Genomic DNA, 142049 nt, shown 5'->3' with positions numbered 1-142049 from the left:
GTTCATACACGGTTTGTGGAGGATGGTAAACAAACAGCTAATTCTGTTCTGTATTCTGTATCTGGCCACTAAATTATTGTTGTACAGTCTCCAATGACTACTATGAAAATGTCATGAAAATAAGACAGACTCTGCACAATATGAATTCAAAATGCTAAATAAATAAATGCCCAATGCCTGAAGACACAAAGGCCCGAATGCCTGAAGACACAAAGGGCACACAATATTTATTTTCGTAACGCAGTTTGCAAGTTTTCATAGTTCTGTAAAGCACTTGTGAGCAAAGAAAACTTGACTAATTAAAATTTTACACGCATTGTAGGTTTACTGTAATGAGGAACGTAAAAACAAAAATCACTTAATTGTATTAAATAAATAATTCGTTGATCAAGAGATGCTTATAGGAATCAACCTCTGCGGCTTAAAGCAATTAAAAAAAAAAGCCACTTGCCTTGTCTGTGTGCAAATTATAATGTAAGAGTCCATGAGAATGTTGAAATTTGACTGTCTTGGACATGTTCCTGTTCTCTGGCTGTGACTGGCCGGAGGGAAGCAGGCCTACTACAAAATGAGCCAGACATTTGGCAAAGACTCTGCTTTCATCTCAGTTGCCGTTGACAGTCTTGCCATGTGGCTGAGACAACACAGGAAACCAAAAAAAAAAAAAAAAACATTCAATGTGTGTTAAATTGCATTCATTGAAATCTAACGAAGCATTTCACATGCATTTAGAAGGATTCTAGAGACTTGCTTTGTCATCAGTCACCTTAAATGTTGGGAATGTTCCTTTGGTGAGAATTTGGATCCCATTTGTTGCCCCCATCTGGTGAGAAAATTAAATGCATTACTTTTGTAAAATAGCTTTGTATTTCTGCGCAGGTCTGCAGAACCAACCATGAGTCTGCTGTTATATTAGTGTGCTTTGAATACATCTTACTTGAACTGACATCCTTTATTTTGCCTAGGATGTATATATAAAAATCACAAATTATATAAAATAATATAAATCATGTATTTGTTAACAGATGTAAAAAAAATCATAACCTTTGTGTGTGCTTTGACTACATCTTACTTCAGTGAACTGACATCCTTTGTTTTGCCTATGATGTATATAATAGTCACAAATTATATAAAATAATATAAATAATGTATTTTGTTAACAGATGTAAAAAAAAAAAAAAAAATCCAAACCTTTTTTGGGAAAAAATCATTGCATTACTCGAGAATGCCTTGGCAATAATAACTGAAATCAAATGTTTGTAGACATGTTGGAATTTTTGTGGGTTTTTTGTTTTTGTTTTTTGACTTGCCCACCTGAAAGTCTTCATATTGTCTGTTTTCATTTTTCAGGAGGTGGACTTGCTGGTGTGTTCCGAGGTGTTGTCCTGCTGTGCAATCCAAAAGCACTTAATTATGAGGTCACAAACTGATGGCTTTTTACCTGTGGAATTTTCTGATAGATATAGTCATTGTTGGATTAATCACAGCAAGTCATTCAGGTCCTGAAAGAGCAAAGAAGAAGAAGGGACCATCACACCATATTTTAATACTGGGATCAGAGGCGCTTTGGCCATTGGGAATTCCGGGGAGCGCCCCTCCCTCTCGGTTATAAAAGGGTGCATGATTGAACAAGTGGTAGGCGGAGCCATGACACAAAAGCAGGAAAAGGATTCCAACCAAAATACAAAATCAGACCTACACATTGTAGAAATAACAAAATACAGATGTATTTACTCAAAACAGTACACAAAGTTGAGGATAAAAACGGGAAACATATTCCTAATACTTGTGACAACATCCAATTGCAAAAATCCAACATTTCCTTTTTACAAGCTGCACCAATGATTGACGAATGGAACACCGGTGCAAAACAAGCAGACTCTGCACACCAATGCATACCTCAAGAGGAACATCGCACAAGGTAAATAACTGATTTCTTCCATGTAAAATGTCCTTATTCTGCAAGGGATGCATATGATTGCAGCTTTTCATGCATGAATAATAGTTGTTAGCATGAGGGCAAATCTTAAATTGGTTCACTACAATGTCTCTGATACGGTAAAGCACTTATTTAAAATATTTGAACAAGTAATTAACCTCGCGCCCTGCCTGTCCTGATATCTTCATCATCCACAAACACCGCCATCCTTTCCGCATGACGAGCCACAGTTTCTCAGCTGGCTAAAGATACTCCACATAATCCTGTTTTCATTCTAACATTCATAATGATGTAGAAAATGGTTTCAGCGAAAGCATGACCCAATTTCAGATTGCGCCAGTCCTGGCTGAATTATTGTCGTTATCAGCTCGCCGTGACAGCTTTAACCCCGATAGTGTCAACCTGTTTTGGGCAGAGTGTGGCCCATTACGCTCTCAAATGGTGATGAAAGGAAAATAAATGCTTGCAATGCTGGGGTAGTTGTACATAAATCGGCACTGTTTGATAGCTCATTATTAATTTAACAGCATGCACCGCAGTGTGAGGTGCTCGCCTATTTATTACAGCCGAGTGTAAAGAGTCTGCGGGGTCTTGCGCACGGAGCCACAGTGTATTGCAGGGAGTGCATGGAGACAGCAGATAAACATCTGCCTGGATGTATGACAGCGTAATTTCCCTCCTGCTTACCACTTTCGAGAATGTATCAGCAGTCTGGAGTAGCTCTTTGGGGTACGGTACCGCGATGTGGGCCAGGATTCAGGGGCAAGTTCATCGCATTCATCTCTAGGGACGTATTTAAAAAAAAATATTAAAAAAAACAGACAGAGGTTAATTGGGCGCCGGTACACCTACCAGTCTCAAAGGGCTGGACCTGGCTGCTTAGCATCAAGAAAGAAGAGCTCAGTTGTTTTCATGAGCGTGAATGCGCTTTTTTTATATTGTGTATGATCTGCATTTGTAGGGCATGTTTGTTAAAAATCCCATTAATGAGCAACTTTGTAAAAATTAGATGTCAATATTTGTGACAATTGATTAGTAATCATTGCGCTTTTGACAGTTCATGAAATTTTACATTGTTTTTACAGTGTTTGTAATTTGTCGACACCTGTTTTAGTTTTACAAATAGTCATTTGTTTACTCCTAATCCTGCCCAGTTGTTTGAATTTTTGGATTTTCATTTGAAACACAATTTGCGTACGCAAGGCTCTCTGTGATAACTATCGTCTTTCACAATATGGCATCCAAAACAAAAGAATACTCGATGGACCTGCTTGAAAAAACATAGCTGGAGCATAAAGTGAATATCAAAATTACAGCTTGTATATTTTTAGCACATTTCTTAAATATGTGGAATATCTCAAAAACTGAGGCAATGTCATTCGAGATTCAGTGGCATCAAATTTCAACAATTGCAACTTGTTGACCCTTGTTGCACATTACAGTATAATTGAAGCCTGCCTCAAAGATGGAATTGCATTTCTGCCATTGCTCGGAGCGTATGGTCTTCTTGCAGGATGGCTATGATTCACCACACGGATGCATGAGTCAAAGCAAGAACCCTTGCCTTGCCAAAAGAAAATGTTCACTCTAACCAGAGCCAAAATTACAGCAACAACATGTAGGAGGAAGATTTGGCTCATGGCAGACATGGACACCTTTGAACATCAAGGATCTCAACCTGGCAGGAGCCTGGAATGCAGTCAGTGCCGTACGCAATAGCTCAGTCCCAGGGCTGTGACGTATCATACATAATGTATAAGCATCTCTTGAGATTCCTGCAGAGACTCATTATGTGAAGAGGGAAGGTGGCCAAGAAAACATAAGGAGGATGCCTAGAGAGAAAATGTAAATGCAAGTGGCATCATGTGGTGCCATAATATTTCCCTGCTTCACATAGCAGCATAGTCTGCTCTAGAATTTGTCCTAAGTTCAAAATTAGCGACTGTTGGCAGAGTCAAAGAAACAGATGAAGCTCATGAAAAGTCAAATTTTTTCATCTGCTTGTGCTCCGAAACAGTGACATTGTCATATTTATAAAAGATGCCACTCGGGAAAACATTACTCTTGCATAATGTCTTACAGTCGTGCAGCCATCTGTAGTGTTGAATTAAAAATCCTCCCCAATACCAGGAAAAGACTAAGGCTACTAAAGATGACATCACACCATCGCCGTGTTTGATGAATGAATCTACGTGGCTGCTGCTAACACAAATGTCCACTTTATGCTTAAATTTTTTTAAGCAGGAAAGTCGAGTAAAAAGTCTCATACAAGGCGGAGTTGGACTCAAATTTGGATCTATGGCAGTTACATTTTGATAACATATTGGAAAACCTGTCAATGTGTGTGCAAGCTTAGACTTGACATTCGTGAAAAACAACAACAGATGTTATGACCGTATATGCAGTGGGATAGCTTAAGCAGTAATTAATTGGCCTGAAAACAAGACTAATGTGCATTATTTATGTCTCTTTTTTGTTGTTATTGTGAAAGAGCCCACCACTGAGGCTCAGTGATGCCGCTTGACTACGTAACTGCTTTAATTCTAATTCTGCATGCCAGTCACAATATGCGAGGAGGAGTGAAGCAAAATGTATACTTTTGCAGAGGATTAGTCTTTGATTACATTTACATGGTATTGTGTTGGGAATAACTTGCTGAAAATGGTTCATCCGACAAATGGCATGGCTGAGATTACAGTTATCACCGCAAAAGTGGCAAGCCAAATTGAGTGGTGCATATTTTACACACCTTGCATTTGACGGTAGCGAGCAAGCGATTGATTTGCATGCTAAACAACGTTTGCACACTCGACTTTTCCAAAGCCACATCTGATGTTACAACAGTGGGATTCATTGACATAACAATCAGCATCTATGCTGCTCGAGGGCTCCCTTGCATGAAACAAGACTCTTGAAAAAAGATTTCAGTAAGACAAGACATAAAGTGTGTAAAGTGTGCTGTATTTCTTCATCCTTGGTGATTTTGTGTTGTTTGTAAAACACCTGGGAAGCGTTTTTAAAAAGTTGCAATCCTGGCAAAAAAAAAAAAAAAAAAAAACACCTTCATTTAGACACCCAATAAGGAAAGAAACATCTTGGGAAATAACAACTTTTTTTGAAGACGAAAAAAAAAAAAACAACAACAACACAGCAATCATGTTCATATTTGTTTTAGCTGAGTAAAATTGCTTTTTCATTCTATAGTTGAGCACTTTCTCCTTTTGGGTTTACGGCATGCATGTAGTTTATCTTTCATCATTATCAACGCCCAAATTGTGTTTGTTTAGAATCATATTTATTTCCCATATAATCTTGCTTTTCTGGTTAGCCAATACTGCAATAAATCTGAATACCCCATAATCTTTTTAGTCATAGACTGATTATGCTGTGCGCAAGCAAGTTTACAGTACAGCATGAAATTTGCCGTAGGGAAAGATGTCACCGTGACAACAGTGATATTAAGGATTCAATAATTGATTTGATCTGGTGACTTTTTTCCCCAACCTAAAAAAAATCACATCTTAACCCCACAATAAAAAAATAAAAAAAGATCTATGTAGTATTCTGCCAACCAATCAGTCAGACCACTTGTAGCAAAGGAAGAAAAGTAACAATGATGCAGTATATTTTCCTCCTACTCCAATGTATCACAGTAACAAGAATGTCAAATGGACCATCTGTGTTAAATCCTGAAGTGCCAACGAGATTCTTATAGTGCCTTAACAAGAGGCGATAAAAGATGCTCAAATACTTGTTGAAAATGAAAGTGAAGCAAAGCTGCTGACAAATTAACACCGAAAGGTCAAATTCTTTGCTTTCCTTTAGCGTTGAACAAGAAAATGACTCATGTTTTACATAAAGCAAAATATCATTCATCCTAATTATGTTGTCAAATTTGACTAAAGGCCGTTTGTTAATGAAAAGCAATTAAGCATGTAGATTCAGATGCATTTCGAGTTTACCAAAATACTATTGGCTAAAAGTGCGATTAAAACCCAAAAATTAACAAACGGTTTGCATAGCAGTCTAAGGGCCAATGAGCTGGCGCTGAATAGTGATTCACCCTGTGAGTGGGAATGTCTACAAAAATTGCCTACTTTTACTGAGATCTCAGTCACCTATTTTAGAGCGAGAGACAAACCAACACACCTCCAGAACAGAATTCGGACAACTGTTGCATTCCATTGACGTAGGCTGGATGAATGCAGACTGGATGAATGCCATAAAGAAAAGAGACAGGCATGATTAACCCACTAGTCAGTCATGTGATTTAAAAAAGAATGAACTGAACTCCGCCATGCTCCCGTTTCCATTTGATGTATTCTTCTGGGTGGCACTACTGAGTGGGAGAATTCACAACTGTGCCGTCACATTTTTTCCTCTTCTCATTCCCTCTTGTCAAACGCATGTCACTACTGTCTTTCATTCGTGTGTTTTGATCCCAACGGTGTTGACAACTGGTCCCAGTCATCAGTGGGCGTCTCCACGTGCTGTCATTTCGCTGGAACGCCATTTATTTCCCCCCTGTGACAAGTGTCTTTTCTTCAGACCACCCCCTCAAACCCAGCTCTTATTCGCTGAGTTGTTTTTTTTGAATGGTGGTGCTCACACTATGTTAACATGACAGTAAATTTCTTCAAGGTTAAGTCTTAAACCAACAAACCCAAGACTATTAAGACACTTGAAATCAATTCAAAGAACTACAAATAGTCACGTGACAGTTAACGTTGAATATTTTTTTTCTATATAATAATAATGATTATTATTAATACCAGTATAAAAATTATTAATGGTATTAAAAAAGCATTATAATTAGGGCATTTTATGTTTTATTGAGTTATCTTTGTCTGGTACAATTATTTGATTACCTTAAAAAAAAAGTGGGGGAACTATGTCAAAAAGTATTTGAGAAGATGGCAAATACTTTCCCACGACAGTTTATTTGTATCACAAAAGTTGTTTTGTTTTGATATGCATTGGCAAATCTGAAATAATCTCTCAATTTACTGATATTCAAGCAGGCACTTTTGTTTTTCCATCCAGGGACCTTTTGTTCTTGTGCTGATACATTCTATTTCACGCTCCTGAGGGAAATATTTCTACTATGATTCTATTTTGTTTGCTTATTTGTTTCTTTCGGGTATGCCCTTGAAAGAGACGGTGTGATTTTCTGAGGTTTCATCTACAAAGTATCATCCAAACAAAGCCTCTTGTCAACAATTTGGAGGAGCAAATTGCTTTTATTTGACATGCATCTGCCTGTTAGTATGAGTGAGAGTCAAAGTGAACAAGTAGCATAGTTTGAAAGAAAAAAGGGATGATGCCACTCTCGCTCCTTCCTCGACATTTAATGAACACATTTTGTCAGACTGCATCAGTATGACGTATGACCAACCATGATTTAACCAGATTTGAGAACACATTTTGGAGATTTACAGTAGCTGAGAAGCATTTTTTACGCTCATAAATCCAATTTAAAAACGTCTTCCCTCTGAGCTGCTGAAGCCTTCTCAATTACTTTTGGACTTTTTCAATGTGTGCTATTAAAGAAGCATAAGGTTTATGACTTTAATTCAAGAATAACGTTAGAACTTTTTTTTTTTTAGATATTATTTATGTTTTGACCTGTAGTTTTTGTTGTTTGGTCAAGTTGACAAAAATGAACTTAACGTCAGCCAAGCCAACCCTATTAGTAACATAATCACAGTTTTGATTTCAAGAAAATATTAAATATAAATCACTTTTATGTGATAACCCACCAACCTTATGTATTATTCCATTTTCATCTACTCAGCGATGTTTTTATTCATCTGTATTTGGCAGGCTTGTTAAAAACACTCTTCTGTGCACCGTGTTTAATTTAGAGACTTTCTGGATAATGCTGGAAGATGAGTTGGATGCATTGCGGGTTTAAACTAAAATAAGCAATGCGAAAACATTTTAGGACTTTCGCTTTTCATGTCAGTTTGATGCCTAAAACACATCAAAAAGCGCTGGTGCACTGATGTACTTTTCTTCTCATTGTTCTTTCCTGTCTATCTTAATGCTCATACTAGCATAGCATATTTATATGTAATGCCAAAGATGAAGAGGCGTGCGTCCAATGCTAAGGAGAGAACACAAAAACATTTGGCTTTCACAGATGAGATGCACAGCCTTATCCCAAATAAATGAATACATTTGCTGTTTTGATTCAGCTGCTCATTGATTTCACGCAGAATATCATTGACACTCGCAAAAGCAATTGGCTTGCGCAACAATGATTCAAGCAGAGAAACTTTTTTTTCTTCCACTGCTGTGACACAAAACTCAAAGAGGACATGCACTAATATTTGCATACGTTATGGGCTTGTCACCCAAGTTGATGGATGGCTTCCTCGAGGCTCCCAATGGCAGGCTCATCCCTTTCAAAAGTATCATTGCTTCAATCAGACCCTTATTAGTGACTGTGTCAGCTTGAATGCATCTGCATGTACACGTGCAACAAGCCTCTCGTGTTTGTGCGTGTGCATGTGTGAGTTTGTGCGCGTGACATAAAGAATGATTGAAACTGTGTGCAATGTGGTGTAAATAAGTGTCTTTGAAGAGACTCCGTATTGTGCGCACACTCCATATATCTTGTTAACCGGCAAAGCTTTGAAGACGAGGTTATTTAACTTCCAAGTGAGCGCATGCTTGCACTCAAACATACATACTGCACAGTACGTGACTGGATTCATGATAACAACGACACACTCATAACTGATAGGCTGCTGGTGTTTGAGTCCGGTTTATGAGTCATATTGCCATTAAATTAGCAGCCTGACAGTAAAAATGCTGTCAAGTTGTATTTTCTGACCTCATATTAAAAGCTGATCTTCAATCTTTTTTTTCATTTGTTCATACTTTCCACCTTCGTGTGACGCTCATTGTGGTGTGGATGAAGCTTGAACATTTTCAGTGGGGTGACGCAACAACTCAATAATTGGGTGAATATTCTTAAACCAATGTGCAAGAAATGTGTTCCAGCATTTCTCCTCAAACCTCCCAAGAAAGAAAGGTGCTTCGTATCTAATCACTCCGATACATTCATGCTTTTGCAAACCTTATACTTGTTTACAAAATTTGAAAATCCAAGACATGAGTGAAACGAAAAGCAAAGTGTTTTTGATTTTGTAAAAACGATCAAAGGAGCCTTTTTTCTTTACAATGGGGCTGATTAGGAAAACAAAACAACAATGATTTATGAGGCACTCTATTAAAGTTTAATGGTTGTCTAAGCTGTCCAGTTTTATGAACAATGTGTTTTTAAGTGACAGGTTGACAGATTCTTTTGTTCATGTGATTCATCATTGTTTGGTGCTCAAGACAATAATAAGATGACAGTGGTCAGATCAACATGGCAGAAACAAAGCTACACTTGTTTGTGTGTTCACACAAACATTATTCCCAAAACAAAAACCACACACGTTTAACCATTGGCATAAAAAAAAAAAAGTTCTTTAATTTTCTAAATCAAAATATGACTCTTTTAACCTCTAGCATTCTTTCTCTGATATGATTTACGCATATACTGTCTCGGCTCACTTCAATCAAATGTGGGTGGCAAAGAAACATTTCACCATCCTCGGTAGAAGATAAACGTTTCATTCTCATCACGATTCTTTCACCAATATCTGAGTCATAGACAAGCGAAGCAACCATTAGTCTAACTCTAATGCCGAGGAGGACCATGGAGGTCATAAAGTCTGTCAGCTGTCATCATCCCACTTTGCAGATACGACTGAGTGAGCAGCAACGCGTTGTTGATTTTCTTTTTCGATTGGTAGGAAGTCAACAGGTGAGATGCTCGCAGCGAAGGTTACGCTGCTCGTTTATACTCAACCTTTAGCTCATCTCAGCCTGCGGCCCAGGCTTAATTAGAATGCGTTTTAAATATTGATGAGACTCGTTTTTCCCTAGCTGTAGACCACACATTGAAATTGGAGAAGAGAAGAGGAAATTTGATGACGGCAAACACACACTCCGACAGCTTCGAATTGGCTTATTCATTAATTAAAGTCGGATGGATATCGGAAAAGAAGCCAGATATGCACAAAGCTAGACTTTCTTCATTTTTCACAATTATTGGAACTGTAAATATGTCCATATAAATGCGTGTTTCAAATAATTTTGTCAATATTCCTGTCAATGTCTTGTAGAAAGCAGCAGCACACTGTATATTCTGAAAGACAGCTGGTTAGCACACCTTCTTTCCTCTTCTGAAGTCTGGAGTTTGATTCCTGGCTAAATGTTTGATCTTTTGTGCTTTGGTGGGTTTTCTCTCCTTCTGGTTTCCTGCCACATTCCAAAATGATGGATGGATGAATGATTTGTTTTTCAAATATGCAACAACAATACAATGGCCATACAACCTCATATACTGCCTTTTTTTTGTCAGTTGATAGCTACACATTGATACCAAAATGTGCTTGAAATTTCATTTGAAACAACTGCTGCAGTCAAGACCCTTTGAGTCTTATCGATTGAAGAGTGGAACAGGGAGCAATGCGCGTCTCTTTCTGTGGCTTGTTTCTTTGCCACAAATCCCAAAAGAGCTCTAACAACACGCACTACCAGCCCTTTGAACAATGACATCCAGGAAGCTTCCTTTTTTCATTAGTCTGTGAAACAATGGGACAGAGAAAGGGGTTACCAATAAGCTGCAAAAATAATATCTATCTGTGTTTTCTAGACAGATCTTATTTTTCTAGGTTCCATTTGAGTGACCGTTCAAACAAATCCATTTTCATCTTGTAAAATGTCTGCAGGTGCCAACAAATGTAAAAGCAACAGGCCACAGCAAAGTAAGCCGAGCACCATCTGCGATTGTCAACCAGTCAATCAAAACATGAAATAAGACAAACAGAAAGAATACAAAGAAAAACGAGACATGTAAAACAGTGTGACTGAGTAATGATGAAGATAACATGACATAGATTGCCATTGCGAAATGACAAATAATATCAAAGGCTGGGACGTATGGTCTAAAACAAAACAGTAGAAGGGAATATGTAAGAGTAAACACTCACACACAGTATTACTGGAGATCGTATCTCAACCTATCAGCAGAAAAAAAAAGAAGTCAAATGTCAACTGTCATATAACAGAGATGGGTCGATTTTGAATAATTACAGTACTGCTTTGAGCAAAGAATTTACAAACAATGTTAAATCTGTGTACTTGATTCCCATCAAAGAATTTCAATTTGCTTTCTCTACTTTCTAACCTTCCAGATTTCAGTAATGCTGCATGAGATCCCTTTTTAAATCTTACCTCAGGGCCTTTCTATGAGATATATCCATGTTGTCTCCATGCTCGCGTTGGGTTTTCATCCAACGGGCTAAATGCAGAAAACCATTCTCACACTTAGGTGGTGATAAAATATAGTCTTTCTAAAAATGCCATGATTATCCTCAGACTACCCTCAATGAACTAAAGCACTGAAGAAGAAGTAACAATAGATTTGATCTTTTCTTTTGCAAAAACAACAGCGTAAAAAGGATTATGCAATAACCTTTTTTTGTCCCTACATCCGGGTAAGGTCATACTGATGTTTAATGATGTATTAATCCTCATTCATTCCATGTCACATATGCGTGTCACACACTCATTCCAATCTTGTAATTAGACGACTAACATGCCGGCATATGAGTGAATCTGGGCCACCCTTTTTGTTATTATCCCAGTGTCATGCTCCTATTGATGCAAAATTACACTAGGTTAAGCGATAATTGAATGTAATGAAAATCCAGATGTTGAATTTGTCACTAAAGCGGCATTCATTTCTGCATGGGGAAGATGGTTTGGCTTCATAACTGAGCACTAAAACCTTTCTTGCGGCATCGAGGAAAATTTTTGTTACTGTGACGCATTATCAATTGTATAAAACAACAGGATAGAAGCCAGGCCATTTCTACAAGCCCAAGTAGTGCAGAGAGTGTAGTTCAAACGGAAGGGAAAAGTGTTGCCAAATCACTTAAATGTGCAGGTGCATGATTCAGACTCGTGTAGGTGTTTGAAATAAACAGAGCCAAACAAACACTAAACTCGAGAAGCCACAGCAATTTTAAAGAGGAACAGTAAAATGTTTGATGCATATCTACCATTTGCAAAACTGCTGTCTCACGACTCTTTGATCCGGCTTTAGCAAAATATTTTCCAACCCTGGCTGGGAAGAAAGTTGCTTTAGAGACTGATGAGATAGATTATGGCAGGACACACACATTTTGAGAGCAGAACGCTTTACAGCATGAGAAAAATCGAGAGGAGGAATAAACCTGATGTGCTTAGTACGGGTGGGAGAAATGATATATTCTTAGATAGTAATCAATTATTAAATATTGTAAATCTAGCAGGGGAAAAAGCGTAAGCGCTCCTCAGCCAATGTGGTGCACATAAGATAAAGTGAGAGATAGGCCCGTGCCATATCATCACCTCACATCACGGAGCAAGTGTCTCAGCTTTCTGCGATTAGACTAAGTGTGTGATCCCTTTGGTCTCGATGTAAGTGATCTGTGAATCAACTCTCATTGATACATTTACCCTGAAATTGAACACACAGAAGATTAAAAAAAAAAAAAAAGCAGTTGACTTAAAATGTTGAATTTATACAGTCTCTCTTCCATTTATCATAATTTTTGGATATATTTTAAAATGTATCTGTAATAATCATTTTATCATTAAAATCACAGTCGAATGAAACCACACAGTAAACGATTTCTGATATGCAACAACGATATATGTACGATGCATCATTCGTAGTGGTGGCTGCTGGTCATTCAACTGAGGGGAAGCTCAGCTCCACCTCAGACAGACCATCCATTGCCAAGAGACGCTGAGGATAAAGCCCAATTATCCAATGAGCATCCAGTTCCGCGCAGTGCACCAACAAAGCAGTATCCATACTCTGTTATCAAATCAAATCATAGTCCTCTGAACCTTTAGTATATCCAATTGTGAGGTGGGTGAGAAAATTCCAACCCTAGTACTCAGTGTAAAAAGTGAAAAAGGAGGAGAATTTGGTGGTTTTAAAGTGAAACTAAAAACAAAATAACAACAAAACTTTTAAAAAGGGCAACGGAAATGAATGCACTGAGCAGTTTAGAAGGTGAAGGTTGTGGCCTTGACTAATCGTCCATAAGGCAAAGTGGCAGCAGAGCCACAGGGAGCCACTCATTGTGTGTGCGAAAGAAAGAGAGAGATTTTGTAAATATGCATTATTTTGCTGTCAAATGCCAGGCTGCCAGCAGCTTGCCGGCTTTTCCCTTAATAGCCAGGGAACGCAAGGATCATGCATGCATGATCGCACACAGTATAAGCATATTCATTCAGTTGTTTTTTTTCTACCTTTATCAGGGACTGTAAGCATATAGAATCCATCATTTCAAATAGCCTGAGCAGTAGCAACATAATCCAAATCTTGGAAGACAGCCATTGCAAATACTGTCCATAGAAATGTTCCCTCTCAATTGGTTGGTAAGCGCCTCTTGTCCAAAATCAGATGGCACCTCACCATGGAGAGTACCGTAATTTCCGGACTATAAGCCGCACCGGACTATAAACCGCACCAGCTAAAATTCAGGGATATTTTAGTTTTTTTCTTACATAAGTCGCACCGGACTATAAGCCGCACGTGCACATGAGTTTTTTTACAAAGAAAGACAGTACACAGAAAGCCGTAAAAATCCATAAATGTGCCGCGCCGCCATTTAAGCCTCAGGGTTCAAAGTAACCTTCTGAATAAAATGCATTAAAAGTTCACATTCATTACAACTTGTTTTTGGTGAGCAAAATGTCAGAAGAATTGGATTTAAAAGCTGATTGATTGGGTTTTAATATAATGCAGATGGTCCAAACAGCGCCACTGCTTTGTGTAATCTCTGAGTCACATGGCTGAATGAAATATGAAAAAGGGTTTAGAGCTCTTTGACGCAGGTCACCTAGCGTGCATTCCTACTAAAGCTCATAATAGTCACAAGCAACACAGCCAGAATAGGCAGCAGCCATAGTAGTGTTTCAAAATAGTATTTTTATTGTTGTTTTTTTCTTCAAGATACCGCACAACAGTGGTCCACAGCCTTTTTACGAGTGTAAAGTCATCACAAAAATCACGAAAAAAAAAATCTTATATAAGCCGCACCTGACTATAAGCCGCAGGGTTCAAAATTTTGGAAAAAAGTTGCGGCTTATAGTCCGGAAATTACGGTATATAGTTACTATTATTTGATGCAAAATGTCTTTATTACAGACTGTACGGTAGGAGTCTCTACAGCAGGCCTGGCCCATAAAACCCGCTGAATAACATGCACTCAGTTATATGTATGTGCTACGGTTAACATAAACAGTGCATAGAATAAGTAGTAAGTCATTATAAATTGGCATAGCCAAATCACTCACATCTAAGGCTGATTTTTCTTTATTTTTTTTTAAATCTGTGCTGAACATTTTCTGAAGGCCCCAAAACGTTAACCTAACTGGACGCCGGCAAATGTATGATCATTTTTCGCGAGGGGGCATTACGAAATGCAGTTACATTGACCGAGCTGCCGGAAAACAACTCTGTGTCTTATTGCATTGCTGTTTGTAAACCTTAATGGACTTTTTATGGATCTATCTGTCATGTATCCAATCTAAGAGAGGACCAAGGCTGCCTACTGAAAATAGACCACTTTGGTCTAATGTCTGCATAGCATTGAAATGATGGCATTTACCTTTGAAAGGCTGTCTTGTGCGATGCCGTGTTTGCCATCAGAGCTTTTTAGTCAGACCAAATAAAACGGTGGAGGTCTGTGTACATATGTTTTACAGTCAGGCCAGGGCAGAATGAGCAATAATGTGTCACTCAATCTCCTGCTCTTGTTTATTACGTATTCATTTATTCATCAATCCCCGTCTCCGAAATTTCAGCGACTCCTACAACGCAAAGACCTGCCAATAGAAACACGTCATAGCTCCGACATATCCTAAACTGAAAAAAACTAGCGGTCTGTATGTCCATCAGTTTGTCAGTCATCCGTGTATATATGTGTGATATTTAGATATATAATAAACTGGTGGGGGGAAAAAAAAAGACATGTATGTGTTCAGCACAGTGGAACGCATCCACACCCAGTAGGCCACTTGGAATGTCACTGTTTAATACGATTTGACTGCTGAAATCCATAAGAAAGAAAGAAACATAAAGAGAGTGAATGGGGAATTGAAGCAGGCAGTTTTTGTGCAAGGAGAATGGATAATCTATAGGCATGGATTTACACTCATCTGCTCTTCTGTGGCGCTTACTTGGCACTGAAAACAGAAGACTTCATCAGTTATGCTGCTTTTAGTCTCTTTCAGAGCTGGAGCTTCCTCAATGTGTGTTTTTTTAGAAAACCAACAATACGAACATATCAGTCACAGATTAATATACATATGTACATCCAAGCAAAGGAAGCCATAGCAACTGATTTGAAATAAAAATGAGAATGTCAGAGGTTAAACAACCTGTTTCACTTGTGTGAATTTTGTTCGATATTTTGTCATATATTGTCAGTCACGGAAGCAGACTATTACTGTTGAGGACAAGTCGTGCAATTCTCACATGGATTTCATATAACAGTGTTGATGGATTTGTAAATGAGCTTTGCATATTGATGACAATGAAATAGAGATTATGCTTGCTTAACTTTTGTGCCATAGATTAGAGAACAATTTCCATCTCAATCCCCCCTGTTGCAGAGTCGAAAGCTTTTTAACTCTGCAGCTGTGAGCGGTCAGGTCTTTTAATGCGCTTACACGTGTGCGGCTAATATTTCTTCAGCAGCATTTCTCAAAATATGACTTGGTCAGAATCCTGTTTTAATGCCGCTCTGCTTTGGTTTTTGTTTTCCATCTGTTGCAGTCTCCATGCAGTTGTCGGGTTGTTGTTGTTGTTTTTTAATCACTGTTGCTGTAGCGTTTTGGTTGTTGTTTGTAGCGATTGCCTTTCTTCGGTGGAACTTTGTCCACTTCCTTTTGTATCCTGTCTTATCTCACATCAACCTTCTGTCACACAGCATTTTCTTATTTTCCCTCATGTTTGGGTGCTCTTTTTTTAAATAAATCAGGGGTGTCCTCAAGAGCCACTGCTTCACATGTCTCTCATATCCCAGCAGACCTGATTCAAATGATCAAGATCATAAATCAGGCATCTTGGGAACATGCTGATGAGCTGACTGAATCAAGTGTGTTGAAGGAGGCAGACATGTAAAACAGGCAAGACAGCAGTTGATTGTCAAAAGAAAAAGAAGCTACGGGCCTGTGACAAAAACATCCCAGCCCAACAAAGATAACTTTTAGGTGATACGCAATCAGAGAACGACTGTTTCAACTTCTGCCAATGGCACCGCCATTCCCACTGGCCACTTGTTTGAATTTCATACATGACCCTTTACGCGAAAAGAGAATGAATTCAATTTTAAGTGGCACAACATTACCTTACTCACATTAGACTTGAGCAGTAATCTGTTATTGTAGAACAGCTGCAGTGACCACACAGAGAAATATGAAAAAGCAGATGAGCTCTTTCCTGGTTAGTTCCCACCCTCTCCTCTGGTTACAAAGGACTCGTATTAACTGGTCACGTTTTGCTGGAAGATAAAAGGCCGAGTTACTCCATCCGTCTTACATATCCCAATTACTGGAAATGTGCTAGTGAATAATAACGTCAACATTGCATCAATAAGGAGCCAGAGGCATGAATTTATCAAGCAGTGAATCCTGCTAGCCGTCATTTAGAGGTGCGATAAGTTCAACCCTGCTGCTCCTGTGATGTCAGCAGAGATTGGTTTCAGCTTCTAGCAATCTTGCAAAGGATCAACTGTATGGCAATTAGATGGGTGGATGAATTTTATCTATGTGTCAAGATTCTTCATGTTTTATATATTACTGTTCCACACGCATGCATTTGCAAGGAGTACAACTCTAAATAATGTATCAGATTGATCTTGGTTCTGAACATTTGTTGCTCGTGTTGTAAATGACAAAAACTGTTGTGACCCAATGTAACTGACAAAATGTTTTTCTTGATATTCAAAATTTCACAATTTAACACATTTACTTACCGTATTTGCCGGTGTACAGGTCGACTCGGTGTATAAGTCGACCCCCTAAAATTCGACGGAAATTTACGATTTTATGATATATCCTTTGTATAAGTCGAGCTCAATTGTTGCATTATATTAAACTTCAAAATTCAATATGCGAAATTTATTGACGAAATGTGTTCAAATTCCGGGAGGCCGTGCGCATGCGGCTGTTTATAAGCACCGCGCAGGAGATCGCGGCCGGCGAGCTCGCGCACGCCGCCCGGCACCAACGGGAGGTCGGAAATAGCTCCAAGCCGAGCGGATCGGCACTTTATAAGCACCGCGGAGGAGATCGCGGCCGGCGAGCTCGCGCACGCCGCCCGGCACCAACGGGAGGTCGGAAATAGCTCCAAGCCGAGCGGATCGGCACTTTATAAGCACCGCGGAGGAGATCGCGGCCGGCGAGCTCGCGCACGCCGCCCGGCACCAACGGGAGGTCGGAAATAGCTCCAAGCCGAGCGGATCGGCACTTTATAAGCACCGCGCAGGAGATCGCGGCCGGCGAGCTCGCGCACGCCGCCCGGCACCAACGGGAGGTCGGAAATAGCTCCAAGCCGAGCGGATCGGCACTTTATAAGCACCGCGCAGGAGATCGCGGCCGGCGAGCTCGCGCACGCCGCCCGGCACCAACGGGAGGTCGGAAATAGCTCCAAGCCGAGCGGATCGGCACTTTATAAGCACCGCGCAGGAGATCGCGGCCGGCGAGCTCGCGCACGCCGCCCGGCACCAACGGGAGGTCGGAAATAGCTCCAAGCCGAGCGGATCGGCACTTTATAAGCACCGCGCAGGAGATCGCGACCGGCGAGCTCGCGCACGCCGCCCGGCACCAACGGGAGGTCGGAAATAGCTCCAAGCCGAGCGGATCGGCACTTTATAAGCACCGCGCAGGAGATCGCGGCCGGCGAGCTCGCGCACGCCGCCCGGCACCAACGGGAGGTCGGAAATAGCTCCAAGCCGAGCGGATCGGCACTTTATAAGCACCGCGCAGGAGATCGCGGCCGGCGAGCTCGCGCACGCCGCCCGGCACCAACGGGAGGTCGGAAATAGCTCCAAGCCGAGCGGATCGGCACTTTATAAGCACCGCGCAGGAGATCGCGGCGCCTCATTGGACTTCCAGCGGGCCGCGCACTCGCGCACACCGCACGGTTCAAATTTTCTAAGTGCAACGCACAATGAGATGCATGAGAAACGGCCTTGGTTACCATCACATTTGAAGCGATGAATACGAAGTTAAATTTTATGACTCGGTGTATAAGTCGAGGTCGATTTTTTTCGGTCGATTTTGGATCGAAAAAGGTCGACCAATACACCGGCAAATACGGTATGTACTTTTTAGTGTCAAGCCTGTCTGCCACATTCACACGATGAAACCAACTTTTATGAAAGTCCACGTTTTATTCACACCTTCGAATGGCACACGTTGATATTGAATATTTTGACAGCCTCACATGGCGCAGTCATACTGAATGCTGAACCAACTGCAAACGGTTCATTCGAGGGCTAACCAGTAAGTAGCCGAGTGCAAGGACATTAATCAGAGAGGACAATTGGACCTGCTGTAATCTCTTTGTTCGGGAGATAGACAGCACTACGCACAGTGACCCTACAGGGGGACAAGAGGATTACTATTTAGCCTGTGTGTGCGCACATGCGGAGAGTGTCTGGGATTTTTTTTTTTTTTCTGGAATGTCTATTATACTGAAATCCAGTTTAGTTCAACATAAATAATAAAACAGGACTGAGGGGGAAAATTTCTAGTTAGTGTTGTGATTTTGGTAGTATTGGGCATTGGCTGTCACGTCACAACAACCTTGTGACTGACACAGAACAAGCTACACAGTCCATAAAATTGATTTATAGACTTCATCATTAGTATTTGCGAGTGTGTTCGAAGGATAAGGATGGGGGAGATTCACTGTTTGGCTGACTGCATACTTGTGTTATGTTTTGAATGTAAGCAACTCACGTACATTTGAAATACTGTTTAATTTAAAGTACAATAGGAGGGCCGTGAAATTATAGACAACACCGTCATAAATTTCTAACTGGATGACCACCCAAAGTTCAAATTGTGATTCAGTAAATTATTTCTCTATAGTGGGAAAAGCAAGCTTTAATTAAGCAGGAGAGAATCAATATGAATTCATAATTAATCAGTCCCTACAGCAATCCATTTCAATGTGCCTGGGCTTGTGTCGCAGGGGCATCAGTCTAAGCAAATAAAGTGGGAGTCTCCTGTCCCCTTGTTGAGAGATTCTCAGCGTGGAGGAGTTATGGCTCCACACTGAACCACTGAACTGAAGACGACCAGGCTTATAAGCCTCTCTAAGCATGCTCCCAATCATCCTGTTCTTGTCTCTGTGGCCTTGGCCTTTTGGTCGCCACACAGCATTCTTGAACATGGTGAACAATGTATAATGGTGGATCTCTTCAGCGTAACCACAGCGCCACTCCACTTCGATCATCCTTTATGTAAACAATGCCGCGTATGGCGCCGCATATGCGCTCCGCCGCTGACATCGGACTCGTTGTAAGTTGAATTTCTAATTATTCCACAGACCCATATAACGATATATAAAGTATATTTCAAATAGCTATCATATTACAACAATATTATCAAACCATCTGTGTCACTCCAAATCATTAAGTCCATCGATCAAATTCCTCGTCCTTTATGTCAACAACGCCGTGCGCGCGCCACAAAGATCTAGTATATAACTATATTGTAGCCTTGTCTCACTCCAAATCATTAAATCCTTCAAACGTGGGGCCCTTTGTCATCTTTGTGATCCCGTGATTGAATCCTTTGTCCTTTATGTAAACAACCGCCGCGCTGCTGACGTCACTTTCAGTTCAAATGACAGTAATCCCTTGCTACATCGCGGTTCGTTTATCGCGGTTTCACTACATCGCGGATTTTTGAATTGTGAAAATTTGTGAAAAAATTCACTTAAGTCGCTCCTGAGTATAAGTCGCCCCCCCCACCCAAACTATGAAAAAAAACACGACTTATAGTCCGAAAATTACGGTACTCTAGACTAGATGGTACTGTTTTTAATTGGGTTTAAGAAATGGAAAGTCAGTATGCTTTCAGCCCTATGATGAACAAAGACTGCCATCAGGAGGGCTCAACAAACAGGAATCATCATGAAGCTTCATTTACCCGGCATTAGGGAGCAGGTAACCACATTGTCAACCAATTAAATGTGGACTGATTGTTCTGAAATGTATACACATTCAAACTCCCACGTTTGGCAGAAAATGGCTATCAAATTGACCATGAAGAAAGGAAGAATTCTCTGCCTAATTAGTATATTTTTGGAAGAGGTTCCTACGTTTTCCTCCACACCATGACAACACTCCACCCTCCTAAAACAGAATGTTTGCCCAGATCACCTGATGGGACCAAAAAATATTTTTTATCTTTTGCACCATGCACCATTTAAATGGAATAGCATTGAATCAGTCAAAAAATGTGATCAATTCATATAGTTTTGATTTTTTTTTTTTTTAAGGAACCTATTCATATTCTTTCATATACTTTTGCTTGTGGTTGTAAATCATCTTATGAGCTATACTATGTCACGGGTGTATAGTGTTGCTATGCTGTGCAAAGACGCATGTCTTTGTTGTCATTGTTATATTTAGTCCTAATTAAAAAGTCACGTTGCTGCATATTGAAGGTGCTTACTGCAAACAATGTCAATTTTGTTATTTGCATAAGTTATTAAATGAGGAAATTGAGTTGGGTGGTTCTTTTGACCTTGGGTTCCTTAAAATTAATTTTCAAGCGCAGACATTTTTTCTAAGTATGAAAGGAGCAAAAACTTTTCCCACCTAAGAAAACTAAGTAAATTACACCTGTATTTGTGTTTGAATGTATCTAACACATTGAAGTAGAATATTAACTTCCAAGTTCCAAATAGTGTCTAATAAATTCATTTGACATTAACTTTTCATTATCTGTGCAAATTGGTGCAATTTCAAGAAGAAAAAGTCACTGAAAGGAAATTGCAGTCATAGATTTGGCAACAATAGCTCTCACTGCTGTCACACCGAACCGCAACTCAAGCTTGAAATGTTTTGTTCGACTTTTATCTACTTTACTTACTAAATTTACAAAGGTGAAACCTTAGAACTATTTGAACTTCAGTCACGCTGATGCTTTTTTAGCCTGACAGCCCAAGAATTGAACCTCCTCTGTGTCAGCCCCCTCGAGAGCCCCACTTCACACTTTGAAAACCTCCGCTTCAGAAATTCTGCTCAGTCCGTTCTTACTTCTTGTCTGACATAAAAGCCTGATTGATCCTGTAGAGCAGAGTGACTGTGTCTCCAAAAATCTGTTTTTATTCCCCATTGTTGTGTCATCATTAACTATATGTTCAAATTAAAATTAGAAATATTGCAACAAATGCTCAGTTAGTCTGTCACATTTTTTCTGCTGCATTGATAACATTATTTGAAGTGTAAGATGCACACAAGTAGCACTGTCAAATTGTCGCTTTGCAAATGTCTACAAGCTTAGGCTTTGATACCAGTCAACATTTTGACACTTTTAACACATTTCAGAACATCTGTGGCAACACAGACTTTCTGAATGGTAGCTGATCCATCCTATGTCACGTTAGCATACCGTATCCTTTAGCCCGTTGTTGCTGGTTCATGTCTGTTCTTGGTGTTGGATTTTGACAAATAAATTTGCCCCAAAAGTGCGACTTATACTCCGGTGCGACTTATATATGTTTTTTTTTCACTGTATTGTGCATTTTATGGCTGGTGCAACTTATACTCCGGTGCGATTTATACTCCGAAAATTACGGTAATTTGACAGCTCTATCTGTAACTAGTCCACGGACTCAAAAAGCCACCACTTATTTCCTGAGATAATATAACATAAAATCCCAGAGTCCATATCATCATCATGATGGCAAATATGACCACAATTCTCTATCCACAATAAAAGTCTGAATTGCAATGAAGTCACTTGTCATAGAGGCAATTGAACTGAGAGCATACCACGCACCCATGCCTCAGCAGTGTTTGGTTTTTTTTTTTTATTCCAGAAGCAGAGGTGACAGGCCTCTGGTTGCACAGGTCTATGAGTGAAGTGTGTGAGAGTGTTCATCCGCTATCCAATTGCTTCCTGCCAAACCAGGGTCAGTGCATCAATAAACATGTTACAACACGGACAAACATTTGATGAGGGAATTTGAGTCTGTGAGAGGGACAACACTTGCTGTATCAGATTGCAGTGCACTTGAGCTCGAGCTGTTTGTGGGTGTATGTAAATCCTTTATTTTGGTACATGTACAAGTGCTGTATTCTCATACAAAAATTAACACTAACATGTAATAAAATAGAGCTGCTTATTTTTAAGAGTTTGTGCTTAAACTTAAACACAATGAACAGTAATTAAGAGTGAGTTTTGATCATCAACATTTATATTGTTATTGAACAAAACCACCATCACTACATTTGTTATTTTTTGGGGAGGTTACTCAAAGTACAGCACTCTATATTATTATCTAGAATAGTTTACCATTCCAACGACTATGATGATGTAGTATTTGATCAAAAATCCCCATTACATTAGGAGATCACCCTCATTATTCATTTGAACAAATATGAGAATATAAATTTAAAATCACCAAAAGGGACCAAACAAAAAGCGTTTATAAGACAGTCATTGGGAGACACATTTTCTGATAGTACAATAAATTCTGTTTTTGTTTTTAAACGCCTAGTGTTTTCATTCCTTTTGCAGGTTATTGGACAAGTCCCTGCTTTTCCCTCAGAAGATTGGCATTTTTTTAACTTTCATTTATTTCGCCAACCTGAGATACAAACCTGTCCTAGATTTGTGTCAGTGATATAAATAAACAGCAGAATTAACATCAGCAAACCCTCCATTAAAAATAGTCTAAATAAAACATAATAGTTTGGTAGATTTGGTGTATGTGTACACCTTATGTATATGTATATACATTCTTATTAAAGCACACATAGTTCACATTGTGATTTTAAGAACCAATTTCTCAAGTCTGTCTCCAGTCCAATAATTGTAGGTAAAATTAGAGATCATCATCATCATCAGTACAAAACTTTGATTGACACATCAGTCCTGGACATAATCACGTCTCACTCCTCGCTCAGCAGTTTCACAAGCCCACACAGGATAAAGTCGTCGAGATAATAGATGAATGGGTGGATTGATCTCAAAGCATGCGTTAAAATGCCGGTTAGGTTTCCGCTCCAATGAAGATAAAAATGTCATTATTCCATCTGAGTTCCCCAAGCATTTAATATTTGAATGGTAATCCACTGATGGTTTCATGTTGCTATGGTATCTAAATCGGAGAAGTGACACTACGGGCTCACTTTTCATAGACATTGAACATGCACTTGGGCATAAAAACTGCCGATCTTGATAATCGTGCAGGTGCAAGCCTCATTTAGTGCTGAATTTAAAGTGAATAAGAGGAGCCATTTTCATTGGTCGGTGAGCAAGATGGCACTCCTACAACAGCGCAAGCACTTGTTTCTAATGTTTCTAGAACTCCACATGCATAGTTAGGCTGCGCTTTGCGCTACACTGGCGCTGGGGAAGAAAATACGGCCAGGGTTAGTTTGCAAAGTATGATCACTTTGGCAAATTACATAGCTACGGGCCTACTATTGTCAGTATGTTTCCCATAGGGTGAGAGAAACTGTCCCCCACTGCCAATTCTTGATCCTGCAAGTCAAAGTAGCGTTAAGTATCCACAACTGTACAAGAGGCAGTTTATGGCTCATACAACTTGAGTAATAGGATGTAATTAACTTTCCCTCTCTGTAGCTCTTTGCCCAGTGACAGAGTCACTGCAGAAATGAGGCCCAGACACCCTCGAGAAAACTTGTCATCTACTTGTGTCTCTGATCACATTCATTCTGTCACCACCCACGGCTTATGATCATAGATTAGTGTTGAAATGTAAAATGAGTCATAAATTACATTTCAGCAGTTTGACTTTGCTGTTTGCCACATTGTCTGAAAATGCAGTCATGTATGTTGGCGACCTTTACAGATGAATGTAATTGTACTGTTCAGAAACGGATGTAAACAACTATTTTGCACATCTTTTTTTTTTTTTTTTTGGTTTACTAAAATCATTTGTCAAACAACCAGGGTTGATTTAAACGGGTAATACTGTATGTATGGAAAGCATGGGACTGAAAAGAACTGCTCAATCTCCTTCAATTGCATGACAATCACGTAAAAATTACTCAAATGTCTCTTTATAACTGCATTAAAATAGCAATTCTGCATGCTCTTTCCTCCATTTGTCCGTATGACACCCAAAGGAAGTCATTTGCCACACATGGTGAAATAATATTGCACACAGCATGAAAGTAATGTCATTGTACCATTTTGGGCAGCTGTAATAGCCTGCACTTTTTTTTAAACCATTGCTAAAAATAAGAGAGAAGTAAAGAAAATTCTCTCTACTGTAACCAGAAGAAAAACAAAACCGATACCCCCCAAATAAAACAATGAGGTTCTATGTGAAACAGATAACAATATGTTGAAAAGACCACAATGTGCACAATTGAGAATGTAGTTTCAAAAGAATACTCTGAATTCACCCGACAAGGTTTGTAACAAATTACAATGGGATTATAGGTCACAAACTAGGGTCTACGTGCTAGCTTTTAACTTGACCTTTGTTTCAAGACCTTGTTACTTCACGCTGACTAACATAATGAACCTCAGGAGGACAAGCCCTGCTTTGCAGCAGGCTTTGCTGTGATAAAAAATGGAACAAGTCTAAAAAAAGTGTGCCCACCATAGAGAAAGCACAGCAGTGGCTCCATGCCATCAAATTGCTAATAAGAAGACCTACGGAGGGTCAATTGAAAGCCTTCGTCCCAGTGGCGTCATGCTGCGGTTGGTTAACTCCACCGGGTTTACAGTCATCCAAACTGCAGAGACTTGTGTACTCATCTTTGACCTCCCCACTGAATTTTGCAGGGTGAAGTACAGTATGACCGCGGGCACACAAGAAAAAAAACATGCAGCTCATGTTCTTTTCAGGTGGAGTGGATAATACAAGCAATACATTACAGGACATAGAGCATCTCTACTTGCATAAATGTGTTGATAGTAGCTTTCCTCCCAGCTCTCTCAGACTGGAAAATGATATAATACCATATCCCCAGCCCTTATTACTTATTGTTGTTATTTTTCTATGCCACACATCAGAAATAAAACAAAGAAAGAAGCAATTTCAGAATGCAGTTTGAACATTTGAAATAGTCATACACTTTTTAGTGTGGTCAGTAGAGAAATAAAATAATAAAAGGAGGAGCACAATTGCCCATTTGCTCAAATCCTTGCATGATATCCTTCACAAATTGATGTTGGGATTAAAACCTGTTCACATAACACTTTTGTCTGTGGAGAAAAAAATGATGTGAAGCAACCAGGGACATGAGATTCCCCCGAGGATAAGAATATGTGATTATCATATGTAATATCCTGCCTGGATGCTCAACCACTGCACCCTGGACCTGTTCCGCTTACACGGATAAGGTGCCTATAGACTAGAGCGTCATAAATCAATTCCATGAATGATTTATATATATTTTTTTTTCCACAAGAAAAAAACGGTTTTCAATAGCCACAAGCAAACACATTTGTTTTATTAATCAACCTGATTATTCTCTGGTCATAGGCTCCATGAGACATTCATTAAGAAAACCATATCATGACTTCTGCTGTTTTGCTCAAGCATGTACTTTATGGTAAGAGAAAATAACATCTTGAAACCTATTAATATTTCACACCCGCAGCACAGAATGATCCCCTGTTCTGACCCTGGAACTCTTTAAATATTCTACAGCATAAATTTGTAATTTAATGATTCAATATAGAGACAGAAAACCAGTTAAAACTGACAAAATATGGCAAATCCATCTACTTTATTTCTTTGAACAAAAATGTATTCTTATAATGGTACATTCACCTCCAATAATGCATTTTTGTAACCCTTGCGTATTGTAACTTCCCCTTTGTTGTCTCCTTGATACATGCATGCATATTTCCCTTAGATCAGAGGTGTCAAACTCGTTTTCATCGCGGGCCGCATCGTAGTCATTGTTTCCTTTGGAGGACCAGTGTGACTGTCAGCATCTATCTATCTATCTATCTATCTATCTATCTATCTATCTATCTATCTATCTATCTATCTATCTATCTATCTATCTATCTATCTATCTATCTATCTATCTATCTATCTATCTATCTATCTATCTATCTATCTATATATATATTATAGGCTACACAACTAACTGATGAATAACTAGTTTTGGAATTAGAGATGCGTAAAAACTGTTTAAAGATTTTAAAAAGATGAATTCGTTAGACAGTTCGTAATTTTAGTATTGACACATGATGTTGATGCACAATTTGTCTTTTCGGGCCACTTAAAATGATGTGGTGGGCCTTATCTGGCCCCTGGGCCTTTTGTTTGACACCAATGCCTTAGATTATCATTTGTGTTGCTGATCATCAAGATTTCTCTTCAATTGGTGTCTGTATATCTCCCTCATATATTGCTTCTCTAGCTCTTTTTGCTTGAGAGAGAATTGGCTGCACAAATCGAATTGAAGCATTTGTCTCCGATGTTTGTAAGATAACAAACAGGTCATGTTCTGGACATTCTTCCATTATCTTGATAAGAGCATTTGAATGATGTTGCATATTTTGCAGCAAGAAAATGTGAGGTGGTGAATGACAAACAGTGAGTGAGAGAGATGGACAGGACTTTGTAAATGTTTTTATGGTTAAACTTTCTGCCACCTCAAATAAGCATAAATGATTCGCCATGTTGGCTGACATTGAAGGAATCTTGGACAAAAGCTACTGTGAGTGCAAGAGACGATCAGAAAAAGAAGACCGGAGTGAACAAAAAAGACTGAAAGTCAGAGAAATGTTGGAGGCAGCTGCAAGGAAGATAGATTGTTGAAATGAAACCAATTTGATGTGCTGTATGCATCTAATAACAAATTATGAATAGGTGTCAGTCTAGAGGACATTTGAAGGTATGTTAGCCATAATTGTCTCTTTTTCTCGGGCCTAATGAAGCAGTCATCGGGAGGCAAACGCTAAATTACTCGAGCACTTGTGACATTGCCTCCATTGTCATTTTGAATTCTTGTAAGGCACCAAACACTTGGCTTATCTCAAAAACTGTGAGATTTTGTTTGTTTATTTTGACCTATAGAAACTTGAGCAATACAGATTTTACCATGCCCCATAAATCCCCCATGTTGTTAAACCTAACACTTGACTTGTAAATATTACTAAATCTAAGGGAGGCCAAACAATTGTTTTACAATTGTAGTGCCTTTCTTTTATATGCACAATTTTAAATGGAAAAACTAAAGCTCCTAAAAACCCTACAAAACTATGCATTAAAAAAAAAAGTGCCCTAAAAAACAAATCCTATTATAACCCTGACTAAAACTCGACTGTAAATACATTTGTTGCTGTTGACAATGTTTTTGTGCAGTCAGTGTTTTTGCACTTGTAAGCAAACACCATGTTTGTTTTGACAGCTTGGGCAGTTTCTGGACCGCAGACTGTTAACTTAAAAGCTGTAGTTTGGCTGGTTTATCTCATAGGAATACTCACCTAAACCTGTCTTCTACAGACAGATGCTACAATTTATGTATTTCATTGCTGTAGTAAGGTGTTGTAAATCTCTCAGTTAGAAGGTTATATATTTTCCTTGCCAGTTTATACTGGATTTATAAATCCAGCTCAGTGAGGAGGATAAAATACAAGTGTGGATATTATTGTCTTTTGAATGAATCCTCATTTTAGTGATCACGTAAACATGCTGCATCACCCATGCATGTATGTAGCGTGTGCATTTCTGTCATTTCATGGTTCTTTAGATTTTTACCATTTATCAGGTTTGTGACTCACCTTTCTCAGTCCAAATGGTGATGTCCAATCTACTTAGTGTCTATTTCATGTATTCCCCCAAAACTCTGAATATTTCAGAGAGCTTCACATCTCAGTAGAATGCATCCTGCTGGTGGACCTAATCAGCATCACTCTGATCGTTCAGCTTTTTTTCTGGCATTCCGTTTCATCTTCTGGGATCCAAGTCCTCCCCTGCTGTCCATCTCTTCAATTTAACTCCTTTTCTTTTCCATTTTATGCCCCACGGAGGGCGCTGAATACATGCCTTTGAAAAGCCATATCCCAGAATGCACTTCAATTCCCTTTAAATGAAATAAACCAGTAAATAACATGTCAGATCAACTGTTGTTTGGGGGAATGCTTGGAACTAATGGTGTGCAAAATATAAAAGATGCAGCAATGAAAAGCCCATAGACCAACGTGATTGATAGTCACAAAGGTATTGAGAGAAAGGAGCTGGAACACATGCTCATGTGTAGGAAAAGAGATAAGCATTCCCATAGTTAGAAACCATCTGGTTGTTGTGGCAAATGTACTGTTAATGTTATTTCCTCCGCAGAGATTGTGGGAGTTGTTTTCATTTCTATCACATCACTGGGCCTTCGATTCCTGTCACTCTGAGTTCTTGTTCTATACCGAAATACTATCCCAAATGAAATCCGTGGCCTTGTCTGGTGAGCACTTGATCTGAAACGCACCTCGATTGAAGAGCGGATTAGTCCAGTGCAATAACATTTGGCAAGAAGGCTGAACATAAGATGACAAACAAGATATGCAAATTCAAATGCACAAAACTGGAACCTCACGTCATGAACCACACAGCTCAGGTGACCAGGAAGTCATTGTTTATTGTAACGTCCACAGTCGGGCTTTCGAGAAATGAACACATATACACAACCAACACACTCATAATACAAGCAGATAAAAACTACATTTTACTGAGCATAATTAATAAAATAATTGTGTACGTGTGGGGAGTAGATAAAGGATCCCAAAGCAGACAAACCAACCGTAAGAATACAATTTTTCAATAACAAAAAGGGCACAAACATGGATAAAAAAAATAAACAACAAAAGGAATATAATATAAGAAGTATACCGCCCAAAAAAACTGGCATCATAAGACCAAATGAGCAGGCACAGAACATGGAAATCAACACAGTGAGCTCACTAAAGTTTATTTGACAGCTTAAAACACATCTCTACTAGCGTGTGTGAAAACATGCTGACAGAAAACAATAAACAAGACGACTGTACTGGAATCATCATCAGGAAGAACAACTCACGAGTGAAACAAGCAGGCCTGTAAAAGAGAACATCTACATGAAGACAAGTTGGAACAAAGGCTGCAGGAAGCAAAGTATCGCACGCAACATAACAAATCATACGCAAAAGAACAAGAGAGAAAGCACAAGAAGTAGGTAGATGATTAGCTTCAGCGAGCTGTGATGATGCTTAACAAATTGCTTTACTGTATCCTGTCACTTTCAAGGGGATCATTTTCTCTCATGGGAGGATGTTAGGCATCTATAATAGCTACATGCATGACACACTTGTTCACTTGAAAGATTTAGTGACGGTACAAATAAGAGTAAACCACGCAAGTTGCATGTTATAAATAGCTAAGCTCCTTTAAGTCACTGAAATTAGAGAGCATCCTGTTGTATACTCGTGACAGCTTTGAGGGCTTTGGTCGCCTCCCTCAGTTTAATATCCCAAGGTGATGAGCAGCTCCATTAAACATTGTCAAAGCATGATGTCTTTCAAATCAGCTTGCGCTTGACAGAGAGGCTAAAAACGTGGCATGTCCTGCCTGCAATGGTATCAACCCCGGCTTGTGTTCATTTCCTTTCAGTGTCTTCAAAGTTAAGTAAACAACTTAATCGTCTGGCACGGCCATGCTCATATTTTAGCATCTGAGGATTCCTATGCGCAAATTCAGCCTTGGCATTGCTACACTGATGTATATGGATGAAAAACCTGAGGCAACAATTTGCCGTGGTAGAAGTGGATTCAGTAAGGCTGTACTCGGATGCCTCCTGTGTGTGATCGCAAATGGCGGGTTCTTCTCCAAATTTGCATAAATAGCTAGTCTTTAATTTATGATTGTATAAAAGAACAATGACTTTAGAAAGTATGCGATAGAATGTATCACGCTTCAAAATAGGGATGAGAGAGTACTGAAACCAGCCGACACCAGTATCGGCCGCCGCTTTGTGACCATTTTACGATCAAGGAATAGAAATTAGAAGAATAGTAAATTGCCATTATAATCATGTAATTTTAAAGAAAATTGTTGCATTGGCATATATGGGTCTTTCTTCAATATACTATGTGTCCTTTTTTAGGGTGGGCATTTTATGTATCGGTGTTTGGTATCGGTGACTACACAAAATGGAGAACTCTCACTAGTATCGTCTGAAAAATCGTGCAAATGAACATGCCTGCTAAAATTACTCGAATGCACCGAAATCATGTTGTTTTCTTATTAGTAGCACCAAGTCTGTTCTGAACACGTCTCTTTCACTCTGGCTGTGGGAGTGTTGACTTCATATGAACTGTGGGAAAACACCAAATATCTACAACTCTCCCGTTCAGTTAGATTGTCAAGTAGAATTTACAGGAGACTAAACGGCGTTGACATTCAAAGCCATCACACAATGTTATAAAACAAGAACCCCTCCGTGGATGACACAATGTCAGCGTTATTTAGGTACTGCTGTCTTGACAGCTCAGCAGCGTGATAAAACTGACAGCATCTTCATAATTGCTTTGATAAACACAGCAGGGTTTTCTTGAGAAAAAAAAAGTAATCACTTTACACTATCAATCAACCGTTTTTAATTTTCATAATCACGGGACTCTAGGAGTTGGTGTTGCGTACAAGCTCTACAAAATGTTTGGCAGAAAAGATTCATTTGGGTTATTGTCAACCTTTTGTCTGTATCCTGCCCAGGTTCCAAGTTTAATGAGGATTATAGTTTGTATCATTTTCACAGATGGAACAACCTCTTAAACGCAAAATGGTGTTAGACCAGCATGTCATGAGGCTACCGGCAGGAAGACATAACTCATTTAGTATCTCACGCTAAGTCGGCCAGTTCAACAGTTCTCTTTTGGCATGTAAAGGATTGCGCTGTCTTTATTGAGAAAAGCACAAGTGACCTTAAAATGACAGGAAATATTGTTTTATATCAGCAAGATATTAAATGACACATAGTAATCTCATAATACATAGACTAGAGGAAGCAGATAATATATAATAAGCATCATATGCTAATTTAATTAGAGTACGGTTTAATGTAGCACACCACTAGCTTGCAAATCATTTACACTCTAACAGATTTCAAAGATTGTGCAAGTTGATGGTGTTTTTCTCTGCGCCACTACATGATAAAGCCTCACAGCTGTGTCAATAAACAGATATAAATCTGTGTATGCTCACATCTACTGATTATCCCAACAACAAAATACCCAAAACAGTATGAAGACACTAGATTACCTGCACTAGCAATTTGTTGTACTCTTCATTCTGTTTCGATCAAAATAATTGGGTGCAATCTCACTTAGATACCACTTAGGTGCTTGCAGCTGTTAACTGCAGTTTGCCCACCACCAAACACTGAAATTGTTGTAATGGATGTGACTCATAGCTTAGTGCGCTGCGCTCCCAAGCCGGCTGTACCCCAAGTTGGGTGTATTTGTTTTTTCTGTAAGGCACAGTGTACTTGGGTGTGCCCGAGGACAGACCTGAGTTTGATGCAATTGAGGGATGAAAGTTTTACTTCCATCCCACAATGGCGGCGCAAATGCCTCATTGCGCTTAATTCTACTAGTGCAGAATTTGTGCAAAGAAATAGTTTGAGAAAAAGAATTGCTTGACAATAGTATTTTATTTATTTTATTTATTTATTTATTTATTTATTTTATTCCCCTCCCCAGCTTGATTTTTTTTTTTTTAGAAGGCTGTTGGAAAACAGTACTTTTTGTTTTAGTGGGAACATTGTTTCTAAAGTTTTTACTGCAACCCCATAACAACAAAAGTATGCTTGTCCACAGAGGAATTAAAAAAACAAACTGTTCCACAGTGCAAAACAATATTTGGGAGCCAAGCGTACATTAAAACTGTGCAGTTGCTTGAGTCCGGGCCTAAAATACACTAGAGAACAAAAGAAAATAGGGAGAGCGCATTTTGGAAACGGAAAATTGTTGCCATCAATTTATTTAAAGCAAATTATGATACATTTACGATATTACCCTAAAGCCATCTCACTAAATTCACTACATTCATGAGACAAAACTTAATGAACAAATTTTACCATAACCCTCCCCAAATTCCTTATCTTTATATAAAATCAGAGTTCAACGAGATGTCATGAACATTTTATGCACGCTCGCACCACTTTCAAGCTTTGGGTTTGAAAGATCAAAATTCTCCCCTGCTTCTAATGAACTCTGCGAAAAGTTGTAGAATTAAACCTCTCCAGACAGAAACAACAAGGATCAGACTTGCGGAGCTCTTTGAACGATTTCTATGAAACAACACCCCCTCCTCCATTTTGCATTTTATCCTATTCCCTTAATGCTGTGGGTGGGAATAATTTCACATTGGCAGTTCCACATTCCTCAGTGCCCCAGGTTTTAATTGCTGTGATGTCTACACTGTCGCGGATGTATAATTAAAGTCCTAATTGCAAACATTTGTTTTGTGGATATTGTGTCAATGTTAAATATATCCACACTGACATCTTTATTAACAAGTTTTCTATTATTTGCTTTATTATTTTGTATCACTTGTCTTGCTGCAGGCTGACTGGGTTATACTGTATTCATGAAGTCATTCCGTACCTGTTTCATCATCACCTTGTTCTGTGCCCACGTCGTCACGCCGTTCCACATCCACCTTGACACACGTGCCTCTTGCTCACCTTGTGCCATGCCTGTCATTTCACCTCTCATGGTACAAAATCGTCATCCACCTGTTCCAGCTGGCTTCCAATGGCTACCCACTCTGCCTCCGTTGTTTCTCGTGTACCCGAACCTCCAGGGCAGCATGCTATCCAGGCCAAGGCAGCCCAAAGTAGCGTCTTTTCAGAAGCTCAATGCTCCAGTTCTGGCTGAGCAGCGCCTCGAGGTCCCGGTTCTGGGTTTGTGGCTGCTCAAGGATCCATTACCATTTGTGCTATTAACTTGTGCACCTTTTGGACTGAGCAGCCACAACTGCCATTTGTTTCTCAAAACCATTTCAAGAATCTACCTTGCATTTAGTAGGTATGTTGATGGCATCGTCTTGTGATAATTAGCATTGCTGACAATGGCTATGTAGTTCTGCCTTTACATTCAAGAACTACAAGAGTCACAAGATTCCAATCGGCCATGTTTCATTTTCATAGCAGTGTAAAACTCCTGTATGTGACCTTGTGGTGGATGTGGGGAAAAATAGAACTGTAGTGAAAAATATAATATCTCTTTGCTCTGCCAGGTTGCAGCCATGTGTCCCCTTGTCTGCATGATTTGCCCCACTTCCATCTCATGTTATCTCTCCTTCTGTTTGCTGCGCCCTTTGCCTCGCTCTCCCTTGACTGAAATAAGTAAAAGGCCTGAGAGGGTTACTTTAATCTGCTTCTTTGTCTTTCTAGTCTGTCTTGTGCGTCAAGCCTTGACTGGTAGGCGGCCGATGCATGTTTGCTCCTATGCTTTCTTGACTGGTTAATATTTTGCCGGGAGAGTGTGAACTCAAAGTTGGATAGAAATACTCAAGTGCTGAATAGGCTAAAAGAGCAAGAAACAACACTGGATTCCCTCAAGGAGCACATGGTTCACTCAAAGGCCAATGTAGTCATGTCTGAAAGTCATGTTCTGTTCTCATATTTAGGTATGAATGACATCGGGAACCAACCAGCCTATTTTACTCTCTCTACATAGAAACTTTGTAGCTGTAGATAGCATTTACTACCACTCACCGTTATAGGAGTCACGTTTGTAAATGTGGGTGGAAAGTTGTACAACTGTACATGTGAGTAATTGTGTGAATGTGTGGCGGAATATGTTAACTATATAAATATCTTTCAAGTGTTTGCTTCAAGTACAGTGCAGATGATTCATTTGTTGCAACGGTGTAAGTCTGGCCAAATAATAAATATACAGTTGATGCAAAACGGTATTTTTATGATTTTAGTCTTCTCCTATTCATGTGATTGTAGCAGGATGAGCACTCAGTTTGACTCTCGTGCCCCTCTTTTATATTTTGCCATGGCTCGCCTACAGTACATTTTAACGATCACCTCCTACCTGTCAAGTTATCATGCTGCGAACACGTAAGAGCCGGTCGAAGAAAGGGATGCTGTTGCACTCAGTTGTTGCCTCCTTTGATCCGCAGTGACATACTGCAGTCAGGAGCAAGAACATGTTTTTACTATGCAAATTAGCATCAACTTCTGACATGGTTAGCCCAAAGCTAGAGACAGTAATGAAGGAAGTGTCATGACGTAATGCTGAAAAAGCAGAGTGACATCAAGCACCACATGCCAAAGCAGAAACTGTGTTTTTGGTTGTCAAAATTGCACTGTGCAAAATATTGAATGAGGCTTTATGATAGATAGGTACACCTATGGAGCAAAGTTCTTCTGATTAAAGTCATTAAACAAAAATATTCCATTCAATTAAATTAAGCTGTTTTTTTCCCAAGTATTTTCTTCTAAATTGAAATGCTATAGGGCTCATCAGAATTTTGGTTTTAAAAGGGCATCATGTTCTACATTTGCGGACTGTAAAAAAAGTTTTAAAATCAGAATAAAGAGAGAATTGGCATTCTGAAAAGTAGTTCGCAAATGTTTATTGTGTAAATTTCAGTTTAGTCAATGTGATGTTATGAAAAGGCACCACTGAGCTTCTGCGACTCACCTGCCCCCCCCACCCGGTCTGTCACAAGTACCATAAGAGACCATGAGATAACATAACGTGACTTGAATACAGAGGGGGAAAAAAACAGCCCAAATCCTGAGACCGACTCTTTTGGGCACACAGGGCTGCCGTGACTGCCGGGAGCAGAATGTGAACAGAGGCTAACATTACTTAGTGTTTCTTAGATATTTGTGTGCATGGCATGACTGGACATTAATTCTATCCTATAACCCTTTAAGCAGAGCGTCTGTTTGGGCACAAAAGCTTCAAGATGTCAGTATGCATATGACAGATAAGGCTGACAGCTGGGGTGAGTGAGTCAGTTTGCTGCACGCAGCTCCACCATACGGCAATGTTTGTGCTTATTTTTGTTTTAAAGACGACAACAAGTAAGATGAAGCACAACAGCTACATGCCGTCATCCTGCCACCACATATTGTACATCACCAGCTGAATATATGGCCAACGCTTTGGCACCAGGAATAAGCTGCCAAGTTATAGTTTGGTCAAGTGTGACAATGACAGAGACCCAGAGCATGAGCCCTCATGCAATAATGCATTTGATGGCTACGTTAGTATCTTGTTTGCAGATCCTATTTTTGTCTTTGCTTTGATGAATAATCAAAATTTCTTAAGATTCATTCATTTCACGTTTCCAGCCAAAGCATTGCATGTGATCATTTTGAGCTAACTGGACTTGACAGTAAATTTCCTTGTTGTTAGAGCTCTTGGCCCATTGGGTTGTCCCTCCCTCCACAGTTAACCCGCGTTACTCCCTCTGTCAAGAAACTGGCATGTCAAGGAGCAGAAAAGGCATGATGGAGGATGGGGGTGGAGTCATACACGCACCGATTCAAAGAACGTCACACACAAATAAATCAGCAAATAGCAGCAAGGCTGAGTCCAGGCGTCTCGCGGTGCTGCCATCAACCCATTGAATTCCCCCCTTAAGAGACCATAATGTGCATTCAAAGGAAGAAAATATTCTTGAAATCGATGCTCAATGTCATCGTGGCCTATTGTGTTTGCCTTGTAGGCTGTAGCTGTCGTGATGGGGTCAAACAAGATGGGAATAGTCAGTCCAATTCCCCCTCCAAGTGAGAGGGAGAGTGTTTGTGGATGGGAAGCTGGAAAGTGACCTCCATATCTCATCAGGCCTTGTCTTTTGGTGAGGACGAGTAGTGTGTGTAAATGATAGCAAATATGACCATAAATGAAAACTAGAAGTGCGGTTAACATCAATTTCTAGCTATAGAGTCGGAGAGAGGTGAAGATGGATTGAATGAGGTGAAAGACTTGAAGGACAAAAGGAAATAAGTCTCCATGTTTTGATTGAATGAGTTTTTAATTCCCTCAGCAGTGTGTATATGAACAGATGGGGGCTAAAAACAAAAAGAGTAAAAGTTTAATAGTCATGTTTGGCCATGCTAGTGCATCACTGAAAAGGTGCCGTGTGGAGAATTAATGTTAACAAGGTCATTGAGTTCAATAGATACGTGAGGTCACTTGGTGTGTGGTGTAGTACGGTGGCAAGATATTCAGAAGCTCCGGTAGACTGGTTGAGAAGTGTTAATAATACACCAATGTGTAAAAAAAATCCATCCATATACTAGTATGTAGATATAAAAGCATGCGGAAAAAAAAGTTGAGCTCACAGTTATATACGGCAGCTCAATATTTAAGGGGAAAATTATATATTATATGTTTGTTTTGTTTTTTCTGACAAACCTCGTTTATGTTAGTTGGGTTTGGGTTAGTTGGCGACTGCTGAATGGATCCATCCATCCATCCATTTTCTGAACCGCTTAGTCCCCACGGGGGTCGCGGGCGTGCTGGAGCCTACTGCTGAATGGATTTAGGAGGCAAATTGTAAAAACCTCTGGATGAAAAGCTACCAAAAGAGTACTCACGATTTGTGAATAGACAACAATATGCATAAGACTCTTATTCCAAAAGGAAAGGTAACACAGTTTTTAAACAATTGCATCAGTAAGACTTTTCAATGTTTACACCATTGCACCGCTGGCACCCTGACGATTGCCGAAGGCAGTAACAGACACCTACTGAGGGGCAAGACCCAGATCCAGCACGTCCAGCCCAGCAAGGCGGATCGGAGCTTCTGTCAAAACAGCGGTGTGTCCGCAAACCCCAAGCTATTAATGTCAGCTGGCCTTGTCTGAATAGCAACAAATGGCAGCTGAAGGTCGACTTGGAAAGGCTACTCCAATTCACAAAAAGCATCCACAGTGTGTGTAATCCAAGGCCAGCAGTAAAGCCCTGATCAACAGGCGTGCCCTGTTGGCTGACTTCCCCCTAATCTGCTTCATCTTCCCATGCCAACAACTAATCCTTTTTATGTGTACTGTTGTGAAACAGAGACGGGATCATGCAGCTCTTTGTCAGCTACTTCGATCAGTTGATTTCCTCGCTTACTGTGGTTAACGCTGCACGCTTTTGACAACAATAGTTTCTTTCCTCACATTAGTTTAGTTAGCCTTAGTCTAAGCAAAAGGATAACAATTTGCATTTCCTGCCCATACCTTTAGCTCACCACCACCAGTCCTACTCGAGCCACCATACAAACTGTGAAAACCAAAATTCAGCACAGAGAGAACACCAAAAGTCTTGTCAGATCCAAACGACGACAATTTTTCCCCTAACACAAATGACTTTGCAATTGAATTCAAAACACACCAAGTCTGATTTTTTTTTCCCCCCTTTTTGTTGCAGTTTCATTGTCAATCTGCTTTTTCGATATCCTTTATGGCACTTCTTGATATTACTTTAGCAAAGCATGAATGGGGATGAGAGGCACACGTTACAAGGCCTAGACTCTCATCTTCCTCCCTGAATAGAGATGGAGAAAAGGATCCCTTAATCACTACTTAACAATTGATGCCGATTCAACAGGGGAATCTGCCGGAGGGGAAGGTGCCAGGGAGGTGCAATTTCATCCCCTCTCACAGGAATAGTCTTCAGATTAGTGATACATTTTCTGGGAAACCTTTGCCGATTCAAAAAAGTATAGCGAGCAGATGATAGAAGCAAAATATGGACTGATGTGTTCATACAACAATTTCCTGTCTGCAGAGAAAATCAAAAAGTACTTTTTGGTTGGAAAGCATCAAAGATAGTTCAAAGTATCTAAATGGAAACGAGGCAGGAGAAGAACAACGTAAGATTTTGTGCACATATTAAATCCACACGTTTTGTTTTCATACTCAACCCACCCTGGAATTCATGCTATTTGTCTGAATTTTCACACAGAAGTAATAGACGGATAGACAGACTGACAGAGGCTCCAATCAGATTGTAGAACTCTTTTAACTGTTTCCATCAGTTAGATACCACATCATGGGGGAACTGAAAGATCCTGACAATCTCTTAGATGAGAACCTCTGCAGTCTCCTCGTTGGAAGGAAGCTTGAGCAAAAGATTGGAGTGGGACATCCAGGAAAAAAGGCTGATCTGTGGTCAAGATAAGTGTTACCCTCTGAAGGAGGCAGTCTCTTAAGAAATTCTAAAGATTTCCCACCAGAAGCAACAGGCTATTGGAAATGTCTCACCAGGTCAGCCAGTCTAGTGAGTGTTTTTTTTTTTTTTTTTGTTACGGCATGGCTAGACGGAAAGCCATTAACTCCTTCATATCCTTTGCTGTCTTCGACCATTAAAAATACTGCCTCGCCACAAACCTGGTCCTTGTGCCCCCTGGCTGGCATGTGTGAGCCCAGTGGATGACATAGCAGTGTTCTTTAATGCAGTCTTCTTTGAGAAACATTAGGAGCTGTGGACCATTCACTATAAACCACGCAATTTCAAACTGCCCTATCAAAAAGTGCACTGTGCAGCAGTGGATCACTTACAAGGCTGTAAATGTTTGATATGGTTCTTGTCAGGTTGTATTAATCGTCCCGGGTGCTGTAGATGGGCTCCCTTCGCAGACCATATGGCCAAGTGCAGAGTGCCCAATCGCAAGACTGATTTATTTATCATTGTCTTATGTCTTCAAGGCAGAGGAGCATGGCCTAAATCTGTTCTCGCAGTTCTGCAACCTATTAGCTCCAGTGGCGTGTTCAGAGCGACTTGTATGACATTGGATCAATATTAGTCAATCTGAGATTTATTTGGAATCATCAAAAAAGCCTTCATAAACCTGCAGTACAGTTGTGGTTCAGGGAAGATGCAATTTAGCGCCAATCAATCAGGCCTTAAGAGTGATTCTAAGAGGAAGGATTTGATTGCATTAGTTGAGCTCACGATGAGTCCAAAATGTTTCTCAACTAGTCTGGAGTTCTTCATGTTCAAGGAATGCCCTTCCCAGTCGCAAAATAAAACACTTTGGGCCTAATGGCTCCTCTGCGTGTTGTTGTTATTTGTGTCTAATTAGTGCCACAATATAGTTTAGCCGCCGTGGGACTTAACTGTTAATGATACTGTTCTCAATACGTGTTTTACTGTTGTATAAATAGGCACAGATCTGTTACCTGTACAGATTCTAATCTTCGTGGACGACTCTCACTTAACGGGCAATATGTCCAAAATCCTCTGTAGTGTATAGTTATAATCTTATGACTCTCATTTTTATTGGCCCACTGAATCAGTGCAAGTCGCTGCGAGTCCCATTTGGATGACTCTTAACATGGTAATGCTGTTTCAGAAAGAGCTAAGTAGCCACCAGAGTGCAAGATACACTTCAAGGTTTATTGATTAGTGTAAGACAATTTATACTTCATTATCCCACTCAAATCTCAAAAGAATCATTGCTCATTTGCTTCTTTCAGTGCTGTCGGAACATCCTCCTGATTTTCTTTTGTTTTCCTCCTCTTCACGTAATCAAAGTAATTGTGGTAGTCAGCTTTCTTTTTTTTCTTCTTTACTACAGATAGCAAAGCACGTGAGATCAATGAATTGGGAGCATGTTCCTCAACTATCTCATAAAACGTCATATTCCTATAATGTTCAATATCACTTCAATTGTCACAGATCATCAGGGCCTAGAACAAATCCCAACTGACTTCAGGCAAGAAATGGACTAAACTCTGGACTTGGTCAGCACTCAATTTAGGATAATGATCAGATAACCGTTCGCACTTTCGTTCAAACTATTGATTGTGAGAATAATAGCCATGCTGCCATCAGGAAGTCAGGCGAATGAACCACTTGACTGTCAGTGACTTGGCTTCGTAATCTTTGAATCAAATGGAATGTTAACAGCAGTTATTAATTCTCCCTCCTTGCTTGTAACATGACATCATCCATATAGCCAATGTCAATCTAACATCATGATACTACTCTATTGCCAATATAAACGTTGCACCTAGAATAATACTAAGGAGCAAATATAAAATGGAGCAGCCAGATCATTTCATGTATTCTGTGATTCTTGCAAGGTGTCCCACATTTCTAAACTTTTGTGTCCTATGAATTTTGGCATGGAAAATCCCCCAGGGATCTTCCGATGGAGATTAATTGATGTCTTCTCTTTTGTCCTTGCCCATAAATCACAAATTTTGTAAATCTCATGATGTGAATGGAATCACATAAGGGACAGAGTAAGGGAACAGTTCCATAAATAGCCAAGTATGCAGCAAAAACATCATCTGCTATACGCATAAAAGACATTATCGCCACTAAAACCCTATATCTCTATTTTTTAATGTCTGTTCATTTTGAAAGATTCATCAGGTAAATTGTCATATTTAAATTATGAAATTTTTAATTCAAACAATCCTTCATTGGCTGTACAGGCAAAATTTTGAATAGTTTTTTTTTTTTTTTGCTATGAGTTGCTAAGACTGTACTGTCATTTGTTACTTCTGCTGCTTAAGTATTACAGTTAACCTAATGTAGCAGTGTCAGAAAGGCTCAAGCAAAAATATAAACATTCTAGTTACAAAAGACCTCAAAGGATAAAGTGTATTTTTCCTTCCATATTTTTTTTTTTTTTTTATTCCTGAATGCAATTTTTTTTGTATGCGCGTGCATGTGTTCATTAATTATCATGTCAACATTTGCTGTTCCTTTATGAGCCTGTGTGGGTGTTAAGTGTTGTTTATGTCTGATATAACCTCCTGTTTTTCCAGTGAGTTCCAGGAATAATACCATCAGCGCGGCCGACACATTAGGGCTCTGTTTTACTCCACTGTTCCATTTCTTTCCATCACCCACGGCGCATCATTTAAAAACAGCAACACTGTTAATGTTGCTTATGGTTTCTTTATGATAAGGCCAGCGTTAGATACAGATAGGATGAGTTATACAATGTAACTGAATGTGATGTTTACAATGGAAATGAACAGGAGTCACAACTAATTATATTTGGAATAGCATTTCTTTTCACACCCTAGACAGATTAATTTAACTCGGTTACAAAGCTGGCACATGAAGAAGGGCAATTCTTTATTCTAATTTATTCATACCTACAAGTAATTCAAAGCCTCAGTATTCTGACATCATGTTTTTTGACCTTGCAAGGGAACAGCAGTGCACACAAAGTATTTGCAAACACTTGCAAAGTGCATAAAGGCCGTGCTGAAATTTGAACCTTCCTGTTTTGAAAACTGACAAAAAAAACTGAAAACTAGTCAACTCTGATAATTAGTGAATGTGAGTGAGGTTACAATTCGTATGTTGGATTCTATTGACCCTATTTGTTGCTCCCACAGTTTCAACCAACCACACTGACCATAAGAAGTGTTTGGTCCTTGACATTAGTTCATCCTAACAAGTGTAACATAGTGTGCAGTTCATAGCTTTGCACTGTCTTTCCTTTGTGTGATTTCTCCTCTCCATAGTCCCGTACTTCATATTTTAGCCACAAACACAAAGTCATAAATTAAGATCTTCATTAAAGCCAGCAATGAAGTGATTTGTGTTGTCAAAAAGAGTCAGCTTCTTGTTGCTACAGATAAAAAGTGAAAGGGAACATATCCATGCGTATTTTCAACTAATTGTTAGCAGCAGGCTGTTGTCATGGTGACCTTGCAACATGAAATCAAACAACAACCCGAGCAAGTTTGACAGATTGATGGGAGACAAGTTGTCACTTTTTAATCTTTTATTTTCAGGGGTATTACACATACATCTGATCCACAACCCAAAAGAAAATCTTCTCGCAAAACACCAAATTTTGAATTGAAGAACTAAATGGGAAACAGTTTGTATTGATTCATTTAGTTGCACATCTTTTGCCAGTAATAACTGCATGAAGCCTGTGGCCGACCCATTGACATTGCCAAATTGTTTTGCTCTTGTTTTGTAAAGCTTTTCCAGGCATTTTTTTACTCCTGTTTCCTCTTTGACAGCTGACCTTCATGCTAAATGCATTAATAAATTCTACTTGGCTGCTTGGCGGTGTAATTTGTGACATTATCTTGCTGCATGATGACAAGTGTTATTTAGTCTAATTTGTCGTTGAATTGTTAAATAAAATATTTATGTATATTTCTGTAATATTATAAGTTTATTGAAAACAAAATAATGACAAGCGAGCATGGTGGCCCAACTAAAAATTAAGACCGAAAGAAACTTGCCCACAAACCTTTTTGATAGTGCGCACTTTTGAGGCAATCACTGCAATCAAACCATTTCTTAGTGATAACTTATCAAGATGTCTGCAATTTATCTTCAGAACAGTCTCATGTTATGTCATTCGCCATTCTTGGGTGCTTTAAGCTGTGTGTTGTACATCTTTATCATGTTGACGCATCATGACTTGCGGCTGACACCAATAAATCTCATAGCAGCTTTTCAAACTGTTGTATTGGCTAAAAGCAATGTTTTCTGTTTTGTTTATTCAACTTGTCCTGTTCGGCCGCTGAGTCATGCTATATGATGGATCGCTATGCATTATCACGCTGGAGCAGTTTTGCTGTGAAACACGAAAGTTTAATATACTCCCTATGTAGGAGTTTGTGAGATGTATTGGAAATCCAGTCGGACCGAACGAGGTTTGTGAGTGGACAGACATACAGCCAAAATATAACAGAAAAATAGAACCAAAAAAACTGCAAATAACAATACGCAGAACTTGGAATGCGGTGCCACACACTGTGAGGAAGGGATGCGACGAGGATCAAATAAGACAAGACTTCTGGTGGGAGTGGCTATATGATGCCAATCATCACTGTCACATAATGACGAGTACCTACTTTAATATGCCTTACAGTAAACATATCCCACTGGCAATAACATGACCTTTTCTAAGATATGGGGGAGTCAGAGCAAAAAGTTTCCGGTCATGTTCTCACTGTTCCACAGTTACAATTCCACTTTTCGGTATGCAAACTTCTTAATTAAATCCATAATCTCTTTTTATGATAAACTCATAACCCTCTGTGCATAATTTATTCCAATTACAGGTATAGTGAAAAGATTTTGCATGGATGGGCGGATGGATGGATGGTTTGAATGATATAACTCCACAGAGAAAGCACTTATAAGCACTTGGGAATGTGCTCAGAATTCTGATTGAACATTTACAGGCATCTTTTAATTATATTCTTTACCATGATTATATCTCAGATATGTTGAGCATGTGGCCTTCTGTCTAAAATAATGATGGCGCTTGGAACAGAAGTGTGGTTATGTAATCATGGCAAAACGCAGTGTGAATGTGTCTCAGTCTGACTGGGCCTCCTGTCACGCTACAAATGTCCGGCTGTACAGCAACAAAAAAGAAAGATTTTTCATCCATTTAAATGTGAGATGTTTTCGGTTTGTTAACCTGTCATTTCATTGGCTGTAAATGGCCATTTAAATACTGTCAGCATAACAGTGAAGCATATCTCCAAGCAGCTCACTCTCAAAATAGTGTGGTTACGTTGGATATTTTTCTAGAACACTTACAATGAAGTCAAACACAATTTCAAACTTCTGTGCTAACCCTGTTACATAGAATTTTTGACAATAAAGTAAACTTGAACTTGAACTTGAACTTGAACTTGAATGAAACAGAAAATCATTTGAAAAGTATGACATGAACCAAGGTGAAAAGAAGATTGATTTGACCTTTGATCGGTGCAAATGAATAGGGTTTGTTCTTTTTATAGAGAACAATATTCCCTGAATAGCCCAAAAGCAGCATGTACCTACCAATCTGCCCCTTGAGCCCGGCAACAGCAGCAGGTTATTAATCCTTTGAAATCAGTATGGATCCTGCGTTCACATTTTTAGTGGCCACAGACCGGGGACAATCTTATGCAGACTTTTTGTCACCTTGTGAAAAAAAAAAACCCTTAGTAATTTGACAATTAATTTTGTAAAGCAGAAAAAAAGCTTCAGATTTACATTCCTAAATCTTTTAATGTGTGGGATGGAAAATGAACAGACATAAAATGTAAGCGTGTGGGAGAGTGTGCACGTGTTTTATGTCACTCTGGTGGGAACTGCAGATTTAAGTATAGTCTCATTCATCTTGGGGGATTAAAAATCAAAAGCTTCTTTGGCAAAAAGAATCAGTGTGAATGTGTGTGAGCACCGATGGAATATTATCCTGATACTATAATAACTGTTGATTTGCTTCCAAGATGTCATTGCTAGGTGTCCGTGACAAATGTCCACTACACTTTTGATATTGCAGTAGAAAAAATAAGCTTGCTTAAAAATAATACTAACATGACTGCATTGTAATTCCACAGCAAATTCTTGTGCCATTTTAAACAAAGGTCACAGACAAACAAACTACAAGCAATTTTAATCAACCTAACGTGCATTTTGGGGGAGTTTAAGGGAGGTAGACGGACTTTTCAGAGGCTGGGAGGTGGATGCACTCACTACACGCATCACCACGCTGTCCCATTATTTATTCGACAAACATGCATTTGGCCCAGTGGGACAAACAGCACCATGGTGAATAGGACAGCAGCGTAACTGGAGATTTACACCAGCGAGTGTGGAAGCTGTCACTTTGTCACTATGTCCCTTCACTGCTGCCAGTGTGAGCCTGTCAAAGAGGCCCCGGTGGTCCTGTCTGCCTCTTTACAAGGGATTTCACACAGTGTGCCACACTTTTTCTCACATTGTCTTGTTGGCCTTTAAATGTGAAAGATGAAGGACACTCACACAAAACGGGGTTCTTCTATAACCCCCTTCTGAAGCACCAGCCACAGAAAATGGACACAAGCCTAATAAATGCGGAGAACTGCCAATTTTGTTCGACCTAAATATTCCGTTGTGATCCACATAATGGACTGTTTTGGCCCATGTTTCAATGCAATGACCTTGGCTTTTCATTTCTGACCCGTGTAATATTTGGGCTGCTTCTTGGGTGTCCAAGGCCTCTCTGGGGGGAAAATAAAAAACAGTTAGAAGAAGGCCTATCAGCAATGACAAAGAGTTGACCATGCATACGGCATCTCAATTACGTAGTGACGCTGTAGTGGACATCCACTTAGGAGAAAGAAATAAAGTTTGAGAACTGAGTAAACCATCTCCAAAACCCAAAGGTTTTTTAGTGTTAGCACTTTTATTCTTCAGTTGTGCGCTAGCTAAAAATTTCAGAACAGGTCACGTTCCAAATAATACAGTGTTGACGTTGGTGACTCCAAGGGGACAGAAATTTTGCTACGTTTCATTTTATTAAGTAGTACTTTGTATCGATTTATTCTTATTTATTTTGTTTATTTATTGTTTGCGATCATTGTAGGTTGAGTGAAAGTTGTAGTCAAATTTCATCTTGTAACTTTTGGAAGCAATCACATCAGCAATAAACAACAGTCATGCACATATATTTGTGTTGAAATTACCTTTTGGCTTCCTGGAGGCATCCATTTATTTTTTTTCCATCTTGTCTATTGTCATTCCCAACTTTGAATTCCGACTTGGGAGCTAAATTGAATATGGCATTAATCTAGTATTTGATGCCTTGAAGTCACGAATCAGCTCCTTCTTGCCATTGCACTGTTAGCACGTAATACATATTTGCCTGTCGTGTTTCACTTCCATTCCTATTCCTCAAGGTGTACCCTGCAGTCCTCAATATTATTTTCCTTTCTCGCCACGTGTCAGCTTGTTATCAAGTCCCTTGCGTGTGTGCAAGAGTTCCCGGCTGCAGATAAGTTGAAAGCACCGGGCCAAGGCTCATTAAGCGATGTCACAAACTTCTGGAAGTGTTTCTGTCAATGTGAAACAGCATCAATAATTTATCCGCAGTCAGTTTGAGAGCGCTCCAGAGGTTCTCAGAAATTGAATGTTGTGGAAGGACATACAGTTGCAGCAGAGTAAAGAAAGCAATAAAATACCATCAACATTTTTTATAACATGAAATACGTGGGTGGATTTAGCGACTGTTTTTTTTTTTTTATGAGGGACAATGCTAAGTAATTAACCTTGTTTTCGTACATACACGATGTTCAGCTCTAGCAACGGAGCCTCCGTTTGAACACCAATTCCTTGAACTTTTGATACATCATTGGTAATCCCCCCCTCGCTCCCCCGTTAGATTAAACAGCATTATCAGACCACAAATTAGATTTATGCCACCGCCGCCCTCCTTTAACATCGTTGGTAGTTGATTATCAAACGCTTCATGTTTCTGTAGCGGTTAATAGACCAAAATAAAAATGCTTAATTCTTAAATCAAATATATTAAAAACAACAGAAACAAAATGTTGTAGTAGTTGAATGTTTTTTGTTTTGTCACTCATAAAAGCTCAGTGAGTAGTCTCACATTTGGTTTACAGTATCCTGGAAGGAATCTCGTTTTGATGACAGGTGCTCTCATAAAATAAAGCAATAAAATAAATTAAGCACTATATTATTTTCTCTGTAATATTTTCTGGCTGCGGGGACCACAAAGCACTGTGAGTAAAATAAATGCATTTTAGTGCATGCATTCTGTTTTACTACGGACACAAATTTTGCCTAAATTACCATAAAAATAAGTTGAGGAACAAAAGATGTGCATTCATGAGCAAGAAAGGGTAATTTAAAACTGATAAAGCTTCTGTTCCCTGGCTCCATGCAGTCTACCTTCTAGAGTTTTATTATTCAGTGCTGCCTATAAATCCATAAATCTGTATGACAGCATCTCCCAAAACTGGAAAATAGTAAAGAAAGATGACCTACCAAAATGCGGAATGCAGAAATGTGTCACAGAAAGTTTCTCTAGTGATCGTTTTATGCTTGTTAAGTTTTATGCATGTTAAATTTTATGGATCGTTTTGTTACAGATCACATTAATCCACAGTAAATTTGATTGCGTGGTATTTCTGGTATTTCTGTTTTACCCAGATAAGCCCATTGAGATCAGATTCTTGTTTACAATGCAAGCTTAGAGGCAAAAAAAAGAAAATCTTCAGAGGTGTCAAATCCAGCTTCTGAAATAAATGTCCAACACACACATATACGTAAATAATTTATGCATCTGTCTCTCTGTTGTCCTGCTCGGTACAGGTTGATAAACTAACAAGGGTAATTAATTTCAACATTACATGGCCAATTATCCCATCAGTCATAATGACCATAGTTTTAAGAAAAAGAAGGAAAGCTGTCTCTAATGTAAATTGCCAGCTTTTGTATGGTTGTAAACAGTATTCATGTTGCTTGTCACTTTCTGCCGGTGAATGTCGTTTCAATCAGCCTTTCCTTTAACCTGTAGATTTTGTGCAGATTAGCAAATGAAGGATTTTGGGAGCATTTCTATCCCCCCTTATATTCCAGTTGCAATGATTGAAGTAAAACAAAAGCGAGTTGGCCCAGTAATAATTCTGTCTGGCCTGTCAAGTCGTGTCTCAAAGAGATAAGACCTTCTGATGGCATTTTGTCCGTGCTGTCTGTTGACGTGAAAGTTTCCAAGGTCGCAGCTTCCTGGAATTCGGTTTACTCCATCAGAGAAAAGTTGTAAATATTTCTGTCGCCATCACTTTTCATCTATCTCATATCGTTCTTCACTTCAACCTTTCCTCTCTTCCCCATCATATAACGCCGTCTTACAACCAGATCTGCTTTTGCTTCACCGCACACACACATACACACACACACACATCTTTGCAATCACTTCTTCTGTTTGTGTGTTTCTTTGAGGGTGCGCAATTCAAGATGACTTCTTTGAAGATTTGTAGCAAATGCGGAGCAATGTGCAATTGACTGGAGCTTAACTTACTTTACATAATTGTTGCCTACCAATGCATTGCCAACGTCACAGGGTTTAAGCCCGTGATATGCTTAACGGGAAGAGAAAGCAGTAAGAGGATGACAGAGATGAAGAGGCAATCACAGGTTTCTTGGGAAGACAGAGGAAGAGAAATTAGAGGGCAAGAGTCAGTTTGCATTAACGCCTTAGATACTCATAAATGATTACATTATAATTATTATTATCGATCATTTTAAAGTGTTGAAAATACATTTTGTCTCTTTGCAATGGCAAGACATGTTTTTTTGTTTACTTATTTGGAGATGCTAGGATTCTGTGCCCTCTACAGCACTGTTGTCAAAGTCAAGGCCCGGGGGCCAGATACAGCCCGCCACATCATTTTAGGTGGCCCTGCTTTGGATTCATGTCAATTCCAAAATTTCTAATTGTTTTCGCTTTTAGAAAATAGAGATATTGTTAACAATTTTTATTACCAATCATTTTTTTAGATAATTCTTATTTTTAAATGTTTGATTCGATTTCAATATTTCATTTTTAGATATTTGAACAGTTTTTATTAGTCTCTGTTTTGAAAACTAGTAATTCATCAGTTTGTTGTGTAACCTAGTATACTATACATGTAAAATATGAGACAATTTTAATGGCCCTTTGAAGCAAACTATGACTATGATGCGGTCTGCAACAAAAATAAGTTTGACACCCCTTCTCTATGGCAATGGATTAGGTAGAACTAGAACGTTTTCAAAACCAATTTACCAGCGTTTTTTCTATCCTTAGTTGATATTAGACTGTTCCCTGCAAGATAATCTCACAAATTATATTTCCAAACCAAAAACGGCATCAGACATTAATTTAGTAAAATGACCCATTTTGGGTCTCAACCACAGGTTTGGGAAAGGCTATTTCAAAGTGGTATTGGAAAGGCTAAGCAGGTCCAATCATCAGTTGCTATTACCTCCTCTGTAGAAGATCCAGCCGTGAAGTGTATGTTTTAATAGATCCACTCTTGGCTCTCCATTGTAACACCGTGACATTAGCACATAATTCGTGTCAACTATTATGACATGACCCCTGGCTCCAAGGATCACAATAAAACACGTAGGGCTAATATAAAATAACAGAAGGTTCACCAATCACATGGGAACCTGAATCCAGTGCCGATAGCAACAGTTTTAAACCCCAAGGTGCAACAGGCCCAGGTACCCCAAATGATCCCATTAACCCCTTAATGGCCGAGGTCCATCACGGCCGTAAAAGCTGAACCACTTAGCATTCCCATGGTGCCTAATGGTGGTTGATTGGTCATAGATTATTCAATGCTAGGTGCGAAATGAGTCTCTCACATTGAGATGGATTCTGTTGCAGTGAGGCAAGTGAACTTATTTTGACCTTTGGGGAATGCCATGCGGGCCAATGTATGAGCAGACTTAATAGAGATGCCCGTCTGCTCCCCGCACCTCCCACAATGATCGGGTGTCAATTGTGAACGAGCTGTTTGCACAGCCCAAGCTTCTCAATGTGCCACAATGCCTAAGCCGTTCCCGCACTTTGCATTCTCTCGGGTTGTTTCAGATCGCTGCTTGGTTCTCGTCCAAAGCTGACTGCTTTGTTGGCCAACTGTAAACTCATCAGTACAAGCAGCATTTCCTCCTCTGGCTGTTGGCCTTGTCCAAATCCCGACTGCTGCCTTGCTCCTGGCCTCAGTGCCGGCCAGATAAGAGGATTTTCTCAAAGCGCGTTTTTGTACCGCGGACGCCAGCTGCTGACATTGCTGAGCCGGTTAAACATAGTTTCACCGCAGTGTCATGTCTCATTAGGGGGTGCCACTTCTGCCATGCAGTTTCTCCATTTTTATTTTATTTTGTGGCTTAAAATCTTTTTCATGTTGTCTAGTCAGACCAGAATGACTAAGCAACTTGCTGTTTTTATTCTTTCAAGAGCAAAAGATATGATGGAGATGAGTTTTGACGCTCAGAAACAATTTGTTCCAACAAACTTAACACTTGGAAACTTAATTTATTGTTTTGAACAAGTGATTGGCAATTTATGCTGGGTAGGTGGCAAAACTAGTCATCAAAGTATGAATCATGATTCCATGTGAACATGCTAATACAATGATTTGATTATATTGTGTGCTGTGTGCAAAAATGTTGTTTTGCATTGCTATGCATTACAACCTGACAAGAGCTTGACAATTAAATGGGAAAGGAAAACATTGTACATTTACACATGCACCCTGAACCCAAGATTGTATGTGGATGTTTTGGAAAAGTTGTCAAACATTTCAAAATGTTAACATACAATGTAAAGCTCAAGTGGCTGGCTATCAGCATCTAGGCTTCAAACAATCGCTAGCTTGCTTCAGCATTATGTCCAATTGCCTTTGTGCATCTGCCACCCCAAGTGTTTCTGCTTCTTTTCTTGGATACGGGCTTTTACTGTACCTCTTTTGTTACGCGTGGCTTTGTATTGTTTGGGTAGTATACAACAACCATTTTGGGAACAATGCTCCTGACACAAAAATGTATGCAATCTGTCATAGGCTCGGTAGACTCATTTATTTCCAAGTGAGCAAAGCTACTCCAGTCTGTAGATGAGAAACAACCTCTCAACACTTGCCAGATTTTAAACATGCAGCAAATACTGTCAAGATTTTAATGTATAGGAAAATATGAAAATTCTGGCGATGTAGAAAACAGATGAATTGCTTTACACTAGTAATATGCTTGGCAAATTTAAAAAATGGAAAGATACCAACAGTCTTAGCAGTACTGCAGTAAGTGAGAAAGTCCAAGCACAGCAGGAGTCATGACAGTTCATGAATTAGTGTGATTTCACAAAATGTTCCTCAGAGGCACGTACTGTAGCCAAGTGAAAATGTTGCTCTCTTGCACTATACTTGGAGAGAAAATGTTCAGCGGCCCACTATTTGTTATACAGAATAGACAAGTTTTATGTGCTTGGAAATGTTGAATTGAAAATGCAAAAAATCATAGCCAAGGTTAATGTTTCTTTCTGGCTTGATTTAATTTTTCCAACCGTCCATTTTTTTCTATATATATCTTGTAAAATACGTTGTAAAAGTTGGAACCTATCAGTTTATTTATTTTTTTTTTTTTAGCTCATCAAAACAAATCTGCTAAAAATGGGCTTGGAAACAAATATTCAGAAATGCAGATGCCGTTCAAACACTGAATAGCACCGTGGCAAGCACTTCTACAGCAATGCTGTAAGGATTATCAGAGTTTGATGGATGATCGACAAGTAATTGATAAGTAACTTGAAAAAACTGAGGCCATAACCATGGGTGATGTGGTGAGCTGAAAATTAATGGTTTCATCATTGAACTGTTATCTATCTATGATTATTTTATAGTGTTTGCGGCCGGTGGGCCGATGTATTTTAATTCTTGTTTTTCTTCGCATCACCTCAATTTAGAGGACGCAGCTCATTAACACATTTACAATATAACAATCAACCTCAGTGTCAGCGCTACATGATAGCCAGTCTAGCGCTGACTGCAGTATAAACATCTTTATAACTACAATAAATATAGACAGTAAAACGGCTGCTTATGTACGTTTATTGTTTTGCCTGCATTCCAGTGTGGCTGAATATCATTTTTCCCAAAACATGTTTGGTAACAATTATTTTTTTCTTTACTACACAACTTTTTCATTCACGCCTTGGCAAAAGACATCCGCTAATCCACAAAGTAATTAAAAGACAATCAACACTCTATATAATCACCCACTTGATTTGAATCCCATTTGAAGCAGATGCTTTGAGGGCATTATGTCTTCCTGCGGTTCAAGACTATTACATTTTTCACACCCTACTTCTCGCGCATGTCACTCTGCCCAACACTTACCACAACTATGTTAAATTACAGCATGTAGTGTATTAAGTGTGGTTCTTATTTTTCGCCCAACAATGAATTATTATCCCATCTGCTCTTCCATCCCTTACCACTTTCGAGTGTTGCAGCACTTTGCCAGCCATTATTTAGCATTGCAACTACCGTTTTACTGCAATCACGATTGGGCCGACATCCAAAATTAATGGTGTTACATTTGTGCAGACTGTGTGTGAAGGCAGCTAAAACATTCATCATTCCAACTTGGATGATAAAACGTCTTTGCTGTGTTTAGCAAGTTGCATCACCGCTGAGTGCTTAAATCATTCACTGACGATCTTAACTATTATATTTGAGGTGTCATTACGATGCATATTTCGTTTCATTTTCATTTTGTTTGGTCCAAACTTACCTCCAGGATGCTCTTCCCGTCCAGTCCTTACATCCTCCAATTTCCTTCCTTTTATCCAGCCATCATTCAATGATTCAGCGAGCCATAGGGAGTCTGGCAGTCTGTCTACCCCTTCGTCACTGACCTTCCTCTTTCATTTTGCCGTCCTCCTACACTGTCTTCTTCCCTGCATCGCTGTGCTCCGTTCGCTCATTTGCCAGCTCTCTCCTTTTAACCTCGTGTCTTCTTTTCCTCCCCCTCTTTTTGTCATTTGTATTTATTTCTCTGTATCCGTTACCTCTCCATCTGCTTGATGGTAGTCTTTGTCCTCCTCCTCCCACTCTCTTTGTAGGATTGTGGATGAATATTGTTTATTTGCCAGCAAACGCTTGCGTACATATGTGCTTAAGCTTGGAAAAGAGTATTGGGCGATTATGAACATTGTACAATTTTGATTGCAAATATCAGTGAAACCTTCAACATAGAAACAAACCTGTTCTGTGCTACTGGCTAACACACTGACAGAAATAAATCCACATTGATTTAAATTGTAATTTGATAACTGAAAAGTTACATTATCTGTCATGCAAGTCTTATGAGACGTTAAATGATGTGACCTTTTAAAAGGACAAACTTTACAGTGTGTCCAAGGTGGAGAGAAGTTTTACTAAAGGAAGTTGGTTTCATACATTTTGCTTTCAGACATTATCTTGCATACTTGTGGATTTGAGCCGAATTGGTGACAATGGGGAGCTTCGGTGAGTCCAAACCTCACTTTACAAGAATTCGTATTATTGTGAGTAATGCAGAACAAAGTCTGACAGCGGTCATACAGTGACTGAACATTCTGTATTAAGCATTCTGGTCCCCCATACTCCTGGAGCACCTTAAATATAGTCCCCCATGCCCACAGGACAAAGTCAATCACCTTCTCCAAGTCCACAAAGCATGTGCAGAGCCTTTAGGAAGTCCAGATGGATCTCATCCACCACCAGGGTCTTGCCATCCAGGACCTTAACAACCACCTGGGCGATGTTAACCCCAGAATTAGGAGAGTTCTGTATACTTCCCCCTCTTGAGAATTTCCTCCAAGGCCTTTCTCAGTGACCTCACCAAATTCCTCCCACGCTGTTTTTTTTTTTTTTTTTTTGCCTCTGTAACTACCAGAGGCCAGGACAGATTAGTACAAATCTTAGTAATGATTGCAATGAGATTTCATGCTCTCAGAAGAACACTTTGGAGTCGAGTCAAGCACAAAATTACATTTAAACTTAGCTATTTTCCGTAAACATGAGCATGACGGTGTAAGGTCTGTGAGCTCAAACCGAGTAGAAACTCTGTGAGTCCCTTACAAAACATGTGTGTTGAATTTATGCTTACTTCTAATCATAGGGCATGTCTATGACAACAAGCTCGAGATGCAAATCGGCTTAGTCATCTTCCCTCAGTTTCATTCAAATTCTCCTCTTGTACAACTCTCAGCATACAAAGTAAAAAAAAAAAAAAAAAAAGCACTAAAATGCAGAGAAGAGAGACCTGCCTGCGCCTTCCTATGAATCGCAGGCCTTATGGAGTGTAGAGGGAACGTCTGAAGATCTTTTAATGACATTGTAGAGGGATGAGTCATTTTTGTGGAGTGGTCCACTCGAGTCACAATGACTTGACAGCGAGCAGGAAAATCCTGAACGAAATGATTAAGGAGGACATTTCTGGGCTGGGGGTGTGCCCTCAGACCTGTGAAAGTGGAGTGAGAATAGTGGTTAAAGAATCATCTCTGATAAATGCCACACCACCTTCAGTGACACGTCACATCCAATTTTGGGGAGAGAAATATTGCAGGTTCATCCTGACTTTAGCACTGCACCCAGTAGACCATACTGCACTTTTATAATAAAGCACCTAAACGTTTACTGTAATTACACTTGTGCAGAATAAGTACAGAACGTGTCCGTATTAAACGTCTTTGAATAATGTGTATACAGTGTCATAAATATGGGGTGTTTATTGACATCGTTACACTGTAAACGCAGCTCATTTTTTAATATTTTTTTACTTTTACCACCATCCCTTAAAAGTCAGATACAAATTAAATTCAACCCCTGAGAAAACAGTATTAAACGTGTCTATGTTATTATTCTTTACTCTCTTGAATAGCCTGTTATTTAAGAATATAAACTTGAGTGGGCGACGTTTGTTCCCCTTTGGTGCAGAATGTTAGCAAAAAGTCCTTTTAAGACGTCATACTGCAATCATGTCACTTCAACAAACACAAAAAGTTATTCAAATCAACTTTCAAAACTACTTTCTGAATGACTGTGACCATTTAAGTGTTTTCACTGATTTACAACATCTAACCATGAATGAAAAGTTCTGAAGGACACTGATGCTATCCAATTTCTCAGTTTATTTCTCGTTTCTTTTTTTCAATCACTTATTTGTATGATTTTTGTATCACTGATAATAATAAATAATAATCCTAATGATATAATAATTTAATCTAAAGAAACAGGTTCAGCATCAAGCCACACTGCCAGATTCTGGTCAGAAAGCTGAAATGGCAGTCGTGCGTGCGTGCGTGCGTGCGTGCGTGCGTGCGTGCGTGCGTGCGTGTGCGTGTGCGTGCGTGCGTTTGCATCTGTGAGAGAGCGATAGGTTTTCTGAGTCCCGTAATCCTTTCCTATGGATTTTGGAGAAGTTCTCATATCTGACAGAAAAGTTCCAATGGGGGGGGGGGGGGGGGGGGGGAGTATTAAACACTATAATCTTTCAGGCCACTCTCCTCATTGTTCTATCAGTTGTTTCAACTCAGCAAAAATCAAGATACTTAAGTCTATGCTGAAAATACACACCCCGCCTGTCTCCTTTCTTATGCTCGTTTCTCATTTTAAAAAAAAAAAAAAGAAGAAGAAAGTGCATACTGGGGTTATCTTTGCAGAAAGGGTGTGTGGAGTGTGTGGTTATCTGCTTACCGCTACTCGAGCAACAATGATGTCATCCCACCTCCAGAATTGGGGACTGAGTCCTCAGAAATGACAGGAACCAATTTATACAGGCAAATTCTGGCTTTTCTGGAACTTTTTAACACAGTTGCTAGTAAGCTGCTGTAACACAAAGACCAATTGCATTTGGGGGGCTAGAAGTTGGAAAAGCTTTCAAATGTAATGGTTTACATTTGTGGCAACAATGTTTGTTAGCACAACAAAGCAAACTAGTTTTTTGAGATAACCAAGTTATTCTTGTTGTTTAGTTGTTTTTACTATACGTTTAAGTTGGAAACAATACAAGAAAAAATCACTATAATTATCGTTGAAAATACGAGAAAGCCAATTTTCACATGCATGTAAAAAATGTTTTAAGAAAATGTTGTTCAACTGCCAAACTTTTATCTGTTTGTTCACTTTTTTTAAGTGGACTGGATACTGTAAACCTGAATTACACTAACTTACTATAAAAATTATTTTTAAATATCTAACATTATTATTCAATTATTGAGGTACATCCAAGATGACCTAAATGCAAGCAGATTTCATTAAACATTGCAAAAAAAAATCAAGTCATCTAACTGTTATTGTATCATCTATCTCACATATTTTGTTATGTTATTGTGAACTCTATCAATAAATATTGTAGCCTGTTTTTCAGGATTTCAAATCACCACAGACTACTTGAATTAAAAAAATAAATGAACAAACAAGGCTGGTATTCTATAGTCCTGTGGGTAATGGTGGCTGGAAGAGGACTGTTTTGGATTGTTTTTATTGAAGCAGCAGGGATTTTGCAAGATGCCAGATCGCTTCACTTGTCCCCGGATTATGGGGTCTTGTAAACAGAGGTTTGCTACTCCCAATTGAAACCCAAAACATTTATGGACATGATGCTACTTTATTATGTCCTTGGCTATGCTGCCTCCTCACTACAAAACGGACTGATGAAGCCTTTTCCCGGCAATGGACAAGTTGCACACAGGCTGCTTTTGCCCAAGCAGAAAGTCAGCATAGCCAGGTTGTTGGCAATACAATTGGCAGACTAGAGGGCAGATGGAGGTGCATATTAAAATGCAATGACTCCGATATCAAGAGGTTCAAATTTCTGGTGATAATGTGCAGTGTTTTTGCACAACCTCTGTGAAATGAATGGTGATGGGTTCCGAGTGGAATGGGGTTCTCTGCCTTTAACTCAGCCTGAGGGGCCGCCTGATGTGGTCATGTGATGTTGTCCCTCCATACGTATCTGCATAATGTGGTTTTAGAACTTATGATTTGGATGCTGTGCACATCTGTGTCTCACGTGCATTTCCCCAAGAGAATTGACAGTGATTTCTCTTTCCTTAAAAACAAGACAAGGCGCCACAACAAATTTTATTTTGTAGCATGCCATTTGTGTTTGTTCATGTACTTTCGCTAAACTCTTAAAAGTTTGCATTAGCATGTACAGTAAAAATACTAGCACGGTGAATAGTAGACTTAAATAATGGGCCTTGATAAGGTGGTTTGGAGTTTATTTTGACACAGTTTGTATATTTTTCCTCCAGTCCACGCAACAGCGGTGTCTCTCTCATCCTCCCTTTGTCCTTCTGCCCCCTTTCTCAACCACACTTGATTAGAGCAGCTTGGGAATGGCTCCCACATTCTTCCTCCGACGACTTTGATACTGCAATTCTTTCATCATAATATTGCGTCTTCTTTGTCTAATTAGAATATATGATTTCACTTTGTTTTGTCATTTACCTTTTATCCACAAAGAAAGGGCAAAAAGAGGGTAATTTGTCAAATAATTGACAATGACAGTAAAAAGCTTCTTTCATTAATCATTAGCCTGACCTAAGCTACACTGTAACGAGGGGGACTGTGAAACCACAATTGATGTCTTGCATTTATTTCTTTTCAATTTATTGATGCAATTAAAAGCAGGTAGATGCCCAAATTGTTTTTACTTGCTCTCTTGTTGCATCTTTAAAAATCAAGATCTTTATTCCTGAGCGCCCAGAAAGACAGTAAAGTCCAATGCCACATTTACATACTTACATACAATTGGTAGATTATATTATCTATCTAAAAATATTCTTATACTGAAAAATTCATGTTATGTTGTCCTGTTGCAATAATTGTTGGAGATGTGTTTTTTCTTATTGCTTTTGTAATAATTGTCTCAATCCGTCTTTCCAAATATTTCACACGTTCATTCATTCATTTCCAGTTGACTATGACCATTATGACAGCTGATGGCTTGTTCCAATTTGATTTGAGTCATATTTTAGGAGAGTGACGCATTTTCTCTTGGGCAGATAATAGTCACACTTTTTAAAGGCAAAACATAAACAGTGTCGCATTTAGATAAAATATCATATTTCCCTTCAAAGAAGTATGACTAAACCGAAATGTGGACTTGTCATGCAACTTTAAAATGCCCCTTATTTAGTCATTGTGTGCACGTCAAAGAGTGTTTAGATTACTTAACTGAAGAAATCAAAAATACCACATTGCATGTAATGTCAAAGTCTGGAGTGTCAAAGCCATCTTTATCCTCTGCCATTTCAGTAATATGGTTACCCTGAGAAGATTGTGTGCAAATGCATATATTAAGCCCTCTATTACACAAATGCAGCTGCCATCAATCATAAGATTATCATGAAATGAATGTTAAAACAAGAACAAAGAATAAAATGGAGATTAACTGAATATAAAATCTTGTAAAATTCCATTTCTAAATTTTGTAATCTGTGTTGAAATGACATTGAGCCACAGGGGATAGATAGGTTGCAAGGCCCAACCAACCAACTCAAACATATATTTTTTGCAAAGAGGTGCACCTTTCAGCTGTTTCCTCCCACAACAGCGCAAACCCCCCTTTCTACCTGTCTGTCTATCAAAATACCAAAAGAAAGAAAACACTTTCCATGTCCTCAGTTAGACTGAACTTTGTATTAGATTTGCACTGGGCATGAAAATAGGGCCAAAACGGTGTAATTTGTGTTTCAAACATATATTTTGTGACACCTTTATGGGGACACACCTTTGGGTATTTCCACACAAAAATATATGTTTGGGAATACAGGCAAGCTGTGACGGCAACTTAGTAGCTGCATTGGGGGCAAAGCAAAAATACAACAACCTATTTCAGTTTGGCTTTGCACAAAGTGCATTCAAGGACCACTAAAATAAAAAGTCAGTTAAAGAGAAAAATAACACCGTCAATAAATTGAATCTTACAACACCACAAACAATCCACAACATGGTCCAAAAGAAATATTATTAGTGCTTTCCCTTGAAAGCAAGAGGGCAAATACTGTAAACAAGTTTGTGAGAAAATAATGGTGGATAGGTCTCCCACAAGAAAAATCGGCAAATATTTCTGAATGCCAAACCAGTTATGTGGCAGTTGTCTATACTCTAAAAACTGCCACTTTGTTTTCACAAATTAGACACCGTCCACACCAGACACTTAATTCAAAGGGCTCAGTGATGGAAAGACTGCCCCCAGTGGCTGAAAGCATCATTGCAAAGATAAACTTAATTGACTTGGGATGTGCAGTTTAAGACCACTGTTATCTGTAAAGTGGTAAATACTTTTTGTTCAAGCTATCACTCGCCATAATATGGAATTGCTGGCCTCGCATTTGACTGGTCTGATTGGTTTAGCACTGAGCTTTTTCATTGACGATTGAGTTCATGGTTGTCAGCTCGACTCATTTCCCATGTAAATGACATCACGCAGGTTTAAAATGTTGTTCACTGTCAAGGAATACTGGGCTGAAGCAAGTATGAGCTACGGTCTGTCTGTGACCTGTGAGAACAGAACATATCAGTCATCCAGTGTTGGGTTGCTCCGCCATCTGAGAGATCTTTCGCCTCATTGCCTCTCCGTGCAGAGGGGCAGCGGGCCAGTGGCCTGTCGGCACATCATCCCTCTCCTGTGACTTGCATTTATTTCTTCTGCTGTCCCACCCTTACCCAACACAGAGTATCTCCAAAAAATAAACGCTTTGATTGTCTACTGGTACATGTTGAAGGTCAGCCTTTATTTCCGATGGTTGAGGTTATATAATGGAGAGCTTTGCAAGTTGCCTGGTGACAAACAAGCAAGCGTGAGTGACTTGGAGTGGATACGTATGTGCGTATAATACAAAATAGCGACAAACAAGAATATCTTCAGATAGCTTTTGCCTTTTCCTTTGTGCAATCCGTTGCACATTTAATCGGTTATACAGAATTTCATGGTAAAATGTTTTTGTCTTTCCATCACTGTGGACTCGGATCCACCCGCTGGTTGATTTTTTTCTAGCTCCCTGTATTGAAAGCAAAATATGCTGTCATCAATTGACGCAGCCCAGATCGCCGGATCCAAACTTACAGTTTATGTGATTTGATGATATTTCAAACTTACGGTCCATATTTGTGTATGTCATTTGGGGAATTTGCAGAGTTATTTTCCCATAGATTGCACTTTATTTCTATTTTTTAATGCAAATACTGTTTTTCTGAATTACACATATTTGGTTTGCTCGGCAGATCAATTTCTAGGTCCATCAAAATTCCACTCTCACTTGCAGTCACAAGCACTGGGCTGTGAATAAACGCACAAGGTCACTAATCCAAGCAGTAGAAATAAGTTTCCTCCGCAGGGTATCTGGCCTGACACTTTGAGATAGGCTAAGGAGCACACTCATTCGAGAGGGATACTTCTTTTCCAGCCTAGTGGACTTAAGTGTCCGCGCCGGCCTAGTGCAGGAGTTGAGCTGAAGCCGCTCAAAGCCGGTTAGCCGCAAACTTACTTTACAAAATCTTGTAGTCGATTATGCCTTGGAGGCATTGCCAATTAGGAAGCAACACCAGGAGATGAGTCATTTTCTTCACCAAAAAAAAAAGTCAGACTGGAAGTATCAATACCGTTTTCCTTGCAGTTGATGCTTTTCATGCATCTTAATCTCTTTTTTTTTTTAAATACAAAACAAGGAGGTTCATTATTTGGCTGCATGAGCACACCAACATGATTCATTCTGTTGCCTCCTTCACACTTCTGTTACTGAAGTCAAGCCTGTTTTCGTGTGTGTGTGTTTGTCTTTGCGCGTCATGATGATATATGGGTGTACAGAATCAGCAATCCCTGTAATTTGTCTTAGTTGTCTGTATCTTGATTACCTGGCATGTTCACAACAAGTCTGATGTTGGAAAGCATCATAAAGGCTCTCTGATCCTTCTGCTTGTCATCTGTCCTACGTGTCCTATGTCCACGTCCCTCCTGAGAAGCATCATTTTTCATGTCTGAGTCTGTACGCGTTTAAAAGACTGTATAAATGGACCTAAATGGGTATACATGCTTTGTTCCTAATGGGCGATGTCAGCAAAAAGGCAATACCGCAAATGTGACCATTCATCAATCCATTTTCTATATCGTTTGTCCTCGTGAGGTTGGTGGGTGAGCTGCAGGCTGTCCTAGCTGACTTTGGGCAAGAGATGAGGTACAGCGGCTAGAATGCTTGCCAGCCATTCACAGAGCACACATAATAGTCCCTTGGGATACAAGTTTAATTATTTCCGTGACCATACTAATAACCCTGAACATTTGTACTTTGGATCAGCTTTGTTCAGTTACATGAATGGTAATGACATTTGACTGTTCTAGCCTTCCACATGAAAAAAAAAATCCAATCGGTTATTGTGTTCAATAAAAAAGAAAAATAGCACTCTATAATATGACTTGTCATACAGACACGAACAAGAGACACAAATACTCTCTGGGATTTTGTCAGTTGCAATAAAAGGTGTTTTTCACAGAGGATAATGAATTTGTTAATATTGTGAAACTGTCTGTCTACATGTATTTTGCGTCATCCTTTGTGTTCAAATAGCTAAATGTCGAGTGCTGCTGCAGCAAATGGAAAAGTTTAGACAGACAGAAGTTGGAATATAGTATTTTTTATAAAAATGAGATAAAAATGAATCTGCATGTATGGTCTTGGAGTGCCCAAGAAAGGTTGCGATCAAGAAAATTTCAGTTAGCCGCACTAGTGCCGCCAATGAAAAAGTCAATGTAAAGCCTTGTGCAAAGTTTTGGATCTGTATCCATGGGAATTTTTTTTCATTCATCCATTTTTGAAATTGGGAATTGATGTTGAGTGAGAGGTCCTGCCTCACAATCTATTCCAGAAGTGTTTCATGTTTGAGAGGGAGGATCAGGGTCAACTGCATGTATTCAGTCTGTGCACAATGTTGTCGAACCCTGCAACGGATTATACAGTTTGAAATTCTGACTCCAATATCGTGCATACCGATGGACTGTCGTTCAGAGCAATGAGTGCAGATGCAGGTATGGTGAAGGACCGGCAACAGGCAGGTCACAGAGTGATACTGAATGACAGCGTGGGGGAGATTGAGACAGAACCGCTACATTTGACAGCATACAAATGAGGTGTTGCCGAGGCCAGCAGCAGCGATATTGTGACTGGAAGAAATAAGCGGAAATCAGTGGAGCTTAAATTGTGCCGTTCAGCTGTGTTGGTGACTCAAAGCGCACAAGGCGAAACCCTTTTTGAGAGAATCTTTTCCAAGCTACAGTAGCGGCACATTCAAGGTGAACATCGAGGCACCCATCATCAGTTAGCTATAGTAATTGCTAAGCAAATATTCTGTATATTGGAGGACTTTCTATTGAAAAGGAAATACAAAAAAAAATAAAAAACACGAAAACGGTGATTGCCAGAGGTGTGCTCCAGAAATAAATGTAATCTTCAGCGCTGTGATTATAATTGCTTAACATCACGAGGTTCAAATAGATTACCCAGTCAGATATTTGGTTATTCTTTAGTTTGATTTTCTATCTGCTCATCCGCCTTCTCAAAACAGTGTGAACTTGCAGACACCATCATCACACAATTGGTTATTGTTATGATGCCTGGATAGCTAAAAGCTCTGAGCAAAGTGGCAAGTCAAAACTTTTATTTTTGACACAAAATATAAATGCTTCAAACTCCTATTTGTCTCGACTACCAATTACCATCATTGTTCCGACCTCTTTGTCTCCTTGGTTACGGACTGAAAATCCCAGTTACTGTTGGCATTTACTTCTGGAGGTGACTTGCATGTGAAAGCAAAATACTGTTTTGCAATGTGTTAGAGGTTTTGCCGCTTTGAATTGGGTTCCAATTATGAATTTTTTTTAAGACAAAATGTCAAACTGGGTTAAGTTCGCAAACAAAAACTTTCAAATACCCAACTGTACAATCTTTATATTTTGTTGTGCTTCATGTCTAGAATGTTTGGACATGACAGACAGCGTGAAATTTATTCAGAGAAATTAAGTCGAAAATTATGTCGTCATATGCAATGAACGGAAATGCCAAGCTTTTTTCTGCTCGGGCGTAGCTACTTTAGGCTTGTGTTAAAGGAGCTTGCAACACAATCAAGGAGGGTTTGACGTCCGACTTTATAGTAACACTAATTGGTTGTGATTATAGTTTGTATGTGTCATCAATTCTGTTGTAAACTGAAGTTCCGCTCAAACCAAATCGATGACATTGCTGCGGCGGACGTGGCAAGGCACAGGAGTACTTAAGACTTTATGATTGCATTTTAATTTGCGGCTGTACAAAAATGGCTAGTTAGTCAAAAAATGCCAGTTAAGACATTGTTATTTAGTTTATAATTTGTTGCTACCTTGTGGTGCTAATGGTTATGAGGCTCATTCATTTCGGAACAATATTGATTGTCAATTTCAGAGAATGTTCCTTTAAGTTCTCCTCCTTAGCATTTAACTAATCACCACCCTCGAGTGGGGAAGCACATTTAACTAATTACTTCCAGCAAATGGGAAATCGCAAAGGCAAGATGATTGTTTTCACCCCATTTAGTAGGTTTGTGTTCATTTGTTAGTTAGCTAGATTGTGCCAACACTGCACAGCTGCTTGAAATGCTGTTTTCCTTCTCTATCTTCATAAACAACGGCGTGTCTGACGTTCGCATCCAGCACTTGGAGATGTATTAGAGCAACGCCTCAGTGATATATTCATCTGCCCCAGATGACACTGTGTATTGCTGCTTTGTAAATGGATTGAGGTAGCAAGTTTGCATCGTTGAGGGATGTTCTACTTTGAACTTTGGAGCTGTCAACCTTCTGTTACCTTGGTAACTGTGGTTGCACTGCATTTGTTTACAACAGGCACAGTGATAGATATAACCGATCCCATCAAAAGTACATGATAACCTTTCTCCGGGTGCATCTCACTGATGTGATTGAGAATTTTGTGATTATGAAGAGTTGCATAAGGAACAAGCACAGCTTCTCATCAAGCAATGACGCCATCACATAATTAAAAAGATTTTCCTGTTCCTAAGAAAACAGATGATGTTTCGTAACGGCAATGATGAGGACACCCAATGATACATAATGGCGTTTATTCTTCCGAGCCTGTGTCTTTGTGTTCCTGCCCTGATGATGATTATGTGTGCTGCACTGTTTTGTATGCAGCTGTGATTCCCCCTTAATTTTGCTGCCAGATTGTCACACCGCATTCTTTTAAAAATTTGTGTAATGCACACATTGGTGAATAATATGTCGATTAGGTTTGTTCTGCCTCTGTTAAGGGCATAAATTGTTACCAAGTTGCAGAGTGAGATCAGTCTAAGATAGATGTTGATTATATGCATAAACAAAACAACTTCAAACCATTTAACTCTCCACACACCTGCCCAGAAAATAAATATTATATGTGGACACATAAAATATGTATTCATATGGTGATAACAAATTGTATATTTTGATTTGACTACTCGAGGGCCGGGGTTTTCAACTGGTTTTGTCCAAGGGACCACCATTATAACCAAAAAGTAACTTGGGGAGCACTGCTTTGGCTGAATATTATTTTATTATGCACCAAAAGAGGATAGACCTATATAGGCTATCTGTTAGTCTATTTTGGGAATCTCAGCTACATTTGACATCATTTGGATGGGTGAATGATTCACAAAATTAGCTGGGAAAATAAATCAAGTCTAAATAATAAATCAGTTCTATATTTAAAAATGTTACAATTATTTTACTTTTCCAATTTCGCGGACTAACTGCAGTTCCGCCACGGACCACCGGTTGACAATCCCTGCTCTCTGGGTATTTGCTAATAAAAACAATAATGTAAAAATAATAGTAAAATAAACAGACTGAAACAACTATAAACACAAAACTACTGCAAAGGGAATTTAGATTACCGTATTTTCCGGACTATAAGTCGCTCCGGAGTATAAGTCGCACCAGCCATAAAATGCCCCAAAAAGTGAAAAAGCCATATATAAGTCGCTCCGGAGTATAAGTCGCATTTTGAGGGGCAATTTATTCGACAAAATCCCACACCAAAAACAGTCATGAAATAGCAACAACAGGCTAAACAATAGCAACAACAGGCTAAACGATAGGTATGCTAATGTGACAAATACAAACAAAGAGCTGAGAACGGGCCTGACGTAACATATACAGTGATTAAGTACAACTATTACATGAATAACATGTTTATAAAACCATCTGTGTCACTCCAATACATTAAATAGCAACAACAGGCTAAACAATAGGTATGCTAACGTGACAAACACAAACAAAATGCTGAGAACGGGCCAAATAATAATAAATAATAATAATAATAAATATAAGAGGAGCAAAAATAGAGCAAGTGTACATGCAGCAGACAGTGGACTTGGATATGGTGCTTTAAATTGTTAATTGCTTTATTTGATGTTTTCTCTATTTTTTATGTTTTGAATATGTTCAAGATAAAGATATAAAAGCATGTGAAGTGATCAACTATACTAAAAATAACATGGGAAGTGGTCAACTATACTTGTAAGTAAGTGATGTCTTAATGATCAAGTAAAAATGTGTGAAAAAAAACATATATAAGTCGCTCCTGAGTATAAGTCGCCCCCCCACCCAAACTATGAAAAAAAGCGCGACTTATAGTCCGGAAATTACGGTAATGGCGCAATGCATTTGGCAGTTGGCACTTTTCAAAATCTGAAACATTGTGAGTCTATGACACTGTGGAGCAATTATTTAATTTACAGTCAAACAACATCTGCTGGATGGCTCTTGAGGGGTATTATGAAGAAGGAAAAATGATGGGTCAGACAGTAAAGGATTGAGTAATAAAATGAGAGGGGGTGTCTAGTCTCTTCAAAAAATACGGAACTGGTTCAGTCATCGTTGCATTAGGGTGGGAGTATAGAGAATATTGCAAAGGAAAAATGCACAGTCATTGCTCCAAAATGTCTTGTTATCCTCTCAGGACTTCCTAGTGCAAGTTGTTGTATTTTCAAACAACAGTTAGCGTGAGTGCCAAGATGGCAAAAAAACTTGTCCAACAGACTCAAGAACTACTGCAGCTTCATTATTAATGAAGAATTGAAGAAATGTTTGTCATTTTCATATTGCGCACAACAAACTAGCAAGAAGCACAGTGAACTTAAATGATCTCACTTGCCCGTATTTGTTTTGGAACAGGCCAATTATGAAAATAAGGAGCACAGTTATTGGAAAAAAAACATGAACAAAAAAAAAAAAGCAAGTCTATCACCAAACTTGCATGCTCCAAGACCAACATACTGTCCGTTACCAGAACTCTTCTTCCGAGTCAAAAAACTGACAATCATTAACACCTATAAATGTTTTTTGGCCTACTATAACCACAGGGAGAATGTTACCAAGTAATACCCTCCAATAAAGTTTCCCCCTCTAAATGTGATGTCAGACTCTTTTTCCCAAAATGAGCCCCCTGTTGTTTCCGAGCAGCGAGGCCAGTTGGGCTCACCGGAAGGTTTGTCAGGCAGGTTAAAGCGTTAAGTCCCAGGGTCAAACAAACTATTTAACTAACAATGTGACCCCGGTTTGTTGGCCATACGGTTTTCACGTCGACTGGTTGTCACCTGTCAGGGAACGGCGCAGCTGCTAAGGTAGCATCTGGCTCTGCGACACGCACGCACGCACACCACAGCGGGATGCCATTACACTGCCGCATGAATACATGACTAATTAATATTCTCACTCCTTATAATGGGGCGGCTGTTTAAAAAAGGGGGATAACAAACATCCCAACCTAAGAAAGGGTAGGAAAGAGGCAGTTATAAACAAACTTTTAAAGAACATCGTTCTTGTTATAACCTTGGAAAAAGGTACTTTCACACCTTTTTGAAAGACATTATGGTGTGGAAGTAACCATTTTCAGGAGCCAGTCTTGTAAGATAATGCATGATAATAGCCATGAGAAACTGTGATGGTCTACAATACCTGGAACGAATCAAATATAATATATCCTTGACCTTGCAGGTCCTTGGGGATGACTGATTTGCAAAAAAAAAAATGATGACGCCATTCAAGATAACTTCCAACCTATAGATGAATTAGTACTCCTCTTATGCTGAAAAGACAACTACAAAGCATGGTCTAATTAGATAAGAAGGTAGTTAAAGTCTGATACCTGCTAAACACTGTGGCAATACCGTCAATTCCTGAAATGCCCTCCTAAGACATAATGACCATTAAATTTGGCCATTGATTAAAATATGTCACATCAAACTTAATTACTGTTTTGACTTTTATCAAGAATCATAGTCCAGTTTAGCCTCTAAAAGTTCACTTAAAAAACAATACTACTACTAATAATAATGATAATAGTAACTGGGGGCTTTGAGCCGCTATCATTGCAAATCATTATTATTATTATTATTATTATTAACGTGAATCCATAGTTGTTTTTTTACCAATATTGAATGACAGCCTATGCAATGCGGTTCGCCACCAAGTATGACGCTCTTACATTTATCAACGAATCAGTTTTGAAGGCGGCATTGACTCATTGGAGAGCCGCTCAACACAAATTGTGCAGAGAAGCTTTGCTCACCTGTAGGAATCACCTGTTGCCCTAAATGCATATTTCAAGTCCTCAGTGCCATCTGCGCAGTTTCCTACTCATCTTCAGTAAAGTGCAGTTCTGTGATTCACTTTTTTCTCTTTCTATCAAAAGGGATTAAAAGACTGGCAACAAGGTGGGGGGGAGAAGGCGAGTATATTCCTCAATTTAAATTCTAGTTTGGAACAGTACTCAGGTCAGAGTGATGACACCAGACATTTACGTATTTGAATCTTAGTAGGTAGTGTGGTGACTGGAGGGCTTTCAAGCCCTATCTCTGCAAACGCTGATGAAGACACAGCAGGATTGTGAATTGCACGAAGAGGCATGCTGGCTCTCCGAGAAAAGCAATTCTCCAGCTGAAATTATATGATCTGACAACTTAAGTTTTGCCAAGTAATAGAGTGAACACAATAGGGTACCGAGTTTGGGAGACAAGTCAAATTGGGCCCCATTTCACTCTGGGTGGGCTAGCAATAGGACTGAATGTCAAGAAAAAAAAGACATTCTGTTGGGCTCTGACAGGGAAAGGGCACATTTTTGGGAGTGTTAAAAGCATCTTTTCACCACAGTCTTTATAGTTTTGTCTAAAGTACGGAACAATCATTCGTGATTAAACTGTTTCCATAAATGCTCAAAGGTAAAAGGACTTTCACACATATCTGATGAGAATATTTCATCCCTCGACTGGCTTCAGCATATCAAGACAACACTATAAAGTTGACTCTTGTACTTATTAAACTTGAGTACCTGCCAATTCTTTGTTTTGACACTTAAAAGTTGGTTATAGGTCACATTGAAATGCAACTGTCAATATAATAGTTGCTTTGAATTAAGGAGGAAGCGTAGTAAAGATTTCAGAGCTTCCTTTACTATGCCACATAGGGAAAATATGAAAACATACCTGGCATTGAATGCTGGAAGACGTAGAAAAACACCCTTGGCATTGAATGTTTTTTAAGATATCAGCACCTTATTCGCACTTACCTGTATTTACTTTCTCATTAGACAGTATATTGAGAGAAAAATGGAACAGCATGTTTGCTCGGACCTTGACCACATGGGACAACCATAACATTAAAAAGAAAAGAAAATGTACATCGCAAAGTGAAGGGCCAGTAGCCTACCACCATTATCTAACACATTAAATTAACACCTAATGCCTGAGCCATGTTCACCAAAAGGACTCTCACAAAAGGAAGCTCCTTTTCATTCAACTTATCCATCTTAATGCCTTTCACATCTCTATGTACTTATTCCCCACCATCATTTTATCAATCAGGTGTAATTATGCTCACACACTCCTCTTCTGTATTCTAAGCCATTAAAACTTTTAAAAGAAGCCAACTTCGTCAACCAGGTGCCTCGCCCCCTCCCTCCCATCTCTGTTACGCTCATGTCTAGGTCTAAATGTAATTTGAATTTCCCCTTTTTACGAAATCCCTCGTCCGCCGCGTGCACTCGTGACTTGTCTGCACACCAAGCTGAATCTGACCTCTAACGCTTCGACTCACAGATAGAGAGAAGGATCTCCGCTTTCGACAAAGACATCAGTGTTAGTTGAGAGGACATTGCCTTGAGCTCAGCCTTGACAAGATATAGCTTCTCTTCCTCCAAGGGAAACTTATCCCTGTATACATCTCTGCTGACAAGACCCCGATCCTAACTTGTGAGGGTGCCAAGAGCCTTGACTCCCTCAAGCCATTTATCCTTTTCTGCACTGCTCACAATGTTCTCTGCAGCGGCTGTGAAACTTGGCCATTTTTCACGAGAGAAGCTGCCCATCTCATGTCACGCCTCCTCATGACATCGTCCAACTTCTTTTGGCAAGCCTCTTTCGTCACAACTGTCACATCTTTCCGCCAAACGTATTTTTCTTTTGGCTTTGTTTTTTATGTTGATGACATTGTGATAATGGTGGCACACAAATCCCCTTTTCTAAACAGTCATGGGCCTTATCTAGTGGTATACACATTTTAATTACTGAGGTCCCTTGATTTATTCATTCATTTTCAACTTGCAAAACCAAGATTTCCACATCGTTGCTATGAGTGCTGGCCAAAGGCATCACCGTGCTGCCCGCATTCAAACTCATAGTCAAAGTAATTAAACTGAACCTGATTCGTTTAAGCAATGAATAAAAACATGAAGCATGAATGTGAAAAATTTCTCCACTGTGACCAATCTCCCAACCACAAAGCCTTTGAGAAAATGCAAAAAAGCAAGTAGACCATGCAGACAGGCAGTCAACATGCCAATAGTGAATCTATACAATCCATTGGACAAATCCAAAGATGCTTATACACGACTGAATGAGCAGAGGCTGTGCCATGACCATGAAACTCTATTCATTCACTAAGCTAAAGCTGAGAGTCAGTGCTGTTAAGGGGTCACATAAAGCATGACAATGTTTCGGGGTGATCAGCAGTGATAAAAGCTTTTCTCTACAGTTTGTAAAATCTGAAAGGTGTAACCAGAGGGGCATTTTCTCTCTTGCTCTTTCTAAAACCCAACTAGAGAGCAATGAAAAATGTTTGCATGCTGGATATTGACAAATTTGAAAGCAAAACATTATAGTGCGTCGGTGTCCACTTCTTGACTATGAAGACGTGCTAAACTGTTGAATAGCAATTATAGTCTGCTTGAATACAAATTTACGTGAGCCCATTTTAATTCCAGCACAGAAATTGCGGGATACTTTTTAAACTCAATGCTTTGCATAAACTGCGCTGAAAGACACTGTTGAAGCGCTGATCTAAGTTAGTCCCAAAATGGAGAATGTGATAGCTCCACATCATTTAAATCATCACATTTGCTAGATTCACCTTTGTGACTAAATCCCAAAAGTCTTCATGCCCGGTTCACTAAAGATTTGTACTTTTGTCTGCTGAACTCTTTTCAGCTCATTTTTAAGTGGAAAACCTTTTTGAAAGGCTCTGACTGAGAGGCAAGACCTGTGCAAGACTTTTTTTTTTTTTAGGCCAATGCCAATTCCAATATTTGGCAGGATGAAATCAAAATACCTATTTAATCATCCAATTAATTTTTAAACGATAGAAGGATTAAAAAACTTCATTTCCTGATGAATGTCTGACTTTGAAAACAAAGGTCACACATTCAGTCGAATATAGTGTTAGTTATCAAAACACAAACACTTGAAAATGGCTGAGTTGTCTGTGAAAATCAAGGGAACCCGTTTTGACGTCAACCTGCGGAGACTCCCGGAAGAATTCTTTTGAAAGTTCATGATGGCAGAGAAAGTGGAACCCAGTCCTGGTATTTTCCTGACGTAACTCGTATTTTCATGTGTGTGCACGGGCACCAGGGCACCTGCTAGATCTCGAATATCGTTATCACATGAAGTATTGTTTAACACTACCAAGATAAGATGACTCATGCAAGTTCCACATGGCATGCAGGAATGAGGCAATATTGTAAAAACGCTTTCACTACCTTAAAGGTAGTACGGAGCCAATTTAATCTTCTTAAAGCACGATTAAAGCCTTACATTGTGTTCAGAAAATAGAGCTGGGTCAGAATAGTTAATGTAAGGTCATTCTCTCTCTATGCATATAAGCTCAGGGATTTGTCTTGGAAAAGATGACACAAGGTCAATGTTTTGTTTTTTTGCCCTCTGCAACTTTTAAACCAAATTTCGTCAAAATCATCCAGGATTAAATGACAATTCTTCGATGAGGTAGTCCTACCTGAAAACGCTCCCGTCCTTACAATTCAGTCGCTGCGGCTTTGCCAGAAAGAAAACAGATGGCATATCGAAAACAGAATGAAGTTAAGTATTAATTTTAAGCATGAACACACAGATGTTATCTACCAAGGACCACATCAATATAAATGAAACATGTTTGTTTGTGTGTGTGTGTGTGCATTTGTGAATGTTTGTGTTTGTGTATATACACCCCATCCATCTCTCTCAGGCTAATCTAATCCATACATCTTTCCCCTCTCTCCTTGTCAGCCATTTGATACGGACGCCAGCCGTTACGGTTCTCGCCAATCTCCGTGTCATTAAAACGTAGAAGTTTGAAAAGAAATTCCAATCGGTGGTACTTGTTTGTTTATTTCTAGATATACACAAGTAGACTAACATTTAAATGCAATTTATTTTTATCTTCTGATTTCTAATGGACTATTATTGACCAACTTTAAAAATGCTGATATGATTTGACGCTGCTATGGTCTTGTTCACTCTGCTTTTTATCTGACCCGTACCGTTCCTCATCTTGGTTGTTCGAGAGGATCCAATACCCCAATCAGTGATTATGCATTTCTCCTCTACATGTTCAAACTGGTATAAATCATTTTCATCCCCATCTTATGTTCCAGCAACTCAGATTTTTTTTTTTTTTGTTTAAGATCCCAGCACTCATAGGGTGATTTCATCCTTCAGTGGTCCGTGAAAGCTTTTTTTATACGTACATCGCCACCGCCAGCGCATTAATCGTCTCAGATGTATTGATTTAGCTTTTCTGTTGTGCAAGGCGGCGTATGCAAGGGGAGACAGGAAGAGACAAAAGGACAGCTATACTGGGAAAGGGCAATCGAGTGTGGGGGGGCGGAGGAGTAGAATCTGGTAATTAGACTTCTTTAAAGAGGTAGTTTGAATCTCACTCATGCATAGCGCTGTCTTGGAAGAAAGCAGGTAGTATATAACAGATATGAATTAATCCAAGAAAGTGCTTTTTTTGAATGCAAGACTGCAGCAAGAAATGAAGTTCATGAATTGGACACCAAACATTTATCACTGTCAGCTATCACAAGGTGCAGAGAAAAAACAGATGGTGAAAATGAAATGTCCGCTAACAAATCCAGATTCATTTATGCAGGGCCAGTGGGACTAAACGGTTCAACGCACCAACGACTGAAGAACACAGTTGATTGATGGAAAGCGAAGCTTGCTTCCAACAAGGTTGAACAGCGTGGTACAAATATTCCGATAATTTGGCCAGATTTAATCGTCCCGGCAGTCGGTCACTACATAATGTGTACATTCTCACTAACAAATGTAATTGGAAGTAGAGAAAAATATTATGTCCAGCAAGTCATTTCACAGCACCTCTTAAGTCTAAAAAAAATCAATTGGTTTTCAAATTGCTAGTCTCGTGTACGCTTTTATCAATAGTAGCATGGATTGTGTGTCTAATAGCTTTTTAACAGGTTCGCTCCAAGAAAACCATTAAACCATCATGGCTCATTTAGCTTCACCTGTTGTTAAGACCAATCACATTTTAGTTACTTAAGAAAATTGCTGTAGTAGTTAGTGAGCAATACAAACGAGGCATATTCACAGAATTATTCAGAGGTCTGGACAATAAGATGCAGGATTTTTCTTTAATATTTATTGTTTGTAGCACATCGACCTTGTCTGACCTCAATTACCCGTCCTGACGCTAGCATTTTACTAAGAGGGGTAACCCACCTCTCACAAAGACTTCAGCTCGCCCTGTAACCCTGAGAAAAAAAAGACAATGCAGGAAATGGACGGATGGTCTTTCTAGTTTTGTTTTATCCCGCCGTATTTCAACTACACTTTCGGATGTTCAGAAATGCATTTACTGGCCTCAAAAACCTTGGGAGTATACGTGTGACTTAGTGGAAAAAGGAACGGGCAAACGGATCGATTCAAATGATGTAACCCTTACTGCATATTTGAAGGCGTTGCAGCAGAGTGGAAATTAGAGTTCACGTACTTCGCAACAACAAATCTTCTTGACGTAAAGGTGCCTGCCTTTACAATGCAGTATTGGGGATCTGCCGAGTGAATTTAACAGCAGGTGTCAAAAAAAATCTATATATCAGAAAGCAAGTCGAGTGTGTGGTTTAGCTGTTTGTTTGTTTGTTTGTTTGTTTGTTTGTTTGTTTGTTTGTTTGTTTGTTTGTTTGTTTGTTTGTTTGTTTGTTTGTTTGTTTGTTTGTTTGTTTGTTTGTTTGTCAGTTTTGCTCATGTGGCAGGAAAAACAATGAATTATCCATAAAGGAAAATTTAATGAAATGGATTTATGGTCATTTACAAGTATGATGTCCCTTTATCGGCTTCTGCACTGTTCTTTTATGGCGGCAGAAAGGAAAATGGGGAGGCCAAGCAATCCTGGCGTCAATCAGGGATTTCAACAGCAATTCAAATGCAATGTGATATGACATGATGGAGGTCAGGAGTCTAAGACGAGGCAGGTTTAATATATCTTTGACCAAAGTCCTCCAGGACGGTTCGCAGTGAACACCATCTCAACAACCGTCGCGCTGCTTGAGGTGAAGTTCACTAATGTCGTGTCAATTGTGCATCAGCAAATCTATACTGTCCCACACAACATCACTTATATGTGACAGTGCACTGCATGGCAGAGCTGATAGAAAGAAGATTGTTGGAGCATTGCCCTGATGGTAAGTCAGGATGAAACTCGTGCAAACATAATGGTTTCGTTATGAAAGAAATTCATCAGCAAATAAAACTGCCATGCCCAAAGTCCTTTACAATTGTTTTAGAGGAGGTGCTTAGAATTTTAAAGAGAACAGGAGGTTAAAAAAATTGTTTTTAACTTCCATTTTTCTTCAGCTAAACACAAAATGAAATCAAACTTTATTTGTAATGCATCTTTTGTACATAAAATACATAAATAAAGCATGGGCATCAATCATATGCGGGCCTGCCCGGTCCTTATCCCCACAAATAATGGTTTGACTCGAACCTACTTTTTTAAACCACATATATTGTTGCAAGAAATTAAGTATGTGAACCCTTTGGAACTTCATAGATTTCTGCATAAAATGGTCATAAAATGTGGTCTTATTGTGATCAATGAAAATATTTTGAATTTGATTTGATAACCCCATTTGCTACTTGCAGTAGACTTAAAGTGACATCTCGTGCTGAGAGCTCAGGTAACGACAAATCACAGCTCACTTGTTTCCTGTGTGTGGTCATGTGACATTTGCAAGCTGAACCATGATTGGTTGTTACTTGAGCCCTCAACATATAATAATGCTTATCAAATTAATTGTATTATTTATTTACTGCAGAAATAAGAAATAAATAAGTGTGCTTTTCCTTTAACTATTGAAAATGTGCTAAAGTGCACACATGGGTACACACACACACACACACATCCTAAAGTTTCAATCAATGTTACCTTCTTTTTAACTTTTACTGTGGTTTCTGGTCAATTCAACCACAGGTCTCCAGCTCATAACGCAAAACAGTGAAGAGCCAAACCTTTCCTTGACAAGTATATGTACCGGACACACTAATTAATGAAGAATATATTATCACAGGTTCGGTTTTGTGGGTTCATTTGAATATTTGTAACGGCAGCGTAAGGTAATTGCATGCTAATGTAGGCAAAGGTGCCTGGAGGCTAAATTAGTACACGGGAGTGTCAGGAGGTGAGTTGAGGAGTCAGCTCCCATCTGTGCAGCACTTCAGGCCGTTGGACTTTACTACTGTGGACAAGAAAGGACAGGTGCTGGAGGTTAGACTGGAGGGGGGACAAAGCATCAGTTTTGTCTCGATAGAATATCTGTGTGTGTGTGTACGTGTGTGTGTGTGTGTCAAATAGACAGATGCTCGCCCGGCAGGTGCACCATCCCCATGACAGGTGACCGCTTAAACTGCTTGGAAAGCCTTATGGCCAACAGACCAGGGTCACATTGTTGGCTAAGTACTTTTTGATTCTTCCGGGGTGCCCTGCTTTGACCTGTCTGACATGAGGACACAGTTAATTAGGTTCTTTAGAAAATACTGGCCGCATTTGGGCTCCTTCTGTGATGAACACACACTATTTTAAGGCTTAATTGCAGTTAGCAGCTAAATAAGTATGTCAAATGTCTTCAAATCAAAGCTTTTCTTCTTCTTTTGTCTTGATTTAAGCTGTTTTAAAACCCAGCAGGTCAAACAATTAGCTAACTGATTGTTAGCCCCTGGTCTCATATACAGATTTTCTTTTATTTTTAATTTTTTTTAATTTTTTTTTTTTAATGTGCGTTTGTCTTGTTGCTCTTAAAGGGGCTGTCCAGAGATACAATAGGAACTGATGGTAATTGCACACAATCAAATGAAAAGAAATTATACAGCACAAAGTGCTGAACGCTTAGTTTAGTTTGCGGTTTGAATAATGTTTGAAAGTAAGAGAAACATTTGCATTAAATGACTACTTCACAGCGTTTTTCAAGGTTTGTCTTTCACAGGAGTAAATTGTGTTGGAGCTTATTTCACAGACGGATGAGCAGGACAGACTAACATTATTGGCTTTTAATCATTCTGTAAGATTTGGTGCAAGTCAAGAACTCGTCTCAAAATAAATTCCTTACCATATTTCTTTTAAAGGTCTTGTGATGATTCCTTGCTTGCTCTGTTATACACCGACTTATCAAGCACACGATCATTTTATCATGTAACTCAAAATTTTTCTTGTTGCGCTGAATTCTAGGATTTTGGTAATAAAAATATGATATAGTGCCACAGCAATCTGTTATCATTTGTAATGAAAATAATTGATAAATGATAGACATCTGTAGAATCTCTAACGCCCTGCTTTTCATGCCACTACTTTGGCTGATACTCTTTCTTAGCAAAGACTGCAAAGAAATTGTGCTGGGTCAGAGATGACCGGCCCTTACTTTGTCTCACTCCTGACAAGAGTTTGAGGTTAGTTAAAATCTGGGATTGCAGACCACTCTGCCGTGTGGGTTAGATGCCAAGTGTTTGGTGTGAAAGGCTGAAGTATAACTTTAGATTGCATTCTTTGCCATATGATTGGTCTGAGAAAGAAAATTCATTTCTAATATAGTCCCAGAATTTTAATGTAGTGAAACTTTGGCATAATGGACTAATGGGGCCAAGAGCTACCTGTTATAAATAAATAAATGTGTCCTTTTTTTCAAACTTTGAAGTCTATGTAACAGATATTTTAAAAGTATACTTAATACCATTAAAAAGAGACTGTTTTGAAAATTATACTGGGCAGCAGTCAATTTACACTCAAATTCACACACCTCTGGGCAATGATCACAACAGTGTGTGTAGTAAGTTGTAACTATGATCTTGGCGATCCGATTTACAAAAAAAAAAAAACTATAAAATGCAAAACTATACATTGGTCAAAACAATTTTTCTAAACAATCATGGATTTAACATAAAACAAGCTATTTTTACATCTAAGACAGTTTTATTAGAATCTTACTGAGATCAGTTATTTCTGAAGTCACCAAAAAATAATTTGCTTTAGTTTAAGGCTTGAAACAAAACAGATTGGGGGGTGGGAGAATAAGTATCATTCCAAAGATGAAAATGATGCATTGCTTGAATATTCTTTCAGTACCAATCTGGTTGCATTTGAAAAGGTTCATGTGTCTGATTTGTGTTAATTTACCAGCTGGCTGTCAGACTTCATGTGGAGATGGCTTCCTTTCCTAACAACACAGCACTTGACCATTAGCCTTTTTTATGACAAAGAGTGGCACCTCAAAGCGAACCAATTTAAAAGCAAATCTTTTTTTTTTTTTTTTTGACAGGATAGACACAAAAGTCACCATAAATAGTGAGCACAAATGAATCACAAAATAAAAATGCTCTAGATGATCTTGTTTTTATTATTACCAATGATGGAAAGAAAAAAACTATTACATGCAATGTTTCTTGTGCAGTTGCACAACAACCAACTTCAGATTGGATCTTCAGGAAACCATTATCTATTTTCTATAATGCTTATTATCTTGATCAGGGTCACAGGGAAGCTGGTTCTGATCTCAACTATCTCAAGGCGAGTGGCAGGCTACATCTCACACTGATTAATCGCAAGGCTGACACAGAGCGCAATCACCATTACCCTTTGCGGCAATTCCGTCCAACACCTTCAGTTATATCCAGTACAAGTGGGGAGTGGAAGATTCTGAGTTAGAGGAGAGAGCCCACACAACCCAGGGAAAATAAAGGCCTCATAAGATACTCAAATCTTTATGGCAACCTTCCTCGTGTAAGGCACCACTGTGAAATGTGCCACACAGTTTATTTTCCCTCAGTTTACAAACAAAAAATGAAAAAAATTCCGAGCCACATATCTTCCTTTGTAACCATAAAGTGCTTGAACAATATCGCTCAGCAACTCTCGTTACATTGTAATGTGTTCTCTTTGTGAGCTCACAATAAAGTCAGATAAAAGTCCAAATAAACAGCCTTTAGTTTATCTGTTTGCATAATTTACACAAAGAGTGCATCTTTCCGTATTTTGTGCATGGACTGCTTGAAATTGTGCAGAAGGAACGGAAAATGATTGTTTTCAAACAGGTTTTCTATTGGGTTACACTTATAACATAAATGCAATATTGAAATTAAAAATTATGTGCTAAATTAGTCATAATTAACCAACCACTAGGGCACCGTGCTGCCCGTTTTACCAAATGATTCGGGAAAAAAAAGCGAGGATGGAAGACTGAAGTCCATAAACAGTGTATAATTTGGGTGGAAAAGGTCAAAGCAGCTGATGGCTCCATCCATCTAAGATAGCAGCTGACCTAATAGTGGACTGGACTGGCTGCCAGGCTTGATTAAACAGAGCTAGAGATGCATGACAGCTTTGAAACAAGATGCATAAAGTCCAACCAACAAGTGGCGCTAGTCATCACGGTTGCTTCCGATGTTCCATTTTTGTCAGTAACAACAACAAAAAAACAAAAAATAGTTTTTACAAGGACAAAGTAGGGACAAAAGTCTATAGTTTGAAGTGTTGATTTCACATTTTCTTGTTGTGAACCTTCATCATAAGTAACACCAGTGTCAACCACAGCCTGTCTGCTGATGGCCTCATCCATCTAATGTGACAAGCAGCCTCTGAGAACTGCTTTGGGAGCATGATGGGTCAGAGCTAGAGAGACAATGCACAGAGAAAGTCAAAAAAGAGAATGTTACAGTATCAATCTGTTCCTTTTTGACCCCGATGTAACAATATCATGATTGACAAGATGTCCTAATAAAGCGGTAAAAGGTACTATTAATTTTTGACAATGGATTTTCATTTCCTTAGCAAAATAAATAAGAAGAATAAGAATAAAAATGGACGACTCGTTTTTTTGTTTTGAATTCACCACAACCTAACAGCTTTCGTTTTAGGACTACTGACAGGTGTCACTCATAGAGATGTCAGCCGACTTGAAGTCACCGTAGTGCGAGCACCGTTTGCTCATCTCTTTGCCTGTCTCACATATCAGAGATTGTAGGTCCGTCCTCCTCTGTCAGACGGGACCTTTCGTGTCATACCTCTTCTTGCTTCATTTGGTGCCGTCTTGACAAGCAGATAAATCTTGGAAAGCACTTGCAGGTCATTTTTACACATTCAAACTTTTCCTGCTGAGTGGGGCTGATTGAATCAACTGATAGATCGTGGATGGTCAGATGATCACATTTCAGAGCATCAGTTCTGGTAGCGGTTTGGTGTATGATAATGACTGAACTGGTTCATGTATTCATATTTAGTTAGTACGTGTACCATATTGAGTTCCCACACAAAACGTACAGCATAGGATGACAGCATAGGATAAGAGAATGGTGTCAAGAAATGTTATACAACATAAATAGGTTTATTTGAGGAATCAGGAAATTTTATTTGTAGCAATAAGTCATTTTGTTGTTGTCCATTTCTCTTGCTCTCTGTGATGTCAAAAGGTCAGGTGCGGCATCTGTTTCATTTTCAAAATTTCTTATTTTTTCCAAGTTTCTTCCACTCTTTAATAAATGAACTTTTTGACTCTGTAACTTAACAAGATAAAAGTTGCAATGATAAATACCCTGAACCTCAAAATCACCTCCAGGGCATGTGAGGTCTCACACTGTGAAAGAAAATTAGTTTTTGTTTTTTTCCCCAATTAGCATATGAGTACAATTATCACGTTACCCTTTATTCCTCTATTAGGGAAGTTTTATGAACAAAAGCTAATCAAAAGTAATCTGCCTTTTAATAAAAACAACCTAGAAACAAAAGAAAAGACACATTTTAAAATGTCTCGTTCCATACAATGAACCAAGGACAAAGCATTTCAAGACAGAAGAAATATCACAGAAAAGGTCATCAGGTTAAGCTCACATCCCACATTATAATAAGAATTATAAAATTGCTCCATGTAAAAGGTTCTGGTTATTTATGAACTGATTCAATTAGCTTTCAAATTACCCAGAATGTTGTCTAAGCTCCAATATCTATTATAAAGCCAGAATACATCTTGTATAAGCATTTAGATTGAAAGATAGTTGTTAATTGTGATGTTGAGATGCACAGTACTATGCAAAATATTTCCTTGCACCACAAACAAGCAATAGAAGACACCATTGGAGGCTCGCAGGCTGGCATTTTTTTAAACATAAAACCTGATTATTAGGAGCGCTACCTAAATTATGGGAATGCTTGACGACGCTATCGGTTGGTCGGTCTGTCGATCTGTCTGTCTGACTGTCTGTCGCCTTAGGGACCATATAAAGCCGTCTAAAATGTCTATTATGGCAGCCTACAGGATTTCTCACATTGTAAAGCTTTTTGGCAACCATATGGTGTGGATAAAGCACTTTTTGTTTTGGGCATTTTTTGATTTTGTGTGGTCTGGTATAGGCATAGGATGAGTGGAGAATGCTTTCCGCGTAATGCTGCTACAGCCACTTGCCATGTCAAACAAAAGCCAACAGCGACCTCCTGTGTATCAACTCTGCACTACAGCTATTAGATACTTACACTTGAGTGAGGGCAATGCTGTTCTGGCCTGTAGATTTAAAGTACAATGAAGTGAAAATGACGCTCATGTGTTTGTGAGAGAAATTGTACATGAATTGCCGTGGCGGGTGCCGCTGGTGCCCGCTTCTAAAAACATGCAGTTACATAATTATAGATATTTTTTTATTACTGGGTTCCTGTACACATACATGATCTAATTCAACCAGTTGCGGGTCGGTTCGGATGCATATTGCAAATGGATCCCTGCTTATTTATAACCAGACAAGCCTTAAAATTATTGTTCTTTCTGTTGTTGGAAAAATGATTGGTATCTGGCAAGACATCAGGAAATACTTTTCCTGTTTACTGTTGCTTGTTCGGTGGTGAAGACAGATGCCATTTTAAATGAGAAGGTCTGGAACTTAGAGAGAGAGAGGGAGAGAGAGAGAGAGGGGGAGGGAGGGAGGGGGAGAGAGGGAGGGGGGAGGATGAGAGAATTTCTTCATTTCTTTAGAAGGCCACTCCTGTTTTGATTTGTCTCGTGAACTCCCTCGTGACACCTCTTTTCTTTCACCATCATGTCTTTCACTGGCAAATACGAGCTGGAGAGTCAAGAAAACTACGAAGAATTCCTCAAAGCAATCGGTATTCTCATCTACAGATGTTCGTGACATCAGACAGTAATTTCTAGTAAATGTCTGTATTTTTATTTTTTTGCCAAAGGACTTCTTAGTGCAAAGACTGACAGCAAAGTCCACACAGAAGTTCTTCAGAATGGGAATGACTTCACGTGGACTCAAACCACCCTCAACTGGACTTGGTCTAACAAGTTCACCATTGGTCAGGAATGTGAGCTAGAGACGATGACAAAGTCCAAATTCAAGGTGAGTCCAGATCCCTTGTGGGAGGTGGGAGGGTGAGTGAGAGGGAGTCAGGAAAATCTCTTTTCCTCTTTAAGGAGTTTATATTTGTATGGTAACAGCTTCAGTGGTTGTTACAGGCTCTTGTCAGTATGGAAGGTGGGAAGATTTCGGTAAATTTTCCACAATACCTCTTCACAGCTGAGATGGTGAACGATAAGTTGGTCATGGTGAGTGTGTCATTCATATGATTTCAGGCAGCAAAATCTATCCCAATCCCAAAACTAATATTGCTTGCCCAATGTGCTTTATAGAATTGCATCACCCCGGGAGAGAAGGGTGTGACTTTCACAAGAGTGAGTAAGAGAACATCCGACTGCAAGACCCAGCATGCTTGAATGGACCTGCACAAATGTAGTTTGACATTTCAGTACAACACAAGACACCAGCATTTGTTTCAAGAAAAAATACTTCACTCCTTTTGACTTTCGTTGGAGGAAAAAGATGTCACCTTTGTCTACACGCACATACGTGAAAGACATGATGAAGCCGTTAACTGCTGTCCACAAGCCTACTGCTAGCATTTTTATACTCCACCGTCATGAGGTTCATGAACCTTCATGCAAACCACCGGGTTGGTCCTAACTGCTACACCCAAATACATGAAAATCTTCCGATTGCCTGTAGGCAGTTTTTTGATGTTCCAAAGCAAATTCTGAATGTTCCAAAGTCCTTTGCATACTGTGTGATATCATCGCATTCTCTCCACACTTACATTGCATTTGTCTCTCAGAGTTATTAAATGTGATGAAACGTGGGTCTGCTGTGAAACCCGTGTCTCTTTGACGTTCCTTAAAGGAGCACTTGACAGGATTTGGACCTTCAGTAAATGTTTTCATAACTCTTATGATGAAACATCGATTTACAACTAATGGTACCGTTGTGATGCCTTGGTGGTGTTTGTATTCCTTTTACTGACACATAAAATCGTTGAGGAGGGTGGCAGGAAAAAACAAAGGTACAAATGCGCTGGCATGCTTTATTATGGCATGTCACTTTCCCCTTCCCTTGCAAAGACAAAAGTCGATGCAATCGCCTATGTGTGATTACTGATGGCATAAACTCCACAACAACCAAGCTGTCAAAATATCCACAAGAACGCCAAAAAGTTTCAAGTTTACTAACCATGATCAGACTATTATTATGACAGCGTGCGTGTGACTGACTGCTGATGTGAATGCAGAGTGCGCATGCGTGAGGAGTTGTTTGAGGAAGAAGGTTGGGCCGGACGAGCAAGGGTCTTATCTGGAAAGAGAACGGCGTCAATGTGCCCAACCGCTCGGCCATTGGTGCTTCGAAATAGCTTCGTTCTATGGCTTCACATGTCCTCAGCACTGCAAATTTTTTGTGCCGGTACACCATATGAAGTAAATGACGGGATTTTTCTTTACCTCATCTAATATGTATCAAGCATACGAGCTGGTGTTTTGAACAGCTAGACAAGTAAATAACAAAAAAGGGAGAGAAAAAAAACCTGCCAAACTTCTAAAAAGTTACTGCCTTATTTTTTCCCCCTGTTGAGAGAAGCGCGCAATGCAATGCTGATAGTGCTGCGGGGAGAAGTTTGACAAGCGTTAGTACATTCATGCTTAGCACATTTCGCAGGAGTGGGGAGTCGAATCCTAAATCTGAGGTGTTTGAGCCATTCGCCAAACGTAGCGAGCTCGGCGGTCATCCCGCTTTCACTTCGAGTCATTCTTATCCGTTCAGTATTTCGTTCCGGGCACGTTGGGTAAGTACAAAATAGTGTTGGCTCGTAAGTGAACGATTCTTTTAAAAAAAACGAATTGTTTCAGTGAACGTAAGTGAGCGAATCATTTCCTAAAGTGATTCGTTCTTTTTTCAGTGCATATGACTTCAACCAGTAAGTGTCAGTAATGCGCATTGAAGATGGTGCACCTCGCCGTAAAACAAAACGAAGAAGAAAATGACACAAATTCCCGTTAACGAACAAGTCGTAAATTGCATTTCCCGTTCACCAACTGAATCGGATCTGTGAATGAACGAGTCAGTGAGTGATTGAGTGATTGATTTGCATTTCCAGTTCATCGCCAGAACGAATCAATGAGGGAACGAATCCCGACTTTCCCGTTCACGAACGAGTTTAATGGGTGAACTGCCTTCACGTGCATCAACGGATCAGTCAGTGAACGTGTTGCGTCTCCTGGGGTGAACTACGTAAGCCAGAATGTAGATTTACGATTTGCCAAGGTTTAGGATTAGGTGCACCTGAAAACGGCGGTGTCCCTAATGGAGCGTCCGAGGGACGTCACAGATCAAACAGCCACTCAGGAGATGGGGGTGAGGGTGGGTGTGGCACTTTTCACTTTCACTTAAGCTTTTTCCCTGTGATGAGGTACACCTCATAGACACTTCAATAGGTACACTACACGAGGTAAAAAATAAATAAATAAATAAAAGAATAAATAATAATAAAGTATAGCGAACGATTCGGTGAACGATTCTTTTGAACAAATCTTTTGAGTGAACCGATCCTAAAGATTCAGTTCACCCGAGAACTGGACTGCACATCACTAGTACAAAGGAACGCAAACGGATCAGTCTTGCCAGGTCGAAATAGCCGACTGGTTAGTGACGCGGGCTCTTGCTCGGTGAGAACCTGGTTCGATCCCAGGTGGAGCATACATCTAAATGAACTTTTAGGATTGAAATCTCGCTTTGTATGCATATGCAGACAAATGCAAGTATTTATGTGTAAACACATGAGGTAGCCACACCCGCCCTCACCCCCACTTTCTGATTGGCTGTTTGATCTGTGACATCACTTGGACACTCAATTAGGTACACAGCCATTTTCAAGTGTTCCTAATAACAGGCCAATTCATGAGGGAAAAATCATGGTCAAAGCTTAAATGAAAGTGAAAAGTGCCACACCCGCCCTAACCCCCACTTTCTGATTGGCTGGTTGATCGGTGACGTCACACCAACACTCCATTAGGTACACCGCCATTTTCAAGTGTACCTAATAATAGGCCACTTTATTAGGGAAATATCATGGTCAAAGGTCACAGGTCTCAAGCTCTAGTCCTCGGGCCGCGTTCCAACATGTTTCCCAAGTGACCCTCGTTAAGCGCAGGTGCGTGAAAAGTTTTAGCTTCTTTCACGTTCAAAAGGAGCTAAAAGTTTTCACGCACCTGCACTTAACGAGGGAATCACACGGACACTCCATTAGGTACACCGCCATTTTCAAGTGTACCTAATAACAAGCCACTTTATTAGGGAAATATCATGGTCAAAGGTCACAGGTCTCAAGCTCCAGTCCTCGGGGCCGCGTTCCAACATGTTTTCCAAGTGACCCTCGTTAAGCGCAGGTGCGTGAAAAGTTTTAGCTTCTTTCACGTTCAAAAGGAGCTAAAAGTTTTCACGCACCTGCACTTAACGAGGGAATCACACGGACACTCCATTAGGTACACCGCCATTTTCAAGTGTACCTAATAACAAGCCACTTTATTAGGGAAATATCATGGTCAAAGGTCACAGGTCTCAAGCTCTAGTCCTCGGGGCCGCGTTCCAACATGTTTTCCAAGTGACCCTCGTTAAGCGCAGGTGCGTGAAAAGTTTTAGCTTCTTTCACGTTCAAAAGGAGCTAAAAGTTTTCACGCACCTGCACTTAACGAGGGAATCACACGGACACTCCATTAGGTACACCGCCATTTTCAAGTGTACCTAATAACAAGCCACTTTATTAGGGAAATATCATGGTCAAAGGTCACAGGTCTCAAGCTCTAGTCCTCGGGGCCGCGTTCCAACATGTTTTCCAAGTGACCCTCGTTAAGCGCAGGTGCGTGAAAAGTTTTAGCTTCTTTCACGTTCAAAAGGAGCTAAAAGTTTTCACGCACCTGCACTTAACGAGGGAATCACACGGACACTCCATTAGGTACACCGCCATTTTCAAGTGTACCTAATAACAAGCCACTTTATTAGGGAAATATCATGGTCAAAGGTCACAGGTCTCAAGCTCTAGTCCTCGGGGCCGCGTTCCAACATGTTTTCCAAGTGACCCTCGTTAAGCGCAGGTGCGTGAAAAGTTTTAGCTTCTTTCACGTTCAAAAGGAGCTAAAAGTTTTCACGCACCTGCACTTAACGAGGGAATCACACGGACACTCCATTAGGTACACCGCCATTTTCAAGTGTACCTAATAACAAGCCACTTTATTAGGGAAATATCATGGTCAAAGGTCACAGGTCTCAAGCTCTAGTCCTCGGGGCCGCGTTCCAACATGTTTTCCAAGTGACCCTCGTTAAGCGCAGGTGCGTGAAAAGTTTTAGCTTCTTTCACGTTCAAAAGGAGCTAAAAGTTTTCACGCACCTGCACTTAACGAGGGAATCACACGGACACTCCATTAGGTACACCGCCATTTTCAAGTGTACCTAATAACAAGCCACTTTATTAGGGAAATATCATGGTCAAAGGTCACAGGAGTCAAACTCTAGTCCTCGGGGCCGCATTCCAACATGTTTTCCAAGATTCCCTCGTTAAGCGCACCTGCGTGAAAAGTTTTTGGTCATTTTCACGTTCCGCAGGAGCCAAAACTTTTCATGCAGGTGCACTTAACGAGGTCACTCCTGAGGCCATGTCATGGCCAAAGCTTAACTGAAAATTAAAAGTGCCACACCCGCCCTCACCCCCACCTCCTGATTGGCTGGTTGATCTGTGACATCACACAGACACTCCAATAGGTACACCACCATTTTCAGGTGTACCTAATAACTTTATGCATTTTGTACATGTCAAGAATGTGTATTTGACTACTTGCCCTTTATTTTGGGGGACACCAACACATATACACAACATAAAACACATATACATATTGTCATCTAAGCAGTGACCCAAATGTCAGATTTTTATGTTTTCATGCCCAAAAAAATAAAAACAAGGAATAAAACACCAGACAAGTTTTAACATAAATGTTTATTAAAATAATAATAATAATAAAAGTACATTTCAAACAAGCAATCTAATGTGAAATTGCAGTAGATATATAGGATAACAATATTTAGGCATGTATATGCATACACGTTATTTAAAAACTACTGTAAGTGTTATAGAATAAAGATTACCCAAAGAGAAGCATAATCTCCCCACTGTTGCATAACAGCGCATCCTTTCATGCAATAAAGTTAGTCGTTAGCTTGGAGAAAACAAGCACAAAAGAAGTGGTGTTTCAGTGAGTGGTTCTTTCTTTCCTTGGCAAATCGGGACCGTCGGTCCGTCCCCTTTTCCTTTCTATGTAAGAAAGATTAATGATGGTTTGGCCATGCCAAAACAGTAGCCTGCGTCTATCTTCCACTGACGATGCCCAATCGGCGTCACTGAAAGCCACTACATGTAATGCTTCATAATTTTTCTTAAAAAATTTTCTTGCAGCTTCGTAGTCCATTTCCCTTCAGACACAACACGACACGATGGTTGCGTTTGGCATTCACTTCTTTATTGTTCCTCGCACACTCTCATCTCAACACCTGCGCTTCTTGGCGCGCTTCTTTATATTCATTTCCTACTTCCCGTTGCCGCAAACAAGGTAAAAACCAACGTAAAGTGTCCACAGTAGATACAAGAGAAAACGTCACTGCGGTAAACACAAATTACGGCATAGGACACCGAACAAATAACACAATGACATAAATAATAATAATAATATCGTTCAAGGGCGCTGCATTACCCAATCAATACCACAAAGAGGCGCTCTCGCTTTCTCCTGATTCACAACGGGATCTACGCGCCTCGATATACATTGAGGGAAGGAGGCGGGGGGTAGAGAGAGAGAGAGAGAGAGAGAGAGAGAGAGAGAGAGAGAGAGAGAGAGAGAGAGAGAGAGAGAGAGAGTAAACATACAATAACACAAGCAGAGAAACATGTTGAATTAGGTTGTTTATTAGGTTTAAAGGCAGTTTGCAAGACTGCTTTCCAGATTAATCTCGTTGCCTCTTGCTAACCATCTTGTTGGTAATCCCACCTGGAATGGAATTGACCTGGAGTAAAGAACAGACATTAAGGTCCGGTCTGCAACAAAAAATACTGGCGTGTAACCGTGTGCATGCTCACCTCGATGAGTACATCACCAGATAGCTGAGCAGTATACACATATTTGGGGAACTGGATCTTGATTTTATTTCCCTCCTTATTGACGATGGTCTAACAATGACAGAGAACAAGTTAAGGTGTAGAAGGCAAACGAAATAATAGGTGATGAAATTTTACCTGGAAGGTTGTGCCATCCAGATCTTCCAGTTCAGCCTCCCTGCCGAGCAAGAATGTGTTTGACTGAGTTTGACTCCCAAAATACTTGGTAATCCTGTAGTAAGCACCCTCATATAGGTCTGTTACCATGTCTTCATTTGGTATCTCCATCTGGGATACCCCTGCACAGAAAGGTACATGAGGATTCAGTTTTTTTTCTTTCTTGCATTCGCATGTTCCTTACCAATAGCCTTCAGGAACTCTTGGTAGTTCTCCTGACTCTCCAGCACATATTTGCCTGTGAAAGACATGATGAAGACTTGACTGTTGTCCACAAGCCTACTGCTGGCATTTTTATACTCCACTGTCATGAGGTTCGTGAACCTTCATGCAAACAACTGGGTTGGTCCTAACTGCTACACCCAAATACATGAAAATCATCCAACTATGGTTATGTTAATCAATTGTGTTCAGTTAGTGCTTCATTAGGCAAATAAATCGCAAACTGGTTTTCTAACCATCACATGAAACATCAAAAGACTAAAGGCAAGTTCCGTGCCATGAATTGAAAAACAGCCAGTATTCTGTAGAACTTTAGTGCAGCAGGGCTTTGGGATGGAATATTCCAAAATAGCTTCCAAGCAAGAGTATGAAAAAAATAAGGATCTAAGAGGCAGATTTCTATTTACAGGCCACAGTAATAGATACGAATGCACAATCTAATGCATATTTATATTTACTCCAATCGGTTTTCTAACGTTAAATGTCATTGTGACAAATCATTAACATGATCAGTGTCTTCTTTTAGATTAATAATTACCCACAAATAGCTCAAGATATTTTGAGCAAACTTTATTTCAGACGTGTGTATCAAACGGGAAGACCTCATTATTCAGTACATACAGTAAGAGGCTCTTCTCCCTGTTCTAATGTGATCAAATAAAAGGGAAATAAAAAGAGAACAAAAGAAAAAAAAAAATCAGTTTACATATTTATTTTTCCACGGAGCATGACAAAAACACACCATTTTACCATTCAGTGTAACAAAGCAAAACTATTAGTTGGAACTTGGTAAATAAAAATAAAACATAAAAAAATCAACTTAGAAATTTGCGGTTTGTCAGTGTACTTCTGCGTGAGTCAAAACAGCATGGGAGGAAAATAAAACACGTGGTAAAGCGCTAATCTAAAGACAAATGCTTCCAGTAGCACCTCACTCAAATGTGGTGGCTGCAATATGCAACATAGTCATTTTTTTGTAGCGACCGCTGCCTTCTAGAGGAAATGAGGCGAACTGCAAGTCAGGTCGCGGTTGACCAACAACACAGTATTGCGGTTTTCGGTTCAGACAAGGAAACATATATATATATTGCACCTTTGTTGGAAGTTGATCAAGAAGTCATGAGGAATGAGCAAGTTAACATCTCCATGGCATGAGATTTTCAAAAAGTTCAAACCGCAAAAAAAGCTGTAAAACTTTACATAAGTAAATGAAAACAATAAGGTCAGGTCCTTCCACAACAGCTGGGTCGAAAGTAGAACACGAGCTGGAGGCCGAGTGGCCGACGACCCATTTTGAGGTATTCCCTCTGAGACTGGCACACAGAATCTGGATGCGTTTAAATGAACAGGAAGTGGGAAATTGGGCGCTTTACAAAGGTGGAACGCAATTACGCGCGACTGGATGCAGATGTTTGTGTGGCAAACGACGACTGCCAGCTCGTTCTTTTATGCAGATTTGACAAACACCCTCTTTAAAGGGAGTACAGTACACTTTCTTCCCCCCCAACATTGCTACGTTGGGCTTTAGTATGAAATGGAATGATTCAGCAGATGGTTAGTAGTAGTACTTGTGTTGTGTTGTATAAGTTGAGGGCATTTTATAACCGCCACTCTGGAATTTTGTTTTCAGAAACGCATGACTGGCAGGTTTGCCAACCCTGACCTAAAGCATTATAGCACAGTATAAAGGCTAGTTTTAGCCTGTAACCTGAGCCTGGATGACAACAAGGGTGACTTTCTAGGTTGGTATTGAAAAAAGAAAAAAAAAACAATATATCAAACCAAAGTTTATAAATAAAAGCTATGGCATGTTCCGATGTAATATTCAAGTAATCTTGTTCAAGTCCCTGATACTTAAGTGGTTCACGTAAACATCATTAACACAGACAGAACCAGCAGTTCACTACAAGGCAGCAGCAGCAGCAGCAGCATTTCCTATGTACAGTCAACCACTTCTGGGTCTGCTTCCCCATGCTGGTCCAGTCACATGAAATCTTTGACGCCGCATTTAAAACTTGCTTGACCCTACTTGCTGCAAGGCTCGACTTTGGAAGCTGGGAGGAGCGGCGGGGGGAGTAAAGCGGGCCAGTGCAGGCTTTTTTTCCCCCTAAACCTCACCTGCTGTGCACTAAGCAAGGAATTCTTCCGCCCCTCGAGGACTAATGCAGTGTGGAATTCCCAAAGGGGCCGCTTCAGGCTTGACGCGGCCTACACTTGTTTAATCAATGCTTGCAGACATAAGACGCGTACGCATTTCCTATACATGGCACTGAGTGAAAACAGAAACAGCTTCCCAAAGGTGGCTCCTATGCAACATTTGTTTTCCCTCACAAAAAAATGTGATTTTGGTAGAATTAGTCTTTTAAAAAAATATATCATATAATCCAAACGGCAAAATATCCTTTTCACAGCTTTGTTGTTTTCGTTGCACTTTTACAAATTTGGCACTGCTTTCAGCTCAGCCGCAGTGGTGACAAGCGGTCTACGGAGACATTGGTCACGTCAGAGTGATAACTTCCACTGGGTCTCTTTTGTCTTTGGACCTCTGCTTGCGTTTGAGATGTCTCTGTGAGAGGGGTGGGTGCGCGGGACGCGCCGAAGGTGTCGCCGTGCTGACGGAGAGAGAGGACAGATCTGTGAAAGGCAGCGGGGACTGGAGCGTCGCGGCGCTCTCCCGCCGCCGTTCTCTCTCCGTCTCCTGGCGTCACCTGTCGAAGCAGCCGGCTGCGAAAGTGTGATGGGTCCCCAGGTAGCCCCCGGTGTAGGCCACGCTTAGGCAGTGGTGCGCCTCTCCAGCGAGGGCCATCTGAACAGATATAGGACCCTGGAGCGGCAGCGCGCGAGCCCCCGCCTGGAGGCCTGAGGCCAGACTTGAGTAGGAAGGGAAGCCGGCCCCGGCGCTCAGGCAAGATGCCCCACTCAGGAGCCCCATTCTGTGGCTCTGAAAAAAATCCTGAGACACGTTGACCACAGGCGCCAGAGCCTGAGCGTCGGCGAGCGTTTGCAGCTGAGACAGGGAGGGGGAATGTTGGGAGAGGTTTGGGAAGTGGTCTGGCTGAAAGAGCAGCTGTGGCGTGGCGGAGGTGGACGATGAAGACGGCGATCTCTGAATGGCAGACACCGGAGAGAGGTGAGAAGTTTGGCCCTGAGATTGCAGAGGGGAAGCTCGGTGCGAAGGGGCGCACTTTGTTTTGTTGGCCTCTCTCACATCGTTGTCGTGAGCACTGTGGAGGGGAGAGGCACACCTGGTCAACTTCTAGAGTCAGGAAAAACAAAACAAACTGGTCCTGGAGCGGCCCCTTGATTCATTAAATTTTTTTTTTTTAACTAACCTAAACAATTATTGTAAAAAAAAAAAAAAAAAAAAAAAAAGCTGATCAACATTCAATACTGGTTTCCCATGAAGCAGGAAAAGTAAACCGGGAAGAAAGGAAAAAAAAACCTGAAATGTTAAAAAAACAAAATCTGCAAATCTGAGTATATTGGTGTGTGTCTTACAGCAGCATGAGTTCAATACACTGGGTCAGGTGGTCCCACGTGTAGCCGGTCAGTAGATGCAGCGCAGTAGTCCAGCTCGGGGAAATCTGCAGGCAAATGCGCGACGCTGCCACGCACGCGGCAGCAACTTGGGACGGTCGGAAACTAAGGAACGTGTGATCTGAAACAATACAAACAGAAAGTTTGGTCAGCTGCCAGTCCAAAAGAGCCCGTTACAATCGGACCCACCTTGCAGTGAGACTTCCAGGAAGTAGTGAGTGTATTTGTCCATGAAAGCCTTGGTTTTAGAGAGGGAGGACAGGGGCCAGCCATTGTACAGATCTCCCTCTTGCACCGAGGCGTTGAGGTAGTAGTCGATGAAGTGGGCCGGTGTTGGCATGCACAGATTCCAGCTAAAGGTCTCCATCAGCAGAAGTTCCATTTTGATCAGATCCTTCTTGTTGAGAACCATGTTTAAATTACACATGAATCCCAATGAGTTCAGTTGCTCCAGTTTGGGTACTCTGTCCTCCTTCTCTTCAAATTTGCCTGACAAGAAACACATAGCTACATCACAATCACAGAAAGAAAGCATTATGGCGCCAACTTGGATCTGCTTTTCTGTATTGGCGTTGTATCAATCAGCTACATAGTAACAAGACTCGAAGCATGTAAAAATCAATCAAAAGATGATTCACTCATCTCTTTAACTCCATTATGACATGAAATTCCATATGGAAAAAATCTTTTTAATGACACATTTTCAAGCCTCTCAAGGACTTTTCACTCTGCACGTCATCAACCAAGCTATTGTATAGGCGCAGTGTCACTGTGACGAAAGACGGCCTATCCAATAGAAAAGATGGTGGCGAAATGATTTCAGCGTGTCAACAGCAAGCAATTTTGGCAGAGTTGTCAGTAAATCAAGAAAATCCATCTTGCGTCCTTCATGGACCAGTTGTGTTTTTTCAGTCCTCTAGATGGCCTCATTTTCCCATCACTAAAATAAGCAAATGAACCAAGTAGCTTACTAAGTACATGCATCATCTTGATAGGCCCACATTGACAGAGCAATTAACAGCTACAACACCGGACCTCATTTGCTACAGGCTTTGGATCATCCCTAAAAAAGCCAAAAGCCAGCTATCACAAAGCAAGTGTCTACTTAACGTGAGCGGGGATAAGATGACCGGCATCGAACATTTATCTGGGAAGCAAAGCCATTAAGCTAGCAAGTCGAGGAAGCATCATGATGATGCTCACGATGGATTACACAAACTTGACGCTGTCCATGAGTAAGTCAACTTCAGCTTCTCCTGCATTGTTCTCGGCTTCCTGTAGCCTTGCAGACGTTGCAGCAGTGCCATCGTGGGGAGCACCCTGCCCAACCAGAGACACCCCCCCATGTCCCATTTCCATAGCAACTGCCCAAAGCCTCAGGGGTCTGCGTGGCCAATGAGGACGGACGACTCAGTCTAAGTGAAATGAGCATGCTTTAAGGTCAAACTTTACCATGAGCGTGCATAGACATTGTGGCGATGAGACACTGCGTGCGCAGGTACGACAGAGAAACATTGGAAACCTGAGAGCCACTGCCTTGGTTAAAACATTACAAAATACAAAGCAACATGTTTGATGGACCTCATTTACCATCAACCAAGGGAGTACTGCTCCTTCCTACCAAGTGTGAATTTTAGCACTGAGCTACTGTTAAGTGGGGGTAGGGTATGGGGTGCGAGAGCCAGCGAGCCGGAGCAGACTGGGTGAGGGAGGGACGGCAGCTCAACTGGCCATGGGGGTAATTAGCGGCGAGGCAGTAATGGCGTCTCTCCGGCAGAACAGGAAGGGCGGCAAAACGAGGCTGTTTACACTCGGCGGCGCTCGTTCCACTCGCCGCATTCTGTCACCCTCGCAGGGAAGCAAGCCGTCTGCTGTCGGACTGCTATGTCCACACAGACGGAGCCATAAAAAGGCATCAATACCCCCAATCTCCACATGGCCGCAGCCTCTTTGATCTTAAGAGACAGCGCCAAGTGCATCTTCCTATTGTGCTCTTTGTCTCCTGATCTCCTATTTTGGGGAAGCGTCTAGATAAAGAAAGCCTCAAAGCAACTTGACTGTGCAACATTATTTATGGTTTCCCCACTCAAAAAGTTCAATACAATTTTGAGCCACTGGAAAATCTATGTTGACCATCTCTTGCTGCTCAGTCCATCAACTAAAACCAGAGAAGATGAGCTCAAGATACATTGAAGTGTACAGGCTACAATAATAGCTCATTCTTTCTACATTATAAAAAGCTACGCACAGCTTGTAAAGCAGATGGTTTAGCAAGACAAAGGCCAGCTTTGTTTTGCTGCGATAGGACTGTTGCATTCCTCGCCAGTTAGTTCAGCCAACCTGGAACGCAGGCGACAAGATGATCCTATCTGAAGTCAGCGGCTAGGGGAGGCCGTCTGATTTCGAAATGTTCAACCACTTGAAGGAGAGGACACCTCTTCTTTATCATTCTCACCACATCCACAGGTGATGGCGAAGATTAGAACAGGCCAGGTAAACAGAGTGGGGTTAAAGGTCAGGGGTTAGGATATGGCAACACCAGGATGCGGGGCCCCATCCCAGGTGTGCGGTTCGGAGAAGAGGTGGGATTAGAAACCCGAGCGCTGCTCAGCAGGAGAGAGCGGGCGGTTACTCTGAAGAAGAAACAGTGCTCTTCAACGAGCGGAATTCTTACCCCGGGTGAGATGTCACAAACATTTTTTTCTCAATTCTAATAATAGACTACAGACTCACCTGTGAATTCTTGTGGGTTACTAATTTTACCTTAGTTTTGCTATACCTTAACTTAATTTGTCAGAATTAAATGACTATTACACTGTTTCTTTTGTGTCTGCACATTAACACATACGTATTTTCAAAACAAATCTGTTGGTGTATAGTACACACTTATCGACAGCAGTGTAGATTAACCAAAACTGCAAAGGAGCTCAAAGCGCATTGATCACAGTAATTAATCAAGTATCCAAGAATGTCCAATCAATCTATTGTTCATGCGCCACATGAATGACGGCTTCATGAGAACATTGAATTTAAAACGCAAATGTTTTGGGGGCGAGGGGGGAATTATCTTTCAGTTCTTCATTCCCCTTTCTTTTTTTCCCTCTGTGCCGACATCCATGAAGGAATTCTCTTTGCCCGCTCCAATCCTTTCATTTGTGGCCTCATCTTTTATCAAGAGTGTGAAATTGCTCACAGCTCCATCATAGAATCTCCTTGTTGCCACCCCTGGCTGTGGCAGCTCTCACAAAGCAGGTCCAAGTCGACCCTTGACCTTTGATGCTAATGGCTAGTGAAGTGGCCACCAAAAAGCTAAGAAGCTCTGTGTGTGTGTGTGTGTGTGTTTGTGTGCTGGGGGGCTCTGGATCAGCTACAAAGCATGTAAACCCCGACCTGCGTTAGTAAACCCCTTTATTTATTCTCAAATGGCACTTGGCGAGATTAAACTAACACGTTCAAATGATACATGGAACTATGAGCACAGTTGCACTGTGAGCATTGTCAAAAGGGATGCAGAACAGTGGAGGTAGGTTCCTTTTGATATACATTTTGGGAGTCTCCACGGGGTGGTTGAGTTCCGACAAATCCCACTTTGCAGGCCGCCCTGTTTAACATCAGCCGCTGACTTGCCTTTGAAGTAGCACTCCGCTCATTTCCCAACCGCCCCAAGGATGGTGGGCTGCTTTTACTGGCTGCCCTTGTCCCAGGACTGGCTTGCTATGCTGGTCCGAGGCAAGGTGAGGGAATCGAGTGGAAACAGACGCAAAAGGTAAAAGGACACCACCAGGGACCAGCCAGCCCAATTACGTGGCAGCAATTCAAAGCCTTTTTAACACCAATAACACTGGAATGGCAATCCGGTTTCTAAATCCATACGAGCTGCTCACAAGGTTGCCTTAGCAACCAACATGTCATTTAGCAATGTTAGCTTTAAGTCTCTGCCACACAGGCAGGCAGGCAGGCAGGCAGGCACTCATTCTCCCTGCTCTCAGTCTGCATTCCCCTCCCCCTCTCAGAGAAGGGTCTGGCTGCATGTCCTGCTTGCATTGACAGGCTTTTGTTTGAGGCCTGACTCGGAGAGCATATGGCAGGTGCCCCTCAGCCCCTCGGTTGCTCCGCGCCCCGGGGCTCAGAGGCCTGTGGAGGTGCAATGTGTAGAGTCAATACCCCAGAGTTTCAGAGGATGCTCTTTTTTTATTTCGTTTGTTGTTCAGGAATCGGGTTCAGTGTAACGAAACGTAACGAGCAGCAATCTAACAATGTATATGGTTCTGTTTCTAATATTACTTACTACTTATAGTACTTGAAATTCAATAAAGGACTATATCTTCTTATTTTCGACTACTTTCAAGCGGCAGTATATCTGAACGCGCTCAACCGAATGTCAACTAACATGGCAAAAACAAATCTCGTTCATCGGTCATTTATATATATATTTACACATCAGCGCTTTACTTGTTTTGTTGTTTTTACTTTTGACATATATTGGAAATGGAATTTATTAGATTACAAAAGTCTGTGTAGTCTGCAGCACGCAAACATTGAAGTAAGGATGCGTAATCATTCCAGGACATCGCAGCCTCCAGATAAGAAGTAACGTGACATGCCTCGGGGATGTTTGAGGAAAACAGCAAGGTCCCTAAATAAATACTTCCAACAGCCAAAAACAATTATTCCCAGAGGGGGGAGGGGGGGTCTGAAAATCAGCCGATAATCTTAATACAGCACAAGAAGCTCATCCATTAACAAACATCCACCCAGAAAGACGCAATGGAGTAACAGGATTAAGCTGTGACTACTGGGAGGCACAAAGGAGATAGCGATTAATTAACCCGAACATTTTTAAGAATGAACGTGGCTGTCTGAGGCAGTTTGATAATGAGGCCAGATTCCAAGACAGATAAAAAGTAAAGACAACTCTGAATCAATCACCCGTTCAAGCCTTCATCAATCGACGCGGAGACAACCTGGAGAAGACAGTGGAGCACAGGACACTGACTGCGATGCATCAAAAGATTCTGTTTAAAAAAAACAATGGCTCATCCATCACAGAATGCGCTAATAAACGCTGTTCAGATTGGATTGACATTATCTATAATCACGCTCATTTCTTTTCACCTGTCTCTCGTCTCATTCTAATCCATCCTAGCAAATAGAGGACTAATTGCAAAGACTGGCCTGAGCATCATTACTCGCTCGCACACAAACATGGGCTGCACCCTCACAAGCGAGTGGCCCTCGTTCCAGACACCATCATTAGTCTAATTACCCATCATGACAGCGGTTGCATTCTGCTATCTCTCTCTCTCTCACACACACACACGCGCGCGCGAGGGCATCGAAGTAATGATGCAATGGTGAATTGTGATATCGAGGGAGAACACTGTACATCGATTACAGGGCTACGGTTGGACTTACTAGCTAAGAGCAGACAGGACAGGGCAATGACATAGAGCTGCTTGACGGCCACATCGTAGCGGTCCATGAAGAGGTCCAGCAGGTAGACGGCCAAGTGGCGTGCCGTGGGACATAACTGGTAGCGATTACTCAGGATGGCCAACAAGTCTGCGAAGTAGCGACGCATGCCAATCTGTGGCGAATGGGCTCGGTAGACGGGTAACTTCAGCTCCTGGAGAAGAGAGGGGAAGAACACGTAAATGTTAGAGGCGGGGGTGACAGGGGTGGACAGGAAGCAATGGCGGAGAGCTATGGGGAGTAGTAAACGGCACGGGAGAGGTGCCGTGGGGTTAAAATAATCGTAAAACGCTGCTTCCATCACATCTTGATGACGGTGTCAACTCATTTGAATTTCATTTATTTCTCCTTCGTTGCAGACAGGAGGAGCTAATTTAGGTCACTGAGGAGGTCTCTGAGTATTGGGCATGGGTGTGTGCATGCATGCATTTGTGTGTGGTTGGGTGGGTTTAGGAGAGAGGGTGGGGGTTTGCGCTTCTCAGAGATGGAGGAGTGCATAGGATTAGGTTTCGCCCCTAGCACATCTCCTATTCATGTCCAATTAGCTGCATGTGTTTCAAAGTGGAAGGAAGATCCTCCCGAGCATTAGCATTGAATCAGCCTTGGTGTCTCCTCACTCAGGCACAGAAAAAAAAAAAAAAAAAAAAAATCAACTCGGAAAGCACAAGCCTCTGGTTTCTGTCGCTGCCCCAAAGTATTAAAGGCCTATTTTGCAAACTCACGGAGGAGCTACATTTGCCCTGCTTAAGCTTCTTGTGGCAGAAAATATTTGTGCTTGCAAAATTGTTTTGCTCTCTATGAAATACAGTAAAAACAAAGGCTTATGATTCGGATTTATTCAGAGATCAGGGATTGCCCGAGAAATCCTATTTGAAAATTGTGAAGGGTCTTGGGAAAAATCGCATCAGGGCAGTTGCTTACGAGCGAGCCTGCATTAGGCTGAACTCAACACTTAAATTGCTATGAAGGCAAAATGCACATTGGTAGGATTACACATAATGTGACCTGCAGTGTTTATCTCGAAGGCCATTAAAAAAAAAAAACTGATCTTCAGAATGACTCTTCAACGGAATCCAAAAATAAACAGCTACCACCCCCCTAATCCACATAAAGCAACTCCACCCCCAGTGCCAGAATCCACGATCCCATCCAGTTCGCCCCAAACTCTCCTCCCACTGCTTCAGCTCCTGTCCATCTGTCTGTCTGGGGGTACAAGGGGTGCCGGAGATCTGGGGTGTGTTTTCAGGGAGTGGGGCCTCTTAAGAGTTTGGGGGGGGGTAGAGTGGCGAGGTGCCTTTGTGGAGGACCTGCACCATAATTAAGGATTCCACAGCTGCCTCTGGTTGATTTGCATGTCTGATAATTTGCCACATGCTCCGCAGTGCCGCTATCTCCCACATCAGGGCATTAACACCGCAGCAACCGTCATTAAACTGGGAACAGACTGGGGGGGAGCCGGCCGGGCACCATGCAGGAAACTACAATACTGCACAATGGCGTTTTAATTCTTCAAATTCCAATATGGATCATTTGTTTTCATTGGTCCTCCTCATGAAACTACCCATGTGCAATCAATAACTTACAAAGTTGCCATCATTAATGAAATAAGAAGTGAAATGGTCATTGTAGTATATCACAACATTTCCTCTGAGTGAGCAACAAATCAAAAGTATGATTTTCAACAATTACATAGACATGCATTTGATTTGTAAATAAAGTGTTTGAAGACCACTGGACACAGCATGAACATACCTTGCTAGCGAAAGGTTATGGGCATACAAATGCAAATCAGATTTTGTGGGGAAAATGTATCTTACAAAAAACTGTTTTGCAAAAACCGAGCATGTTTCTGTATTTGTGAGCAGAAGAAAAAGACAAACCAAAAATACTAGCGGACTTGCATGTACTATATGTTGGTGGGAAGACCATTTTAAATTAGCTTGAAGGCTCCAGGTTGAGGTTCTTTTCCAGAAGTATACAGCAAATCTCAAATTAATCACAACCTTTTGGATTTTGAAATCTCTTTGGATGAACTGAATAGGTTTCTTTCAACTGGAAGTAACACGCAAGCAGCAAGAGTGTTGACGATATGAATTAAAAATCTGACTGGATGACAAGATTTTCATTTTTAAAATATATATTTGAAAAAAATGCATATCCACGACCTCATTGCACTTTTTTCAATTAAAATAATGTAATCAATTCACAATCATATGTATCATTCTGATGGATGACAATCTAGCGTGTTTTAATCAAACATACATTAACAGCAAATATGCCTGTTTTGTCTACTTTTGGACTCAGATGTTTTTGTCAAATTGTAAAAAAAAAGTAGTATGAGTAATTATCTATAATATAGTCTTTTGCAACTTTGTTACCTCAAGCTGCTTTAAAGATGCTGCACATAGTTAAACTGCAGACACTTTATAGTAACACACCCAGTTAAGTCAAGAAATAAAAGAAAAAGGGCGAAAAGAAGGTGTCGCCTTAACTGCCAAGCTAAAAGATGTTTTCAGATTGTCAGAAGGCGCTGGATAACTTTGCCGCTACATTATTTCAGGCCGGTGTGAAAATAGTTTTGTGTAACAGTCTGCTCTTTCAAAATAGCTGCATGGATCCTGTGTCTCAGACATGAGCTGAAGGAAATTCTGTGTTCCACACCCAACTGTTTGGGTGTGATGCGCCTCTGAAGCCACAGCGGCCGAACACCACATCCCGATGGGGCCATCTCGGACATCAGGCTTTATTTGCAGCTCAGTCTGCATACGGACATACAGGCCCGCTGACAGCTCACTCTGAATCACAGGCTATTTCTGAATAGAGGATTGTGCAAGAAAATGTCTACTTTTGTGTCCACAGACAATACAACCAAAATCCGATGCCATCACTTCACTCGACACAAGCAGGATATCTGAAATAGGCCTCTATAATTTTCTGTCTCAGTGTGAGGTTGGCATTTACTTGAAGCTGCCAGTCGAGTGACAGACCTCACCATTAAAGTGGCATGGGGGAAGAAATATACGCATATAACCACGTGCTTAATGTTAATTAAGACATTCCCAATGAATGAGTCTCAACTCATCCATGTAATCCTATTTACATCATTTTAAACAGGCAACTGAGCCGTGTAATTATATTTTCCCTCCAACGTTTACCAACGTGGAACATCCTAAGACACGTGAAGTGACGATTTTTAAATTTGATTTGATTATTTTAAAAAGGGTCGATGAATTGGTCGGGCTTTAGTGAAAAGTGGACTTTACAATGATTTAAAAGAAAATACAAATTGTCATATGTTAAAACTGGCTGTATCACCCAACAGTAGAATATCATACAAAGGTTTTTCTGGGGGAACGAAAATCTTCCTTCTTTGGCCCCATCTTATGCCTTTAATTAAACGTTCAATTATTTTATCTTTATCCTGGTGGAAATTAAACAAGTCAAGCAGAGATTGGAGGAACAGAAGGCATGACTGAGGGATGTGTCAATCATTGGCGCACGTGCATCACCACTCACAGAGGCCCATACGAACACAGAGCCTCTCACAAAGGAGACTATGATAGTTTCTTGGCCAATTATTCAAATCACTTGATCAACATAAGTTAAAAAGAAGACGCCCAATATTGTTTTGCTATCATGAGTCAAACGAGCAATGACCCAATGGCTGGGTGAGCTGGGTCGTTTGTTTGGGTGGAGTAAAGTAAGACTGCATTCCTATCTTACCAGTCGTTTCTAGCATACACACCCCAGTTTTAATACCATCACTATCAAGTTGCAATCATAGAAACCATCAATGCTGCACAAAAACAATCCATAGCAGCATGCAACCGTCAAATACACTGTATTCATGAACACCCCAGTGTTCAACGTATTCCATTTACAAACCAAGGTTCGAAGCTTGTCACAGTGCGCAAAATGTTTCATTCGTCCCTGTTTGTGCGCAGCCATTTTTGGTGAGGCCGATCATTTTAGCTGCTAATTGCTCTCTCGCTTGTTGTGCGTCTCGCTGCGGACTTAAAAGAGACAATTTGTGAGGGGGTACATCAGCAGGGCCGTGAATACAGGGCTTGCTTACAAGTGTGGAACACCTTTGAAAAAGTTAAAAATAACCCAATTTGGGTTCAGAATTGGATTGGTTTTATACAAAACATCCCAATAAATTGAGTTATTCATTTGCAAAACATCTCAAAGTTGGGTCAAATACATCAACTGATTATCTTTTTATTGATAACTAATATGTTTGAACAGTTTATGAAATGCACTTTGATCCTTGCTAAATAAATTGTTTTCGTAACCGTTTACACCTAAGATAGCTAGGTGTCGGAATTTGTGCTTGATTTTCACATGAAAGATGATTTCCATATAGAAGACTCTGGTAACAATTGCCACCTCTCATGATGTCATCAAAGATTAAAGGATACTGTAGATATGTTGAAAATTCAGACACACCCTCATCAACGTTGTAGCATAAAGCAAATACCCAAATCCCAACAAATATTATTGGCACTTTTTTAAAAAAAAAAAGACAAATATGGAATATACCATAATATTAGAGCCAATTCAAACTAAACTGATTCGTGACAACCATTGAAATTTTTTTGGTAACAAAATGTATAAAAAACAGTGTTATTCATATTTGCATTACTGGTATGGGAAAACTATATACAAAATATTCAATATACAATACATTTCAAAATTGTCAAACCCATTCAAGAACCAATTTGCGAATCAAAGTTCCACTAAACATTAGCGCAGCCATTAATGAGAAATAAGAGAACAGACGGTTGGAAACGGAAATAACAATACAGTTTCATTGATGAAATATTAGAATTTTGCTTATAAATGTAGGTCAGTGCTTCTGATCATCTGTAGGTCACAAGGAAACACTTTACTGGCCTCTGGCAGTTTAGCAATGGTAAAAGCATGGCTATCTGTTGCTCCATCAGTGTCATTACTGTCAACAACATAAAAGCTGCTTAGCAAGGTGAACTCACCTTGATGCGGAGGGACTGATGGATGTCTGCAGCGAGCTGTCCTTTCCACCATTGCAACTCCCTTTCCATTTTTTCCCATCCAGAAGAGACTTACAGGATCTGCTTGGACCTAGAGTCACACACATGTTCCAAAACATCAAACTTTCACCTGACTTAGGTTACGATACCACTTTTTCCTCAATACATTGACTCAAGTAAGGTATTCTAAAATACTTTAATAGTGAGAAACTAGAATTGTTTGATTTCAGAACATCCTGTTCGAATGAGCCCCATTTCTCTGATGGAGAATTTAAAGGTCCGATCAAAGGCTTCAGAGACGCTTTCTGACAAGCCTTTTTAGTAGTCATGAAATAAACTACAAGTCGCATCCACATTCGGGTTTTCTGTTCCAACACGTTAGCAACACCACACGCTACTCACAAGTTAAAGAGCCCCCCAATACTCGTGTAAAAAAAAAAAAGCGGTAAGCAGCACGTCGTGATATCATTTCGCCACTCGACCTGGACATGTTTAATTTCATTTCGACAACAAAAGGTGAAACTTTGCATATCGGACCTTGTTCAACGTGCAACTCACCGCTCCGACGGGAATGCCCCCCAGACCAGACCCCTTTGTCTCAGTCCGACATCCTGAATGAAACAACTCCAATTCGGCTCAAGTTTGAAGAAAGCCCTCTTTAACGGGTGAGTACTCGGAACAGGTTCGCTCGGAGGCCACTGACTTCGAATCCCGACACGGACCGTTTTGCGTGCTGTGTTTACACTTTGCCGAGAGATTTAAGCCTCCGTTGTAACAAAGTCGCCTGCTCGGCTGCACCAGCTGCCGCCGTTGCGGCGTGAGGCTCGTGCGCTTGACTAGGGAGTCCCTTCCTGCGGACCGGGAAATGTAGTCCTTTATAATGCGTTTCTGTTAAAGGACTACAAAACGTTGGTCAACTGACCAGCGCCCCCCCCCCCCCCCCCCCCCCTTCTCCCCGCCCCGCTTTTTGTAACACCCACAATACAGACATTATTGTTGTTCGGTGAATTTTATTTACACCAAATAACAATGCTCGGGTTTTATGGACTATATCAGAGAATTAAATATTTAACAAATATTCAATAAGATTACGATTGCGACTGGGTAGTTGCACAGCAGAACTATATCATGTTAAGGTGGATAGTTATAATGAAAACAATATATTTGACCCGCGAGTACCGGACAGGTTCAGTGTGTTTGCTTCCATGTGAAATTTTATCATGGATGATGTGGAACTTTGGGGAAAACGTGAATAGTTTGATGTGTGCTGAATGAGTTTATTTTTCAAGTTGGAATGGTTTGGATCGATGAAATCTTATACAAAAATTGATGGAATAAGAACAAAAATTAAAAATGTTGGCTTCGGAATTTGTAATATGCTGAAGTGCATTCAAACCATTCCAAAGGCTACTTCACTTTTATTCAGTTGTTTAGTGTTTGTAGCGCCATCTAGTGTCAGTATTTGATCATTTAACCAGGGATGTTCACACCTTTTTCCCACCACATAAAGGCCACAAGCTAAACTGGAAAACCTAAGGCAGAGAGCCTCACATCGTCTTCATCAAACACATTGAAAACAATCCATTACAATAGTACAAGAGGAGGTAGACTTATTTAGATTTATCAGGAAGGGGGCCATCAAAGTTAATATTTTTAGTATTGGAGCAATTTTATCTGCTTCATTGTTATTATTAAAATCACTTAGACATCCATCCATCCATCCATCCATTTTCTGAACCGCTTAGTCCCCACGGGGGTCGCGGGCGTGCTGGAGCCTATCCCAGCCGTCATCGGGCAGTAGGCGGGGGACACCCTGAACTGGTTGCCAGCCAATCGCAGGGCACACAGAGACAGACAACCAATCGCACTCACACTCACACCTAGGGACAATTTGGAGTGATCAATCGGCCTACCAAGCATGTTTTTGGAATGTGGGAGGAAACCGGAGTGCCCGGAGAAAACCCACGCGGGCCCGGGGAGAACATGCAAACTCCACACAGGGAGGGCCGGAGGTGGAATCGAACCCGCACCCTCCTAACTGTGAGGCGGACGTGCTACCCAGTGCGCCACCGAGCCGCCCACTTAGACATTATGTAGAAAAAAAAAAAAAAGATTGAGAAACTATCAGACTATCAAAAAAATATCAAGTGTCACCCTGTAAATTAGCTTTTGCATCAGCCTGATCAGCGTAGATAAGGAAACCTGTGAATGTGCTGTCAGTCCAGAAGGGATCAAAAAAGAGTCCATTCTGCTCCGAGTAAAAGATCTGCAACCAGACCTGGTCTAGATGCTGGAGGTGGAGGACAGTGGAACCGGACGCCACATCGTGATTCCCTGTATTTGCATCAAACGTCTTAATCTTGTATTGTCCGTTGTGCACCAGCCCGATAGCGAGGTGCTTATTGGCCACAGTGATGTCGTAGGCAAAGTAATAGACTCCGGGGATGGCGCAGACAAACTTGCCACTGCTCACGTTGTAGTGGTTGCCCTCATTGAGCAAGATGCGGCCGAAGCGAATGGGCGTGCGTTCTTTGGGGTAACTCTTTGACACGGCCACCGAGAAAGCGGAGCGGGCAGCGCCGCCGCAATCGCAGCCTCCCGCTTCTCCTCTCTGACCGGCGTCCCCCTCGTCTCCTTTTTGCCCCCTTTTTCCAGCCGGCCCCGGTGACCCCCGTTGGCCCTTTAGTCCCCGAGGTCCGGCCTTGCCAATGAAGCCCGCACGGCCTTTTAAGCCCGGCTTGCCTGGATTGCCGGCTCTGCCATGATCACCTGAGGGAGAAATGAGAGTTGGAGTGTTTTATAAATGCACACCGGGGTGAACAAGTGTTTGTTTTTCCCCAGTCACACTGGCTGGTAGCTCCTTGAGCTGCATATGTGACTAAGGGCCTTGCTAAATGGAAACTGGCTTCCCAATTATCAAGTACCTTCATCTCCTTTTTCTCCTTTCTCTCCATCCTGCCCATCTGGACCATCCTTCCCAGGCGGTCCTATTGGCCCCATTGCCCCAGGTGACCCAGGGGCTCCTGGATTCCCCGCAGGTCCCACCGGGCCTGGAAGGCTGCAAACCAGATTAGACGAGTGGATAGTGATGTTGCGTCCTTTCTTTGGTGGGGAATAAATGGACTGGCAGAGGACCACCGAGAGCAGACAGGTCGTCACACACACATGAAGAACAGCGGCCACTGAGGAGTCAGGAAAAGATGGAGGAGAATGTAATTTAAGACCATGCAGCTGTCCGATGCAGCTTCTAGAAACATGGTCAGACAACGAAAAGGAACTGAGGCAACATTCAGTTATTCTCTACAGTCGACAAGAAACTCACTAGTTGAAAATGATGATGGGCTCTTTCAACACACTCAGTGGCTGTCTTCTGCATCAGGTAGCAATCGGTCTTTCATGCTGTTTGTCAATAGTCAAATCAGTGTATTCTTCTGGAGAAGCTCTGCAAGGAAATGTGCAACTCAGTGACTCGCAGTCCATAACATCCGCCCAGCTACTCAGCCCCCCCCAAAAAACAACAAATGTTTTCACCATGATGTCATTAAATTCAAGTCAGAGAAACCGTTTTGCACGGCTGAATTATGATTTACGAGCAAGGGCTGCCTGAATGTAAAATTTATAAACCTAAAAAATGTAGTTGAAATGTCGGAAAGCGGTGTAAAAACGATTCCGCGTGCTTGTGTCACTTTGAGACATGGTCCAGCTCTTGGGGAAATGGGTGTGTTCAGTTACTACTGCATTCCCATTCAACTTAAACCATATGAACAGAAATTGTGAGAGCATGATCAGAACAATTTTGGGAAAATAATCGATAATTCAGAACAAAATATGAACATAAAACCAAATATTGGATCAAAATATTGATCACCTTTATCTTAAAAAAAGCAGCTAGTTTAAAAAATATATAGTTTATATATATATATATATTTTTTTGCTAATGGAGTATTCCCCGCTGGCCCAGACGCTTTACAACAGAATGTAAACAAGACCTGAAACAACAAATGGACAAATAAAGTAATCAATAATCCTTTTGATAACCAATTAATCATTGCAAGACATATCTTAATTTGCAATTGACCACATCTTCAGAATGTTGGTTTCTCAACAGTAAATATTTGCAGATTTATCCAAAGAGACTTATTTCCGTGTTGGATCAACATAAAACGTTTGGAATTTTTTTTATAATTTGGAAAAAAATGTATCAACATTTTTGCTCCTTGTTCACATGACGAACCAAACCATTAACAAAATCTGAGTTCACTTATGCTTGTGCATTTTGTGCACCGTCAGCATCGCATGTGAGGTTAGCTTTACAAAAAAGTAAAATATTTACCACAAAGCAATTTTATTAATAAAAAAATGCATGAACAAATAATTAATTTGTCTTTGAAGGCAGTCTTGGGTGACTGCAATGTATTTAAAAGGGTGGAAAACTGTGAATTTGTCACTATTTCTCCCTTAGCACTAGAAATGTCTAATCGACTGTGGTCCTTTGTGAGACTCAACTCGAGGACATAGCGAGACATTGTTTCACCGAGCAAGAGCTCTGGGAGAGTCCTTGGCTAAAGTTTTGCGGGGGCAATAGGGACGAGGGAAAGATCACTGTCCAAGAAAGGAAGCCATGGGATCGTCGGGCCGGCAGCGTTTCATGCGGAAGGCCTCGATCTCCTCCTCGGTGGGGGCCTTCACTTCCTGCAGGCTGTGATAAGGCCTCTTCCTCTCGTCCAGCTGCATCATTGCTTCCACATTCTTCACGCGCTTGTCTTCTGCTTCCAGAGCCTGCGAGGACGAAATGGGTCAGCAAAGAGTGGGAAGTGACGGGCAGTACAGCACAAGCAGGCACTTTACCATCTTCAACTTCTCTTTCTTTTTCTCTTCGTCCTCTGAATCACTGTCGTCACTGCTGATGTGCTGCTCCTTTTTGTTCTTGTTCTTGTTCCTGTTGGACTTCTTCTTTTTCTTTTTCTTCTCCTTCATCTTTTCTTGGTGCATCTGACGGTTGCGAGCAGTGACAAGAAGAAGGATAGATTAAGAATTTGGCTCTATGATATTGATTGCTGATGAAGGCAAAACTAAGTGCAGTACTTGCTTCAGACCACTAGAGGTGCTGTTGAGTTTGTCTGAACTACAACTTTGTAATGTAAAGAGATCAGTCTCTCTCTGTCGCTGGTGTCTCACATTAAGCTAGCCACAAACTAACATATGTTAGTTAATATAAGGTGCTTGCTTCCAACTGTTTCTTTATCCCTCATAATTGACATTTACTGCAAAACTGACGTGAAACAAGATCATTTTACATTTAAACACCAAAACTGAAATCAATGTTACGTTAAAATTAAAAGCCCAGCCCTACAATGCATTAGTATCTCTTACCTCCAGCAGAGTCTTGGGCTGCTCTTCCTCTTCTAGCTCATTGACACCGTCCTCAAACGGGACACACTGAGAGTTGCTCTTCAAGATTTAAAAAAAAAAAAAAGATGACGTGAGTTACAAGGTCAATGTGCACCGCAAAAAGCCTCAAAGTGCCATAAACGCTCACAATTCCAATGCCAGCATCTCCAGTGCAATAACTTTGTTTAACCATGGAGTGGCAGCACTTGTATCCCCAGAAGCCATCCTTCCAGTAGGAGCCCCAAATACACTGAGAAGCACAACAATTTGGTCAGGAGAGTCAGAAGCCATTCACAACCAGTTGAAGCACGCTCGGCCGTCCTTACGGTGTGATTGTTGATGAGTACGTCTTCCTCATACTTGGAGCGAGCGACGGCTTTCTCGAGTCCTTTTAGGACGGCGCCGTGACGGGAGTACTCCACGTAGTCCTCAGTTTGAGCCAATAGGAGCTCCCGAGGGGGTGCGTCCAAGTGCTCCTGGCCTCCATACTATTGAAAACACAAATAGTTATGCGACAACACCTTCTAAAGCCATACTCTCCAAAGTTTGAAACACGTTACGCAAGATGGGGGGGAGTCATGTATTTGCGTGACAAGCTAAATCAAACAAAAAATTGCTTTTGTGTGTTTTCTGCACCCCCGCCAAAATTATCACAGCAATCAATTTCTGTAACTCAGTTGGATGCTTGTTTACTTATTTAACTAACGCTTCTAATCCCCACCACTTTATTTTGCGCTTGTGGCCCTCTCGCAAATGTTCCATGGTGAAAACAAAGGATGCACCAATCAATACCGCTTTTATGGACTGAAAAAACAGTCGCGCTCGGAAAATACAGGCAGTGTACCTTCTCCAGAATGCTCTCCCTCTGTTGCTCTTTGAAGTCTTCCTTCTTGACCTTAAAGGAACGATGAAGCAGCTCCAACTTGGTGGGGTCAGCCTGCAGATGCACTTCCGAGCCCCTCTCGTAGGCCTCCCAGGCAAACACTAACAGGAAAAGGTGTTAAATACTTCAAGAGGTCGCAGATATGCGTGCTATGGATCAATTTAACGCTCACTGATGCAGCTTTTAATACAAATATAGCTCACGTTCTCCTGATTGTTAGCGGTTTCTTAGTGCCTTACTTTGTGTTTGAGCCATGGTGATGGTGTCACCACTATAGCGGGCAAAGTTGTCTCCAGCATATCCCACTCTGTAGGCAAAACCCAAACGGAATGTGAATGGAAATCGACTTGAAGCAATTCAAGAACACACAAACATTGTGCGGCGGCCGTTTTACTTCCAGGAACTTACTCGTCGGGGTTCATGCCAGTGCTGGAATATGGGTTCTCTCTCATTGCTCGGGTCTTTGGATCGTAGTAGGCAGAGTTTGGATCCAGGTTCCTCAAGTACTGTGGGAAACAGACATTTATATTACTGGACATATACACGCAGTACCGCACACTTTGGTCAGGCGCCTCTTACTTTAGCTGTGTCTTCCCTAATACGCAAATTCCTGACGGTGATTCGTCTCTTGGAGTCGAAATTCTGGCCGGGCATGTCGATGTCATCTGCGTATTTATCTTCATCCTCATCCTCGCTGTCATGTTCCCGTTCCTGCAGAGAAATGATACCACATGGCCAAAGTGCTTTCCATAGTTCGAGGTAAAGGACAGGGGGACAAGCCCATTCAGTGTCCAAAAAGCTCACCGATTGGTCCAGCTTCCCTGACGCCAACTCATCCTGGAGCTTGTGAGCCTTCAGTGTCCTTTTGGCCTGAGAAGTGAACATATAGGACATCATCATATAATCATTTGGATCAAGAGATTAAGTCAGAATATAATACCAGCTCATGCCTACATGTAGCACGCGACTGTGCTAAACTTGATTCACAGTCAATTGATAAGACTGCTTACCAGATCCACTTTGGCGTACTCCTCCACTATGCGCTGGTGTTCCTCAGGGTCGTAGCCATTCCAACGATCTCTCTTTCCGTCATAATCCAGTTTGAGTTGCACCTGCGAATGTTCATCTGGCGCAATGCTGGTGCCAGTAAACTTTGCCCCGACTTTTCTGGGCCGCTGAGAGAAAAAAAGTAATCAATGAAAAGGTCACAGTGCAACAATTTACACTCTTCTTCTTTGACTGATGGGCTGTTCAGTCATTTTACCTCCAAACAGTCTTTCTTCTTGTGTGTCATTGCACCACAGTTCTCACAGGCACCCTTGCGGAATTTAGTAGTAACAGTGTTCTGTTGAAAACGTTGACACGAGTTAAGTCATTTCAAAGTCCTATTTGTTCAGTGGTTTATTTCTTCTCACCTCTTGCACTCCTCTCTTGTACCATTCTCCAATGGCAGAATAATTCTCTTGAATTTCCGTCTGTGGTCTCTGATGTTTAAGTGTGGGCCTTTTGGATGGGTCAATATACCACGGCACAGAGGAAATGTACTGTGGGATATGCGGGTTGATGTCCCTAGGAAAGTAGTGAAATAAGGAACAAGTGATGAAAATCTGGAGGAAAGGACACAAGCGAGTGTGTTGTTCATCGATTGCGCCCCAGCCTTCATGCTTAAACAACCAACAAAAACTGCAATTACAAGTGTGTGCAGCACAATTGAAGATTACAAACACTGCTGATAAACTCATTACATGTGCAGATTTTACTTGAGTTTACGTACTTGCCCTCCTCGTCCACCTCAGCTGGAGCGTTTCCCAGCTTTCTCTGTTCCTCGAGTTCCTTCTTTTTCCTCCAGTCCTCCCGGGTCATCTTCTTGGGCTCATCCAGGTCCACAACACCCTCGACACCGGCCTTTCCGTCGTCCTGTTCAGCCATGACTCAACCTGCAACACGGATGAGCCTTTAAAAACATTCAGAAGCGGAGCCGAGATGTCTGCACATTGCAGTCCAAATAACGCGTAAATACGTTTGTTCATAGCTGTGTCGCAGTTCAATGACGTTGCCGGAATATTTGATATCTCTTTCACGTTTGAAAATCAAATTGATTACCTTGGCTTTATCCAGTAATTATATCAGAATTAGATTCGTCTTTCCAAAATCCTAACACAAATGCAGTATTAGTTTACAATGTTCGCCATTTTGCGCCGAGGAAATTACGTCACAGCTTCTTAATCTGTGGTGTCCAAATGTAGCAAAATGTGAAAGAGTGACACCTATCGGAGGTGAATTTACCTAAATAGGTAGTGGATCGCTTGTGTGTAGAATTTTGAATATGTTTCCCCATTTGCCCAAATGTGAATAGAATTAGAAACTGTCTCGATATAAAACTCATGTATGGCCTTGGTCATCAATCTATTTATTATGAGTGTAAACTGAAAAGTATTTAGATTTTTTTTACTTATAAAATATGCTTGTCTCAGGCTTCAGTGACTACAGTGTGTTTATTTTTGCATTTGGGTCAAAACATAACATAGAAACAATGGCGCAAGAGCATTCCAATGACCACTCTTGGTTTTTTTTCTTTTCTTCACTAAGACATTGTCAAAGACAGTGACAACAAAATGCCCTTGTGATTACAGTTTTGTCAAATTAAAATTTAAAAAAAATCTTGTTTTTTTTATTTTCAAAAAAATATGTCCTTAAAAAAGTCAGATGTAAACAATGTATAATAGAGTGCACAACTGGAGCCAAATGCACCAGACAAACAAACAAATATCAACAGAAGTAAAAGAAACTGAGTGAACATGCCCGTTGGGTCTTAGCACCAAAACGCATCCCATCTCTTAGTGTAGCTGTCTGGGATAACAAGGCAATATTGTACCAGGGAGAAGGGAATGTTGCAGTTGTTTACAGTAGGTGACTTTAAGGGTCACTTGTCATTCATGGTCTTCCCATCTTCCCTAGTCATCGTCCTCGACGTCTTCATCGCCAGCTTCTTCTTCAACGTAATCACCCCAACTGCCATAAAAGTTGGGCTCCTCCTCCTCCTCAAGGGTGCCTCCTCTGTACAGTGGTTCATCTTCCACTAACTCTATCGCTCCCATGTCATCATCTGCTTCTTCATCCTCCTCCTCCTCCTCCTCCTCCTCAAGATCATCGTCGTCGTCATCATCATCGTCATCATCATCATCATTGTCGTCGTCCAGGTCTACCTCGACACTACACACCTCTCCTTCCTCAATTTCACCATCATCGCTCTGACCCTTGGAGGACGTCGGGCTGGAGAATGCTTTTTCTTCAAGCTCGTCTGTGAGGCAAGACCCGCTCGAGGGGATGAAGCTTGAGGTAGACGTCTTTGTGTTTATGTACAGACGAGGAGGAAGAGGAGGAAGAGGATTGAGAGTGGCCGGGCCAGCCCGACCGCCGTGCCAGGTGGCAGGGGAAGAATCTTCAGATCCCGATGCTTCACAGGAAGCAGGTGGCACAGCAAAAGGGTTCAAGGCAGCCGCGTTGGGCACGTATTCGCGGATCTCGCCTGGTTCCAGAGGGTCGGGCCCACAGGGGTCGTGGTCACTGCAAGACAGCTTGCCGTCCAGCTTGGAGATGAAGAGCATGCCATCGAGATGTGCTTTGCAGAATGAGCTGGGGCACATCTCACAAAAAGAAGCTGCCTCTATACCGCAGATGTCACACTGGTGCCACGGACACTCCCATCGCCCTGGAAATTGTAGTGTGGTCATTTATACTTTATTTAGTAATTCAATAGTCGAATATCTACATGGAACGATATTTTGGTTTGTATTGTGGGCTGAAAATATAGGGTAAAGAATGGGCGAGTACCGATCCAGATAGCAAATTAGTTATACTAAAGCCCCCCCTCCAAAGAAACTTGCCTTTATTTTAAGGTAAGCCAAACTATTAGACCAAAACATGTACAATAAATCTGATATTGTTTATCGTTATACGGGTTAATTAATTATTTGTGTGGAGGACGGAAAATATACACGTTAAATGCATATATTGCACAATTGTCTTTAGTGGTTTTATACTTTTTGACAATACAGGGCTATTTTTATTTCTCAAACCCTGGTTGATGTGATCAGGTTTGAATAGCAGGAATAGTTAACGACAGCCAACCCGTTTGACGGGGTAAGAAGACCCTACTTGCCTGCAGGTCTTTTGGCCAGGTTGAGGCAATCAGCGTGGTAGACCTTCGGGCAACCGGGCTTCTTACAAGACACGATCTGGCCCCCGTCACCACAGCTGAAACATTCATCCTCCCTCTCTTTGGTCACCTCTTGCTTGGTCTTCTTCTTCATGCCCCCTCGCCTCTTCCCTTCCTTAATTTTTTCAGCTGGTGGCTGGTTCTGAACAAGATAGCAGAAAGCAATATCAGGTCATTGATCATGGACCTTGATGTGACATAGGGCTGTGGATCTTTTTCTATTGACACAAATGTTCAATTTTAGTTTATTTTCTTTGTTTTCATGAACTATAATAACCTTGGTGTAGAGACATGATGGTTTGTGGAACACGATTTTATAGTGAAGTCTTCCTTCAAGAGAGGAGTAAAGATGGCAAAAATAGTGTTGCAGTGTTAAGTTTGCAGCTGCGTGTTCCTAAATCAAGGACAAGTGTTATCAGAGAATTGGAATTTTTACCTTGGGTCGAACGCCAAGGAAGCCGCTGCAGTTGGGTGCTCCGCATTTACAAGCGGTTTTGCCATTGCCAAGACACTCGAGGTTGTAGTTAAAAGTCAGCTCCACACCTAAAAGGCATACCTTCTATCAGTACAGTATCGTGGAAACTACAACAATGCAACGCAAACCTTTTGGGATGTCTTGCAGAGCAAAAAGTCCCACGCGGGTATCGCCATTCACAGTCCATTTCTGAGTTTCGCAATTTGGCTGGCAGCTGTGATTCATGAAGCGAGCCTGGTTTCCTTTGGGTCCTGCGTCGATGATTCGATCCTGGAATTAAAAGAACAATTGAGCAATATCACACAAGAGGGATTCATGTTGTACACTTTGCAACTCTGTTGAAACAGATTCAATTACTGGTGCGGTTATTGTTTTTTTTTTTGTTTTTGTTTTTTTTTTAATAAAAAGCTGATGCTTTCAAATGTCTTGTTTTAATTAAACGATAAAGCTAATGAGTCTGTCTTCATGAATGAAAAAATATTTGGACAGAGATTCTAAGTGATTACTCCATCATTAAAATAGTCATCAATTGATTTGATAATCCATTCATTCGAACAACTCTAAACTGAGAAAATAGTCTTTTTTTTTTTCTTCTTCAGAACTTTACCTTGTCTAGTGTCAGCATGTAGAAGTTAAAGATGCCTTTTTCCTGAGCATATTTGATTCGGGCCCGACATTCTTCTTCATCTATCACCTCCCCCACGTATTCACTCACAAAAGCTCCCTGTGAAGAGTCACAACAGCATATTGGCGGCAAGCGTGCCCAGAACAAACATCAACTTGTGAGCTGTGGCATGACATTTAGACCCACCTTCTTAATGTCAGACACGCTGCGTAAACCCCAGCCACGCGACAGTGTCCGAAATATCTCAACAGTGGTGTACTGGCGTTTTGTGAAGGACTGGTTCTGACATCGCTCGGCTGCAGCGCAAACTTGAGGATGGCACTCATACAACAGCATACGGTTAATGCACTCGGAATCCACGCCGCACGGGTTCTCGTCTGACGCCTTGCAGTTGCAGCGCGGGATCTCCGATAGGTCAGCCGTGATGATCTGCACCTTCCCAATTGGCTTGTTGACCTAAGAAGATTCAATAACATTTAATAAAAATTCTTGAATCTTTAAGATTTCACTTTCATTTCAAGAGTTCATTTGCGATGAACTGCTGGCGAGAAAAAAAACACGCATTGAGAAAAAGCACCTTAATATGTTTGTATGGCGGCGGTTTCTTATGAATCTTTCTGTCCTCCTGCAGTTGCCTCATTTCCTTTTCAGCCTGAAGTTCTTTGAATCGCTCTGCTGCTTCAATCAGGGCTGCAAACAAAGAAACCATTTTAAATAAAAAGTACAAGACGAATATTCAAAATGCACAGTGGCCCATCTTACCCTTTTTGTACACGGCGTCTGCCCCCTTGCCCATTTTCTCAATGTTTTGGGTGTCACCCTCCATGTAAGGGAACACGCGGGCTTGATAGGTCCATACAAAATCCTTGGAGCCAAAAAACTGCACCGGGAACTCCCCGACCTCGTGTTTCATCCTCAAGATATTATTTGGGACATCTTTGGCCAGACACACTTCAGCAGGCCACCACCTACAGAGTTAGATATACATTCATACATTCGAATCAGTTTAAGATAATTAAGCTTTTACGAGTACACTGTCAGATACATATTACATAATTCGTTGCCCTACAGCTCATTCAAACTTGGTCGAGATGGAGTGAGCCGATTTTCCAAACTGATGCATAAACGCCTGTCTATGTATATAACGTTTGAAAACTTGCATCCAAATACAGAACCTTACCTGAAGCGCCCCCATTTGACCCAGAGTATGTCCTTGATCCGTGGCCTCTTTCCCGCCTTGCAATCATTACAGAACCAGCTGCCTTGAGGCATCTCCATATTGAGACATTCCTGATGAAAAGCAGCAGGACAGGCTTCACAGCAAAGCAGGCTGCCTCCTGCAAAATTATAGCAAAAGCATTCAAAGCACTGAAGGGCTGTTGCATTTTTTTTTTTTTTTTTAAATCACGACTGCTTTTGATGACTTTGGTCTTTTCGCTTATATATTTGAGGAATATTAAAAGACCAACTGCAGGGACATATCCCGCTGGGCAAATCTAAGTCAATCCATAAACACTAGAGGAGACTTCAAAAATGAAATTACCTTCCGAGCACACAAAGCACCAGCTAACATTGATGTGCTCATGGTTCTTGCAGCCTTTTCGAGGAGTGAAGTGGTTTGGACAGAGAAAGCCGTTGTTGGCCAGCACCACGCTGCCGGCTGCCATGCAGTTGTCATTCGCGTGATAAGCCACGGGGCAGCGCACGCAGCGAGCCAAACGTCCTGCGCAGTGAGAACAAAAGCCACACTTACATGAATGGATTTTTCATCTGATTAAGGTTGGCTGGCTCCAACAACATTCATTTTATTTAACTACAAAACTCATTGCAGCTATTTCTTTTAACAATTTCCCATACTAATTCAAAATACTAATATTTCACGGATGTCTGTTTAAACTAAATTATTATACCTGCACACAGTCACGTTTTATTATTGCAAGTTATAGTCCCTCACAAAACCTCCCATGGAAAGTTTGCAACCGATAGTACCGATTAATGAAATTGTCTAGTCGACACAATATCTTACCTTTGGAGCTGCAAGCATTGAGAGGATCGGCGATGTGGCATGTCAGACAAACGTGTAAGGGGCAGCGGAAGCTTTTGTTATGTCGCTGCGTGGCCGAGAAGGCCATGATGCAGTCGGTGTGATAGAACTTTCCACACAGTGGGATTATGCATCGCTTCACGCCATTGCCAGACTTCTTACACACAAAGCACGTATGAATGCCTGAATAGCAGCAAAGGAACAATTTGAATTTAGTTCATTGATGGCAACACAAACCATCGTAGACGGCAGTGTCACTCACCGGAGGTGCATTGCTGGCAATGAAATTTTCCTTTGGGTGGCGCCGACAAACCAATACACTGAGGGTGAAAGGCTCCATAACAGTGGCCGTCACAAACCAGGACGTCTCCTGTTCTCTCACAAATCTACACCCAAACATCATAAAACCACAATTCTGTTTCTGAAGCCTAACACATTGTGAGGTGAACTGGGGTTCTTTGTTAACACAGTTTTCCATCTCACCTGGCAGATGTTCTCCTTAAAGGAAGTAGCACCTATTTTCACTTTAACATCCATTTGAGAAGATGGGCTGTCCAACAAATTGGCATCAAGCACCTGCAAAAATCAAGAAAGAACATTCGTCTTTGCTACATAACTCTCTAACTGAAACTGAGGAAAGGCCATATGTGATCACCTCAGATTTGGGAGTGTCAGAATCTGTGTTATGTTTCTCTTCCATGCTGCAGGGCATCAACATGGCCTTTTGCTCAGGGGACTTGGTCGGAGTGACAAACTTGACATCCTCAGCCTCAAAGGGGGGAGTGGTAGCAACAGGGATGGAAGATGTGCTGGGATTAGATTTCTCTTTCTTTACTGGTGTGAGCTGGAAATAATTTTTAAAAAATTAATTTATCATCACAACAATTTTGGTAGTTGTTGAGCCGAACACTGACCATATGTTCCTTATGTTTGAGCTTCTGAGGTATCACAGTTTGCTTAACCAACACTTTTACTTCAGGGATAAGGTTTGGAGGATATTTTAGCTCCTGTGTGAAAATAGAGCAACATTTAAAAAGGATCGCACAATCAGAACAGAAATTCAAAGAATGGTCCTGGCCATAAAAAAATTAATATATTCAATATTATCCTCTATGTATGACACGACTTGTTCAAGAGTTAGGCTTTTCGGCTAACAAAACAAATGTACACAAACAAAATACATACAGCACTTGGGATTGAATGTCTGGATTCTTAACAGACATAAAAATACATCTCTGGGAATGAAAGAGTTAAAAGTGATCAATCTCAACAGCAGAATTCTGAGACAAAAAAAATGTCCAGTCCAGTAGTGGCTTAGTAGTAGCTACTTACCTCTTTCTTTGGAAGGGCTGAAAATTCATCAATGTTACAATCCAAAACCTTATGTGACAGCTTCCGAGGCCTTTTTCTTTCCGCTGTGGGATCTGTAACCAGAAGCAAAATGATCATCATCATCATGTAATATCCAGGAAGGACACATGGGATTGTTCAGACATTAAAATACCAGATTTTAGAGGGAGAACATCATCTTCTGTGACCATGCCTTGAGAGGGCTGAGTTGGTGCTGGGGAGGTGGGGGGCAGTTCACAGGGGGATAGATCCTGAGAGTGACTATGTGCCTCTGAAACCAGAGCCGTAGGGGGCGCTACGGAGACCGACGGTGAGCCAAGTGTTTCCGATGGTATGCTGAGATCCAGGAGCGGCGACACAGCTTCACTGGTATCACTAAGAGTCTGAGAGGTACACATAGCATCAAGACCAAGATGCTCTTTGATATTTATCTACCTCAAGCACACAGAGAAAACAAGATCAAATCCTTGGAAATGCGACCATTGCAAGCTTTTTGTGCGATTTATGGAAGTGATTGTCAAGTTAAATCTACTACAAAGAGTGTCGCAGAAGAGAGACTTTAGAAGTAGAAGCAGTGACAAAATGCACATGCACACACAATACACCCACTACAATTTGTCTTTACGGGCTCCATAAAATGATGTGGCGGGCCTTATCTGCCCCCCGGGCCTTGAGTTTGACACCAGTGCTTTAGGCTGTAGAGCTGGAATCTTCTAAGCAGAGCAGCAACTGCTGTTTTACGGTTTAGAATCAGTTTCTCTCTTTTTCAGGCAGATTTACAAATCAATCCATTGATAGTTATGGAAAATACCTTCAGAATAAGAATGAATGCACCTGAGGAAGGTGAGTAAGTTAATTGTGATGTACTGTATGCAAGTGCAATGAGCATATTACCGTATCGGCTGGGTCTAAGATGTGTTTCGTGTATTTCCTTTTTGGGGCGAATATTTGTTCATATTCCTCTATAGACTCCAGGAGTCTTTTAGTTGGTTTCCGGAGACGTTTGTTTTCTGAATGACCTGCGTGAACACACAAAAAGCCTCTTGGAGTCATTTTGAACAAACCAAGCAGTTCCGACCGACGGGGCTCGTCTTACGGGCTGCGCTGCTTTCCTCGGAGAACGAGTTATTGTCTGACAAGCTGTCATCTGGAGATGCTCTCGTTGGGTAAGAGCCGTTGGTCTCGCTCTCCTCGACCATTTGCCAGCGCTTTTTTGGGGCAATGGGAGATTCACAACGCTTGTCGAGGTAGTTGGCAGCAGGTTCATAGGGAATAGGATGATCAGATTGGGCTAAATCGCCGTGGCCAGTGACAAATTCCCTGCCGAAAGCCAAATCGGCCATGTTGGAGGAAAGGCCAGGTAAGGAAGGTTTCAGTTTGGCTGGAAGTCGCTGTTTTCGCCGTTGTTTGTCAGAGTGCTCAATCAAACAGTGGTTGGGGTCTGCTGACATGATAGCTTTAGTCCTCCACTTGGTTTTCACTCTTGAGAACGTTCTCGATGGTTCAACCTCTGTTTGAATTTCTTGAGACCCCCTCAATGGATCGCCCAAGGATGAAGAAGGAATGACTAAGGGCTCCTCCTTGATCAGCAGCGGTGACGGTGGGATAAGCAGAGGCTTCCCCTCCTTGGCTCTCGTGTCATGAATGTCTTTGAGGAGCATGAGGAAGGTACTGAATTTATAATTAGAATCAGGCCGAAACGTGGCCACCTGGGAGTCGCTATTCTCGCCAACAAGGGACTTAAACGTGACTTCCTTCACATCCAGGAAAGCATCCATGGGACACAGTGATGAAGAGGGGCAGTGGGAGGAAGATGATGAGCTAACAGGACTAACATTCTCCGTCTTGATTTGAACAGGATCCGCAAAGGAATCCCTTTGGTCCACACGAGGAGAATTTATGAAGGTGCCAACACTGTTTGTTTTCTTGGCAGGCTTCCTCGCACGCTTCTTCGGAGTGCTGTGATCTACGCAGGATGATGCATCGGTGATTGATTCCCAACAAGGAGACGTTTCAGTTTTTAAAGGAACATTATCACTAGATTCATCCGGACGATAATCATCAGAGTGGGCCGAGATTTGGCTTGCGGCCATCGGACTGTGAGAACTTTCCTCATTGTCCCTTAATCTCCGATTGGTACAGTCCAAAAAGTCCAAAAAGGTGCTGGCAGAATGATGTGAATCAGCAGAATGCTGGACTGTTTCAGTGAAAACTGTTTTTACTTGTGTCAAGGGCTTTTCTAGTTCACGTACCGGAGACGTTGCTAACTGTTCGGAACAATGTAATATAGGAAGTGTTTGCAGATCCACATATAGTGAGTCTTCTGGTTCTTTTTTCAGTGCCTGGCTCGTTGCACGAAGGTCTGGTGTGTCAGTGGTGACCGATGATCCTGCCGAACCACTGATAATGTGCCCAAATATGTCTGACAGACATTTCTTTTTCTTTTTGTAAGTTTTGCTGTGATTGGACAGAGATCCTGCTGGGTTTTTGATTACGTGTTGCTCGATGCTCCCGGTAACAGGATCAGGCGATGCGAGTTGACGAGCATCTTCATAAAAAGAGGGGGTCTCCTGATTGGGGATGTGTTGGACAGACTCCTCTCCGTTGAGAGACGCTGCGGGCAAACACTTGGCATTCTGTTGTCGCGCAGAGAGCATATGTTCAGCTTCCCTTACACTGACCGCCCATGCAGACTGCAAACTTTTGGGTACCTGCAGAAAAAAGAAGCAACGTTTGATAGCGACTCATGATGAAAATTGCCACACAAAAAAAGAAAAACAGGAAAGGGAAAGAGACACAAGATTTGTTTTCTTTTTCCCAAATATGCAGCTTGGTTATATTGAATTCCCATATTTGTTGTTACACATTCATCCGAGTCATGTGTGTAATTTACCGTGTACTTGTAATCTTTCTCCTTTTGCTTCCCTCTAGGTCTGAGCATGGGCAGATCATCAAACTGATAGCCGCCTTTGAAAGGAAAAATGGCGTTCCCCGGGACCCAGGCGCACTCGACCATCTCGCCAATCGTCTTCAGGAAGTACAAGCGACAGGGGCGCGGACTGGGCACTTGAACATAACAAATCAAACGACGATCACGTTAAAGATTATCGTCAGGTCAATTGCGGTCGGCTAGTGTGACGGAAAGCTTACGTTTCATCTTGGTGTGGAGGCCCAACTGAGGGTCGCAGAGAACTCGGCAGGGCCACCAGGGCCGCCTGTTGAACTTTGCCCACACCAACTCGCCTTCCACATGTTGCACTGATGGAGGAGGCCTCGTTTTTGGACTCTTGGACTGAGAGAGAGAGAGAGAGAGAGAGAGAGAGAGAGAATAAAACCTTTTCAAATATAATTATCTAACTTGTCGATTGTCCGGAACACGTTTAAAGGGAAATCTCATACTTTGTCTTTTAGGTTTGCAATATATCTTTTGTAAATCCAGTTTGAGAACTTTTCGTACACATAGCTGAATGCTCTTTTTAGTCTTTAGGCTTCCATATTCATACAAGCTTATTTCTATCTAGATCACTATAGTTTTTAGAAAGAGTTTGCATGCTGTGTTTACCTGCTATTGCTTTGGATTGATGTTGCTAATTCATCACAAAGGTGCAGAGTTGAACAAGCTTATGTAGTGGATATGCTTGTGCATGAGGAGTAGAGTTAACTGCCCCCGCACACAGTGAAGACGTTAGCAAAAATAGACCACGTAAGTTGGGAGGCCTGATTAAATTAGAAGGGTCAGAGGCCAAGAACCACTGAGAGGCCTGCACTGATGCCAAAACGGACAGCGGCACAATTGGCACAGAGTACCATTGTCTGAGTTGCCTGGACTTGGTCTTAGTTTTTCCAGCTAAGACAGTTTCCTCAAACTAATGAGATCCAAAATTAGATGTATCCATGAGGTGACCAAAATATGTTCAATAATATGATGGAGTGCAGTTTCACACCACTGTAAATTAAAGCGACTATGTTACTTCTATGTCTGAAAACTAAACAGTCAGTATTAGTTATGATTCTGTGTTGAGGTTTAAACGGGATGGGCCCCATTAGCTTGGGATAAAAATGCAGTTAAAACTTTTTCCATCCACACATTTCCTGCTCAAGCTCAGAGAGAATATTGACAAATTAGCTGTCAATCACAGAACTGACAAAAAGGCAAACAACCAGACAACTGTCATAATTCGAGACCCACAATGCCACCTACCAATATATTTTTGAAATACTTGGAATTTGTATAAGACGACAACCCCAATGTACTGCTCAGTTTCAATTTAAAACTGATTCTTCTTTTGGCAGCCTATACATTTCAAGTGACACATATGGCTGCTTACACTGACAGGACAAATAAAATGACCTGCATGCATAGAAGGCCAAATTGCATTGACCACAAATATTAAGGTTTTTAAAATAAAAAAAAGGTTTAGTTGGCCAGGGCTGACTCCTGCCCTCAAAGTTTTAAATATGGCTAACCTCCATATTACTCCACTGTCTGCAATCACTTTACTATGTAAACATTTGACATACACCTAATGTGGCATTGACAATCTCTACTTCTCTACTAAATCAAACTCCTTTTTGCTTATCACGTGTGTCAATTGAGCCGTACAGACTTAGAGACAGAGTGCCTGAAAAATATCTGGAGTTGTACAATCCAAAAACACTGAGACAAAGCTGTGGTTTTCCTGATGTGCCAAACAAAGAATCTGCAGCGTTTGCAACTCACATCAGAGTTGCCGCCGGATGGTGAAATTAGCCTAGGCTCAGTAGCGGCAAGTTCCCCATCACTTTCCAGTTCCTCGTCCACGCTCCACCCGTCCCTCATGGTGATGTCTGGCAGTGCGCTGGGGCTCAGCATGGGGTTGAGTTCCGAGATAGTTTTCGACATCAGGTTAAAAACAGTAGGTTTGTATGTCCTCTGCTCTGAGCCTGAAATGTTTGAGGCTGGAGAGCCGGTAACAGCGTGCTCCCAAGTCTGGTGATAAGGGTTGAAGGCCTCGTTCCGTTTGTACACAACGTGATCGTGGTGTTTCTGCTTTGTGTCACTGCTGTCAAACAATGAAGTGCCAAAATGCAGGTAGCCGTTTGAGATGGGAGAACAACAGTCTTGGCTGTCCGGACTGTGAGGAGGGAAGCCATTCCTGTTGAAGGCTGGCAGAGATTCAAATGATGTGTTGCACGGCGAGGGAGGCAAAAGGACAGACGCTGGCTCAAACTCCTCATCGTTCCCGACTGGGCTTGAAGGGTGCAGGCGGTTCCTCGCATGGAGGTCAACCTTCTTGACCACAGCGCTGAAGTCATGCAGCGGGCCGTAACAGTTGGACGCTGACGGCTGCTCCGACCCGCGCTTCGCCATGCCGCACTGGCTTCTATAGGAGGCGTCCAAGAAGCCATTGCGGGGCCTCGGCTCCGGCTGGCTGCTGGAGCCAAACGCTGAGCGGAAAGCCGATCTGTATGACTGACTCATGTTGTCATGGCTCGCCCCTGTCAAGGAAAGGAAAGATGCTGAGAAACAGTAAAAGCAGTAAGAGTAAAATCACCTGAATTATTATGCTAGAAAAATATCAACAATGGCATTAATTATGGTTATGGCTGCATCCGAAGAACCTGGTAAAAGCTGTTTCATTTCAATTGTATCCCCCTCGCCTATAGTAGTGGTATATTTGATTCAGAACCTTAATTGCACCGTAAATGTGTAATTTTAGAGCCTAAGCATGTGTGTAGCATGCGAAGCAAAATCAGTCCTGATACATTACTTAATAAGTTCCCATTTTGGGGTTTATTTTTGAGAAATGTGCATAATGTAATACAAAATCACACCAAGTATCGGATTGGATCATGTATGGATCATCAGGGACTTGGGGGTGCTGATACTTAATTTTTAAATATCAAAAGTCGTAGTGGTTTCTGTACACAGTATCGGTAAGTAATCAAAGAGTGAGCACTCATACAGCTATCGCCTGGAACAGTAGCATCAAATATCCTTACCCCAAAGCATTCATGTGAGTTTGATTCAAATTGTACACAAGTATAAATGGTTACTGAGCTATTTGTGCCCTGCGATTGGTTGGCGACCAGTTTAGGGGTGTACCCCGCCTCCTGTCCAAAATCATCGAGTATAGGTTCCACTCACACATGTGCCACCCTAATAAGGAAGAGCAGTATGGGGAAAAAGTACTGAAATTTATAGTTAAGTAATAATTCATGTGTTTACCCATAGCTGCCAGAGGACTTCCTATTGAATTGGAAAGTATGATTTTGAGAAAACTTGTCATTGCATGGCTTCTACACAGGAGGTGGGTCATAACAAAACCTAACTTGAGCGTGACAAATTTCATTCATAAAAATCCAGCACAACAAAGCTACTTGGACTGACTGCTGGGGGCCATTGCTATGGCGGAGGAGTCAATGGAGGAGGCTGTGCAGGAAGAGGAGGTGGTGACACTGAACCAGCACACAAACACATACACAGGAAGACAGACAAGGCAAGCTACAAACAAGCCAGAAAAATCAAGCACGCGTGGAAGGCGAGAAAAACTCACCATGTGCTGGTCGGTCACTGTGAAACCAACAGCGGACGCGTGATTATGAGGCAAAAAGCAAGTGTTAATGCGCAGATGTGCACAATCCCAGCAGCGGCTCCTCGAGTAGGCCGAGGCAAGGCGCTCATTCTCTGCGCCGGCCCTCTTCGCGAACTGCCACTGGAGAAACACAAAGTAGCACTTCTGAGAAACACAAAGCGAGCTCCATAACGACCGGCTCGTCTCAGCGAGTCAACGGCGGTCCCCCCTCTGGCACTCCTGCTAGCTTATTGACTACATGATCGCGCCTGGTTGGCCTCCGGTTTGTGTTAAAACAAGCCCAGAGAGCGAGCGAGTGTGTTGGTGAGCTTCAGCCAATCGGCACGGCCACCCAACCCCCCAGTCAGTCAGTCAGTCAGTCTGCCTGCCTGCCTGCTTGCAGCACAGGCCGTGACACCCAATTCTCCTGAAGCGCGCCCGCCCGCATACGGTTGTCTCGCGCACGCGCAACAAGGTTAACTATTCAGACAAAATCCGCACGAGTCAATAAATTCTCGAATGGCCATTTAACTCAACGCATGTTCGCACAGCGGAGGGCCCCGTGCGAGTGGAATACAGTACAATAGTGCAAACAGCGGCGGCCATGTTGCTGGCTCTACCCATCGGCAAAAGGAGCGAGGCCGCTTGGGCAAAAAAAAGCGACAACGAAACGACAGTAAACACTCACAAATTAAAAATGTTTAGACCGATAAAGATGTTCGCCTTTCAGTTTGTCTTCACGCACCGGCCGGTGGACGACGCTTCCAACTATGAAGTACAAAAGGCTGCGGGCCACAGGATAAAACAAAAGACAGCCTCGGCCGCTGTTCACGGAGTGTTGGCAGCAAATGTACTTACCTCGTATTACAATTGAGGTTTTACACCCTAAAGCGGGCAATTTTGGTCAAGTTTTAGTTGAAATACCATCTGGGAACACAAGAACTTGTTCACTCTCCTCGCTGCAGCACCGTTTAAAAACACGCTGTGTCACCCTTTATTAAATTCCTTTTCACCTCAAGACAAGCGAAGCGTGCTACTACAATTGTTACACCAATTAATTTAACATAACATTAACATATTCGTCATTTTACAGGTTAATCGTTCTATTTAGAGACGGGGGGCCTCTGGTGTACGCAGACGGAATCACACCTTCCATTTAACAATAAGCTATGAGCAAAAAACATTTTATTTGGATTTTTTTCTCCCAACAAACTGGAACAACATGCTGTGGATTTGTAAGTAATATGGTTACAAGACTTAGTGAAAAGTACGTGGGGGTGTTTAACACCGTCAGTCAGACAAACATGGTAACAATGGCGTTCCCAACACAATGTATTAAAAATTTGTATCAGAAATTTCAAACCTGTGTGACAAGTGAGGCATGCCACCCTTCAATTCGACTTACTTGGTCCCAAGATTATTTACTACAAACAATGTCACTATCTATGCCACCGACATATAATGACAGCTAAAGCGATTAAATGCTCTTTGACAAGATAGCAGTAGTTTAATAAAAAAAAAACAATGAACCATTGTGCCATTTTTGTTTGGTGGTTTTCAGGGATTTTTTTTTCCCCATGTAAAACTTTGGCTCAACAAAGGTTGGGAATACTGGTTTATGATACTATACATGCATCATAAACAACACTATTTAACACTTGAACCGGCTGTACCAAAAATCTGGAATTGACCAGAAAACAAGCAAGAGTATTTCAAGAAGTGGGTAACACATTTACAGAAGTTCAGATGGTGGTGTTGTGATTGGCTGTTTATCACAAAATACTTATCTAGAAAATTGTACAAGATACTGGTTCTATGTGTTCAAGGAGGGATCACATTATGACAAAAGACTCAATTTCTTACCACCAAAATGATAACATGCAAACTTCCCTGCCAAGTGCATCTTGGTAAAAGGGAATTTGTTGATGTAGCTAAGACTGTACACTGATATAGAGTCAGGAAGTTGAGTGCTTGGCTGTCATGTTTTTTTTTTTCTTCTGCGCTCTGATGTTATGAACCGGTTTCATCGGCTTTCACGAGAGGCTCGCACAAGTTTCTCTTCTCCATCATGGCGTAGGCAAGCAATGGAAGATCACAGCTGGTGAAGTCCAGTTTGCTCGGACTAAATTCGAGTTTCTTGGGAGCATCACCACCACTTTGCTGTTCCTTGAGCCTCGCCGGACTCTTGACACTACCGGGGGGCCTGCCGGGGCTCACCTTATAGCCGGCTGCTTTGGTGGTACCGAGGGGCCTCCCAGGACTGGTTTTAAAACCAGCAGCTCTTGTGGTCCCACGTGGACGTCCAGTACTTGTGCGGTAACCAGCCAACTTGGTGGTCCCCAGTGGTCGGCCTCTCCTCCCAGACTTCACTTTGCCTGTATTTTTTTTGGTGCCGTCAGGCCCTGCAACCCCTCCACTATTGATAGTTGTTAGTGGCAGAGGCTGAAAAGTATTCTGGGTCTCCTGCGTCGTACCCGCCATCACCTTGTGCATGTTCTGTGGCAAAGGAGCCAGGCCTGTGAATGATAGGTGCAAGCCAGAGTTTGTGGGGGAGCATGGGTAGAACTTGTGAGATTGGAGGCTGCATAAGTCAAAACGGCTTGCCGGATGGCAGTCTTCTGCAGGTCCACTCATACAGAAATCACTGCTGCTGCTGCTACAGGTCACTTGATGCATCATTTTCTGTTGGGGGGGGAGGGGGGGGGCACACCAAAATAACACTAACTCATGTTAATCACGCAATCATAGAAATAAGATAAATTTTATCGCTGCGCACATTTCATCTCGACAAGACAATGAAGCGTAGCATGCAAGTAGCGAAGTTTAAAAAAATGCTAACCTAGATTGGAGGGCCTCACTTACCTCAGTCTTGGGATGACATACGACCAAATGTTAATATTGTGTCGTTAACAATGGTCATGTCTGTCAAGTACGCCTTGGTGTCCGAAAATAAAAGGAAGTAGTGGTTTCATCTTTTTATTAATCCTTCAGACAGTAGGCGAGATGAGACAGGAAGCCATTTTTTCCTGAAAAAAAATATGTAGCAAGATGGAATCACTGCGCATGCGCGGGTTTAACGATGTCGTACTTCCGGGAAAAACGTCATGTTTTGGAGAATGAAACGTTGACATGAGCAAGTAGAATGCTCATCCAAGCAGTCATAAGTTTGTTTCTTTTAAATTATACAATAATAATTTATGTCGCGCTTAAATGTGTTCGCCGTGCTGAAAACTGAACAAGACAAAGAAAACGTGGTCATGTGGTAGTGGCCTTCAGTAAGATTGAGTCATTTTTTCTTCCCAACACAACCACGATCAAATACGACATTAAATAATTGTGTTAATACACCAACAATGCCTATGTCTAGTAATGTCTGAATTAGTACTAGTTCTACTGGATCTCATATGATTTGCGTTTCTGCAAGATTTCACCGGTCAGTGGACTAAGAATTGAAACATCCACACACACAGAAGTATATTATTGGGAGGTTTATTGACATCCAAATGAATTTCAGTACAGACACTGATTTCCGGCGCAACTGCAATGCCAAACAGGTAACAATTTACATGTATCAGCACTCGTTCACTTGATGGTCATTTCTAAAACAGATGCAAGATGAAGTCCACGGGACTTAGGAGTCTCTCATGATCTTGGTCAGTTTCTGAATCTTTGTCTTTGTGGACATGTCCACGTACTTGTCCCCGATACTGACGATCATGCCGCCCAAGATTGAAGGATCGGACTGGAAAGAGGAGAACATTTTAAGTCACATTTTGTTATTCTCACTGCACAATCCTAGTGGTACAGTTAGATTATACTGCACACAGTTACAATAAATGGGGAGTTAAAAGGTTTTAATGGAAATAAATAATAATAAAAAAGGTAGATAACATTCTCATGTATCCATAGTAAGTAGAGATTACAGTAGACCCTCATATTCTCAGTTGAGAATTTGCAAATTCCCACATTCCTTAGTTATTTGCAGGAAAAAGCACCTATTAATGGGTTCGTGAAACGTGGCCTGCACAAAAATCTTGTCAAAAAACCAGATGTCACCTATTTACTGTATAAGCTATTGGAACCAGAATTTCCCTAAAGAGTAATCTCAAGGGATGAGTAAGGTTGGGTGTAAGTCTAAAACAATAATCAAAGTAGTCTGCTCAATGAAACGTTACCAAACTGTTATGACTGGTAGTTAGCAAGAATGCATTATGATATGGCGACACCCATGTCTGCTTTGGCCCTGATAGCTTGTGATATAGTACCATTGATCACAAAACAGGATGGAAGGAAAATTAATTGTGGATTAAAATTGTACCTTGGTTTCCAGCTTGATCGTTTCACCCTTCTGAAGAAATCCATTAAGTGCGGTTTTCAGCTCAGTGAGATTGGCTGGATCCAAAGGCTGAAATGATTATATATTGATGAGGTGTGTGTATGTTTAGCTACAATAAATACTTGTTGACAACATGATAGGCAAAAGCATTTGTGCGACCTACCTGAGCAGTAGTTACTGAGCAGATCACCTCTCCGCGATGTGCACTCATCATTTTGCCAAAAGCAGTGATGACATCACCGGTTTTTGTCAGACGACCATTGTCAGACAGAACATCTGCAGAAACAAGTATATTTTAGCCAAAGCTATAGAGACAATGCAGACGATATTAAAAAAATAAGCTTCGAGTGGCAACTCACTGATGAGGTTTGTTGTGATAGAGGAGACTTTTGCCTTTGCAAGGGCATCATGGAAGGTCTTCTGCTTGATGCTGCGCTTCACGTGAGGGTTCATGACAATACTTGAAATTTTGGGGTCCTTGATGACGGCCTGTGGGGAAAAGCAGCCTTTAAGCAGATCAATCTTTTAAATATGCTTGGATTCATATCTTTACTTACGTTCACTTTGACCAGCTCCTGCTCCACTTGGTCCAGTTTTTTCTGCTTACTGGCAGCAGAAAACAGAGCAGTGGCATAGCGACCTTCCACTCCATAAACCTGGATGGGTGGCTTCAGGTGGAATTCAAAATGAGATTAAAAACAAAAAAAAACCCCACAAAGTTCTTTCATATGAGCGTTCGGTCACGCAGCATGTTCTGTCATTAATATTTACCTTCATCAGTTTGGATACAGGCCTAATGGCTGATGTGCTAAACTGGCGAGCCTGCACGAACACAAGTAGCAAAATTGTAACATCAACGATGCCACGAACATGAGTGTATACAGATTACCACACATACTGTCTATTGCAGCTAACGCGTAGGCTAGCACTTTAGCAGTCATTCAAGTGCAAAGCGTCGTGTAAATTATTTGACATTTAAAATCAACAGCACGACTTCACCAAGTTTATAGTGCGTAGAATAACTAGTAAATACACGAATATCGAGTTTGAGCTATTGTAAACTCAATCAATTGTGTAAAATCATTGAACGTCTTACCTGCTGTCCTAACACGAGTGCTGCCATTTTCTCCTCCAGCTGTCCGGTCTGGAAGCAAGGACTGCGCATGTGCAATCAAGACGTCGTGTTTATTCATGGGGGTTGTAGTCCTTTAAATCGAGTGTGGGCATTAATACAAATAAACACAATTACCATTCCTCATTTTACCGCATTTAATTATAAATCGTTTATCTTGTTAATGTTGGGTAGAAGATTGTTTGCCTTTTTCGAGCTAGGACATGTTTCAGGTAGTCGGGAGGCTGAGCCGGAGGCCACCACTCTTCGAAATGGAAAGAAAGAAGCTACCCGCTGTGTCGTGTGTGCGTTTGTTTATATTAGATAATTGAAGTTTACAGTTATTTACAAACCTCAAATTTTGTCTTGTTGTAGTTGTTTTGTGCATTGCTTATAGTATAAAGGTCGAATGTTTTAACGATACTGAAGTGAGCATGCCAGTACAAGTAGAGAGGCTTTTAATGTCCATGTGGAGGTATCCTACACCTCGTCAAAATGAATTGTCCCAATAGGATTGCGTAATGGTATCATAAATGTAATGTATAAACCGAATTCATGCCCCTGTGGCTCAACATTAAAATAATCCAAAGAATGAGGGTTTAAGCAAGCTTCTTTCATTAATGTGCGGATCAAACCGCATGACAATGAACAAACGGAAATTATCTTGCTTGGCCGGAAACTCTGCGTAGAGGCATTGTATTTGTGCAAATTTTCATCAATCCTCCCGTAGCCAAACCAACTGTGCTCTATATTAATACCATACCGAGTCAGTTTGTTAACCAAATCCACAGAAAAACCTTTGACTTTTTTCCCCCCCAAATTGCCATCTTTATTTTCCCCATATCTAAAGCAAAGCATAACTGACAGCATAAACAAAGACCATACAAAAACAAATCGGCTAAGAAAATACTTACCTAGGCTGTTCCTTCAGTGTGATTTAAAACAAGTTAAATTTGTTCTTTCAGCTATTCTGCAATTTAGATCTTGAACATCTTTAACCAAATTACCATTAATGTTAGTTATCAGTGTAACATCAAGATGAGACGGAGTAGATTGCAGATTTGGTAAAGAGAGTTTATCTTTACCCAAACAATTTTGCACATCAACTCCTTTTTGTTGTAAAATAACATCTTAGGAGAAACTGGCTGCAATCTCCGCTAAAATGAAGTGTTTAAAGCTGAAAGAACTTGTGTAAGACTTACAATTTCCTTGGAGCGGCCTTCTCACAACAAAACAAGCCATGGATCCTTTTATAAATACAACATCTATAAGGGTGGTATTTGCACCACAAGCTTCAATTAGTCCTGTACATCCACACGCACATCGACACGCAAAAAGCAGAGTACAACGACTGATCCAAGTACTTCAGTGTGTTCAGTGGTCACTCAAATGTCTCAGTTTCCTCTACTGTAGTGTCCCTCACATGATACAAAATGTGATAAGGATCGAGCGGGGATAAATGTGTCCGTGCTCATGACACTGGGCCCCACTTAGAAGAGCGCGTGCAACACAATCATTCACAGAGGAGAGGGGTGGCTGTGAGTAAACCATCCAAACTAGGATGCTCATCATGGTTTGGAATAAAGATGTTGGGGAGGAAAACACTAGTATTTTTATCATTTGTCTCCAGGAGGGCTTCCAGTTCAGGCGCTGTCACCAGTTTCTACTGCGTGGACATGAAACATGTGTTCCGGCTTGTTGCCCTTGCTGTGGTGCTCCCACATCTGTAAGTAGAGCCTCTCCAGGTCTATCGTGTACTGCTTGGTGTTGAAGAGAGGACTACAGATGCGCTGCTTCCAAACACGTGCCCGAATCATCTTCAGGCTGAGAGAGAAAAAAAATAAAGAATCAATCAGCCACAAGCTTGTCAAACATGTCAATGGTTTATCAAGGTAGTATGAATTTCTTCCTACTATTCCATGTCCGAGCCCAGTTTGACCGCGATGTCCTCATACTCCTGTCGACTATGGGCGATGAGTTCCGGACAGCCAAGGCAGTTGAGTTGTGAAGCAGCTACTCGTGAGGCAAGGGTTTCACCTTTTGTGAGAATGATGTTAATGGAGAACAATCAAGTCAATTGTTAGTTCACACAGTCTTTAAAAATAGTGTGTTTTATAGTAAAATAACCAAAACGTCACCTGGCATAGTAACCATGGGAGTACCAGCCCACAGAACATCCATGCCTGTGGTGTGACCGTTGCATAGAGGCGTGTCTAAGCACACGTCAGCCAGCTGACCCCTTCTAACATGTTCTTCTTTAGGGGCCACAGGTGAGAAGATGATGCGGGAAGCTGGCAGTCCCATGTTTTGAGCGTACTGCTGGATGTTGGGCTCACCCACAGCGGGGAACCGAAGGAGCCACAAGACACTGTTCTGCACACGTTTTAGGATCTGTAGGGAAGAAGAGTTGCAAAACATTTCAAATACAAGTGTAAAAAGAACAACAAACTATTAAGGTGTAGTGAGGAGGCTCTGACTTACATTGGCCCACATTTGAAGAGTTGGGGGGTCAATTTTGTAGAGCTGGTTGAAGTTGCAGTAAACAATGGAGTCCTCTGGAAGACCATACTGAGAACGGGTTGTCACAACAATTGTGCGGGGCACCTCCTCCCCTGTGGCAGCTTTGTTGTTGATCTGAAAAGGGGGTGAAAATAATCATGTGTATAAACAGAGCACACCAACACAAGGCAAGTAGGGGTTCTCCACATCAACACATAGCACGTATGTGAGCATTCACACTAACCAAAGGTAAGCCGCAAGTTAATTGGGTATTTTTGAGACTGAAGTTTTATCTCCATGAATCATCAAACGAACTTAACATTTATATTGGGCGCAGAGCTATCACTTGAATGTCAGTTAGCACTGGCTAATTAGAAACGTGTGGAAAATACTCATCTTTGTGTACTGCCTACCTGTGTGGTGGCAAGACCGTTGCTGACGGTGAAGCTGTTGATGGTGACCTGTATTTGGCCTTGGTTGACCATATTGATGATTGCTTCTGCAGCCGTGTTCATGGGGATCACAGGCATAGACAACGCTCCATTTGTGTCGGCAGCAGGTTCCTGATTGTTGTCACATTTCATCTGGCCAACAAAATAGATTTCACTCAAGTTTGAGTTGTATGTTCAACAAATCTGATCAAAATTGCCGAAGAAATAAATGAAAATAAAAGTCATCTTTAGGCAGCTAAGCTTGTGCTCATTTTAGTATTGTTTAATCACTCATACCACTTTTGTTCAACCTTCAAAAATGTTACCTACCTTTATCACTTTGACATCTGGCAGACTGTCCAAGAAGGCCTTCAAATCTATACCATTGAGAACGATGCGGTTGTCAAAGATGTGTCCATTTGATTTGAAATCAATCACGGCCTTTTTCTGTGGGCACAAAACAATATTGACACAATTTTGAGACTCTACTAAGAAAAATAACTCAATCTGAAAATTAATGACAGCACATGGAGACAGGACAAACCTTGAGATGAGGAAACATGTTGGCATGATCTCCAATGAAAAAGGTATGTGGCATGAAGGCAACCTTCTCCGAATATTGCTCAACTACTTCGGCAGGCGATGTCTCTTTGTCAGTGATGATGTAGTCCATGAAAGGAGCGCCGCTGGTTCCAGGGTAACCTAGCCACATAGCCTAACGTGGGGAAAGGAAAAAGATTGTTTAAACAAGCCATACAAGATTGACTCTGAGGCAAGGCCAAAGATAAAGCTTGAAATAAGAGTCAATATTTTTATCTTACCTGTATAGGAGCAGGTCGGAGGGCAAACAGCTCATTTCGAGCCCCTTTGGTGTAGCCATTCATGTTGACCAGAATGTGAACCCCATCTTGGTGAATGCGATCGGCTGCCTTGCCATTACAAGGAATCTAAAAGTAATGGTACTAGTATCAGTAAAATCCTTTTTAATAAAAAAAATTGACACATTTACTTGTAGCTTCAATTATCAGTAGAAAACACAATAGGTTACCTGTGAGAGGTCTGTGAAATTATGAGCCTCTGCCACGACTTTCACTCTGAAGTTTGTACTGTCATCGGGGCTTAGTGCGTAGCAAAACACCTTGGGGAAAAAGAGCAAAGAATATACATGATTAGATACTTCTATACAAACCCTCCCTCTGCTGGGGCGAGCCCTGACGGGAGCAGTCCAAAGAAGAAGGGTTTACAGTGAAAGTGACTCACCTCAAATTTCTCAGGATTATGCATCCCAGGAATGGATTGCATCAAGTGGGAAGTCGGGTGGTTGCCAAAGTCGGAGCTGACATAACCAACACGAAGACGTCCACCGCTGGCCGTCAGATCTTTTGGATGCTCGTAGGCAGGTTTGTGCAATGCATTAATCTGCTCAATAAACAAATGTGTAGACGTAACAGCGTCAGAGGGGATCATTTTACACTAGGAGAGTTGCAAAGCTAAATTTTGAACATCAATCTAAAACAACGTCACGATTGAGGGTACCCTCACATCCTCTAGCCAAACTTCTGACAACAACCCAGTGGCACCTGTCACTTGCACCAGAGCCCACCATCCCACAACCAACTCAAATGTTACTTTGACGAGAGCGTACCTTGTCCAGGCAAAGGTTTCCATGGCGCTCAGCAATGGCCTTTCGAAAGCCGTGAGAGAGCGGATATAACATGCTGTGGTGAGGGTGCACCGATGGTAAGCGGTTCTTCTCCAATTGGTCAGCAACGATGCTCACTAGTTTTTTCATGCGCTCATCATAATCCGTCCAGTCGCACACAATCTGAAAAACAGGGAAAAATTCCATGACTTAAAAATAAAAAACTGTCACGTAACACCATCCGTATAAACAAATATGTAAATGGAGAGAATCCAATCTAAAAAACACAAACCTGCAAGCAATGTGCCAGGTTACAGTAAGCGTCAGGGAAATCAGGCTTGAGTTTCAAGGCAGTGCGGTAAGACGCAATGGCCTCTGGGATGTTTCCAGAATCCTAACAAACCAAAATCCCCATCCATTAGAGACATAATACATTCTTATTATAAATAATACTCACCCATGGCATTATTATACAAACGTTTTGTCCTTTTCAATTCCCATAACGATAGCAATCCTGCAGTTATAGCTACTAACAATTCTTGTAATAACAGAGCTAGATTGATAGAATAAAATGTCAAAAAATAAGTGCTGCTACAACCAGAAAAAAAGTCACAATACATACTTTGTGTATTGAAGCCAAATTGCTATGAGCGTCAGCAAAAGCAGGATTGATCTGGATGGCACGAGTGTAGCACTGGAGCGCTCCTTGCACATCTTGCATTTCCTTCAGCGTGTTGCCCATGTTTGAGTAGGCGTCCGCAAATGTGGGGCTGATTCTGTAAATCACGGACAATGTGTTGGCTCCTTGTGTCATCAGTGAACAGCATGATTCTTGTTTACACTTAAAACGTCATGTTCTGCTACACAAGAATAAACGTCCAAATGGTACATTATTGTACCTGATGGCTTCCTTGTAGTGCATGAGGGCCTCCTGGAGTTTCCCCTGCTGCTGCAGGACACTGGCCAGGTTGGAGTGAGCTGCAGCAAACTCAGGGAACACCTGGAAACGTAATCATTAATAGAAACCATTTTGATCCTTCTCTTGAACTGACATTTTGCCCGATTGTAAACGCTTTTCAAGTTGTACCTCTAGTGCTTTCCTGTAAAGCTGAACCGCCTCCTCAATGTTGCCCTGTTCACGTTTGATGTTCGCCAAGTTGTTAAGGGAGTCTGCATGCGTCGGGCACAAACGCAAAGCTGTGTTGTAGCACTCTTCCGCCTCAGACACCTGGAAAGACATTGGCCAAGATAAGTGTCAAATGAAGTGACAGACCATCCAAACTCCTGGTCAATTGTGCAAATCCATGCTCTCAGTAGTTGCCTTACATTGCCTTTCTCCTTCAGTGCATTTGCCAAATTGCAGTAGGCATCCGGAAAGTGAGGCTGCAGCTCAATGGCTCGGCGGTATGTGTCGATAGCCAGGTCAATGAGGCCTTGCTCGTAGTAGACGCAGGCCAGGTTTCCATGAACAACTGCATGGTTTGGACTTAGACTCAGGGCTCGCAAATATCCCGCCACAGCTCTGGAAACACAACCGACAACATCGAATTGCATGCAACCGCATCATCAAAACTTTTTTTTTTTTTTTTAACCTGATTCAGTTATTTTATACAGGATACGTAAGGCATACATGTCAGGATTGAGATAACTGACCTATCAAAGATTCGGGCTTCCTTCAAAACGTTTCCTAAATTAATGTAGGCATCAAGGAAATTTGGGTCCAGAGTCACCGCCTTCATTACACACACACACACATGGGATTAACAAACGATACTTCAACATTTTTCTACCAGGTGTTTGGAAAATATAGCAACAGACCTTTTCAAAATGGTGTATGGCCAACCATATCTCCCCCTGGGCATTGAACACACAGCCCAGGTTGCTCCACGCCACAGCAAAGTTGGGCTGAGTCTCAATGGCTTTCAGGTAGCAAGCCTTGAGTTCCCAATGGAAAAAGAGAGAGGAAAGGAAACAGATAGAAAGGGAATAGTGTGGAGGGGGGAGGACAAGGGGTTGTAAAAAAACAAACCAAAAAAAAAGGTTGAGAATAAAAAGCAAAAAAACAACAACAAACAAACAGAAAAGGGCAGAGAACGCAAAATTAGTGACTTGTCTCCAGGAAAACAAAAAGTGAGTCTACAGCATGGGCTCGCTTGCGCCAAAGTCTGCTGCGCGAAGCTGCACTGCTTCTTCCTACGCTGCGCTGATCCAACCAACACCTACACATCGACCACCATCGCGCAGTTATGGCCACCATTTTAAAAGCCCGGTGGCAAAATTAATATAAATCTTACAGTGCACTTAAAAAAAGCTACAACCCCAAACTGCTACACTATTATCTAACGAGAACAAAACTATTTACTTGAACTTCTGAAGGTACGACATCTCACAACCTGCGATGGTGACCTGATTGTGCAGGTGATGGTCCCTGAAATGCTTGCGCGACAAAATCACGCAGGTGCGCGAGGTGGACTATTTGCCGCCACCACCACCACAATGCGCCACGCTTGCGCAGCCTTGCTCGTGGCAGAGGCCATTGCGTTGCTGCTTCGCTTGCCAGCCATCTTGGTGCAACAGCCACACACCACCCCCTCAGGCAGAGAACCTGCCACACCAGACTGGCACAGACTCACAGCCACCATTCTCTCTTGCCATTGAGAAAACATTTGCAGAGCAATGTTATAATGCAATGCTATGATTTAAAAATGATTTCAAGTCCGCAGGGACTGTTGGGGGCGAAATATAGGGATGGCCAAACTTCAGAGAAATTGGGGCATTTGGGGGCGAGGCTGGTTTCAAGGGTGGAGTGGTCTGCAACCAAGAGGCCACAGGGATTGGGGTAGGGGGTCGCATGCTGGCGCGCTGTGCATTTTTAGTTGCCTGGAGGGCATCGCTGCGCAGCCCCTGCGCTACTGTAGACTCACAGCGCAATATCGGTATCATCACAGCGCTGCAACTCAACAAAGAAGGGAAACATAAAACAAAACTGGAAAGTAATAAAGAGTTATGTAGGAGTTAGAGCGTTCTTAGTTGTTTTTCACCATTACTGCTTCCAAATCCAAGTTTCTTTATGTACTTAATCTAAAACTCAGTCATTAGTATAAGCATATCTTAAAAATGCTTACTGTCATTTCTTTTGCTACTCTTTTTCATTTGCTCTTCAAGAGATGCCACAAGAGAGGAGCTCAAGCATGAAGTGAGGTGGTTTTTCTTTTGCTGGCTGTTACAAACCCGTTACCATATTTTTGGACTTTGTCAGAGTGGTGGCCGCGGCTGGCTGGAAGAAGAGAAGACTGAGGCTGCCCCTAGTGTTCCTTTCCGCCGGGCACCTACGCAGGTATAGTGTCACCCACCTGAAACCTTCTATACAACAATTTCAGTTGAGGAAAAAACCAAAAGAGACAGAATCAGAAACAACATTGTTAGTAAATTGGATCAACAATGCATTTGTCTTTCAATATGGAAATGTAGCAGGTTCTTCCAAAACACACAACAAACATAAACCGACTATATTTAGTATTCTTTCATGCAAAAAATGTTGCGTTCAAAAGAAAACCCCAAAAATGCTTGGGGGAAGAGAGGGGGAAGAAAGGCTTTGCGTGTTCATACTTTCAAGTTCTATCAGTTGTATGAATTTAGTTTAGTTGCCATGACAGGAGGGCAGCTACTGGCTTGACCTTAAACATAATGAACTGATCCCATTGCTTGGGGGATATTACATACTGAAGCAAAATGGAAGAAGAATTAAATTGTTGATTTTCTGCCTTATAGCATTTTCAGGAAATATTTTAATGCTTAAAATGCTTTGTCCTGGCCTGCTCTCTTGAATCCTGGCCAATAGGGTAGGGAGAAAAGTCTGTGGTTTATTTGGATCTAGAAGCCTCCACAGCTCTGAAATGAAGAAGACATCGCCGTTGCTGCGCACGCCTGTCCTTTTGGAGCCGCATCTGACGCAGGAGGTGGAGTATAGATTGCGAGCTGACTGCCTGACACCAATGGAAGGCACCACTGAAAGGAACCTGAGTTTACGGTCATTAAGCTTTTGCAACCACATGGTTGACTATTTCATGGTATAACAAAATACATGGCATAGTGAGACAGAGTTAACTAAAAACAAGGTTGGGTGCATGAAAAGCACTATTGGAAGAGCTCTCCGGCACTTTTGGGGGAAGGGTGATAGGTCAGGAAGGCAGCTCTAGGCGCGCACACTCCACCAATCCTTAGCAAGCGCGCGGGGGTGGAGCGACAGAGCAGAGGAGCTTGACACTCCCTCATACTCCATCCCCACTTCTGGAACACACCACCCCCATCTAGCATAAAATAAGAGGGCCTGTAACCACTGGGACAACTGCACACCTCCAGATTTGACCCAACCCCGGGAAGGGAGCCCCATGTAATCGGGAAAGAATTGAAGTGGCAAATAGAAGCAGTAAAGAACTGAAGTGGCAAATAGGAGCCTAAAAAAGGTCAGTGTGAATGGGAGGGGGGGGGGGGGGGGGTGTATGGAGGTAACAAGTGTAATGTCCATTAACTGGAGATAATACTAACGTACAGTGGCTAGGTTACAAACCATCTTATCTTTAGCACTGCAAATATAAACTAATGACTTATCAGTTCATATATTCGTCACAGACCGAGCCAGTATTTTCCCCCCACAGTCACACTATCAAATGCATGGAAAACAATATTGAATGTCAAGTGTTTTCACTTATTAGAGCCTTTCTTCCTAAAGGGGGAGAGAGGGGGAAGGGGGGGTTGACCTTTTGTATAAGGTCAAGCTAAACCAAAAGGAATTGAGACAAATGATAATTTATGAGGTTGAAGACATATAAGAAGTCTACAATATTGTGGGGAACTATAATGGATTTTGTAAAATTTGATCGAAAACGTTTTGGCATAAAAAAAAAGTTTTTATTTAGGTTTACTCACATGGGCTTTAGACAATTTATGGTCCAAAACTCCAAGTATGCAAGGCACAATTCTACTGGGAGGAACTAGGCCTGTTTTCTGAGATATTGTATAATGGGCTTTTTCTTTTTGTTCAAAAAAACAAAAACAAAAGTCAGTTGATATAGAATGGCTTCAGTAAGAGAAGTGACACTAAAAGCACACACCAAAACACCACATCATTTCGAACACCAGACCAGGATAACGTACCTTGGCCTCTTCCAAGCGCCCAAGTGCTTTAAGTAAGTTGCCCAAGTCACTGCGCACACAGTAAAGATCCTGGCAAAGACAAACAACTCACTTTAATATTTTTCAAGCAACTGTTTTGAAGCTTACTTTTGCTTGCTCTGGCTACTGGTGGCTCGGTCTGAGTTCAGCGCGCAGCATTCCACTTACGGGGTTATACTGTAATGCAGACACATAAGCCTGCACCGCTCCTTCCATGTCCCCTGCAGCGACCAGAGCTGCCGCCAAGTTGATGTAGCCATCGATGAAGTCGGGCTTCAGTCGCAGAGCATGGCGGTAATGTTCAATGGCTTCCTGCAGTTGCCCTCGCTCCTTGTACACGTTCCCCAGGTTGGAGTAGGCCTCGGCCAGCATCGGGTTCTGTTTAATGGCCAGCGTACTGAAGTGAGCTGACCTGTTGGGTCAGAAACAGGACAAATGAATCAAAGTTGGTAAGTGACTATTTAGCATCAAGGCGCATGGTGAAAAGGAGCAATAGCAGTATATGACAGGAAATCTGCAGCATATATTTATCCACACGGCCTTGGACACTTTTTTACTCGACTGCAAACAAGGTTACTTTAGATTACATTTTTAGGGAGAAAAGCAAAAAGTAAAGCAGGATGGACAGAACTAATCTGACTGCACATGCTTCAATGTAATGCAAATGATGCATTTAAGTTTGCGGAGTGCGCACATAGGCCTCCTGGAATGCTCACCTTATAACAGCATCATTAAAACTAAGTAGAAAACAAAGCAAGTCTCGACAATTAATGTGAGCCAGTTTATGTACTTCTGACTGTTTAGAGTTTAAATGGGCTCATCAACCAACCATTTGATGTTCCTGTGTGAATGATTGCATGCATAAGCTGAAAGAACAGCACGTTATTTCCTTAGAAGATGGTGGCATGTCTAAGCTGAAGAAACATCACTTACTATCGGTTTGGATTTCCCGAGGAGGAAAAAAATAAGCCACCTGCTTAACTTGATGGCACATCCTGTAATGTATCAACTTCAAGTAAGTTCTAGAACAAAACACTTCTCCAGCTCTCCCGACGAAACACACTATGGAACTAAAAGTCATATTGACGCTGTGATTGCATGTAATCTTGTATTGCATGTAATCTTGTATCCAGAGTGACGCAGCAGAGACTGCAGTGGTCCATTGCAAAAACAAATTGCGATTGACAACTTTTCACCCCACACCAAGTGATTTGAGCACTGCACGTCTACTGCCATGCTACAACAGAAGAACTCCACATACAGTAAACTTTTCAAAATTTTGCAAACCACCATTTGGTCCACAAATATCTGATCTCAAACTGAAAATCTACACGAGTACACTGACCACATTACGGTCAAATAGACTTACATCCTCAAAGTTCAAAAATTCAACCTGCAACATGTTGGATAATTAGTTCATGATGAAACCTCTTACAACGCAAGCCACCAACAACTGCTATTTAATTGATGAGCAAGCAAATATCCCAGAATATGATTTCCTGACGACAGAAGAAATTGTGACTCGTGATGCATCGGACCGTTGACGAGCCCACCTCACCTGTCAAGCCTTCGGCACTGGAAGTGAATGGAGGACAGAAGCAGCAGCACGCCTGTGTTATCAGGCTCTTGGCGCCACAGCTGCATGCAGTGGCGCTCTGCTGCTTCAAAGTCCCCCGACTGATATTCGCGATGTGCCAGCTCAGCCAACCCTTGGAAGGAAAGAATACGTTTTGTCGGTTCTGGAGCACCAACACAGTCCAAGGAGCAGGGGGAGGGGTGGGGTGGGGGAAACAAGACATTAGATGTGATGGATGGAAAATGGCAGACAAATGAAAAATAAATCATATTCATAAAATATAATAATTACATTAACAGAAAAGATGGAAATTTTCATTCAACATAAGAAGGTGGATAAAAAGTTCGAGAGTTACAGTAACATATTTCAATAGAAGTGGGTAAAACTGAAATTAAAAACCACTTTTTAAATTATCCATTCTGTAGAAAGGGGCATTTTTCCATGCATGAGAAACGTCAACATTAAGTAGTACAAGAAGTTAAGGAAATGATTTTACTTAAAAAGTCCATGCTGTCAACTGCTTCACTTCGATATGACGACGAAACACATGCATGGGGTGAAAAACAAATATGGCAGGGGAGCAGCATAACAGCATTTATTTACAAAAAGGTATCAATGCCAAAGTATTGCTTTTGTATTAATCCCCCAGACATCTAATTCACACCAACCACAGCAAGCTTGCATATGATACAAGTGTATATGACATAAATAATCTAAAATCTGACGATACGGTGTTGTCTGTTTGAAACTACTACGATACATGACGTAGAATTTAATATTGACTATGTAACACCTCGATCACATCAAAAATCAAAGCGATGGCCCGTTTCTCGTGCGCCCTCCACGCACTTCTTACGCCATTTTCTTTTAAAACGAAACCAACCTGTGCTGTCAGCCACGTTCCCCACGGAGCTCGTCATCTCCTCGGTCTTCGAGTCTTGCGCGTTGGACGTCAATGTGTCAGCCGTCAGGTTTACAGTTTAAAAAGAAAAGAGGTCCGACCCGGCAGTCGTCTTTGTCCCACAACGAGCAGCAAGCACGTTGCCAGCCAAACGGCGAACCGTTACACCTTTAATTTTCGTCACGTCACGCGCTGTTACCTTAACGTTGCAGCTCGTATCAGGTTGAAAAATAGCCAAACAATTAAAGTCGTTACACGATAGGTATTCGGAGTGACATTAAATTTGTTTTTTCGCCTCAAGCTAAAGCTAGCTATAGCTTCGTGACAATGCACTCAACGAGTAGAAAATGGCGATGTGGGTGTAACCAAATTTTAGGCAGAAAGTAGTTCCGCTTCTTGACAATTCGACGCAAAAAGCGCTTATAACATCGAATAATATTTTATTCACTTAAGATTTATTACTGGTATGTAGAATTCTTACAATATTTATAAACTAGTCACAAATCTAACGGGCTTCTCTGTAAAAAAAATAAATAAAATCAAAAACCAGTGGCGCACTATTATGCGCGGAAGTATATGTTTGCGCAGTAATGATAAGGACAGCCATGGTGACTAAAACCGTTGCGCAAAGTGATCACGTGACAGCCTAAAATACTGTCGGATCTGTGCAGATATTACGAGATTGCGACTCTATTATTTATTTCCCACCAATTCATGTAAAATGCATAACTTATCTCTATAAACCTTAGAATACACAATTATTTCTGTAACATTACGAGTTGGTGACTGTCTTAATTATTTCCCACCGACCATAATACATGTGAAATTCATAACTTATCTATGTAAACCTTAGAATACACAGTTGTTTCTGTAACACTAAATTTCATGGACATAATTGTCCACACTTGACAATATATTATTGTGATTGAACATATTGACTTAAATCATACCGAAGGTCTCTTTTATTCTAGTTAATTTATTAATCCATGGGAGTTATTCAACTACAAAAGATCACCGCCATAGTTATTATCGAAATGAATGAATAAAAGCTTTAAATAATTGTTTCAAGGTTGTTTGGTTGGAGTGAAGTACAACATTATGGTCAATAGGGGGCAACCTCTGTGAACGAATTGGAAGAAAACCTTCCCGGAGATCTGAGGGGTTCTTTGCTTTATGATGAAGTTCCTTCCCTACGACTAGTACGAATTTGTCCATAAATCGGAAGTAAATATTTGTATGAAAAACACGCCTATACGACAAATTTAAAACACTCAAAGGAAAAACAGTAAATATGATGATAATAAGTGAGTGGCCTGCCACATAAGTCATGAAATTCCTGAATCATCTGCAACTACTTTATTGTGCACGGTTCATGAAATAATTAATGTCGCAATGACAGTAAGCATTCACACGAAACACACGTTATGCCATAAAACAATACCACAAAAGTGTCCCTTCTTGAGAAGATCATATTTACCTTCTAACCTTTCCATGTCGGGACAGAAGACCAATTGTACAGTATTGCTTCAGATCAATGGATAT

General features: G+C 41.1%; 9 protein-coding genes and 1 long non-coding RNA gene across 15 annotated transcripts in view; 1 reads left to right on the top strand and 9 right to left on the bottom strand.

Moving 5' to 3' along the window:
• LOC125981971 (uncharacterized) overlaps positions 1-1760 on the bottom strand; it is a 2723-nt gene extending 963 nt beyond the window's left edge. Inside the window, exons 1-3 of the long non-coding RNA XR_007486220.2 lie at positions 1315-1760; positions 767-823; positions 1-634 (exon numbers count right to left, since the gene is read on the bottom strand). The exon at positions 1-634 is cut by the window's left edge and continues 963 nt beyond it. This is a non-coding gene — a long non-coding RNA (uncharacterized lncRNA). The remainder of the gene's footprint in view (positions 635-766; positions 824-1314) is intronic.
• A 78587-nt stretch (positions 1761-80347) lies between these two features.
• LOC125985238 (gastrotropin) lies at positions 80348-81547 on the top strand. Its single transcript, XM_049747912.1, has 4 exons — positions 80348-80515; positions 80594-80754; positions 80871-80960; positions 81045-81547. Exons 1-4 carry the CDS (start codon positions 80449-80451, stop codon positions 81126-81128), a joined length of 402 nt encoding a protein of 133 aa, XP_049603869.1. The 5' UTR covers positions 80348-80448; the 3' UTR covers positions 81129-81547.
• Positions 81548-86670: 5123 nt separating this feature from the next.
• Positions 86671-87395, bottom strand: LOC125982292 (gastrotropin). The gene is made up of 4 exons (XM_049742745.2): positions 87237-87395; positions 87014-87174; positions 86858-86947; positions 86671-86784 (listed from the first exon to the last, which is right to left on the bottom strand). Exons 1-4 carry the CDS (start codon positions 87361-87363, stop codon positions 86725-86727), a joined length of 438 nt encoding a protein of 145 aa, XP_049598702.1. The 5' UTR covers positions 87364-87395; the 3' UTR covers positions 86671-86724.
• Positions 87396-87828: 433 nt separating this feature from the next.
• Positions 87829-102133, bottom strand: ccnjl (cyclin J-like). 2 transcript variants are annotated; one of them, XM_049742602.2, is made up of 6 exons: positions 101833-102133; positions 101278-101386; positions 96227-96437; positions 91001-91300; positions 90773-90932; positions 87829-90498 (listed from the first exon to the last, which is right to left on the bottom strand). In XM_049742602.2, the coding sequence occupies exons 2-6, from the start codon at positions 101344-101346 to the stop codon at positions 89979-89981; spliced, it is 1260 nt and encodes a 419-aa protein (XP_049598559.1). In that variant the 5' UTR covers positions 101347-101386; positions 101833-102133; the 3' UTR covers positions 87829-89978. The 2 variants fall into 2 exon arrangements, with proteins under 2 accessions (XP_049598559.1, XP_049598550.1); XM_049742593.2 differs by having other exon boundaries at positions 101854-102133.
• A 1247-nt stretch (positions 102134-103380) lies between these two features.
• Positions 103381-105178, bottom strand: c1qtnf2 (C1q and TNF related 2). Its single transcript, XM_049742636.2, has 3 exons — positions 104618-105178; positions 104220-104477; positions 103381-104064 (listed from the first exon to the last, which is right to left on the bottom strand). Coding segments are annotated over exons 1-3 (885 nt in total). The 5' UTR covers positions 104619-105178; the 3' UTR covers positions 103381-103438.
• Positions 105179-105623: 445 nt separating this feature from the next.
• Positions 105624-109829, bottom strand: slu7 (SLU7 homolog, splicing factor). The gene is made up of 15 exons (XM_049742567.2): positions 109673-109829; positions 109344-109506; positions 108985-109138; positions 108834-108914; positions 108580-108744; positions 108374-108439; positions 108149-108280; positions 107978-108075; positions 107809-107876; positions 107531-107670; positions 107013-107174; positions 106835-106936; positions 106669-106746; positions 106144-106287; positions 105624-106074 (listed from the first exon to the last, which is right to left on the bottom strand). The coding sequence occupies exons 2-15, from the start codon at positions 109496-109498 to the stop codon at positions 105895-105897; spliced, it is 1725 nt and encodes a 574-aa protein (XP_049598524.1). The 5' UTR covers positions 109499-109506; positions 109673-109829; the 3' UTR covers positions 105624-105894.
• Positions 109830-110045: 216 nt separating this feature from the next.
• Positions 110046-123860, bottom strand: nsd1a (nuclear receptor binding SET domain protein 1a). Of its 2 annotated transcripts, none has more exons than XM_049742448.1 (24): positions 123695-123860; positions 122819-122977; positions 121003-121760; positions 119433-119574; positions 119176-119348; positions 117379-118993; positions 117177-117301; positions 116437-116665; positions 116265-116356; positions 115847-115939; positions 115588-115776; positions 115416-115508; positions 115195-115318; positions 114915-115115; positions 114432-114611; positions 114069-114225; positions 113651-113856; positions 113466-113578; positions 113075-113344; positions 112871-112987; positions 112392-112533; positions 112225-112331; positions 111732-111930; positions 110046-111281 (listed from the first exon to the last, which is right to left on the bottom strand). In XM_049742448.1, the coding sequence occupies exons 3-24, from the start codon at positions 121741-121743 to the stop codon at positions 110524-110526; spliced, it is 6066 nt and encodes a 2021-aa protein (XP_049598405.1). In that variant the 5' UTR covers positions 121744-121760; positions 122819-122977; positions 123695-123860; the 3' UTR covers positions 110046-110523. The 2 variants fall into 2 exon arrangements, with proteins under 2 accessions (XP_049598405.1, XP_049598415.1); XM_049742458.2 differs by lacking the exon at positions 123695-123860 and adding an exon at positions 123525-123652.
• A 144-nt stretch (positions 123861-124004) lies between these two features.
• On the bottom strand, positions 124005-125900 carry LOC125982269 (UPF0461 protein C5orf24 homolog). The gene is made up of 2 exons (XM_049742695.1): positions 125699-125900; positions 124005-125518 (listed from the first exon to the last, which is right to left on the bottom strand). The coding sequence occupies exon 2, from the start codon at positions 125513-125515 to the stop codon at positions 124847-124849; it is 669 nt and encodes a 222-aa protein (XP_049598652.1). The 5' UTR covers positions 125516-125518; positions 125699-125900; the 3' UTR covers positions 124005-124846.
• Positions 125901-126309: 409 nt separating this feature from the next.
• Positions 126310-128393, bottom strand: atp5po (ATP synthase peripheral stalk subunit OSCP). The gene is made up of 7 exons (XM_049742680.2): positions 128269-128393; positions 127944-127994; positions 127730-127840; positions 127532-127661; positions 127336-127448; positions 127155-127241; positions 126310-126578 (listed from the first exon to the last, which is right to left on the bottom strand). Exons 1-7 carry the CDS (start codon positions 128335-128337, stop codon positions 126468-126470), a joined length of 672 nt encoding a protein of 223 aa, XP_049598637.1. The 5' UTR covers positions 128338-128393; the 3' UTR covers positions 126310-126467.
• Positions 128394-129081: 688 nt separating this feature from the next.
• On the bottom strand, positions 129082-140872 carry ogt.1 (O-linked N-acetylglucosamine (GlcNAc) transferase, tandem duplicate 1). 4 transcript variants are annotated; one of them, XM_049742480.2, is made up of 22 exons: positions 140490-140872; positions 139589-139769; positions 138199-138442; positions 138013-138081; positions 134674-134790; positions 134509-134588; positions 134182-134377; positions 133943-134083; positions 133755-133855; positions 133478-133631; positions 133148-133249; positions 132859-133038; positions 132474-132632; positions 132262-132351; positions 132035-132160; positions 131758-131928; positions 131544-131660; positions 131196-131366; positions 130765-130917; positions 130422-130674; positions 130197-130320; positions 129082-130107 (listed from the first exon to the last, which is right to left on the bottom strand). In XM_049742480.2, exons 1-22 carry the CDS (start codon positions 140524-140526, stop codon positions 129927-129929), a joined length of 3147 nt encoding a protein of 1048 aa, XP_049598437.1. In that variant the 5' UTR covers positions 140527-140872; the 3' UTR covers positions 129082-129926. The 4 variants fall into 4 exon arrangements, with proteins under 4 accessions (XP_049598437.1, XP_049598444.1, XP_049598463.1 ...); XM_049742487.2 differs by having other exon boundaries at positions 139589-139739; XM_049742506.1 differs by lacking the exons at positions 138199-138442; positions 139589-139769; positions 140490-140872 and adding an exon at positions 136094-136218 and having other exon boundaries at positions 138013-138028.
• Positions 140873-142049: the final 1177 nt, after the last annotated feature.

This window comes from Syngnathus scovelli, chromosome 1 (assembly GCF_024217435.2).
Source record: "Syngnathus scovelli strain Florida chromosome 1, RoL_Ssco_1.2, whole genome shotgun sequence".
NCBI classification, from domain to species: domain Eukaryota; kingdom Metazoa; phylum Chordata; class Actinopteri; order Syngnathiformes; family Syngnathidae; genus Syngnathus; species Syngnathus scovelli.
This window is presented reverse-complemented; position numbering and strand designations above follow the sequence as displayed.

Excerpts from the sequence above, each read along its gene's own strand:
- LOC125985238 (XM_049747912.1), top strand. The coding sequence starts at position 80,449 with ATGTCTTTCACTGGCAAATACGAGCTGGAGAGTCAAGAAAACTACGAA. Across the intron at positions 80,516-80,593 it reads AGAATTCCTCAAAGCAATCG|GACTTCTTAGTGCAAAGACT; the intron begins GTATTCTCATCT and ends TTTTTGCCAAAG. Across the intron at positions 80,755-80,870 it reads TGACAAAGTCCAAATTCAAG|GCTCTTGTCAGTATGGAAGG; the intron begins GTGAGTCCAGAT and ends TGGTTGTTACAG.
- LOC125982292 (XM_049742745.2), bottom strand. The coding sequence starts at position 87,363 with ATGACAGTGGAGTATAAAAATGCCAGCAGTAGGCTTGTGGACAACAGT. Across the intron at positions 86,948-87,013 it reads TGGATGGCACAACCTTCCAG|ACCATCGTCAATAAGGAGGG; the intron begins GTAAAATTTCAT and ends TGTCATTGTTAG. Across the intron at positions 86,785-86,857 it reads CTGGTGATGTACTCATCGAG|GTCAATTCCATTCCAGGTGG; the intron begins GTGAGCATGCAC and ends TCTTTACTCCAG.
- ccnjl (XM_049742602.2), bottom strand. The coding sequence starts at position 101,346 with ATGGAAAGGGAGTTGCAATGGTGGAAAGGACAGCTCGCTGCAGACATC. Across the intron at positions 96,438-101,277 it reads ATCAGTCCCTCCGCATCAAG|GAGCTGAAGTTACCCGTCTA; the intron begins GTGAGTTCACCT and ends TCTCTTCTCCAG. Across the intron at positions 90,499-90,772 it reads TGTATTGAACTCATGCTGCT|TGCTCACGACAACGATGTGA; the intron begins GTAAGACACACA and ends TCCCCTCCACAG.
- c1qtnf2 (XM_049742636.2), bottom strand. Across the intron at positions 104,065-104,219 it reads AGGAGAAAAAGGAGATGAAG|GTGATCATGGCAGAGCCGGC; the intron begins GTACTTGATAAT and ends TTTCTCCCTCAG.
- slu7 (XM_049742567.2), bottom strand. The coding sequence starts at position 109,498 with ATGGCTGAACAGGACGACGGAAAGGCCGGTGTCGAGGGTGTTGTGGAC. Across the intron at positions 108,281-108,373 it reads CAGGGAAGCTGGACCAATCG|GAACGGGAACATGACAGCGA; the intron begins GTGAGCTTTTTG and ends ATTTCTCTGCAG. Across the intron at positions 107,671-107,808 it reads CACCATGGCTCAAACACAAA|TGTTTGCCTGGGAGGCCTAC; the intron begins GTAAGGCACTAA and ends TTTTCCTGTTAG.
- nsd1a (XM_049742448.1), bottom strand. The coding sequence starts at position 121,743 with ATGAGTCAGTCATACAGATCGGCTTTCCGCTCAGCGTTTGGCTCCAGC. Across the intron at positions 119,575-121,002 it reads CATCCGGCGGCAACTCTGAT|TCCAAGAGTCCAAAAACGAG; the intron begins GTGAGTTGCAAA and ends TCTCTCTCTCAG. Across the intron at positions 119,349-119,432 it reads CCTCCACACCAAGATGAAAC|TGCCCAGTCCGCGCCCCTGT; the intron begins GTAAGCTTTCCG and ends GTTATGTTCAAG.
- LOC125982269 (XM_049742695.1), bottom strand. The coding sequence starts at position 125,515 with ATGATGCATCAAGTGACCTGTAGCAGCAGCAGCAGTGATTTCTGTATG.
- atp5po (XM_049742680.2), bottom strand. The coding sequence starts at position 128,337 with ATGCGCAGTCCTTGCTTCCAGACCGGACAGCTGGAGGAGAAAATGGCA. Across the intron at positions 127,449-127,531 it reads TATCACAACAAACCTCATCA|ATGTTCTGTCTGACAATGGT; the intron begins GTGAGTTGCCAC and ends TTGTTTCTGCAG. Across the intron at positions 127,242-127,335 it reads GCTCAGTAACTACTGCTCAG|CCTTTGGATCCAGCCAATCT; the intron begins GTAGGTCGCACA and ends TAATCATTTCAG.
- ogt.1 (XM_049742480.2), bottom strand. The coding sequence starts at position 140,526 with ATGACGAGCTCCGTGGGGAACGTGGCTGACAGCACAG. Across the intron at positions 134,589-134,673 it reads CCATACACCATTTTGAAAAG|GCGGTGACTCTGGACCCAAA; the intron begins GTCTGTTGCTAT and ends TGTGTAATGAAG. Across the intron at positions 133,632-133,754 it reads CACTACAAGGAAGCCATCAG|AATCAGCCCCACATTTGCGG; the intron begins GTACAATAATGT and ends CGTGATTTACAG.